The sequence below is a fragment of the Nycticebus coucang genome, chromosome 15 (genome assembly GCF_027406575.1).
Source record: "Nycticebus coucang isolate mNycCou1 chromosome 15, mNycCou1.pri, whole genome shotgun sequence".
NCBI classification, from domain to species: domain Eukaryota; kingdom Metazoa; phylum Chordata; class Mammalia; order Primates; family Lorisidae; genus Nycticebus; species Nycticebus coucang.
Genome location: NC_069794.1, coordinates 61,216,999 through 61,327,494, shown reverse-complemented (window position 1 = coordinate 61,327,494; position 110,496 = coordinate 61,216,999). Strand labels below are relative to the sequence as shown.

General features: G+C 37.4%; 1 protein-coding gene across 1 annotated transcript; it reads right to left on the bottom strand.

The window, feature by feature from the left end:
- Positions 1-12,098: 12,098 nt before the first annotated feature.
- DNAJC15 (DnaJ heat shock protein family (Hsp40) member C15) lies at positions 12,099-106,213 on the bottom strand. The gene is made up of 6 exons (XM_053563782.1): positions 106,048-106,213; positions 82,672-82,723; positions 79,775-79,848; positions 55,724-55,800; positions 35,486-35,556; positions 12,099-12,345 (listed from the first exon to the last, which is right to left on the bottom strand). The coding sequence occupies exons 1-6, from the start codon at positions 106,153-106,155 to the stop codon at positions 12,275-12,277; spliced, it is 453 nt and encodes a 150-aa protein (XP_053419757.1). The 5' UTR covers positions 106,156-106,213; the 3' UTR covers positions 12,099-12,274.
- Between the last annotated feature and the right edge of the window lie 4,283 nt (positions 106,214-110,496).

Here is a 110,496-nt window from a genome sequence, read left to right as displayed (position 1 = left end):
CCCCCTTGGAGATGAGTTGCTAGAACCTAGAATTCCTTCTCTTGAGAGTCTCTGCTGTGAGCCTGGGTATTCTCTTGTCTGCCATGAAGGTTGAACAAATATTTTCCCTGCCACTTTGAACTCCCAGTCCACCCTTCCCCCGGCCTGGCAGTCTGGAAGCCCAACATCTGCAGACACCAGGATGTTTGCAGTTCTTTGTTAAGACTGGGCATTGCATGGGCGGAGGTAAAGTAGCTACACTGTAACTGTGAATCAGTAACAGTGCATAAAGGCATGGGGGGGATGTGTCTGTCTTGGCTCTGAGAAAGAGCAACTCAGCAGCGGGTGTAGGCTTGGGTCTCCATACTATGGGGGGAAGGCACAGGAACCACTGAGGCATGGGAACCTGGGTGGTGACACCTCCTATCTAGCAGCAGCATTAATAGAGTGATTTAGCTGAGGTCAAATCTTAGAGAGATACCTCCCAAATTCTGTGGACTGCCGGAGGGACCTAGATCTTGCATTGCAGGGATACCAGAGGAGCAGAGCAGCTGGGGCAGAGGCATGGTCTCTAAGAGTGAAAAACATTTGCTGCTTTGTTAACCTCTGGTTTGGAGCAAGCTCAGGTGGAACACTCCCCAGTTTCCATTGAGCATCCAAGGTAATCAGACTTCAACTCCCACAGCCGGCTGGTGGCAGAGTGTGGTCGCTTGGCCAATGAGGCATTGACTTCCCTCTGACTCTAGCAGGCCCAAATCCCTGACACATTTGTTCATTGGAGGGAACTAGGCCACAGCCCCATAGGGCTACCAGTGCCTGGGTGTGACAGAGGTGTAAAGTAGAGAAGGAGGCACCAGCCCCTCCTGGACTATTTTCCTGGGTGGGCCTTTCTGACTCCACAGACCACCAGAATGAGTTACACTTGAGCTACCAGTGGACCCCCTGCTGCCTAGATGCTGGAGATGTTTTAAACTCTCCCACTGTTTGGTGTTTGTGTTGACTGGGACAATTGGTTTGGAACTCTTGACCTAGGCCGATCACCTGGGGACCTACCAAGATTGTACCCTGGCTGTGTTGTTGTGGGATTCTCCTCTTCCCGTTGTCACCTGTGTGTGTGAGGGGGTGTCTTAGTTGCATATATATCTCCACAGCTGAGATTTCAGCTCAAAGCCACTTATTTGCTAAGATTGGACCAAGACTAGCTGAATATAGGCCAGAGTCATCCAGTCCCACCATACCAAGCAGGTCCACAGATTTTCAGGCTGTAGTACTGAATGGGACCTTTGTAAATCTCTAGGGTATAAACCACAATCAATATTCCCAGTTCTATGGTAAAGGGCTGATGAATTACAACTCCAGGAGCTCTCAATTCAATTTCACCCTACCAGCTACTTTAGCCAGATGGTGAAAAATAATCATGGGGCAGAATCAGCGGAAAAACTCTAGCAACATGAATAATCAGAGTAGATCAACTTCCCCAAGGAATGACAAAGCAGACACAACAGAAGATCCCATTCATAAACAAATGGCTGAGATGTAAGAAATTGAATTCAGAATTTGGATCGCAAATAAGATTAACAGAATGGAGGTAAAGTTGGAATTAGAAATTCCAGGAGCAATTCAAAGTTGTTTCAAGAATTCATTGAATTCAAAGACAAAATCACCAAAGATTTTGACATATTGAGGCAAAAACTTGCAGCCCTCAAAGATCTGAGAAATACAGCAGAATCCCCCGGTAACAGAATGGAGCAGGCAGAAGAAAGAATCTCTGACATTGAAGACAAAGCTTTTGAACGCTCCCAAATGCTCAAAGAGGAAGAGAAGTGGAGAGCAAAAACGGATCATTCCCTGAGAGAACTGTGGAACCACTCCAAAAGAGCAAACATTCGCCTTATAGGAATCCCTGAAGGAGAAGAGGATGGTCCAAAAGGCACAGATACTCTACTCCAAGAGATAATTGAGGCAAACTTCCCAAGCATAGTAAGAGATACTGAAATTCAGATAGCAGACAGTTTCAGAACCCTAGCAGGACTCAACCCAAATAAAGCATCTTCTCGACATATTGTAATTAACTTTGCCAAAGTTAATATGAAGGAAAAAATCCTGCAAACAGCCAGACATAAGAAAATCATAAACTACAAGGGGGAAGAATATTAGAATGACTGCAGCTCTTTCTGCTGAAACCTTTCGAGCCAGAAAAGGATGGTCATTGACCTTTGATCTCCTAAAACAAAACAACTTTTAGCCCAGGATCCTGTATCCAGCTAAATTGAGCTTCATTTATGATGGGGAAGTTAAATACTTTAATGACACACATATGTTAAAGAAATTCACCATAACCAAACCAGCTCTTCAGGATATTCTCAGACCCACCCTCCACAATGCTCTACCACCAGTGTAAACTCACTCTGAAATTCTTGACCAAAACCCAATTTCCACAGTGGTGAAAAGATTTAAAATGTCCACTGGACATTTGAAAAACTTGACACCCAAAATACTACCAGGCTTTTCAATACTCTCAATTAATGTAAATGTCTTAAATTGTCCTCTTAAGAGGCACAGTCTGGCTGACTGGATACAAAAACTCAGGCCAGATATCTGCTGAATAAAAGAATCTCATCTTACCTTAAAGGATAAATATAGACTCAGGGTGAAAAGATGGACATCTGTAATCCAGGCAAATGGAAATCAGAAAAAAGCAGGGATGGCAATTTTATTTGCAGATACGATAGGCTTTAAACCAGGGATCCTCAAACTTTTACAACAGGGGCCCATTCACTGTTCCTCAGACCATTGAAAGGCCAGACTATAGTTTTAAAAAAAAAACTATGAACAAATTCCTATGCACACTGCACATATCTTATTTTGAAGTAAAAAACAAAAACAAAAACAAAAAAACAGGAACAAATACAATCACACTGCCTCATGTGGCCCACGGGCCATAGTTTGAGGACCCCTGCTAAACCAACAAAGTAAGGAAAGACAAGGATGGTCACTTCATATTTATTAAGGAAAACACTCAACATGATAAGATGTCAATTATTAACATATATGCGCCCAACCAGAATTCTCCTCAATTTATACGGGAGACCCTAACAGATATGAGCAATTTAATATCTTCCAGCACCATAATAATTCAAGATTTTAGCACCCCTTTGGCAGTGTTGAATAGATCCTCCAATGAGAAACTAAGCGAAGAAATTTTGGACTTAAACTTCACGATACAACAATTGGATTTAACAGACATCTACAGAATATTTCATCCTAACAAAACTGAATCCACATTCTTCTCATCAGCCCATGAAATATCTGCCAAAATTGATCACATCTTAGGTCACAAGTCTAATCTCAGAAAATTTAGAAGTATAGAAATTATTCCTTATATTTTCTCTATCATCACATAAAAAGAGTTGAACTCACCAATAACAGGTATCTGCATACTCATACAAAGTCATGGAAACTAAATAACCTTATACTGAATTATAGCTGGGTCATAGATGAGATTAAGAAGGAAATTTACACATTTTTGGTACAAAACAATAATTAAGGCACAAATTATCAAAACCTGTGGGATATTGCAAAGGCAGTCCTAAGAGGATAATTTATAACATTGCGAGCCTTCCTCAAGAGAATGGAAAGAGAGGATGTCAATAACTTAATGGGACATCTTAAGCAACTGGAAAAGGAAGAACATTCCAATCCTAATCCCAGCAGAAGAAAAGAAATAATTAATTAGAGCAGAATTAAATGAAATTGAAAATGAAAGAATTATTCAAAAGATCAATGAATCAAAAAGTTGGTTTTTTGAAAAATTCAACAAAATTGGGCGGTGCCTGTGGCTCAGTCGGTAGGGCGCCTGCCCCATATACCGAGGGTGATGGGTTCAAACCCGGCCCCAGCCAAACTGCAACCAAAAAATAGCCGGGCGTTGTGGCGGGCGCCTGTAGTCCTAGCTACTTGGGAGGCTGAGGCAAGAGAATCGCTTAAGCCCAAGAGTTGGAGGTTGCTGTGAGCTGTGTGAGGCCATGGCACTCTAGGGCCATAAAGTGAGACTCTGTCTCTACAAAAAAAAAAAAAAAAGAAAAATTCAACAAAATTGATAAACCTTTGGACAACCTAAGCAAAAATAGGAAATTAAAGTCCCTAATATCATCAATCAGAAATGATAAAGGCAAAATAACAACAGACACCTCAGAAATTCAAAGAATCCTTAATGAATGCTATCAAAAACTTTATTCTCAGAAATAGAAAATCTGAAAGAAATTGACCAATACTTGGAAGCACACCAACTTCCTAGACTTAATCAGAAAGAATTTGAAATGCTGAACAGACCTATATCAATTACTGAAATAGAATCAACTATACAAAATCTCCCAAAAACGAAGAGTCCGGGACCAGATGGCTTCACATCAGAATTCTACCAAACCTTTAAAGAAGAACTAGTACCTATATTACTTAACCTTTTCCAAAACATTGAAAAAGAAGGAATACTTCCCAACACATCCTATGAAGCAAATATCACCCTGATTTGCAAACCAGGAAAAGACCCAACAAGAAAAGAAAATTATAGACCAATATCTTTAATGAACATACATGCAAAACTATTCAATAAGATCCTAGCAAACAGAATCTAGCAACATATCAAACGAGTTATACACCATGACCAAGTGGGTTTCATTCCAGGGTCTCAAGTTTGGTTCAATATACATAAAACTATAAATAGACTATATCATGTAAACTAAAAAACAAAAACCATGTGATTCTCTCAATAGATGCAGAAAAAGTTTTTAACAATATCCAGCATCCGTTCATGATCAGAACACTTAAGAAAATAGGTATAGAAGGGACTTTTCTTAAACTGATAGAGGCCATCTACAGCAACCCCACACCCAATATCATATTGAATGGTGTAAAATTGAAAACATTTCCATTCAGATCAGGAACCAGGCAAGATTGCCCATTGTCTCCACTGCTTTTTAACATTGTAATGGAAGTCTTAGCCATCGCAATCAGGCAAGAGAAGGTGATCAAGGGTATCCAAATAGAGTCAGAGGAGATCAAACTTTCAGTCTTCACAGATGATATGATTTTATACCTGGGAAATCCCAGGGACTCAACTGCAAAACTCTTAGAAGTGATCAAGGAATACAGTATCATCTCAGGATACAAAATCAATACTCACAAATCAGTAGCTTTTTTATATACCAATAATAGTCAAGCTGAAAAAACAGTCAAGGACTCTATTCCTTTTACAGTTGTGCCAAAGAAGATGAAATATTTGGGAATTTACCTAACAAAGGATGTGAAAGAGCTCTATAAAGAGAATTATGAAACTGAGTAAAAAAATAGCTGAAGATGTTAACAAATGGAAAAACATACCATGCTCATGACTGGGAAGAATTCAACCTTGTTAAAATGTCCATATTAACCAAAGAAATTTACAAATTTAATGCAATAACTATCAAAGCACCACTGTCATACTTTAAAGATCTGGAAAAAATAGTACTTTGTTTTATATGGAACCAGAAAAAAACCTCAAATAGCCAAGACATTACTAATAAATAAGAACAAATTGGGAGGAATCATGCTACCATATTTCAAACTATACTATAAATCTATAATGATCAAAACAGGATGGTATTGGCACAAAAATAGACAGGCAGATATATGGAACAGAATTGAGAACCAGGAGATGAACCCAGACACTTATTGTCATTTGATCTTTGATAAGCCCATTAAAAATATAAATTTGGAGAAAGATTCCCTATTTTACAAATGATTTTGGGAGAATTGGCTGGCAACTTGTAGAAGACTGAAACTGGACCCACACTTTTCACCATTAACAAAAATTGACTCTGACTGGACAAAAGATTTAAACTTAAGACATGAAACTATAAAGATACTTGGAGAGAGTGCAGGAGAAACACTTGAAGCAACACCAAATATACATTATTGGGATCTGATCAAACTAAAAAGCTTCTCCACAGCCAAGAAAACAGTAAGTAAAGCAAGCAGATAGCCCTAAGAATGGGAGAGGATATTTGCAGGTTCTGCTTCTGACAAAGGTTTGATAACTGGAATCTACATAGAACTCAAACTTATTAATAAGAAAAGAACAAGTAATTTCATTTCATTGTGGGTAAGGGACTTGAACAGAAGCTTCTCAGAAGAAGCAGGTTCATGGCCTACAGACACATGAAAAATGTCCATCATCTTTAATCATTAGAGAAATGCAAATCAAAACCATGTGGAGATATCATCTAACTCCAGTAAGAGTGGGTCACATAACAAAATCCCACAACTATAGATGTTGGTGTGGATGTGGAGCAAAGGGAACACTTCTGCACTGCTGGTAGGAGTGCAAGATAATACGCCCCTTTTGGAAAGAAGTATGGAGAATACTCAGGGATCTTAAAAGTGGACCTGCCATTGGATCCTGCAATTCCTCTACTAGTATATCCAAGAGACCAAAAATCACTTTATAACAAGGATATTTGCACCAGATTGTTCATTGCAGCTCAATTCATAATACCCAAGTCATGGAAGAAGCCCATGTGCTCATTGACCCATGAATGGATTAATAAATTGTGGTATATGTATACCATGGAATATTATGCAGCCTTAAAAAAGAGGGAGACTTTACCTCTTTTACGTTTACATGGATGGAGCTGGAACATATCCTACTTAGTAAAGTATTTCAAGAATGGGAAGAAAAAATATCCAATGTACTCAGTATTATTATGAAACCAATTTACAATCACTCACACTTTCACATGAAGAATAGATGAACTATGGCCCAGGATAAAAGAGGTGGGGCCAGGCAGGAAGGAGGGAGGTCAGATCAAGGGAGGGTGAATGGTGGGATCATACCTATGGTGCATAATTCAAGGGTACATGTCAGATCTATTAAGTACAGAGTATAAATGTCTTAACACAATAATTAAGTAAACAAGATGAGGTATATCCTAACCAGTGTGATGTAAACACTCTTAATTCTATATGAAATCAGCACATTGTACCCCATAAATGCATTAATGTACACATGATCTATGTGTTTAAGATTTAAAAAACAAAAAAAAAAAAAAGAGATAATGTAGGCTAAATTTTTGGCACAGTTTCCGAACAAATATTAGCTATTATTATAGAAATATCATTGGCCATTAGCACTATAGCTTAGTAGATATCAATATTAAATCAATATCCAGTTTACCTCTATTGATTTAATTTTCCAGGGACTATTTTCCCCAAGTTGAGGCACTAATTTGAATTATGACCAACATCGAGGCTGAGTGATCATATTCTGTCCATGTGAAATTCAACTTCCTCTTAATGTTAGAGATTGCATATCTGTATCTATATAATAGTCTGCTCAAACTTAAAATGTTGACCAGTGCTGCTAGGCAGTGTTGAATAGACCAGAGGGGGAAAGGGTTATTATGGCAGAAGAGAAATGAACAGTACTTAATGAACTTGCATTTCAATTGAGCAGGGTTTTTAATAAAAAAGAAAGAGCTTTTTATAAATTCTTTTGCTCAGCAACAATAAAAAGAGGGAAAGAGCACTCAGCTGGGAACAATAGCTACTCAGCTCATAAAAAATCATTAGAAGGAACATTTTCTTTGTCTACCATGCCCAGCAATTTTGCCAGTGGGCAGTGATCCAGATCACGTAGATTCTACCTATAAAAATGAGTCCAGAGAATCTTCTCAACTTTTCCAACTAATATATTGTACTAACAAATATCCTGATTTGCTAGGTGTGTGATTCCACTGTAAATAAAATTTTGGCTCATAATTCACACAGTATTTTTGACAAGTAGATGATACAGGTCTAGTGTTAACAGGATACTCTGGGTTGCTTTTCCACTTGAAGCGGGGATTATGCTGCTGTATTTACTCACTCCCATCAGTGCTCCTGGTAGCCAGAAGTCTCTGTCCAGGAGATGACTGCTGTGCGAGGTACAGAGGCACAGATCCTCAGCAAATATTAGCTATTATTATAGAAATCTTTTTTTCCCATTGTGGACAGCCTAGTTCCACTATTTGAAATGAGCTGGTTTACCTGGATATTTTAACTTTACACTGAAGTTTCTGTAACCTATCCCAAGTTGGTTGACTCAGAGAAATTTCATATTCTTGACATTAGGGCCTGGCTGATTCATCTTCTCCCACAAGCGTCATTAAACTATATTAAACTAATTGCAAAAGGTTTTGAAGATAAATCAATAAAAGCTTTTTTCTATGTTTAAGGTTCTCCATGACAACCAAAAGATTTCTAAACATGGATAAACTATATTATTTCTAATGATCCTGCTGGGCGATCATAAGCACACTCAGTAATATAGCTTTTAATATTTCTAATATTTCTTATTAAAAAGTATGAGGCAAAAACAGTCATCTATTTAAGACTGCATATTTTTCTATTTTTTATTTAGCATCAACATACTGAACATTTTAATAATGAGCTTATGCTTCACTGCCCCACATAGTAAGTGTTCAGTATTTGCTGAATGACTAAAATGCATTTCAAACAAAATAAAGGAAGGGCTTTGAAGACTAAATACAATAACGTCTTCCACTCCCAGCATTCTTTTTTCCTTACTAAACTTTTCTCCGCTTTTGACTTTACACGGGAGATTGGCACCGCCAACTATTATTTAAACAGCTTTCTCTGCTCCCCTTTAATTAGCTGTCCATCTGACTTACACTTTCTCTGGAATCTGTGAAGTAACTGTTTTGTTTTTAAAAGGTCCTTCCTGTTCTCTCAGATTACATCTAAGATGTAAGAATAAACAGAAACTGCAATATCAACAAAGGGCTTAATTAAGCAGAATATGCAATGACAGCAAATACATAAAAACAATCTTCACTGAAGATAAGTAGCCCTTCGTATAAAGTTTTCACAGATAATAATAAGTTGAGGGTAGATAGCTGGTGAAAATCCAATTTTTTAACTATACTGCCATTTTGAGAATTACTTCTGAATAGGTGCCTAAAGTAGTAGTTGTATTATCTGAAACTTCCCGAGCTTCTACTCCAAGTATGCAGTTACATTAAATATGCCTGCTTTTTTTTCTAAGTAATACCTTAATGGATTTGACTAAGGGAAAAAATTCCCAGCTCTGCCTTGGTACATATTAAAGATGACCACAGATTCTTTCACAATCCTCTTTATCTTATTTGAATCTAGGCAGGCTCTACAGCTTAGTTCAACTCCTTGCAGCAGAAGTGATTTCCAGACCCAGGATGAGTTTAGCAGCTTCCACTTCCTATCTCCTGGAGCAGTATCTCTTGTAACACAGCTGCTGTTGGGTAACAATGCCCCCGTGGAGAAGCCTACATTTGAGGAGCCTGTAGAGAGGAACCAAGACCCCCAGCAAACAACCAGTTCCAACTTGCTGGCCAGTGAAGTAGCTCCGCCAGCCTATTAATGCCACATGGAATACAGACGAGCTGTCCTCACTGTCTCCTACCCAAGTTGCAGATTGAAGAGTAAAATAAATAACTATTGGAACACAATTCAAACTTCAATCCAAAGTAGTCTAAAACATTCAAGTACTTAAATAGGGCAATAATTATTTTGTGGGGACCATTTGCTGTATGACTAAATGCTTTATATGCCCTATTCCCTGTAGCAAGCTTATTAGAGGCTTTCTCCTGTCTATTTTATAGATGAGATTATAGTGTTGTAAATTAACTGCCCAATCACATACTAGGATAGGATTCAAAACCAGATCTGATTCCACGGCACACACAAAGAAAATGGGGATGGAAATTCCAAGCTACTTCTGAAATGACTCGAATTCTCCTACAGTGTAAATCAGGGAAATATGACGCCAATTAAAAGGTGTGCTCTGAAGATTCTATGACACTGTTTTAGCATTACCTTTCCTAATTGGTGGTAACATTTTTAATGCATGGTATTCAGAAAACTGCAACATTTTCTTAGTACTTAAAACTTCATGATGCCTGGGGCGGCCTGTGGCTCAGTGAGTAGGGCGCCGGCCCCATATGCCGAGGGTGGCAGGTTCAAATCCAGCCCCGGCCAAACTGCAACAAAAAAACAGCTGGGCGTTGTGGCGGGCGCCTGTAGTCCCAGCTACTTGGGAGGCTGAGGCAAGAGAATCGCGTAAGCCCAAGAGTTAGAGGTTGCTGTGAGACGCCATGGCACTCTACCCGAGGGCGGTACAGTGAGACTCTTGTCTCTACAAAAAAACAAACAAACAAAAAAAAGAACTTCATGATGCCTACTAAGTGCAAGTGCTCCTTTACAAATATTCTTGCACTTTAGCAGGAGAAATAAGGTATACATGTATTACACAAAGAGTTGTTTCACAAGGCACCAAGCTATAGGTATCATAAATGAGGAATAAAGTGCTTGGCAATTTATTCATGCAACAAATATTTACTGAGTGCCAGTGTAGCAGTGAACAAGATAGTTATGGTACCCGTCTTGGAGAACTGATAATTTATGATATTACTTTGACTGGAAGCGCCAGAAAAAAGAGAGATTCATTTCAGCTTGGCTTTCAACTATGCGTAGAGTTTGGGCATGTGGAGATCTAGGGATGAAGGCAGTGGTCTAGGTGCAAAAGTAACAGTGAACAGAAAAATGAGAAACATTAAAACATTAGGAAACTAAGACACACCTGGGGACTTGGAAGCAAGAACCACACTTTATTGTCTCTGGGGCTCAATGAATTTAAAGTCACACCATTGTTTTACGTACCAAAAGAAAAAATATTAATTAAACATCTACAGTAGTGGCTTTCAACTGGGGACAGTTTTGTTCTCCAAAGAACATTTGGCAATGTCTGAAGTATTTTTGGTTGTGAGAGCTGAGGAGGAGCTGCTGGTCTTCAGTAGGTAACAGCCAGCCAGGATGCTAATCGCCCACAATGCACAGAAGATCTCCCCCCGAAAAAGATTTGGCCCAACATGTCAACATCAAACAGAATGTCAGAAGTTGAAAGATGCATTTAGAATATTTAAAAAGTGTTTTAAAGTACATGAAATACAATAGTTCAGTTTGCCTAGAATGAGGCCCGGATTTGTAAAGGAAATAAAATTTGTATTAGGAAATAATGCTGGTGCTCTGTATCTGAATCTGCTTCCTCACCTGTAGAATAAGAAAGTGATGCTGAGGAACTGTGATCTAGAGATTAAGCAATGCAGTGTAAGTCACAGGGCTGGCCTTTCATGACCACTCTGTCCAACTCTTGCTTTGGAGAAACCTGCACTCTAATCACACTAACTGATAACATCTTTTTCTGCAAATTCTGACCTCAGGGGAAATGCTGACCCATCACACGGCATCTGTTTAATTTTGTAAAGTCTCGCTGTGTGCCACATATTCCACGAAGCACCCACACATGCAGCTTTTCTTTTTTTGAACTTCTTTAACATATCATTTGAACTTTTCTAACAGTATTCAATATTTATGTGATTTATCCTTCCTCTAAATGTAAGTTCTTTTGGGTGAGGATCCAGGACCAGTTCATACTTGTTACTCTCAGGGGACCCACTACAGTGCCTTACACATCATAGGTGGTCAAGTATCTGTAGAATGAATAACTGAATACAAACACAGTCCTGAAAGACTATAATTACATACAAACTCCTCAGATTCTCCCAACTCTTTTCAGCCTTTCCTCTTAGGGCCCATTTCATAAATCTCCAATCATTTCAGTAGATCTCTAAGTTCTCATGCTTCAGCTATAGGATCTTAGAGAGAAAAGAGTTCTTTTAACAATGCCTGACCACTGCTTTACAAAATATCCTTTAGTAAATCCCATTACATTTCAGATCATTTTGAATGATCTGCCAGGAGGTGGCAGTTAGTGTTTGGTTTCAACATATTTAAAGTCCCTTACACAGGGAGAGTACCAAATTCCCCTAAGTAAAAAAAGGGACAAAGATGGTACAAATATAAGCAGTGAGAAAATTTCTACTCATCGCTCGTGACTCCAATCGCATTTCTAATGCTCAAATTTTCTGCACACATGTGTTTTAGGGGTGAATTTAAGACTAACATGTGTAACAAAAATTTTTAAAAGTATGAACATCCAGAGAAAAGAATAAAAAAAGATCAGTTATGGAATTTTGAGGGATTCTTTTAAAAGAGAACAAAAAACGAGACTCTTAATCTTTTATTGTTATATAGCTTAATGGAGGAAGATGATTGTTGTAAATGTATGTATGGAAATTAAGAAGACTATGTTTTACATTAATTTGCAAGACTGTCTTTTTTTAAGTCCCCCTCCCTTTTTTCCTTCAGTGTGGTCCTTGAGCATCAATCAATGTTTGGTGGTTGCTTCTAGCAAGTCTTTTGCTTCATTTATTTTCATTGCTAAGTAAGGAGATCCACCTGAGAGGACAAAGAAAAACAATGGATTAAACACACTTCATCACTGCCATTTGTTAAAGTCCCTAATACAGCAAAACACTCTTAATTATAATTCTCTCATATTTTCCCACACATTCATCCTCTGACAAATTATCTTATAAGCTGACTAGAAATCAGAACAGCATAACTTAAACTTGTTTAGTGAAGAACTATAGATATCCTATAATAAAAAAATAATCTCTGAGAAAAATAATCAAAGAGAGTTATCATCTGGAATAATTTGAACACTTAAACATTTCACTGGTCAGATACTGACCATTCAAACATTTGACCAAAGAATTTTCTGGAACTAAGTGAATGGTCAGGTAAACAAAATAACTGTCTTTTCCCACGCCTTTTAAAAAAAAAGATGACTATCCATCTGTGAGGAAGAGTATTTTTCTGAAAGAGGAAAACCAACCCACAGAGTCTTTTAAAGTCATAAGTTGTCAACAGAAAAGCACCAAACTGTATAAAATGAAGAGGTTTATTTTGAGTCCAGATTGAGGCTTACAGCCCTGAGCCACATATTCAAGAAGCCTTGAGCAGGATTCACTGTGGTTAGGTTACAGTTTGGTCTTATATATTTCATGGAGACAGGAATTACACGTTAAGTTGTAAATCAATACATGGAAGGTGTTCACTGGTTTGGCCCCTAAAGGTGGGACATCTTAAAGGTGGGGGGGAGCTTAACATGTTATAGGTAAGTTTAAAGACTCTTTGATTTATAATTGGTTAAAAAAAGAAACTTTGTCTAAAGACTTGAAATGTTTTAACATAAGGAAGTCTGTTAATCAGAGGGAAGCCACCACTCCACTAAGACTCAATCGAGGACCTGCAGGTGTGGTTTCCTTCATCTTTGTCTTGTATAGACTTAGGCCTATTAATGAGTTACAAAGGATATCACCAAGAAGGGGCATGCAGAGGCTTGTCTGATCTCCCTTCTCATGGTCAGCAACTCAATTTTAGGGTATCCTCCTGGCCAAGAGAGGGTCCATTCAGCCAGCTAGCTTAAAATTTTATTTTATTTCACAAAGTCATCATTTTATGATTTCACAAAAATAAAATGCATGTTAAAAAGGCAACTATGTACTACCATATGCTAAACATTGTATTTACTAATATAGACGAATGAACTAATAATAATAAATGAGTGATAATAAAAATATACTACAGAAAATTCTCTCTTCTCTGAAATGATCCTATTAGTATATTTTCAGTGTGTAGTTGTGGATTCACAATACACTAAAATAAAAATAAGTCAGTTCTTTTTCAGAGTTCTTTGCAATGAATTCTTTCTAATGCAAACAGCAATAGGAAATTGAGGTGAATTTTAAAGGCAGAATCATTATAAATCACAAACAAAGCCTGACATACAAAAATACTAGCCTCAAACTGTCATATTAAAGCTATTTAAACATCACATACTTTCTAACTTCTAGTCCTGAATACTGTCATTGCTTAATGCTTGGCCTAAAAATCATATTAAAGTTCACCAGCCTCTTTGTGTTTGTTTTTATTTTGTATTCTCCCCTGAAGTGTAAACCATCTATAGCTGCTGAAAACATCATAAAGCCTCAGGAGCTTACAACAAACCAAAAAGCATCTAGCTACTATTGGTGTAAATTGTCCTGACTTTATTCAGGCCTTTTACTGATAGCACACTACCCACTTCATGAAGGAAAAAGAAAGAAGGAAAAATAGATCAACAAACTTGGTGATACAGCAGAAAGGGTAATGCTGGGGGAGGCCAGATTTAGCTTTTTGCCCTTGAGGATGCCACTGACATTTTCTTATCAAGATAAGAATTGCTATAAATACTCATGGAATATATCACCATAGAGTGCCCTTGAATATACAATAAGAGGTACAAAGATGGTTGATGACAATTTTACACATTTAGTTATGAAATAAGTCGATTTCATGATTATCTCTGAAAATACAAAGAACCAGGAATCAGGTATTGTCAATCTTGGTATGCTGTTTAAATATTTAAGAGTTATCAAGGTGAGGTTGGGCATCTTCCATATATTCTACAAATATTAATTGAACTTAAACATAACATGTACTTAATTGATATGCATTCTGAATATTTAAATTTTAGGCCATGATATGCTCACTTAGCAGTTGAAAAAAATCAAAGGTATAGATGATCAAAAGTCATCTTAAACATTGTATTTATTGATGCAATGTCAGAAGAAAAAAATGAGTTTATACTTTATTCAGAACAACACTGAATTCTCTACCACAAACTCTCTAAGATAGAGGAATACTGAGGTTTTAATTTATGTGCATGGTAGAAACTTTGGATTGGCTCTTATGACCCTTCATTCTACCACCTAATATTTGGAAAAGTTCCTTAGCTCCAAACTACAATTCCTATATTCCTTTCAAGTAGAATTTGATTCAAAGTAGGTTCCATCAATAATGGATAGGTTGAAGAGAGGGGAAGGCTTTCTTACTGGGCCTCCTTACCATCGGTGCTAGTAAGTAAAAGCACAGTGTAGTGGTGGCCGCAGCTGTGTTTCTTGCCTAGTGTTAGTTAGTGGCAGCCTGGGAGGCAGCCACTCCCGACACAGCAGCTCTGTAATGGTTTAGGGAGTCTTTCTTACAAGCCAAGTGCAGAACATGCTGCTCCTACAGACCTTCCAGCAATTTGTGACCTGTACCAAATACTCTCTTGCTCAAAATACCTAGTTTCTGGCACTGAATCCTGCCTGATAATACAATACAAAATACCTCCCCTAGACTTAATGGAAATAACATGCTCTTGAATTTTTCAGTCCCTCTCAGTTTTCAGGAGGGAATTCCCAAGATTCCACTGAATTAGCTCATCACCACCCTTGATACCTCTATACCTTTGTGTTTCCACTAAATATTGCCGGAGTTCTTCTGCTTCTGGCTATTATAAACTATTGTATTTAAGACCAATCCTCCCACCAACATTCAACTAGAAGAGCTGAATACAAAATAAATACATCAGTACGAAAGCACCAGAGGGCTGCCAAGTCAGCCAGGTTTTGAAGGCCAAGATCCTGGAGATCAGAGAAATGCATTGTCATAAGCCCAACATTCTGTACCACCTTGTCCCCTCAAAGAAGTAAAAAACCAAATTGTATATACTATGAAACTCTAGAAAAAACACATCTAATCTACACTGGCAGATAGAAGAATAAGAATTGCCTGAGCTGTGGGGAGGGACTGGCAATGGGAAGGAACATTAGGAACCTTTGGAGCTGGTGGAAATGGTCAGAGTACCTTAGAGGTTACACGCAAGTATGCATTTGCCAAAACTCACCACACTGTGCATTTAAATGGCACATTTTATTCTATGTAAATTATATCTCAATACACTTGATTAATAAAAACCAGCAAACTAATACTGTGGTATATGTATACCATGGAATACTAGTTAGCCTTTAAAAAGCAGAATTTATGTCTTTTGCATTAACCTGGATGGACTTTATGTCTTTTGCATTACTTTATTCTTAGTAAAGTATCACAAAAATGGAAAAGCTAGTATCCAACATACTCAGTACTAATACAAAGCCAGTAGATGAACTAATACACACCCCACATACGAGAAAAACTCAATTCTTGGGAGGAGGGGAGAGTGGGGATGCGGGGGTTCTGTGCTCCCAACTAATGGGCACAATGTAAGGCACACTTCCTGGGTGCGGGACACAACAACCACAGGAACTGTACCTAACAAAAGCAAACACTGTAACCTAATTGTTTATACCCTCATATTACTATGAAAAATATTTTTAAAAAAAAGTATTTTCTAAGCATACAATCATTATCTTTGTAAATAATGTCAGTTTGTCTGAATAATAAATTAAGGAAATAAATAGAGAAGTTACAATAAACAATAAAATAATTCAGCAGGTTAAAATAAGTAAAAACCCAGCAAATTATATGTTGATTAAAAACATTTTTTTAAAAGAATAGAAAAAGGGTGGCGCCTGTGGCTCAGTCGGTAAGGCGCCGGCCCCATATACTGAGGGTGGCATGTTCAAACCCGGCCCTGGCCAAACTGCATCCAAAAAATAGCCGGGCGTTGTGGCAGGCGCCTGTAGTCCCAGCTACTTGGGAGGCTGAGGCAAGAGAATTGCTTAAGCCCAGGAGTTGGAGGTTGCTGTGAGCTGTGTGAGGCCACGGCACTCTACCGAGGGCCATAAAGTGAGACTCTGTCTCTACAAAAAAAAAAAAAAAAAAAGAATAGAAAAAGACGTACACTAACAAAATTTAAAGCTGGCATTGGCATACTGTCAGATGAAGTATACTTTAGGGCAAAATGCAAAAAGCAACACTATAAATTTAAATATGCCTAAAAATATATCCTCAAAACACATAAACAAAAACTGAGAGAACTAAAAAAATAACCCACACAAATCCACAGTTATTGTTAGAGATACCTCTCGGTAAAACAAGTAGACAGAAAGAGCAATGAAAAATTAAATAACATGATAAACACACTTAATTTAACTGACATACATAAAACACTCAAACCTATAACTATAGCATATATCTCCCTTTAAAATGCACGCCTATCGACCCATGAATGGATCAATAAATCGTGGTATATGTACACCATGGAATATTATGCAGCCTTAAAGAAAGATGGAGACTTTACCTCTTACATGTTTATAAGGATGGAGCTGGAACATATTCTTCTTAGCAAAGTATCTCAAGAATGGAAAAAAAAGTATCCAATGTACTCAGTCTTACTATGAAACCGATTTATAGCTTTCTTATGAAAGCTATAACCCAATTATAGCCCAAGAAGAAGGAGAAAGGGGAAGGGGAGGATAGGATTAGGGGGAGGATGGGTGGAGAGTAATTGGTGGGACTACACCTATGGTGCATCTTACAAGGGTACATGTGAAATCTACTAGGTGTAGAATATAAATGTCTTAACACAGTAAGTAAGAAAATGAGGTGAAGGCTATGTTAACCAGTTTGATGGAAGTATTTCAAATTGTATATAAAACCAGCACATTATACCCCATGATTGCATTAATGTATACAGCTATGATTTAATAAAAAGAAAAAAAAATAAAATGCACATGGAACATATATTGAAATTGATCATATGCTATGTTATAAAACAAGTCTCAACAAATTTGAAAGATTTAAACCACAATGAACAGTTCTACTTGATTGTGTCTGATGGACTAATGCTGGCTTACAACAGTAAATGCTGGTTTACTATTATTAGCCATAATCAGATAAATTTAGAAATTACAAATAAGTGTTTAGGCTGGGCCTGGTAGCAACCTGTAATCTGAGCACTCTCGATTCTGAGGTGGGACAATTGTTTGAGGCCAGAAGTTTGAGATCGGTGACAGAGGGAGACTCTGTCTAAAAAAAAAAAAAAAAACAGAAGAAACAAAAGAAAAAAGAAAAAAATGAAAAATGCAAGTACTTAGAAAATGATAAAGCTATTTGATATAATAGTGCACTCCTGCAGAATCTAATAAAAAAACTGAGGCTTAGATCTTATATATATTCTTTTATTTCAATTGTTTAGTAATTTTATTTTCATTGTATTTTATAAAAGCTGCCAGTCCACCAGAGATTGAGGGGGATAAAATAAGACCTTCCTCATAGAGAGACTGAGAAATACTGATACAGAGTGTATTAACTGACTATAGTGTAGTTAAGCTATTCGACTTTATGACAAAGCATTTAAAATTTAAATGAAAGAGAAATTTTAGGAAGAACACAACCTGTCAAAACTGATACAAAATTCTAATAGACTTTTAAAGATTTCAAAAGATTTAAAGATTCTAAAAATTTTAAAAGAATATCTATTTGAGAAATTGAATTTATAATTAAAAATCTTCCCACAAATAAAAATAAAGCACAGGCTGGGTGCTGTGGCTCATGCCTGTAATCCTAGCACTCTAGGAGTTTGAGGTGGGTGGATTGCTTCAACTTAGAGGAGTTTGAGACCAGCCTGAGCAAGAGTGAGGCCCCATCTCTATTAAAAGTAAAAAACTAGCTGGGCATTGTGGTGGGCACCTGTAGTCCCAGCTGCTTGGGGGGCTGAGGCAAAAGAATCACTGGAACCCAGAAGTTTGAGATTACTATGGAATATGAAGCCATGGCACTCTACCCAGGGGACAGAGTGAGACACTGCCTCAAGAAAAGAAAATGAAAGTAAAAGAAAGCACAGATGCAAAAACAAAATATTCACTTATTCAATCAGACTAGATACTATGACAAAGTTAGTCTTTTTTTTTTTTTTTTGTGGTTTTTTGGCCAGGGCTGGGTTTGAACCCACCACCTCTGGCATATGGGACCGGCGCCCTACTCCTTGAGCCACAGGCGCCGCCCGAAAGTTAGTCTTTTTTTTTGAGACAGAGTCTATGTCTGTCACCCTTGGTAGAGCAATATGAGCACAGTTCATAGCAATCTCAAACTCTTGGGCTTAAGCGATTCTCTTGCCACAGCCTTCCAAGTAGCTGTGGGCTACTTACAGGTGCCCACCACAATGCCTGGCTATTTTTGTTGTTGCGGTTGTCGTTGTTTAGCTGGCTGAGGGGTGGGTTCGAACCCACCAGCCTTGGTGTATGTGGCCAGTGCCGTAACCATTGTGCTACGAGCACGAGACCATCAAGTTAGTCTTATGGCAGAAATGCAAGACTGGTAACTAGTCAAAAATTAATAAATGTAATTTACCACATTAACAGAACAAAGAATAAATATATAATCATGTTAATAGATGCAGAACATTTAATATACATTCATAATAAAAACTTTTAGTAAACTAAGAATAGAAGGAAAGTTCTTTGATGTGAGATAAGTCATTAAAAATATAGCAAACATTATACTCAATATAAAAATGTGTAAAACTTTGGCTCTGAGTGTAATAGCAAGAAAAAAGATATCCACTAACATTGCTTCTACTTAACGCTTATATAGGGCTGGGTATAGGAGCTCACACTTGTAATCCTGGCACTCTGGAAGACCAGCCTGAGCAAGAGCTAGATCTTGTCTCTACAAAAAATAGAACAATTAGCTAAGTGTAGTGGTGCATGCGTATAGTCCCAGCTACCCAGGAGGCTAAGGCAGGAAGGAGGATTGCTTGAGCCTCTGAATTTGAACTTGCTGTGAGCTATGATGATGCCCCTGTACTCTAGCACAGGCAACAGAGCAAGATCCTGTCTCAGAAAAGGGAAAACAAAAAAAAAAAATACTACATTAGACATTTTAGCCCATATAATAAGCGTTCCCCTCTTTTTTTTTAGAAACAGAATCTCACAGCAACCTCTGTCTCTTGGGCTTAGGCAATTCTCTTGCCTCAGCCTCCCGAGTAGCTGGGACTACAGGCACCTGCCACAACGCCTGGCTATTTTTTGTTGCAGTTTGGCTGAGGCTGGGTTTGAATCCGCTACCCTCGGTATATGGAGCTGCACCCTATTCACTGAGCCACAGGCGCCACCCTCCCCTCCTCTTTCTATGAAAGAAATAAGGACTGGAAAAAACTGTCATTCTTCATAAATGACATGACTATGCAGAAAATACAAGAAAAGAATAAAGACAAAATTATAGAATCAATCAATGAATTCACCAATGTGCTACATATAAAATAAATCTATTAAAAATATTTCTACATAACTATATAACAACTTTAAAAACAACAAAATTTATAATACCATTTAAAAAATCAATATCTAGGAATCAATTTAACAGATTATGTATATATATGACTACAACCCAGAAAACTTCAAAATCTTACTAAAATAAATTTTAAATTACTTGTATAAATGAGAGAATATATCTTGTTCATGGATTGGAAAATTCAATACTATAAAAATGTCAATTCTTGCCAAACAGATCTACAAATTCATAGCAATTCCAATCATAACCCCAGGAGATTTGTGTTTGAATGTGTACATCGTGTGCATGCACATGCAAATTGACACGATTAAAATATAAAGGACCAAACACAGCCAACAAAATCTTAAATAACAATAAACTTAAAGCATTTAAACTATCAAAAATAAGAGACATTCCATGAAGCTACACAAATTAATGCAGTACACTACTGGCACAAGCATAAAGCAATTAACCAGTGGAAGAAGAGAAAATATAGAAACATTTCTATAGATACATATCTGATTATTTGATTTATAATAAAAAGGCCAACTTAAACATAAAGGACGAGAAAAAAACTTCACTTCTGGATGAGAAGAGCTATGAAGAATCTGTGGCAATTTTTAATCTACCAAATAACCTACTTACCCTGTCTCTACCAGTGGAGTATCAGATCCATGAAGGCGAGGTCTTTGCTTACAATGTTCAGTGGCTAGTATATTATGTAGGTCACGTTAAGTACTCAACAAGTATTGTTGAATGAATGATCACTCTGTTTTCAGGGTCTTCATGATCTTGTTAGGTTTCCTCTAAATCGGTGGTTCTCAACCTTCCTAATGCCTCAACAGTTAATACAGTTCCTGTGGGTCACAACCCACAGATTGAGAACTGCTGCTCTAAATACTACTTAGTTTGTGGTGTCCTTCAACATCTGGTATCCAGAAATAGACACAAAATTCTAGATAAGCTCTAACTGCCTAGCTCAGTACAGTTGGGCAAATAAATGTTAATTGAATGAATGAAAGATAAGTACAGAAGATTGTAATAATACTTGGCTTTTTAATAAAGATACTATGTATCCTTTAATGCAGCTTAGGACTGCATTAATTTCTTTTCAGTAGCTTTAACCCTGTTGAATCTTATACCCTTTAAGATCAAATAACCACCCCCCACCCCCCCAATGGCTTGGTTTCATGTGAAACAGTGCAAAATCTCTGTCCTATAATAGTTTTATAATCTTATAAATTGTTTTATAATTGATTTTTGAGACCTAAAAGAATAATACGTTTATTCCTGCTGAATTTAAATTTAATTTTCTTGAAATCATCAACTTCTCTAGTTGATTATTTCCATTGACACGTAAACCTGCTCTGAATTACTCAACAAGTTTCTATATTCAAAAGTAAACAGCAAGCTATTCTTGTGATTTCAGCACTTTGAGAGGTCAAGATAGGAGGATTGCTTGAGGCTAGGAGTCCAAGACCCCACTTCTACAACAAATTTAAAAGTTAGCCAGTTGTGGCACCTCATGCCTATAGTCCCAGCTACTTGAGAGGCTGAACCAAGAGCATTGCTTAAGCCCAGGAATTCCAGGTTATAATAATTTATGATCGGCCACTGTACTCCACCCTGGGTGAGAGAGGAAGACCCTGTCTCTTGAAAAAAAAGAAAAAAAAAAGGAGGAAAGAAGAAGGATAAAGAAGAGGAAAGGAGAGAAAGAGAAAGAAAGAAAAAGAACACAAAAAAGCATTATTTCCCTTAAAGTCTCATCCCTCTTTTGCAGCTACTACTCCATTTCTCTCCTCTTCTTCCTCACAAAACTTCTCAAAAAAGTTGTCTATATATGCTAACTTAACTTCTTTACTTTTTTTTTACTCCCCAACCAGGCACTAATTAAAACTGCTTTTCTTTTTTTTTTCTTTTTTTTTTTTTTTATTAAATCATAACTGTATACAATGATATGATTATGGGGCATCATACACTCACTTCATAAGCCATTTGACACATTTTTATCACAGTGGTTAACATAGCCTTTCCGGCGTTATCTCAGTTACTGTGCCAAAACATTTACATTCTACATTTACTAAGTTTCGCAAATACCCCTGTAATATGCACCACAGGTGAGATCCCTCCGATTCCCCTCCCTCTACCCACCCCCCCCTTTCCCACTTTCCCCTATTGTTAAGTTGTAGCTGGGTTATAGCTTTCATGTGAGAGTCCCAAATTAGTTTCATAGTAGGGCTGTGTACATTGGGTATTTTTTCTTCCATTCTTGGGATACTTTACTAAGAAGAATATGTTCCAGCTCCATCCATGTAAACATGAAAGAGGTAAAGTCTCCATCTTTCTTTAAGGCTGCATAGTATTCCATGGTATACATATACCACAATTTATTAATCCATTCGTGGATCGATGGGCACTTGGGCTTTTTCCATGACTTAGCTATTATGAATTGGGCTGCAATAAACATTCTGGTACAAATATCTTTGTTATGTTGTGATTTTTGGTCTTCTGGGTATATGCCCAGCAGAGGGATTACAGGATTGAATGGCAGATCTATTTTTAGATCTCTGAGTGTTCTCCATATATCTTTCCAAAAGGAATGTATTAATTTGCATTCCCACCAGCAGTGCAGAAGTGTTCCCTTTTCTCCGCATCCACGCCAACATCTCTGGTCTTGAGATTTTGTGATATAGGCTAGTCTCATTGGAGTTAGATGATATCTCAAAGTAGTTTTGATTTGCATTTCTCTGATGATTAAAGATGATGAGCATTTTTTCATATGTCTGAAGGCCGTGCGCCTGTCTTCTTCAGAGAAGTTTCTCTTCAAATCCCTTGCCCAGCCTGCGATGGGATCCCTTGTTTTTTTCTTCTTGCTGATGCGTTTGAGTTCTCTGTGGATTCTGGTTATTAAACCTTTGTCAGAGATATACCCTGCAAATATCTTCTCCCATTCTGAGGGCTGTCTGCTTGCTCTGCTTACTGTGTTCTTAGCTGTGCAGAAGCTTTTTAGTTTGATCAAGTCCCAGTAGTGTATTTTTGAAGCTGCTTCAATTGCCCGGGGGGTTCTCCTCATGAAATACTCACCCAGACCAATTTCTTCAAGGGTTTTCCCTGCATTCTCCTCTAGTATTTTTATAGTTTCATGTCTTAAGTTTAAAAAAACTGCTTTTCAAGGTCACCAAAGTTACCTAATGTTACAAATATTCTACATTCTCTATCCTTACCTTAATGATTCTCATAGCAGCATTCGGCATAGGGGATCACATGGTTTCCTTAAATATACATTTGTGTCTAAGCTTCTGTGGAACCATTTTCTCATAATGTTTTCCTTCTGTTTCCTCTGCTGATTCCTCCTTTGCTAACTTAATCTATAAATGTTTGCGTTCCTTATACCAGACTCTTGTTTTTGTTTTCTCCTTCTTATTTCTATCCACATTTTTATTTTCCATGACTTTGTAAGATTGATTTCAACACCATCTTAAATTAAGTTAAAGACTCCCCAGTTATTAAATCTAGACCCCTCTTCTGAATTCTAGACTCATTTATTCAGTTCCTACTCTCCTTTCCACTAGGATTTTCTACTGAGTACTTAATTAACAAGACAGTATTCTTTATTTTTCCTCCAAACCTCTTTACAACCCACTTGTTTCCTCAAATTATCCCCATTTCAGTAAACTGCTCTATTATCTACCTAATTCCTTGACTCACAAATCAAAGGAAAATATTTAATTTCCTATATCAAATTGGTCAGCAATAATTGTTGAGTCTGTTTCCAAAATACATCTCAAACTCACTTTCTCATCTCCATCCTGACTTAGGTCACCATTATTTCTCACTGCAATTACTGCACCAGCCTCCTCAATGATCTACTAGCAATTTACTTATCATACTGACTCAAAAGTACTCCCTTTATTTCTGTTTTTGGTTATGATGTTTTTGGTTATGAGCTTGCTAGAGACAAATGCTCATGTTGAAAACATGTAAAAAATAAGACAAAACTCGTAACAAAAACAACAACCAAAACAACCTATTAGTGTTACAGAGAAACTAGGACTTGAGGGTCCCAAGTGTCTGGAAGGGAAAGAAGGTAGAGAGGTAAGATGACATTCTGAAATTGCTTTTTCCCTTTGGCATTTGCTGATTTTGTTGTGGAGAAGGTTAAAAAGGACCCAGGAAGGCTGCTCTACAGGGGCAAAACGTTGTGCAGTCTTTTGGGCTGGAAAGATAGAAATTTTAGACTCGGCATCACCCATAGCTCAGTGGATTGGGCACCAGCCACATACAGTAAGGCTGGTGGGTTTGATCCTGGCCCCAGCCAGCTAAAACAATGACAACCACAACAAAAACATGGCTGGGTGTTGTCGCAGGCTCCTGCAGTCCCAGATACTTGGGAGGCTGAGAAAAGAGAATCACTTAAGAGTTTGAGGTTGCTGTGAGCTATGATGCCATGGCGCTCTACCCAGGGCGACAGCTTGAGACTCTGTCTCAAAAAAAAAAAGAAGAAATTTTAGACTCAAAAGTTTAGAATCCAACCAAAAAAGAAAGGCTTGAAAATGGAGCCTGACATATGGAAGGGTTTTCCCTCAAATATGAGTCACACTCTGAACTTCCATAAGGCAGAAGGCTAAAAAGTAAACCAGGAAGTTTCTGTAAAAAGCAGGAGGCTTCTAAAATTCAGAGTCAAGTTTCCAGAAGTTCTGAAATGCTAAGGAGACAGTGATCAGAACATGCCAAGCATAGGTGCCCCAAGGAACACTCTGGGAACTCAGCTGGAACTCTTCAAGCAGTGGTTCTCAAATATTAGTGTACATGGCCAGGCACAGTGGCTCACTCTTGTAATTCTAACACTCTGGGATGCCAAAGTGGGTGGACTGCTTGAGGCTCAGGAGTTCGAGACCAGCCTGAGCAAGAGTGAGACGAGAGGCAAGAGGATCTCTTATGCCCAAGAGCTTGAGGTTGCTGTGAGCTACGACATATGGCCCTACCAAGGGTGACAAAGTGAGACTTTGTCTCAAAAAAACTATACACACACACACACACACGTTTTAGTGTACATAAGAATCACCAGAAGGAGGGCTTGGTAAAACACGAATTGCTAAGATCCAAAAAGTTTCTTATTTGATAGGTCTAGGTAGTACACAAAAATTTGCATTCCTATTAAGTTTCCAGGTAGTAATCAGGGAACGACATCTTTATAAACACTGGTATATATAATGAAATGTGTCAAGATTTGGACAATCTATAACTCTCGCTAAAGTAATATTTTCCAAATGGTCAGTGAATAATGTTAAAAAATTGTACAGAGCTAAAAATAAAAAAATAATTCAAGGTACAAGACAGACAAGGGATTTTAATATAGCAGACCCTGAAAGTTCACTGGTATGGCTTCAGGTTTCACAAAGCAACTAATCTTTGAGAAACCACTAACTTTTTGAGTTCTGGTTTAGTAGCAATTAAGAATATCCACAACTACCTGAAAAATACTCTTTCCTTTGGCAACTACGCATTTGTGTAAAGATGTATTTTCTTCAAATACTCAAACAAACATAACGAATGTAGATGTTGATATGTGAATCAGGGTTTTTCTATTAAGCCAGACAGTAGAGAGATGTGTAAAAATATAAAACGATGCCACTATACTCACTAGTTTTTAAAAATTTTGGTTGTGGAAAATATCAATTGTAATAATTATGCTATTTACATTAACACATAATAAATTTAATATTTTAAAATTAATTGATACATACCTTAAAAACTTTCTCAATTTTAATTTCTAGGTTTGTATATGTTGATAGAATCCACATAAAGTCTTTTTGGTTCTAAGACTAAAATGTTTGATAACTGTTGCTTTCATACAAAATGTATGATATTAAAAAAATATTTTGGGGATGGCGCCTGTGGCTCAGTCGGTAGGGTGCCGGCCCCATATACCGAGGGTGGTGGGTTCAAACCCGGCCCTGGACAAACTGCAACCAAAAAATAGCCGGGCATTATGGCGGGCACCTGTAGTCCCAGCTACTCGGGAGGCTGAGGCAAGAGAATCGCTTAACCCCAGGAGTTGGAGGTTGCTGTGAGCTGTGTGAGGCCACGGCACGCTACTGAGGGCCATAAAGTGAGACTCTGTCTCTACAAAAAAAATAAAAAATAAAAATAAAAAAATATTTTGCATACCAAAACAAGATCTGAAAACCAAAAGATAATAGAAATGTAGGTGAGCTAGATATCATAAGTATCATATAGAAACTACAACCAAAGCAAACAAACATCCTTCAGAATGGGAAAATAGATTTGCGTATTATAAATCAGACAAAAGCTTGATCACTAGGATCAACAGAGAACTCAAATTAATCAACAACAACAAAAAAGACCATTCCTCTTACTAAAGTATCTCAGGAATGGGAAAAAAAAATATCCAAATGTACTCAGTACTACAGTGAAACCAATTTAGAATCACTCACACTTGCATATGAAGAATGAAACACAACTATAGCCTAGGATGAAGGAGGGAAAGGGAAGGAAGGCGGGTGGGTTGAAAGAGGGAGGGTTAGTAGGGGGACCACACCTATGGAGCACATTGCAAGTACAAGTTGGATCAGGTGTAGAACACAAATGTCTTAATGCTGTAATTGGGTAAATGAGGTGAAAGCTATGTTGATTAGTAGGATGTAAGCACTCCAATTTGTACAAATAATCAATACATTGAATCCCATAATGGCATAAATGTATTTATGATCTGTGTACAAATGACTTAATAAAAAAAATTAAAAAAAAAAAAGACCAAACGATCCCATTTATCACTGAGCAAGCAACATAAATAGAATCTTCTCTAAAGAAGACAGACGAATGGCTAAAAAACATATGGAAGAAATGCTCATCGTCCCTAATCATCACAGAAATGCAAATCAAAACTACCCTGAGATATCACCTAATCCCAGTGAGAATGGCCCATATCACAAAGTCTCAAAGCTGCAGAGGTTGGTGTGAATGTGGAGAGAAGGGAACACACTGCTGGTGGGACTGCAAACTAATACAACCTTTTTGGAAGGAAGTATGGAGAATTCTCAAAGACCTCAAATTAGACTTCCCATTTGATCCTGCAATCCCATTAGTAGGCATCTACCCAGAAGAAGAAAAAAAATTTTTATCATAAGGACATTTGCACTAGATTATTCATCACAGCTCAATTTAGAATCACCAAAATGTGGAAACATCCTAAATGCCCACCAACCCAGGAATGGATTAACAAACTTTGGTTATGTATACCAGGGAATACTATTCAGCCATTCAAAAAGAAGAGACATTTGTATGGACCTGGCTGGAGGTGGAACACATTCTTCTTAGTAAAGCATCACAAGACTGGAGAAGCAAGAATCCAATGTACTCAATTCTAATATGAAGACAGTAGATGAGCTAATATAAGGGATGGAATAGGTGAATGAAGAAGTGGAGAGAGGGGAGGAGGAGGGAGATGGGGGAATCACGGTGTAAGGCACACCTCTTGGGGGCAGGACAACATTGTAAGAGGGACTTTATCTAACAAATGCAATCAGTGTAACCTAATTCTCTGTACCCTCAATGAATCCCAAACAATAATAAAAAAGGAGAAAAAATAACAAATTTTTCATTAAATTAAGAAAAAAAAGTATCAGACAAGGAATTTGAAATAACTATGAATAATGTATTTAAGTTAACAGAGAAGCAGAGAGAGAAAGCAGAGAAGCAGAAAAGCAGAAAACAGAAAGATACATAAAAATTTGAAGAACTTCACAGATAACTGGACTCCATAAAAAAACAATTAACTCAAATTTTTAGAAATGAAATTAAGAGCGTAATAGGTAGTTCAAGAGCATATTAGGCAGTATAGAAGGACAATGAACTAGAAAAAAAAAACCAATAAAACTATCTATAGACAAGAGCATAAAGGACATATGACATACAGTGAAAAAAAGTGGAAGCTAAAAATATGTATTTCTGGAGTTTCAGAGGAGGAAAGTGAAAAAAGATAGGAGGCAACATTTGAACAGATTACCAATAACGTAGTTGAATCTTCTAAAATTAATGCTAGAACGATTCAGGAAGCTCTACAAACCACAAGCGGGATAAATGCAAAGAAAATGACACCAAGTCACATTGCAGTAAAAATGAGACAGCCTTAAAAATGATCTAAGACCCCTGTATTACCTGAGGAGTAGCCGAAATAGTATTTTATTCAGACTGTAGTAAGTTAAGGAGGTATGTTGCATTCTTTGGGGAATCACTAAAGAAATCACTAACAAAAAAGTATATTTGTCATGTTACTTTAAAAAAAAAAGTAGAAGTTTGTTTTTTTTTTTTTTTTTAATGAACCAGCTGAACAAGTCAAGAAACAGGAAAAGGAACATAGGTGAGTTAAATAGAAAACAAAAAGTAACATAATGAAATATATTCAAGTATCAATAGATACATCAAATACAAAAGGATTGAATAAAGCTAAAATTATCACTTGAAAAAATTGTATATTGCTTGAAAGTGACTAACTTCAATAATAAAGATACAGAAAGGCTGAAAATAAAAAGATGGAAAAAGATAAACCATGTAAACATTAACCAAAAGAAATCAAAGCTATCCATAATGTCAGATAAAATCGACTTTATGGCAAAAAGCATTACTACAATTAAAAGTCATATTTCAAAAACAGGAATATACACATGGAAGATAAGACAACACTAAATCATTTGTCCCCCAAATCATGGCATCACCATAAGCAAAAAATAAACAAATAATAAACAAACAAATCTGAATGAAGAAACAAAAAAACCACAAAAGGCTTCATACCTATGTTAACAGATAAAGAAGCAAGCAAATAAGAAATAAGTAAGGATAAAGAAGATCTGAACAATACAAACAACAAACTTTACTCACAAATCTAAAATGCTATGTCCAAAACATGAATTCTGTCCAAGTGATCACAGTAGTTAATGAAACTGACCATATGCTAGATCACTGAAATCAGAGTATGTTCTCTTCCTAAATGGAATTAAGCTAGAAATCAAATACTGTAGTGGTAACTGCAAAATTCTCCATTGTTTGAAAATAAGGCAATACACATCAAATAATATACAGATAAAAGAAAAATTATAATGAAAATTATAAATAGTATTTTGAATAGAATGATAGCTGAAATCAATGATTTAAATCTCCATTTCAAAAAACTGGAAAAAGAAAAGCAAATTAAATCTAAAGACAGCAAAGGAAAGAATAATAATGCAAAAAGTTAATGTGTAAATGTAGATTAATAACATAAAGGATGACATAAATTAATAAATTGTCAATATTGGGAATGAAAAAGCTTAAGAATGCAGTTACTACAAACACTAACAAAGTCAGAGGGAGATACTCTGAATAGCTTTGTAACAATAAATCTGAAATTTTAGGTGAAATTAACAAATTCTTAAGAGAAAATTAATCAAAACTAAATTAAGGAGAAATAGAAAATTAGAACAAGACATGCACCTTTTAAATAAATTAAACTGAAATTTTATTTATTTTGAGGCAGAGTCCCACTCAGTTGCCCTGGGTTTGAGTGCTGTAAAATCACAGCTCACAGCAACCTCAAAATTATCAGGGGCTCAAGAGATTCTCTTGCCTCAGCCTCCCAAGTAGCTCGGACTATAGGCACCCACCACAACGCCTAGCTCTTTTTAGAGATGACATCTTGCTCTGGCTCAGGCTGGTCTGGCACTCATGAGCTCAGGTGATCCACCCGCTTTGGCCTTTCAAAGGGCTAGAATTACAGGCCTGAACCACCACACCCGGCCTAAACCCGAAATTTTAAATCTTCCCACAAAGAAGTCTCCAAGCCCAGATGGCTTCATTTGTGAATTCTTACAAATATTTAAATAAAAATGTTTGTCGGGCGGCACCTGTGGCTCAAGTGGTAGGGCGCCGGTCCCATATGCCAGAGGTGGCGGGTTCAAACCCAGCCCCGGCCAAAAATAAATAAATAAATAAATAAATTGAGCTGCAAAAAAAAAAAATAAATAAAAATAAAAATGTTTGTCTTATACAAACATTGATAAAATAAAGAACAGTGCCCAATTCCTTTTAAGAAGCAGAGTAATCTTGATAGAAAAATTTATTAATCTTCCAAAAGAGCAAAATTATCAGTTTATTTTTCTTATATCAGTGACACCTTTTCCTTCTTTAAATGGTAAGAATGTTTATGTCTCATATAGGAATCTTTGCCTAGTCTATGTTTTTTAATATATTTTATTGTTTTATCTTTCACATTTAGATTTGTTAAATTAAATAAGCAGGAGATCCTTAGTCTAGGACTGCCTCCTTATTTTCCAGTTCCTATATAACAAATTACAACTGAACTTTTTAGTACTTAAACAAACTGAACTTCAACTTAGATGTATTACAAACAGCCCAGTTTTAGACAATCACAGGGAACCAACTCAGCACACATGCCTAACTAAAGCAGATCCCTGGCAGTAGCCAATCAGATGATTTCCCTACCTTGCTTCTGTGTCTGCCTATAAAAGCTCACTGCTCACACTACTAGGGTAGGGGTGCTCTCTGACTCTCTTTTGGTTCTGAGTGCTGCCCAATTCATGAATCTTTGTTTGCTCAAATAAACTTTACTAAATTTAATTTGTCTAAAGTTTTTCTTTTAACAAGTTATAATCCATTAAGAATTAATTTTATGGCTGGGCACAGTGGCTCATGCCTGTAATCCTAGCACTCTGGGAGGCTGAAGAGGGTAGATTGCTTAGGCTCATAGTTCGAGACCAGCCTGAGCAAAAGCAAGACCTTGTCTCTACTAAAAATAGAAGAACTGAGGCAAAAGGATTGCTTGAGCCCAAGAGTTGGAGGCTGCTGTGAGCTATAATGCCATGGCATTCTACCCAGGGCAACAGCCTGAGATTCTGTCTCAAAAAAAAAAAAAAAAAGTAATTTTGCATATGGTATGTGTGGGAGTCAAGATTAATTTTTCCCAAATACACACACAGACAGATCGGTACCACAGCCTTGATTCATGCTAAGATTCCAGCAGTTTTATCAATCAATGATTTTGCACCATCAATGCAAAGGTCAACACAGTGATAAAGGAAAATAGTTATAATTTTGCATCTTTCTGCCTACAACAACACTTCAATAAAAAGAATACTTAAAAATAGAGATTGAGGCTAAAAAATACGACTTCTTAAAATGTAAACTGAATTATACAACCTAATTAAAAACTGACAGTAACTTTCCTCTGCATTTAGAACAAAGCAAATATTATACAGAAACTGCATTATTTCATTATCATAATGTATATCTAGTTTTCAAAATCTAGGCACCACCTCATCTAATGCTACCTCTCCTCTTGCCAATTACGCACCTATCATACCAGTTTTCTTTCAGGTCCTTAAGCACACCAAATTCTTCCCCTATCAAAGCCTTCACATAGGCTGGTTCCTCTACTTTCCTACCACTTTTCACATAGCTACCGCCTTCTCATCCTTTTAGGTCTCTTCACAAAGATCTGCCTAATCACCCTAGGTAAAGTTGCCTCTCTCACATATTCCATATTTAGTCTATTATATCATTTATTGCACTGATACTGCAACCTGAAATAGGTTTGCTGGTCTTTTGTCTGCCCCTCCATTAAAATGTATGCTCCCATAAAGACAGGGATCTAGGTGCCTTGTTTCAGAGCTGTAATTGTTGAATGAATAAAAGAATATTTTCAGGTTGTTTCACATAAATCTAGTAAGTCTTTTACATTTTTTTATGTGATTATTTAATGTATCAGTTATCACTCCCAATTTTTTACCTACCAATTTTATCACCTTCTTTTTAACTATTTGGTTATTTATTCATTCATTAACCCCCCCCCCAAAACCAAAAACTTACTTAGAGTTTATGTGTCAGCCATATAGGTTATAAGATGAATAAGACAGGTTCTTTACTTTTAAGCATTTGACCATCCATCAAGGAAAAATCAATGCATGATAAAACAAAAGTATTTCTTTACCAAAAAATTAACTCAAATATCAAGCCTTAAATTCAACTAAAATTTTAAAATGAAAGAAAAATGAAGATGAGTTCTCTGAAATAGTCTAATACATCAAAAAAGGAAATAAAGCTAATTAGGCATCACCACTTTTTATCAGTAAATCTGTGTTGACTCTTGGTGACCACATCTTTCTTTTTCTAAATATTTACATGTTTTAAGTATAAGATACTGTAATAAATCGTAAAATATTGCTACCAGGATTTCATTATAAAATTAGCTTCTTTTACAAAGAGCATAATTAGGGAAAATCCATTCAACAGTATGATAACTTTGACTTCTTCTTAATCCCAATATTTATTTCAAGTTTAATTTAAATCTTACATTAAAGAAAATGAGAATACTGTATGTTTATTGAAAGGGGTATAAATGGGAAAAGGTTGGGAATTTCCTCACAGCAGGCAGGCAGATTTCATCTAAACATAAGGAAAAACTCTAGTGGTTCTAGAGTGGGCTGCCTTATAAAACAGAAAGCTGTTCATCACTAAGTCTTAAAAGAGAGCTAACAAGTTATCTCTTCAGGATATAGCTGAAACTCCTGATTTAGAAAGTAGCAGTGATGAGATCATTGCCTTTCAAACTGTGGCAAAGAAATACATTTTAATTTTTAATTTGCATAGATCAATACTTGCACAAGATACAAAGTATCACATACTTAAATGACATGGCAATGTCAAATAATCATAAAGGTTTCTAAATGTTTGCTTTTGATTTCTGTATTAACTTGTTGCTCTCAGGTAACAAACAACTGGCCTGGCAAGATGAGGCAAAGCACACGTCAAGATCCATAGTTTTTTCAAATTTACCTACTCTGTCTTCTCCCCTTCTATATAAACTGGGCATTTATATCAAACTACTGATATCATACCAACCAACCTCTTTCTTTAGCAATTTCAGAAAAGCAGTAACCTAAAAGATATTAACCTGAAAGCATCAGATCAAGGGCCTGAAATTTTTTTACTACATTAATTTTTATATCCATGCATTGAAAAAGGAAAACTTACTTTTAACCAAAACACATTTGAATGCTCATTTAAAACTAGTTACAAGAAATTTTATTTCCAGCCATTTCCCACACCTAATTTTCTGGTGTCACTTTCTTTGCACAAGCTGATAATGAAATGTGTAAGAAATTACAGTTGATCACACATTTGAAGTTCCAAATTTATTCTACCAGCTGGTAGCAAAACCAACAGAAAAGCTACTTGGGGATGAAGTGAGGGAGCATATTCATGAATTTCAGAAGCATTGGGTAGGGGATTTAAGTATTTGTAACTATCTTTAACACCAAGTAATGACTTGTCCAAAGCAAATATGGCAAGGAGGCCAAATTAAGAGCTGCCCATTCTAATACCTCCCCAAATATTCCTGGCTTTCTCTCTCCAAAGGCAGTAAGACATTTTTGTTTAAAATCTGTTATCTTCTCCCTAATAAAAACAAAACTTTCCCTCTTAAAAGATAATTTTCAGATTTATGAGCTTTCATCTCCCAACTCCCAACTCTTCCAATAATCAACTAGACTTGTATTAAGAGCACTATGAGTACATGTATATGGGAAAGTCCATAGACTCTCTGGAACCCCAAATGTCTTTAAATTCTTGGAGAACTAGCAACCATATGGAAAAAATGTTTACAGTTGCCAATACATTCCTAGGGTACAACAATCCAAAAAAAATTAAAGTGTTTCTAAAGTTAAAAGTGTGATGTGAAGAGAACATAGGGTACACGCTCTTCATTAATTGAATAAAAGGTTATTAAATCATGTGACCAAAAAGGACTTTAAAAATAAACCCCTTCATCTTGGAGATGATAAAACTCACATTTGGAGAAGTTAAGGGAGTGTTCAAGCCTTCAATGCTGGCTGGAAGGCAGAAGCCAGAGAAAAATGCTGGGTCTGTTCTCTCAAACCCAGCTACCCACACATGGCCAGACAGGAGTAAACAACAATCCCACCTCTGATAAACATACCATTTCAGAATAAATCATGTAATTCTTTATACACTACTGGCTTATAAGATATATAAACGTTTTCTGTTTTACTAAAGTTATCTAAAAATACATATTCTTAGATACATTTTAGAACTTGCTTCCTTACCAGCATGAACAATCAACAACTTATCAATCATCTGAAAGACAGTGCTTGATCCTACTACAAACAATCAAAAGAAAGGCATTCACTTGACCTAGAAGGGACAGAGGATGTTTGGGAGACACAAGGCTTCAAGGAGGCACTTAATCACATTTCTTTTTCAGTTAATTACTCTGAAAGCCCACAATGCAAAGTAAATTAGTTGAGTGGATCTTTCAGTAACTGGTGAAGCTGTTTAGAAATTTTAAGCAAATCTTCTGCTCAAAGTTTATTCTCATGTTTATTCACATTGAAGAACAGTAAGTGCAAAAAAAACAACAGAGATGATGCCTAGTGAAAAGAGTTTTTATAGTAAGTAATTAAGTGAGAAAGCTGAAAAAGAATGCCTTATTTTTGGTGCCAGTTAGGATGGATAGGAATCCAAAATTTGTTTTTATTTTTTTCTAAAATAATTAGAAAACTGAAAGTCTATAAATAAGAATCCAAGAAACCCTTCACTCTCCTCCCCCCCTTTGACTTCTGAAATACAGTGCAACTTTCTACCGTCTGTTATTTTAAAGCAGAAACAGTAATGAACATATGGGCTTTCTCTCTCAAGCAGCTGTAGCGTAGTTAAAGTTATAATAATTGTTTCTCTGTAAGATAAATTTACATTAAAAATCTGGCCAGTTAAAAACAAATGGCTTAGCGTCAGAGCCTTCCGGAATAAAATTAAGAAATTTAGAATCATCTATGACATATTACATTCATAGATTTAGAGGAAATACTCTAACTCATGCGCTTTTATATTTAGGGTTAAATAAATACAATTCATGGTGCCCAAAACAGTTTATATTAATATGATCAAAGAGCTTACAACTCTGGCCGGGTGCCTTGGCCCGCACCTGTAATCCCAGCACTCTGGGAGGCCAAGGCAGAAGGTTACCTTGAGTTCAGGAGGTTTAGACCAGCCAGAGCAAGAGTGAAACTTCCTCTCTACTAAAAATAGAAAAATTAGGTGGGTACTGTGGCTAGCCCCTATAGTCTCAGCTACTTGGGAGGATAGGCTGATGCCACTGCACTCTAGCCTGGAGAACAAAGCGAGACTTTGTCTCAAAAAAAATAAATAAATAAAAAAAAGTAAATGGTAAGACATCAAGTTCAAGTACTTATATATAAAAAACAGCAACTAAGTTCTTAAAAACTTTTACGTAAGTTCATTACTTCTATGAATCACTGAACTCCAACCTAAAGGCTCATTTATTTATGACAAAAATCATAATACATATGGTACATAAACTTCCATCTCAACTGTGTATCATTTATAATGAGTTTAAGTAAACTGAAAGGAACTCCAAGCATATTCTGATTCACATATGATAAACAATAGGAATTTTACCTACCTTTATCTGGGTGATTCAAAATCATGATTCTCCTATGAGCTATTCTAATCTTGGCTTTGCCAGCAGATGGGCTGTAAAAAGAAATTAAAGTGCTTATAATAAATAGTGCCAAATGCAGATTATAAATTAACAGTTTATATGGGTTTCAAGAAATTAAAACCTAATGAGAATTTCACCATCTTGTGGGCAAATATGAAATTACAGCTTTTCACTTAATTTCACTATCAACATAAATCATGGATTCAATGCTGCTGTGTTTTTCCTCAGTCCTTTGTAATGCCAGTCTTTAGTCTCAATAAATTTAAAAAATAAAACACAATATATTGGTCAGGGAGGTCACAGTCTGCAGGTGAAACTGCAAGTTTGAAAACTTGTGCTTCTAAGTTATTGTGGGAAAGGCAGACTATACAGTGTATTAGACAGGTATTTGAATTTCAGAGCTAAAATGCTGGAGTTTAGTCCTAGAATTATCATTCAAGATTGGGTGACATTTGTCAAATTTTTAACTGCTTTGTGCTTCAGCTTCTTCACTAGCTAGCTGGCAATGAAAAACTCCTCTGAGAGCAATAGCAGGGATTAAATGAGTTAATGCCTCCCAAGTGCTAGAATAGTACCTGGCATGAGCAAGTGCTCCATAATAGTTATCTTTTATTTTTAGCTTTCAGAAGATCTCAAAATCCCTTAGATCTCACAGTTTATTTAGCTTTGTGAGAAATCCATGGTAAAAGCTTGACTGTTAAAGCCTACACTGTAAACAAAAGTAGAAAATTAAATAAACTTAAAATTATTTTGGTAAAACCTAATTTATCCAGTATTGGAAATGTTTCTCATTAATGCATTTTCTAGGCAAGGAAAAAAAAATTAAGACTAACAAAAACAAAATCCCCCTATCGCTACTGAATAGCTATGCTATTTTATCTAAGCTTTCCTGGGCCTCAAATGGGAATAATAGCTGACTTACAGTACAGGATAGTTGTAAAGCTCAACAGAATTTAATCTGCATATATGAACCACACTGCAGGGGCTAAGAGTGTGTGTTTTTAGAGTTATTCAGACCCATGTCCAAAATCCTGATTCTTCCACTAATTACCTATGAAATTTTATTGTGCTTACTAAACTCTGACTTATAATTTTCTCCTATGTAAAATGTACATAATAAAATCTAACTCCCAGGATTATTTTAAAGATAAACTAGACGATGTAAGTAAAAAGATTAGCATGACCTAGCATACAGCCAGTGTTCAAAAAGTAGTTGTTATTAAGGCTGTAAAGGATCCTTTTTATAAAAGCATCCTACTTTTGAAAAATAAAATTTCTTACTTTTAAAAAATAAAGTATAAATAACCTACTTTAACATTTCCTAAATGACTCAGAGTATTGTCATGATTATCAATCAAATGCAAAAAAACTCTCAAGATCTGTAAAGGTTTGCTTCTTCTGTCTGTTTTGAACAGCGCTCCCCCCTTGCTATCAGTTGTCAGTCCTTCTGTTAGTGTTCTTCTAGTCTTTAGCAGTTCCTTTCCAGTTACCTGACACCTCTAATCTTTAGGTAAACGACAGATCACTAAGCATGTTAAAATGTGCTTTTAATTGCTTACTAAGCACATAAAATATTCTTCCATGAACAAAATAAGTCTTTTCACATAAAGACAGCAGGGTATTCATTTTGGCTATTTACAGAAGTCTTTGGGGGACCATATCAAACTTACTTTCTGGCTTGTAGGTAATTGTCAGATAGATAATCAAACCGACTAGTTACAAAGACCACTGAATTTTGAGAAAATAACTATTAAACACTGTGACAGGAATGTAAATGCTGTACAGTTTAAGAAATGAAAAACAATTGGTTGTAGGTACATGGCTTTATGTCTGAGTTCTCTATTCTGTTCCATTAGATCAATTACCTGTTTACCTGTACCATGCTGTTTTGGTTACTGTAGCCTTATACTATAATTTGAAGTCAGGTAATGTGATGCTTTTAGCTTTATTCTTTTTACTTGATATTGCTGTGGCTATTTGGGCTCTTTTCTGGTTTTATATGAATTTTAGGATTGTTTCTCTAATTCTGTGAAAAATGTGGAATTTAGATGGAAATTGTATTGAATCTCTAGATTGCCCCAAATTATGGTTATTTTGAACAATATTGATTCTGCTAATCCATAAGCCTGGGATGTTTTTCCATTTGTTTGAGTTACCAACAATGTCTTTCATCATTAGTTGGTATTTTTGTTTATGGAGATCACTTTCTTGGTTAAATTATTCCTAGGTATTTTGTTTCACTTTTGCAACTATTACAAATGGAATTATAAATGAAATTGAGTTCTTGATTTGGATCTCAGCCAGATTGTTACTCATTTTTCTATGTTGATTGTGTATCCGGAAATTTTGCCAGGATTGTGTATCCTGAATTCATTTATCAAAGCCAGTTGTTTAGAGGAGTCTTTAGGCAGATTGGCCAACCTTTTCTTTTCTCTGCCATAAATTGGGAGAATAAGAGTTGCCTTGGGTCATACGTTAAATACATAAACACCAACAAAAGCTGACTAGCAAAAAGAAAAGGCCCATACATACTTTTCTGTGGTATCTGACACAACAGATAACCAAAACAGGCCTCAAAAAATCTGCATGAGCCCCATGGGCTGCAGGTTGAACATTCCCTTTTTATGGTTTTCTCAGTATAATGTCATTACCATCAGTGAAAGAGATCATTTGACTTCCTCTTTTCCAACTTGGAAGCCCTTTATTTCTTTCTCTTGCCTGTTCTGGCTAGGACTTCCAGTACTATGCTGAAAAGAGGTGGTTACAGTGGGCATCCTGGTCATGTTCTAGTTCTTGGTGGGAAGACTTTCAACTTTTTCCCATTCAGTCTGATGTTGGTTATGGGTTTGTCATATATGTCTTTATTATTTAGAAGTATGATCCTTTATGCCTAGTTTATGAGGGTTTTTAATCAAGAAGGAATGCTGTATTTTATCAAATACATATACATCTACTGAAATGATCATCTGATTTTGTTTTTAATTCTGTTCATGTAGCAAATCATATTTATTGATTTCCATGTATTGAATCATCCTCACACCCCTGGAATAAAACTCACATGATTGTACTGTACTATCTTTTTGATGTGCTACTGGATTTTGTTTGCTAGTATTTTATTGAGGATTTTTGTTCATCAAAAATATTGGTCTGTAGTTTTTTGGCTTGTATTGTATCCTTGCCTGTCTTTGCTATTAGGATGATACTGGCTTCACAGAATGAGTTATGGAAGATGCGCTTTTCCTTGATTTTTGGGAATATTTTCAGTTAGAAAGATGTGGTAGAAGTTCCCTGTATGTCTGGTAGAATTTGGCTATACATCCATGTAGTCCTGGGCATATTTTTGTTGAAATAGTTTTTATTACTCATTCAATCTCACTACTCATTATTGGTCTGTTCAGGATTTCTATTTCTTCCAGTTCTGTCTTGGAAGGTTGTATATTTCCAGGAATTTATCCACTAGGTTTTCTAGTTTGTGAAGATGGAGATGTTCAGAGTAGTCTCTGACCTTTTGTATTTTTCTGGTATCTGTGATGCCATTTTCATTCCTTATTGCACGTAAATAAATTTTCTCTCTTTTTTTTCTTGGTTTAGCTAGCTAACAATCCATCACTTTTATCTTTCAAAGAACAAGTTTTTTCTTTCATTGATCCTTTGTATTGTTTTTTTCATCTCAATTTCATTCGGTTCTGCTCTGATCTTTATTTCTTTTCTTCTGCTGGCTTCAGGTTTGGTTTGTTCTTGTTTTTCCAATTACTTGAGGTGCCATGTACTTTGAAAAACTCCAGTATGATTTAGTTTACTGTGGCTAATCTCCATTTATCATTCCATTTTTTGGTGTTCTGTGTACTTCCTTCATTAGTTATGTTTTCTAGTTCTTCTCCATATATTTGATATGTCTCCTTAGGTACATTTGAAATCACTTACGGGTACAAGCTAAGAGTTGTATCTTAAAATAGTATTTAGGGTTATATATATAAAACAAGTGTTTAATGCAATTTATATCATCCTCCAGGAAAAAAATGTGATTATAAGAAGGTAAACTCCTTGATAAAACCAAAAGTTAAAACAAAGACGGAGCTTTACATGTTTTCTATTTTCTTAGATGGACTTAAAGAACATTCTCCTTAGTAAAGTATCTCAAGAATGGAAAATCAATCACCCTACTCAATACTAAATTAGTACTCAATACTAATTTGTGAAACTAGCAGATGAATAACCACAGGCCCACAGGAGAGAAAAACACAATTAAATTCAAGTAGGGGAGAGGGGAAGGGTGGGGGATGCTCAGTAAGCTCCCACCTAATTAATGGGCACACGGAACAATTCCTAGGTGAAGGACTCAACTACCTAACAAATGCAACAATGTAACCCAATGTATGTACACTTATATTAATCTAAAAAAACAAACAAAGGTTCTACATTAGTAAATGTTAGCATTATAAAGCAGGGGTGTATAACCTTTCTTCTTTTCTTCCACACATAGGAAGAATAGGAGTTGTCTTGGGCCACACATTAAATACATAAACAATAATGAAAGCTGATTAGAAAAAAAAAAAAAAAAAAACAGGGTCTGTGCATACTTTTCATGACATCCAACACCACAGATAAGCAAAACAGTCCTCACATAACCTGCATGTGCCCATAGGCCACAGGTTGGACACGTGTTACAAAAGATTATCATATTCCAAAAAATTTGAAGTTAAAAAAAGAGCTTTAAAAACCTTATTTCATAAAGTTAATTAAACGAGGTCCACTAGATAAGATAAAAATTCAATAAAATCCCAATTTCTGGGGGTTTTGAGTATTTTTTTGAAGATATATATTGCACATTGGTCTAAATACTAAACTTTAACTAAGCACATAAAACAAAATCAGAAAATTACTTCAGTCAAAATTATCCTTTAAAAACAGATGCATAACCTATAAAAAGTAGTACACATGGTTTTGTACATAAAACTCCATAAAGTATTATGTACACTGAAGTCTGCCAATAACAACTAGATTAAAGTCAAAAATTCATGGAAGGAAAGTTGTTAGGTGCAAGTATGGGCATTTAAAATAGTCTGTCTTCAAGACAGTAATTATCAGCGTCCTAGTGGCGAGCTTTGGGAATGAGGGAAAGTATTCTTATTTGCCTGCAGAGTTTATTAGTTTTTTGCTATTGCTGTATTGAGTATCTATGACCATAATACATTTTGATACATTTGTCACTGTAGAAATTTTAAAAGATGGGAGAATCCTAGTTTTAAAACTTAGTATAAAATTAAATGTGGCTGCAATGAAACACCTCCAGTATATTTATTTTCACTATGAAATTGAAATGTAAATTTTAATTTATTTAAGCCCCAAACTCCTGGGGCTCAAGCAATCTTCCTAACTCAGCCTCTTCAGTAGCTGGATCTACAAGCTTATGCCACCACACCAGGCTAACTGTTCTATTTTTAGTAGTGATGGGGGTCTCACTTTGCTCAGGCTGGTGTTGAACTCGTAACTGCAAGTGATCTTTGTGCCTTGGCCTCCCAGAGTGCTAGGATTACTAGGATTACAGGCATGAGCCACCATGCCTGGCCTAAAAATGTAACTTCAAATATTATGTTCCCTAGACCAGAGATTTCAAATTGTGTTCCCTAGAGCACATCTGCCTGGCAGTGAGGTGTGTGGAACTGAGTGGTGTCCCCTAGTCCTGTAGCAAATAGACCAGTTTTGGATTCATCTTTTTCCTTTAACTATTGGGCTTTTGAGAAACATTTAGTTTAAACAGCTCCATAAAAGTTTTTAGAAAGCTTGAAAAACACAAATGTGATCACTTCAGACCATACAGTAAATCCTTACTTAATGTCAACAGGTTTTTGAAAACTACAACTTAAAGCAAAATGATGTACAGCAGATCCCTGAATAACATTTTCTTCCTTCAATGTAATTTATTATAACGTTGATGAGAGAAAAATAATTGGTTTTGTCCTATGTTGTTTTGCTTAAGTCACAGTTACCAAGAACCTATTGACGATGTTAAGTAAAAACTCACTGCACTAGATATATCAATAGTAATCCTGGGCTGCTCAATAAAACATTAAGGCTTTTTGTTATAGACATCAGTTATAGTTCAGGAAACTATTCTCTTCCAAAGAAAAACATAAAGCAAATATTCAAATATTCATTTTCGCAAATGGTAAGATATTAAATGCAATATGGAAAAATGTGTAGAATCACCCAATGGCATGGAGTATTTTTTTTTAAGTTATTAGCTGCATCAGCTCCGTTTTACCTTCACCTACTTGATAATACAGTCTACACAGGTTAGATTCAATGATCACAGAAAATGAAACCATAGGGTTAGCATGGCGGCTCATGCCTGTAATCCTAGCATTCTGGAGGGTGAGGTGGGCTGATTACTTGAGCTCACAAGTTCGAGACCAGCCTGAGCAAGGGCAAAACTCTGTCTCTGAAAAAAAAAAGAAAGAAAAGAAAAATAGCCAGGCATTTATGGCAGGTACCTGTAGTGCCTGCTATTCAGAAGGCTGAGGCAAGGGGACTGCTTGAGCCCAAGAGTCTGAGGTTGCTATGAGCTATGGTGCCACAGCACTCTACCCAGAGTAAGAAAGTAAGGCTCTGTCCCCACCCCAAAAAAAAAGAAAAAGAAAAGAAAAAAGAAAGCAAGAAAGAAAATGAAACCCTAGCAATGTATTCACATCTTAAAGTACATTACCATGATGAACACTGTGAAAGAAAGATGTAGGAAAGTAAGACAGGTTTTACTTTTCCATTTAATCTGATAGGGGCAAACATTTAGCTTCTGCACTCATGATAGACATGGGAAGAGAAAGGAGCCAACATATTTTCTAGCACTTGCCATTTGGTAGGCACTTTGTATAAAAAGGCTTCATTTCTAGTATTCTTGCATTATTCAAGAAAAAAAAAAACTTGACCGCGATCATACAACACAATAGCTAAGCAACAGAATCAGAATAAGAATTGGCTTTACTTGGCTGACATTTATTAAGTAGCTACTAAGGGCTATGTTTTGCATTAAGAATTTCAATTGTGTTATATAATTTAGACTTCATGGCAACCCTATACAGTTGGAAACTAATACATTATCTCTATTTTATTTTAAAGATCATAAAATGATGAGGTTACCCATTTAGCGGGTAGTAAAACTGGTATTCACATCAGATCTACTTGATACCAGAGACTATGCTCTGAACTACTGAATTTGTACAGTCTTTAGTTTATAAACATTGTAGCCTGTATAAACAAAATCTTTGTGACCATGTATCTTAAGAGAACTAAAAGAGAGTCAACTCCTGTCTTATCAACTGAAGTGTCTTAGATGATATTAAAGGATAGCCTCAAAAACCTTTTTTTATGATCTGTTCCTACTTTCATTTCAAGACTATGAACGGGATGTTATGGGAAGTCAATGAAAGTTCAAAAATAACAATGCTGGTAACAGCAAGATGGCAGCCGAGTAACAGCTTCCTTGCATCTGGGCACCATGAGTCTGGGGATATAGGACTCCAGGCATCTCTGGCTGGTGGGATCTGCCTATCATCACCCCTGAGAGGATACAGGGAGTCAGCGAGAGACTTCTGGACCCCAAGAGGAGGACTAAAACAGTGGAAAAGCGGCAAGTGGTCGCGTGTGTTCAATCTGTCTAAACCCGCCCGCAACTGTAAGTTCAGTGGCAGCGAGACTGCAAACCAGACAGGCTTACCTGTGAACTGTTTTGGTGTCTTTGGACTTGGCACTCAGCTGAACTGTTTTGGGGAGAGCCTGAGCGGGAGTGCGGAGAACTTTGGCCTTTGTCTAGGGCCCCAGTCTGAGCCACTGAGCCAGACGGAGCTAATAGTGTTTGGCTCTGGGTCATAGGCAGTCATTCTGAGTGATCTGCCCCGGCAAGCACCGCCCTCAGTGTCGCAGAGCTGGAATTGGGTGGGAGCTGGTAACCCAGCGACCAAGTAGCCTAAGGGCGGGGTCTGAGCCGCCTTGCAGCCCTAACCCTCGGGGGCAGAGGGAGACCAGTTTTGGCACACAGGGTAAGCGGATAGCCACTTCAGCAGTGATTCCAGCGACAAGCACTTTCCTGAGAAAGGTTCTGCTCAGTAAGTGAACAAGTTCAAAGTGCCTTTTAAGTGGGCTGAAGAGAGATTTAGGGTATCTACCTGCTGGGCTTTGAGAAACTAGCAGCCTCCAGTCGTATCAGAACTGTGATTAACATCTCATACCCCAGAAGACCACATGTTGCCCAGACAATATTCAATAACATATACATACTGCTTTGTTTTTGGTTGTGTGTTTTTTTTTTTTTTTGGTTTGGTTGTTTTTTTTGTTTATTTTGATGTTGTTGAATGTTGTTTTGTTTTTTAAGTTCAACCTTTTCCATACAGATCCTTTTTCTTTCACAATTTTTCTAGTTTAATTATAATTTCCATTGCTGCCTATTTCAATAATTAAAACTTCATTTTTGTTAGTGTTTCTACCACTATTATTTGTTTTTTCCAGCCAATTTTATCCCATAAAGTTTTCTGTTTGCTTGTTTTGGTTTGATTTATAGCAATTTTGTCTTTCCTCTCTACTTGGTGGAGGTAGGGTACTGTTGTCTGATCAGGTTAGCAAAGAGCTGCTGACCTCAAGGGAACCACCCAACTGGGCACCCCCAGAAGGTGGTTTTTTTTAAAGGTTGTATCAAAGTACCCTACTGTACACCTATATTGCTCTGTCTCCCTCTTTCTGTGCCTCTCTTCTTTTGGTCAATATTCCTTTTACCCACCCCGTCTCCTTTCTCTATTTTTCTTCTTTTTTTCTTATCACTTGGTCCTCCTTTCTTTCATCCCTTTTTTGCTCTTCAACCTTCTCACCCTTCTGGTCCTGTAACGCTTAGTCCAGAGGCACGAGAACTTAAAGAGCAAGAGGAAGTGAAAGGAAAATTAGGGCAAGGAAACAGATAAAAGAAATCACTCATGAGGAAGAATCAGCACAAAACTCCAGGCAACATGAAGAACCAGTCCAGAACAACCGCACCAAGGGACCATGAGGTAGCTACTACAGAGGATTCCACCTATACAGAAATGTTAGGAATGACAGAAAGGGAATTTAGAATACACATGTTGAAAACAATGAAAGAAATGGTGGAAACAATGAAAGAAACTGCTAATAAAGTGGAAAATAACCAAAAGGAAATTCAAAAACAGAATCAAATAAGAGATGAACGATATGAAGAATATAAAAAGGATATAGCAGAGCTGAAGGAAATGAAACAGTCAATCAGGGAACTTAAAGATGCAATGGAAAGTATCAGCAACAGGTTAGACCATGCAGAAGAAAGAATTTCAGAGGTAGAAGACAAAGTTTTTGAGATAACTCAGATAGTAAAAGAGGCAGAAAAGAAGAGAGAGAAAGCAGAACGTTCACTGTCAGAATTATGGGACTTTATGACGCGTTCCAACATACAAGTTACAGGAATTCCAGAAGGGGAAGAAGAATGCCCCAGAGGAATGGAAGCCATACTAGAGAATATTATAAAAGAAAATTTCCCAAATATCACCAAAGATTCTGACACACTGCTTTCAACGGGCTATCAGACCCCAGGTTGCCTCAACTCTAACCGAGCTTCTCCAAGACACATTGTCATGAACCTGTCCAAAGTCAAGAAAAAAGAAAAGATTCTGCAAGCTGCCAGGAGTAAGCGCCAGTTGACCTACAGGGGCAAATCCATCAGAGTGACCACAGACTTCTCTACTGAAACTTTTCAAGCAAGAAGACAATGGTCATCTATCTTTAATCTACTTAAACAGAACAATTTCCAGCCCAGAATTCTGTACCCTGCTAAGCTAAGCTTCAAAATTGATGGAGAAATCAAATCATTTACGGATATACAAACATTGAGGAAATTCGCCACAAGAAGACCAGTTCTAAAGGAAATACTTCAACCTGTTCTGCACACTGACTACCACAATGGATCAGCAGCAAAGTAAGAACGCAGAAATTAAAGGACAGAACCAAACCTCCACACTGATGCAAAAGATAAAACTAAGCAACGGACTCTCACAAAATAACACGAATAGAATACTACTACACTTATCAATTATCTCAATAAATGTGAATGGGTTGAATTCCCCACTGAAGAGACATAGATTTGTTGACTGGATTAAAAAACACAAGCCATCCATTTGCTGTCTGCAAGAAACACACCTGGCTTCAAAAGAAAAATTAAAGCTCCAAGTCAAAGGTTGGAAGACAATTTTTCAGGCAAATGGAATTCAGAAGAAAAGAGGAATTGCGATCTTATTTTCAGATACATGTGGATTTAAAGCAACTAAAGTCAAAAAAGACAAAGATGGTCACTTTATATTGGTCAAGGGAAAACTACAACAAGAAGACATTCCAATTCTAAATATCTATGCACCCAATTTGAATGCTCCCAGATTCTTGAAACAGACCTTACTCAGTCTGAGCAATATGATATCTGATAATACCATAATAACAGGGGACCTTAACACTCCTCTTACAGAGCTGGACAGATCCTCTAAACAGAAATCAAACAAGGATATAAGAGACTTAAATGAGACCCTAGAACAGCTGTGCTTGATAGATGCATATAGAACACTCCATACCAAAGATAAAGAATATACATTCTTCTCATCACCCCATGGAACATTCTCCAAAATTGATCATATCCTGGGACACAAAACAAATATCAACAGAATCAAAAGAATTGAAATTTTAGCTTGTATCTTCTCAGAATATAAGGCACTAAAGGTGGAATTCAACTCTAACAAAAATGCTTGACCCCACCCAAAGGCATGGAAATTAAACAATCTTCTGTTGAATAACACATGGGTGAAGGAAGAAATAAAACAGGAAATCATTAACATCCTTGAACATAACAACAATGAAGACACAAGCTACCAAAACCTGTGGGATACTGCAAAAGCAGTTTTGAGAGGAAAATTCATCGCTTTAGATGCCTGCATTCGAAAAACAGAAAGAGAGCACATCAACAATCTCACAAGAGATCTTATGGAATTGGAAAAAGAAGAACAATCTAAGCCTAAACTCAGTAGAAGAAAAGAAATATCCAAAATCAAATCAGAGATCAATGAAATTGAAAACAAAAGAATCATTCAGAAAATTAATGAAACAAGGAGTTGGTTTTTTGAAAAAATAAATAAAATAGATAAACCATTGGCCAGACTAACGAGGAATAGAAAACTAAAATATCTAGTAACCTCAATCAGAAATGATAAAGGGGAAATAACAATTGATCCCACAGAGATACAAGAGATCATCTCTGAATACTACCAGAAACTCTATGCCCAGAAATTTGACAATGTGAAAGAAATGGATCAATACTTGGAATCACACCCTCTCCTTAGACTCAGCCAGGAAGAAATAGAGCTCCTGAACAGACCAATTTCAAGCACTGAGATCAAAGAAACAATAAAAAATCTTCCAACCAAAAAATGCCCTGGTCCAGATGGCTTCCCTCCAGAATTCTATCAAACCTTCAAGGAAGAGCTTATTCCTGTACTGCAGAAATTATTCCAAAAAATTGAGGAAGAAGGAATCTTCCCCAACACATTCTATGAAGCAAACATCACCCTGATACCAAAACCAGGAAAAGACCCAAACAAAAAGGAGAATTTCAGACCAATCTCACTCATGAATATAGACGCAAAAATTCTCAACAAAATCCTAGCCAATAGATTACAGCTTATCATCAAAAAAGTCATTCATCATGATCAAGTAGGCTTCATCCCAGGGATGCAAGGCTGGTTTAACATACGCAAGTCTATAAACGTTATCCACCATATTAACAGAGGCAAAAATAAAGATCACATGATCCTCTCAATAGATGCAGAAAAAGCATTTGATAAAATCCAGCATCCTTTTCTAATTAGAACACTGAAGAGTATAGGCATAGGTGGCACATTTCTAAAACTGACTGAAGCTATCTATGACAAACCCACAGCCAATATTTTACTGAATGGAATAAAACTGAAAGCTTTTCCTCTTAGAACTGGAACCAGACAAGGTTGTCGTCTGCCACCTTTACTATTCAACATAGTGCTGGAAGTTCTAGTCAATACAATTAGGCAACACAAGGAAATAAAGGGAATCCAAATGGGAGCAGAGGAGGTCAAACTCTCCCTCTTTGCTGACGACATGATCTTATACTTAGAGAACCCCAAAGACTCAACCACAAGACTCCTAGAAGTCATCAAAAAATACAGTAATGTTTCAGGATATAAAATCAATGTCCACAAGTCAGTAGCCTTTGTGTACACCAATAACAGTCAAGATGAGAAGCTAATTAAGGACACAACTCCCTTCACCATAGTCTCAAAGAAAATGAAATACCTAGGAGTATACCTAACGAAGGAGGTGAAGGACCTCTATAAAGAAAACTATGAAATCCTCAGAAAGGAAATAGCAGAGGATATTAACAAATGGAAGAACATACCATGCTCATGGATGGGAAGAATCAACATTGTTAAAATGTCTATACTTCCCAAAGCAATCTACCTATTCAATGCCATTCCTATCAATTTACCAACATCGTACTTTGAAGATTTGGAAAAAATGATTCTGCGTTTTGTAAGGAACTGGAAAAAAACCCGTATAGCTAAGGCAGTTCTCTGTAACAAAAATAAAGCTGGGGGCATCAGCATATCAGATTTTAGTCTGTACTACAAAGCCATAGTGCTCAAGACAGCATGGTACTGGCACAAAAACAGAGACATAGACACTTGGAATCGAATTGAAAACCAAGAAATGAAACTAACATCTTACAACCACCTAATTTTTGATAAACCAAACAAGAACATACCTTGGGGGAAAGACTCCCTATTCAATAAATGGTGTTGGGAGAACTGGATGTGTACATGTAAAAGACTGAATCTGGACCCACACCTTTCCCCACTCACAAAAATTGATTCAAGATGGATAAAGGACTTAAACTTAAGGCATGAAGTAATAAAAATCCTCCAAGAAAGCATAGGAAAAACACTGGAAGATATTGGCCTGGGGAAAGACTTCATGAAGAAGACTGCCATGGCAATTGCAACAACAACTAAAATAAACAAATGGGACTTCATTAAACTGAAAAGCTTCTGTATAGCTAAGGAGACAATAACCAAAGCAAAGAGACAACCTACACAGTGGGAAAGGATATTTGCATATTTTCAATTAGACAAAAGCTTGATAACTAGGATCTATAGAGAACTCAAATTAATCCACATGAAAAAAGCCAAAAATCCCTTATATCAATGGGCAAGAGACATGAATAGAACTTTCTCTAAAGACGACAGACGAATGGCTAACAAACACATGAAAAAATGTTCATCATCTCTATATATTAGAGAAATGCAAATCAAAATAACCCTGAGATATCAGTGAGAATGGCCCACATCACAAAATCTCAAAACTGCAGATGCTGGCGTGGATGTGGAGAGAAGGGAACACTTTTACATTGCTGGTGGGACTGCAAATTAGTACAACCTTTCTGGAAGGAAGTATGGAGAAACCTGAAAGCACTCAAGCTAGACCTCCCATTTGATCCTGCAATCCCATTACTGGGCATCTACCCAGAAGGAAAGAAATCCTTTTATCATAAGGACACTTGTACTAGACTGTTTATTTCAGCTCAATTTACAATCGCCGAAATGTGGAAACAGCCTAAATGCCCCCCAACCCAGGGCATTTAGATTAACATTGGATTAACAAGCTGTGGTATATGTATACCATGGAATACTATTCAGCCATTAAAAAGAATGGAGACTTTACATCCTTCGTATTAACCTGGATGGACGTGGAAGACATTATTCTTAGTAAAGCATCATAAGAATGGAGAAGCATGAATCCTATGTACTCAATTTTGATATGAGGACAATTAATGACAATTATGGTTATGGGGTGGGGAAACAGAAAGAGGGAAGCAGGGAGGTGGGTGGGGCCTTGGTGTGTGTCACACTTTATGGGGGCAAGACATGATTGCAAGAGGGACTTTACCTAACAATTGCAATCAGTGTAACCTGGCTTATTGTACCCTCAATGAATCCGCAACGTTAAGAAAAAAAAAAAAAGATAACAATGCTATTCTCAATAATATCAAGCAAGGGACAGCTACTAATAGCTAACTTCCTAAAATGGTTCTCTTGCTTAAAATGATTTCCCACTTTCTATTCTCTGATAGGAAGAGGTTATGTCTCTTTTTAGATTTAAATAAAGCACTAATCTAAACAGACCCTCCCATCCACCCTTTGTTTTTTCTAGGTTGTAGGAAATAATAAAATGTTTTGGCTCTAAAAAACATCTGCTACGCTATCACATTGGCGGTTAAAATTTTTCAAAAAATTAAAAAAAATTAAAATCTGCTGATCCACAAAAGATTAAAGAATCATTTTTTATCATTATAGGTCTTTACTATCTATTCTGCTAATTGTGTTGATTAAATCACCAGAAGATTTGTTTGTTGTGTGAGCTACACAATTCCCACACATATTTGAGAATAGGCTCTAAAAGAAGAGGTAGGTGCAGCGCCTGTTGCTCAGTGGGTAGGGCACCGGTCACATACACCAAGGCTGGAGGTTTAAACCCAGCCTGGGCCTGCTAAACAACAATAACAACTACAACAAAAAAATAGCGGGGCATTTGTGGCAGGCACCTGTAGTCCAAGCTGAGGCAAGAGAATCACTTAAGCCAAGAGTTTGAGGTTGTTGTGAGCTGTGATGCCACAGCACACTACCGAGGGAGACACAGTGAGACTCTGTCTCAAAAATAAAATAAAATAAAATAAAATAAAATAAAATAAAATAAAATAAAATAAAATGAAATAAAAGAACATGAGGTAAACAAATGAACACAGCTGCTGATAAATCTATGGTAGGTTAAAATATTCTTAACATTAAATGTTAAATGATGCCACCTGGAAATCACACAGCATCATTAACTTTCTCCTATACTGCCCAAAGTTAGACAATAAATAGACACTGAGGTAAAACAAATAAAATATGCTAGCTGTCAAAAGGTGGAAGTAGAAAAGAATTGTGAAATAGATCCTGCAATTAAAGGTATGATATATATCAAATTATAAAACTGAGTCCAGAGAGAACTCAGTGTCAACATAAGAGATACTTTGATTGAATGACTGGACACATTAGTATTCAAATATTATAGCTCCTTGTTAAAAAAAAAAAGACACATCACAACTTTGCCTGATATTTTTAGGAAGAGTGGGATATTCTCTTAGATTTGAGGCTTTAAATGTGTAAAAATTTGATATTTTCTCCTCTGTCTTCTACTCAAATTTGAAATATAAGTATAACTTTAGTGTAACATTTTCTCCTTTTTATTATTATTAAATCATAGCTGTGTACATTAATGAGATCATGGGGCACCATACACTGGTTTTATAGACCGCTTGACACATTTTCATCAAACTGGTTAACATAGCCTTCCTGGCATTGTCTTAGTTATTGTGTTAAGACATCCATACTCTACATCTACTAAGTTTCACAAGTAACGGTGTAAGATGCACAGCAGGTGTAATCCCACCAATCACCCTCCCTCTGCCCATCCTCCCCCCTCCCTCACCTCCCTCTTCCCCTTCCCCCTATTCTTAGGTTACAACTGGATTATAGCTTTCATGTGAAAGCCATAAATTAGTTTCATAGTAGGGCTGAGTACATTGAATACTTTTTCTTCCATTCTTGAGATACTTAACTAAGAAGACTATGTTCCAGCTCCATCCATGTAAACATGAAAGAGGTAAAGTCTCCATCTTTCTTTAAGGCTGCATAATATTCCATGGTGTACATATACCACAATTTATTAATCCATTTGTGGATCGATGGGCACTTGGGCTTTTTCCATGACTTAGCAATTATGAATTGGGCTGCAATGAACATTCTGGTACAAATATCTTTGTTATAATGTGATTTTTGGTCTTCTGGGTATATACCTAGTAGAGGAGTTACAGGATTGAATGGCAGAGCTGTTTTTAGATCTCTAAGTGTTCTCCAAACACCTTTCCAAAAGAAATGTATTAATTTGCATTCCCACCAGCAGTGTAGAAGTGTTCCCTTTTCTCCACATCCACACCAACATCTCTGGTCTTGGGATTTTGTGATATGGCTAATCTTACTGGAGTTAGATGATATCTCAAAGTAGTTTTGATTTGCATTTCTCTGATGATTAAAGATGATGAGCATTTTTTCATATGTCTGTAGGCCGTGCACCTGCCTTCTTCAGAGAAGTTTCTCTTCAAGTCCCTTACCCAGCCTGCAATGGGATCACTTGTTCTTTTCTTGCTTATACGTTTGAGTTCTCTGTGGATTCTGGTTATTAAACCTTTGTTGGAGACATAACCTGCAAATATCTTCTCCCATTCTGAGGGCTGTTTCCTTGGTTTACTTACTGTGTTCTAGGCTGTGCAGAAGCTTTTTAGTTCGATCAGGTTCAAGTAGTGTATTTTTGAAGCTGCTTCAATTGCCTGGGAAGTCCTCCTCATAAAATACTCACCCAGAGCGATTTCTTCAAGGGTTTTCCCTGCACTCCCTTCTAGTATTTTTATAGTTTCATGTCTTAAGTTTAAATCTTTAATCCAGTGAGTCTATCTTAGTTAATGGTGAAAGGTGTGGGTCCAGTTTCAGTCTTCTACAGGTTGCCAGCCAGTTCACCCAGCACCATTTGTTAAATAGGGAATCTTTTCCCCACTGAATGTTTTTAATTGGGTTGTCAAAGATCAAATAATCTGGATCTTTGTAAGTAGCTGGATTCATCTCTTGGTTCTCTATTCTGTTCCAGACATCTACTTCTCTGTTTTTGTGCCAGTACCATTCTGTTTTGATCACTATCGATTTACAGTATAGTCTGAGGTCTAGTAGCGTGATTCCCCCTGCTTTGTTTTTATTGCTGAGTAATGTCTTGGCCTTTAGAATTTTTTTCTCATTCCATATAAAACGAAGTATTATTTTTTCAAGATCTTTAAAGTATGACAGTGGAGCTTTAATAGGGATTGCATTAAAATTGTATATTGCTTTGGGTAGTATGGACATTTTAACAATGTTGATTCTTCCCAGCCATGAGCATGGTATGTTTTTCCATTTGTTCAAATTTTCAGCTATTTCTTTTCTTAAGAGTTTCATAGTTCTCTTTATAGAGATCTTTCACGTCCTCTGTTAGATAAACTCCCAAATATTTCATCTTCTTTGGCAGTACTGTGAATGGAATAGAGTCCTTAACTGTTTTCTCAGCTTGACTATTGTTGGTATATATAACGGCTACTGATTTATGAATGTTGATTTTGTAACCTGAGATGCTGCTGTATTCCTTGATCACTTCTAAGAGTTCTGTAGTAGAATCCCTGGTGTTTTCCAGATATAAAATCATATCATCTGTGAAGAGCGAAAGTTTGATCTCTTCTGACCCTACATGGATACCCTTGATCGCCTTTTTCCCCCTAATTGTGATGGCTAAAACTTCCATTACAATGTTAAAGAGAAGTGGAGACAATGGACAGCCTTGTCTGGTTCCTGATCTGAGTGGAAATGATTTCAATTTAACTCCATTCAATACGATATTGGCTGTGGGTTTGCTGTAGATTGCCTCTATTAGTTTAAGAAATGTCTTTCTATACCAATTTTCTTAAGTGTTCTGATCACGAAGGGATGCCGGATATTATCAAATGCATTTTCTGCATCAATTGAGAGACTCATATGGTCGTTTTTTAATTTTTTTATGTGCTGAATTATATTTGTAGATTTATGTATATTGAACCAGCCTTGAGACCCTGGGATAAAACCGACTTGGTCATGATGTATAATTTGTTTGATATTTTGCTGGATTCTGTTTGTTAGGATATTGTTGAATATTTTTGCATCTATATTCATTAGTGATATTGGTCTATAATTTTCTTTTCTTGTTGGGGCTTTTCCTGGTTTGGGGATCAGGGTGATGTTTGCTTCATAGAACGTGTTGGGTAGTCTTCATTCTTTTTCTACATTTTGGAACAGGTTGAGTAATATAGGTATTAGTTCCTCTTTAAAGGTTTGGTAGAATTCTGACATGAAGCCATCTGGTCTTGGGCTTTTCTTTTAGGGGACATCTTGTATGGTTGATGGTATTTCAGAACTTGATATGGGCCTGTTCAACATTTCCACTTGATTCTGGTTAAGTCTTGTAAGGTGACATGCTGCTAAGTATTGGTCAATTTCCTTCAGATTTTCATATTTCTGAGAATAAAATTTCTTGTAATATTCAGTAAGGATTTTTTGAATTTCTGAGGAGTCTGTTGTTATTTCGTCTTTGTCGTTTCTGATTGACGAGATTAGAGATTTTACTCTTTTTTTTCCTGGTTAGGTTAGCCAAAGGTTTATCTATTTTATTGGCCTTTTCAAAAAACCAACTTTTTGATTTATTGATCTGTTGTATAATTGTTTTGTTTTCAATTTAATTTAATTCTTCTCTAATTTTGGTTATTTTTTTCTTCTACTGGGTTTGGGGTTGGAATGTTCTTCCTTTTCCAGTTGCTTAAGATGTCCCATTAAGTTGTTAACTTCCTCTCTTTCCGTTCTCTTGAGGAAGGCTTGCATTGCTATAAATTTCCCTCTTACAACTGCCATTGCAGTATCCCAGAGATTCTGATAATTCGTGTCTTCATTGTCGTTTTGTTCCAAAAATTTGGCAAATTTCCTTCTTAATCTCATCTCTAACGCAGCTATCATTCAGCATGAGGTTATTTAACTTCCATGGTTTTGTATGAGTATGCAGATTCCTGATGTTACTGAGTTCAACTTTTATTCCACAGTGGTCCGAGAAGATGCAAGGAATAATTTCTATTCCTTTAAATTTACTGAGGTTAGACTTGTGACCTAAGATGTGATCGATTTTGGAGTATGTTCCGTGGGCTGATGAGAAGTATGTGTATTCAGTTTTGTTTGGGTGAAATGTTCTGTAGATGTCAGCTAAATCCAAATGTTGGATTATTAGGTTTAAATCTAAAATTTCTTTGCTCAGCTTCTTCTTGGAGGATCTATCCAACACTGCCAAAGGAATGTTGAAATCTGTGACTATTATGGAGCTGGAGGAAATCAAGTTGTTCATGTCTGTTAGATTTTCTCTTATAAATTGAGGCACATTCTGGTTGGGTGCATAAATATTAATAATTGAAATCTCATCATATTGAGTATTACCCTTAACAAATATGAAGTTACCATTCTTATCCTTCATAACTTTTGTTGGTTTAAAGCCTATTGTGTCTGCAAATAGTATCCAGTGCATCAAAATCTTTGGTGGTTTTGTCTTTAATTTGTTAAATTCTTGAGACAACTTTTGAATTTCTCCTTGAATTTCTAATTCCGACATTTGAATTGCTCCTTGAATTTCTCATTCCAAATTTTCCTCCATTCTATTAATCTTGTTTGCAATCCAAAGTCTGAATTTGATTTCTGACATCTCGGCCAGCTGTTTCTGAATGGGATCTTCAGTTACATTTGCCATATCTTTCCTTGGGGGGGTTGATCTATTCTGGTTATTCATGTTACCAGAGTTTATCCGCTCATTCCGCCCCATGATTATTTTACACCATTTGATTTTACCCCTGGAGCTTTGTCGAGTACCTGTACAGTGCTATGGCCTGAGAAAGTGGGGACCTGTTTGGTGTGGTGGGGCTAAGTGGTTCTGTCTTGTTTTCAGCTGGTCTCTGTCCAACCCTAGTGAAACAGTTACTCTGGGTTGAAGTCTCAGCTGCAATCAGTCATTTCTCCATAGAAACTTGATTCATCTCTGTGGGAATGATGTTCAGAAACACAGCTCTGAGTGTTAGGTTTGTTCACTGCCATTGCAGGATTATAGCTTCTATAGTCTTTTAATCAGTGGAGTGAGAAATGGATGCATACACACTTTCATCATGAGTTCATTAGTCGTCTTCTGACTATGGCAGGTAAGGTTATAGCAGAGATGAATATTCACTGATCTGTAATCTGTGGAGTTTCTTCAAATCGCCGAGACCAAGAACCTACTTGTTGCAACCCCTACAGCCCTGGTCTTGGTTGCCGCACAAAGGAACCAGGCATGACACGGATTAGAAGTACAAGGTTGCAGGAGGCGGGCTAACCTTAAGTGAAGTGTAGCCCATTTTCCCCTTTTTTAAGACAAGGTCGGCCACAGAACAAAACAGTACTTACACAGCACACCTACCTTACACCTAAAATAAGACTAGCTTCTCGCCTACTCATTTTCTGTTCAAATCCTCCTTTATAGTAGGATGTAAGGCTCTGCACAGGAAAGAAAGAGCAAGAAACAATTAGTTACATGCCTAGGGTGGCATGACCTCAATCTTACCACAAAGCCACAATAAGAGTAATGCATTTTACTAGAAGTCAATTTGAAATTGTAGGGAGAAAAGCACAAAACAATGATCCTTTTCAAGAAAATTTTACCAAGAATACTTTAAAAAATTCACAATTTTTTTTTCACTTAAAAATACTAATTTTTGACACTGAAATATAACCAAAGCAACAAAAGAGATGGCAAAAGCCAAATGCCTGAACTTTTTCTAAGCTCAGCAGTACTTTTCTCACTGGGTACTCTTGACCAAGTCATTCAATATTAATATGTCAGACACTGTTTTGCCTACTATACTGGCTGACAGAGAATGAGGAGGAGGAATTGGGAAAGTGGAAAGTAGGATTGTAGACAGGCAAGTCAAGAGGGGCTGGGACACTGGATTGAAATGTTTTAGTTTAGCTGGAAAGGTGAGAAAGAGCAGAAGTGGACTGCAGAGATAATCAGGGGAAGATTTGTAAGCAATGGAAAGAATTAAGGATTTTATTTTATGTGGGAGAACCCAGAGCACTGGAGTAACACAACCTGATGGTTCTGAAAGTTTTACTCTTACTGCTAAGTAGAGAATACAAAGGTGGGAAGGTGGAAGCAGGAAACAAGTTAAGAGAGCTTAACAATAGTCCAGGCAAGAGGTGATAGTACTATGGACTAAGGTGGTAGCAGAGGAGGTGGTAACAGGGGCTCAGATTGTGGATGTATTTTGAAAGTAGAACTAAATGCTTCTTCAACGGAATGAATATGGAATATCAGAAAAAGAGGTATTAAGAATGATGTAGAAGACACAATTATGTGCTGGCCAGATCCCCCTTCAGAAAAGAAAGACTGACTCCTGGGGCACTGGGGTTGCTGTTGCCAGATAGCTCCTAGCTCTCAGATGCATTAGCAATCACCTTGCCTGAAGAAAGCCCACATCCCCTTCCCAGGGCAGCCTATACCTAATGCCTAGTTAACACAGAGGGATAAGTTCTCTAGGGTTCAGTCCTCAGACTTCTTGTCTACACTCACTCCCCATTTAGTCTCATGCCCCCTGGCCCCAGCTCAGCATAACCACCATAAGCCATCTGGCTCCAGAAATCCCCACAGGGCTGGGTAAGGCCTTTATCAGGACTGCACTGTAGCCTCACTTGCCTTCCATCCTCCTTTCTCTTTCTTTGTATAGCTGTTGATCCTAAGAGCACTCTCTAATAAATTTACAGTTTGCTGATTTTTGTCTCGATCTGTTTTCCAGAGAATCCAAACTATACAAATGACATCAACGTTTCTGGCCTCAACTGCCAAACTGTCATTTAACGACTCAGGAAAGGAGCAGTTACCTGTGTGTTTTGGGTGATGAGGAGCATGGTTTTAGACATACTGTGTTTGGAGGAGAGTCTGGTCTAGTGATAACATTTTAGAGTCTACTTGAATTACAGATAGTATTTAAAGATGTTGACACTGAATGACACTATACAAGGATAAGAAGTCTAAGGACCAAGCTCTAAAGATGTTACTGACATAGAAATGCAGAGGAATCAGTAAAGGAGGCTGAGAAGGCCCTGCAGTGAGGAAGGAAGATGACTAGAAGCTAAAAGTGAAAGATATTTTCAAATTCTGATTGGTAAAGTAAAATATGAGCTGAGAACTTATCTCTGGATTTAGTGAAGAGAAGGCTGAAGTCTGACAAGAACCGCAGACAGTGGGTATGAGTAGGATGATTAAGGTAAGTTCGAGAGAGAACAGAGAGGAAAGGAAGGGTAACAACAAGTAAAGACAATTACTTTCAAGAGCCTTACACAGAGAAAAGGGAATGTATAAACTCAGCTCACAGAAGGAAAAACGTGCATATATGATTATAGATCTACACATCTCTAAAACATGAAACCATGTTTCCTTAAAAAGTAAGAAAAAATAAATAGGTGTATGTTTGCATAACGTCTGAAAGCATATGAGTAACAGTTATTTTTAGGTGGTGGGATTATAGATAATTTTTTTCTTCTTTTTAAAAAAAACTTTATAAATTTTCAACAACAAACACATACATGCTATTTATATACTTTTTCAAAAAAGAAGGGCCAGGCATATAATCTTACATGTGTAATCCCAGAATTGTGGGAGGCTGAAGTGAAGCAGGAGGATCACTTGATCCCAGGAGTTTGAGACCAGCCTGAGCAACATAGTGAGACCCCATTTCTACAAAAAAATTTTTAAAATTTAGCCAGGTGTGGTAGTTAGTACACAACTATAGTCCCTGCTTCTCAGAAGGCTGAGGCAAGAGGATTACAAGAGCCCAGGAGTTCAAGAGTGTAATGAACAATGATGGTCTCACAGCACTACAGTCTGGTTGGTTGGGTGACAGTGTAAAACCCTGTCAAAAAAAGAAAAAAGAAAAGAAAGAGAGAGAGAGAAAGACAGACAGACAGACCAAGGAAATGACTGTAGCTTAAAAAGCAAGTGCCAGCAAAGTCAGATCTGACCATTTATATAAGTTGTTCTCTCTTATTATAAATTGTCACTCCATAATAATTCTTGGCAATTACTTCACTCAATAAGCATTTCAACCACTACCATATGCAAGGCGCTTTTCAAACGAGGTCAAAGACTGTCCTTCATCACACACACACTAACCTTTCAATGTACCAGTACTATCAAGAATATAATGTACTGGGGGAATTCTGGGAAGATGGCCGACTGATAGCAACCCTCAGCAGACGCTCCTGACCAGAGGGAGAAAAACTGGATGGAATCAGACTCTATGAAGCCAAAGGTGGGGAACTGAGCCAAGAAAGAAGTTTGGCAAGCTGTAACTCCAAGGAAGAGCATTCAAGAAAACAAATTACAGATACAAAGTCTATCAACTAGAGGACAGAGATCCCTCTCGCAAGCAGGAGAGCAGGTGAGCAGGGAACAAAAAAGCTCTCATTTTATCTCGCTGGAGAGAGCTGCTAAACACCAGGTCTCTTTCTCCAGAGAGGTCCCACTTATGAACCTAGACACCACTCCACCAGGCATAAAATTGAACAGATATTTTCCCCCACAAATCCAAACTCCCAGTCCACCCTTCCCCCCTCACATGGTGGTCTGAAGTTCTGCCCTCTGCAGAGCGCAGAGTGTTTGGTCTTTTCTTGAGAGATCTGGGCATAGTGTGGACTGCCAAACATGAGGATGGAATCTGTGACTAATGGGGACGAAAGAGGGTGCAGGAAGAAAGGGATACTCAGTAGGAAGAGGAGCAGTACCCTGGTTATGACAATGCCAGGCCAGGGGTGGTGCTGACTCTCAGTTTGGGCTGTGTCTGGCGGGATGGGGTGCAGAACCCTCGGTTTTGATGGCACCCACAGCAGGAGAGTGGTTGCCACATGTGGACTGAGTTCAGCCGGCAGGGCTTGTGCCCAAACCCCGCTAGGCCTGCGAGCAGTGAATTACCAGGTATGGACTGAGACCTGATGGCAAGGATGTGGTCCCCTGACTCCAACAGAACCCTCAAGCAGAGGCCTGCTGGGTGTGAATCAAGACCTGAGGACAAGAATGTGGTCCCCTATCTCCAGCTGGCTAGTGAGCAGAAGCTTACAGGGTGAGGACTGAGATCTGCGGGCAGGGTGTGGTACCCTGAGTCCAACAGAGCCTGTGAACAGAGGCTGACCAGGCAGTGGACTGAGGCTGGCAGGTAGGGGCGTGGTCCCTTGACTTGAACTGGTCTGGCAAGCACAGGCTAGCTGGGTGTGGACTGAGACTGGTGGGCTGGGGTAGGGCCCCTGGCTCCAACTGGGCCTGTGGGCAGAGAAGCAGACAAGTGTGGACTGAGTCTAGCAGGTCGGGGGGTATGGATCCCTGGCTCCAACTGTATTGTTGGAGACCCTTGAATCCCTCTCTGTTAAGCAGGGTTTGCACTGTCTGAGACAAATTAATTAGAACTTGTGTCTGGGGCTGTACATTCAGGGGCATTCTGAGGTTGACCTTCGAAGTTCTGTAGCGAAAAAGAACTGAAGGGTGGGGGCTGGACACCACAGCTGTTTGTATCTCTTCATAGACAAGATTTAAACCTAATACAATGGCTTCTTAGGATAGGGTAGAGGTTGGCTGAATATCAAAACAGAGCTAGCTTTTATTTTATCACCAAACAAAACTCTGAAAGGGGACTTTGCAGGGTTGTAGAAAATAAGCCACAATTACAAAACCTAGTGCTTTCGTAAGGGGCTATCTCTACTACCTGGGAACCCCAATTCAATCTCACCTTACCAGTTCTAACAACCATACAGTGGAAAATAAACATGGTGCAGACTCATGAACTCTGACAACACAAATAACCAGAGTATATCCAGCCCCCTCCCCAAGAAAGGACAAAGGAGGTACAACTGAAGATGCCATGCATAAACCAATGGCTGCGATGTCAGAAATCGAATTCAGAATGATGGCAAATAAGATAAATAGAAGAAAAGATAGCAATTGAATTCTAAAGACTGTCTCAAGAAATTAATGAATTCAAAGACAAAGTCACCAAAGATATGGACATAATGAGAAAAGAGATAGCAGAGCTCAAGGAAATGAAAAAGTTAGTTGAGGAGCACCGAAATACAGTAGAATCCCTAAGTAATAGAGTTGACCAGGCAGAAGTAAAGATCTCTGAAACTGAAGACAAAGCTTTTAAACATTCCTAAATGCTCAAAGAGGCAGACAAATGGAGAGCAAAAACTGATCATTCCCTGAGAGAGTTGTGGGATTACTCCAAAAGATCAAATACTCGTCTTATAGGAATTCCCAAAGGAGAAGAGGATGGTCCTAACGGTACAGATGCTCTACTCCAAGAGAGTTTGGAGGAGAATTTCCCAAGCATTGCAAGAGATACAGAACTTCAGAAATTAGACAGTTTCAGAACCCCAGCAAGACTCAATCCAAATAAAGCATCTTCTAGACACATTGTGATTAACTTTGCCAAAGTTAAGATGAAGGAGAAAATTCTGCAAGCAGCCAGGTGTAAGAAAAGCATCACCCACAAAGGGAGAAATATCAGAATGACTGCAGGCCTCTCAGCTGAAACGTTTCAAGCCAGAAGAGGATGGTCATTGACCTTTAATCTCCTAAAACAAACCAACTTCTAGGCCAGTATCATTTATCCAGCTAAAATGAGCTTCATTTGTGATGGAGAAATCAAATAATTTAATGACATACAAATGTTGAAGAAATTTGCCATAACTAAATCAGCTCTCCAGGATATTCTCCAGACCTATCCTCCACAATGACCAGCACAATGCTCAACCTCCAAAGTAAACTCATCCAGAAATTTTTGAACAAAACCCAACTTTCACAGTGGTGAAAGGATTAAAAATGTCCACTGAATATCCCATGACACCCCAAATACAACGAGGCTTATCAATTCTCTCAATTAATGTGAATGGTTTAAATTGTCCTCTGAAGAGGCACAGGATGGCTGACTGAATACATAAACTCAGACCAGATATCAGCTATATACAAGAATCTCATCTTACCTTAAATGATAAATACAGACTCAGGGTGAAGGGATGGACTTCTATAATACAGGAAAATGGAAACCAGAAAAAAACAGGGGTTGCAATTTTACTTGCAGATACAACTGGCTTTAAACAAACAAAGATAAAGAAATATAAGAATGGTCATTACATATTTGTCAAGGGAATACCCAACAGGAAGAGATTTTGATAATTAAGATTTATGCACCCTACCAGAATGCTCAATTTATAAAGCAAATCCTAATGGATACGTAAAATTTGATATCTTCCTGCACTATAATAGTCATATATTGTAACATCCCTTTGACAGTTTTAGATAGATACTCCAAGAAAAAACTAAACAAAGAAATATTAGACTTAAATGTGACCCTAGAACAGACAAATGGATTTTACAGACCTCTACAGAACATTTCACTCTAATAAAACTAAATATACATTCTTCTCATCAGCCCACAGATCATCCTCCAAAATAGATCATATCCTAGGACACAAGTCTAACCCGAGCAAATTTAAAAGAATAGAAATTATTCCTTGTATCTTCTCGGACCACCATGGAATAAAAGTTGAACTCAACAGCAAAAGGAATCTTCATACTCAAACAAAGTCATGGAAGCTAAATAATCTTAGGCTGAATGATAGTTGGGTCAAAGATGAGATGAAGAAGGAAATCACCAATTTTTTGGAACAAAATGATAAGGAAGAGACAAATTATCAAAACCTTTGAGATACTGCAAAGGCTATCCTAAGAGGGAAATTTATAGCATTGGAAGCCTTCATCAAGAAAACAGAAAGAAAAGAAGCCAACAATTTAATGGATCATCTCAAACAAGTGCCAAAGAACATTCCAACACCAAACCCAGCAGAAGGAAAGAAATAACCAAAAGTAGGGCAGAATTAAATGAAATTGAAAACAAAAGAATCATTCAGAAGATCAACGAAACAAAGAGTTGGTCTTTTAAAAAGATAAACAAAATTGATAAACCTTTGTCCAACCTAACCAGAAACAGAAAAGTAACATCTCTCATACTGTCTATCAGAAACGATAAAGGAGAAATAATAATAGACACCTCAGAAATTCAAAAAATCCTCGATGATTACTATAAAAATCTCTATTCCCAGAAATATGAAAATCTGAAAGAAATGGACCAATACCTGGAAGCACACCACCTTCCTAGACTCAACCCAAGAGAATTAGAAATCTTGAATAGACCGTTATCAATCACTGAAATAGCATCAACAATAAGAAATCTCACTGAGCATGAGCATTTTCGTATTAGAGAAACCCTTTGAAGGAAATGAATGCGGAAAAGCCTTTAGTAAAAAGCAGTATTTAATTAAACATCGGAACACTCATACTGGACAGAAGCTTTTTGAATGTAATGATGTGGAAAATCTTTCAGCCAGAAGGAAAATCTCCTTACTCATCAGAAAATTCACACTGGTGGCAGTACCTGTGGCTCAAAGGAGCAGGGTGCCAGCCCCATATGCCAGAGGTGGCGGGTTCAAACCCAGCCCCGGCCAAAAACTGCAAAAAAAAAAAAGAAAAAGAAAAAAGAAAGAAAATTCACACTGGAGAGAAACCCTTTGAGTGTAAAGATTGTGGGCAAGTTTTCATTCAGAAGTCAAATCTCCTCTGACACAGAGAACTCACATGGGAGAGAAGCCCTTTGTGGGTAAAGAGTGTGGAAAAACCTTTAGTGGCAAATCAAACCTCACTGAGCATGAGAAAATCCATATTGGAGAGAAACCCTTTAAATGTAGTGAATGTGGAACAGCTTTTGGCCAGAAGTACCTCACAAAATATCAAAACATTTACAATGGAGAGAAACCCTATGAATGTAACAAATGCCGAAAAGTCTTCTCTCAAAGAACATCGCTTCTTGTACATGTGCGAATTCATTCAGGAGCTAAACCTTACAAATGCAATGTGTGTGGAAAAGCCTTCTCTCAGAGTTCATCTCTTACTGTTCATGTGAGAAGTCATACAGGTGAGAAACCCTATGGTTGCTATGAATGTGGGAAAGCTTTCTCTCAATTCTCAACCCTTGCTCTGCATTTGAGAATACACACAGGTAAGAAGCCTTTTCAATTGTAGTGAATGTGGAAAAGCTTTTAGCCATAAGTCACATCACATTAGACAACAGAAAATCCATCCTCATTAAAAGCCCTGTGAATACCCAGAAAATGGCAAAACCGTTAGCCACTGCTGTCATCTTAGATTGGAGATTTTCACCACTGTACTAGGAAAAATAAGTTGTAAGTATTGAAAATAAAGACAAACATAGATGATATGATGAATTACAAGTAAAATAAGACTCTTGTATTAATTCAGCAGAGTAGAAGAAATTCCAGAAAGATATATGATTTATTAGAATTTGGGATATGATAGAAACAGCATCAGGTGAGGACATAATGGGACTATTTTAAAAAATGATTTGGAGGTGATTTGTTCTCCAAGGGGGAGAAAAATAAACCATGAACTATCTATAATAATAAAATCCACAGAGATTAAAAACAGGAACATGAGAAGGCTATATTCTAAATGGTTACTAACTTGGGAAGTAGGGACATGTTCCTGTAACAGCTTCAAAACTGCTTCGCAATTCTGCTCATGAGTACGTATGCTCAGGAAATATGTACCAGGATGTTAATCACAGCTTGATATGTAGTAGACAGAAATGGAACAAACTGGAGAATTCTTGACAGAATACTGTATATCTGTCAAATGCAACAAATGATATTAACATTTATTAACAGATCTGGAAAATGAAGGGGAAATCAAGTTTCAGCATGAAATACAGTACAATAATTGTAAATTCTAATTAAAACTTCCTTCACAAAATTCATTACTATATACTGGTAATGGATATATATATGTATGTAAATGTTTTTGAAATGATTTGGAAAGATACAGATGATGATGGTTGCTGCTGTGTAGAGTCAGGAAGGGAAGGGAATGAGTGTGTGGGGGGGGGAGGTATTGGTTAAAGGGGTCTTCAGCTTTTTATATACATACTCATTTCTCTTGAAAAAGACTGCAAATAAATATAAAGATACTAGTTGATTCTGAATTGTGGTATATAGATATCTTGCCTTATTTTTTGTATTTTTCTGTATCTTTAAAATTTCTCAAAATTAGTAAGTATGGGGAAGAGAATGAGAACACTGTACCTGTAGAAATCATGTTATAATGGATTCATTCCCAGTCAAATCCTAAACTTTTTATAGAAAATATTTCTAAAATTTTATCAACAATGAGTGGATAGACTTGCTCTCTATGTAATATGAAATTATCTATTTTATTAAAATTAAAAGACTGCATACTCAAAAACAAAACAAAACAAAAACCAATGTGAAATCTCAGAAAAAAGAAAAGTCTGGGACCAAATGGCTTCACATGAGAATTCTATCAAACCTTTCGAGAGGAACTAGTACCTATATTATACAACGTTTTCCAAAGCACAGAAAAAGAAGAAATACTTCCCAACACATTCTATGAAGCAAAGATCACCCTCATCCCCAAACAGGAAAGGTCCAATAAAGAAAGAAAAGTATAGATCAATCTCATTAATAAATATTGATGCAAAAATATTGAATAAGATCTTAGCAAACAGAATTCAACAACACATCAAAAAAAGTATACACCATGATCAAGTTGGTTTTATACCAGGATTACAGGGTTGGTCCAACATAAGCAAATCTATAAATATAACACATCACATCAACAAAATAAAAAACAAAGACCATATGATTCTCTGATGCAGAAAAAGCCTTTGATAATATCCAGCATCCTTTCATGATCAGGACACTTAAGAAAATAGGTATAGAATGAACATTTCTTAAACTGACAGTGGCCATCTACAGCAAACCCACAGCCAATATCATTTTGAATGGTGTAAAATTGAAAACATTTCCACTCAGATCAACAACGAGGCAAGGATGCCCACTGTCTCTACTGCTATTCAACATAGTAATGGAAATCTTAGCATTGCAATCAGGCAAGAGAAGGCAATCAAGGGTATCCAAATAGGGTCAGAGGAGATCAAACTCTTACTCTTCACTAATGATATGATCCTATACCTGGACAACTTGAAAATCTTAGAATCTACCAGCCAGTATTATCAAGGAATATAGCAGCATCTCAGGATACAAAAACAATATTTACAAATCAGTAGCTTTTGTATATGCTAACAATACTCAAGCTGAAAATACAGTCCAGGACTCTATTCCTCTTACAATAGTGCCAAAGAAGATGAAGTATCTGGGGATTTACCTAACAAAGGAAGTGAAAGATCTCTATAAAGAGAATTATGAAACTCTAAGAAATAGCTGAAGATGTTAATAAATGGAAAAACATACTATGCTCATAGCTGGGAAGAATCAACACTGTTAAAATGTCCATACTACCCAAAGCAATTTATAGATTTAATGCAATCCCTATTAAAGCACCACTGTTATGCTTTAAAGATCCGGAAAAAACAGTACTTCGTTTTATATGGAATCAGAAAAAACCCTGAATAGCAAATACATTACTCAGAAATAAGAACAAATCAGGAGGCATCATGTTACCAGACTTTAGGCTATACTATAAATCTATAGTGATGAAAACAGCATGGTACTGGCACAAAAACAGGGAGGTAGATTTATGAAACAGAATAGAGAACCAAGAAATGAACCTAGCTGCTTGTCATCATTTGATCTTTGACAAGCCTACCAAAAATTTTCAGTGGGAGAAAGGCTCCCTATTTAACAAATGAATGGTGCTACTGGCTGGCGACCTGTAGAGGATTGAAACTGGACCCCCACCTTTCACCATTAACAAAAATTGATTCTCACTGGATAAAAGATTTAAACTTAAGACATGAAACTATAAAAATACTAGAAGAGAGGGCAGGGAAAACACTTGAAGATATTGGCCTGGGAGAATATTTTATGAGGAGGACCCCCCTCTGGGCAATTGAAGTAACACCAAAAATCCATTTCTAAGATCTGATCAAACTAAAAAGCTTTAGCACAGCCAAAAGCAAAGTAAGTAAGGCAAACAGACAACATTCAGAATGGAAGAAGATTTTTGCAGATTATGCTTCTGACAAAGGACTGATAACTAGAATCTACAGAGAAATCAAACTAATCAATAAGAAAAGAACAAATAACCCCATTTCTTTGTGGGCAAGAGACTTGAACAGAAACTTCTCTGATGAAGACGGGCGCATGACCTACAAACACATGAAAAAATGCTCATCATCCTTAATCATCAGAAAAATGCAAATCAAAACCACTTTGAGATATCATCTAACTCCAGTAAGATAAGCCCACATCACAAAAATCCCAAAACTACAGATGTTGGTGTGGATGCGGAGAGAAGAGAACACTTCTACATTACTGGTGGGAATGCAAGCTAATATGGCCTTTTTGTGAAGAAGTCTGGAGAACACTCAAGGAACTAAAAATAGACCTACTGTTCAATCCTGCAATTCCTCTACTAGGTATACACCCAGATAATCAAAAATTATTTTACAACAAAAACATTTGCACCAGAATGTTTATTGCAGTCCAATTCATAATAGCCAAGACATGGAAACAGCCCAAGTGCTCATCGACCCATGAAGGAACAAAATTCAGTATATGTACACCATGAAATACTGTACACCCATAAAAAGGATGGAGACTTCACATCTTTTATGTTTACCTGGATGGAGCTGGAACATATTGTTCTTAGTAAAGTATCTCAAGAATGGGAAAAAAAGTATCTAATGTACTCAATACCACTATGAAATCAATATATAATCACCTACACATCCATATGAATGGTAAAACATAACTATAGTCCAGAAAGTAGAAGGGAGGAGAGAGAAAGGGAAGGGGGGCTATGGGAGGGGAAGGGTATTTGAGGAGACCTCACCTAATGTGCATGATGCAATGGTACATTTCAAAACTACTAAGAAATGAGTATAATAGTGATGGATGTGTTACTTAGTTCAATGTAAGCATTTCACATTGTATATCAAAGCGGTACAATGAACCCCATAAATGCATCAATGTACAAAGTTATAGTTTAATAAAAAATAAAAATAATAAAAATAAAGAATATTATGTATCATCTAGAAAAAAGATAACAGTAAGTAGTCAGAACACAGTTCATTTAAAAAAAAAAAAGAATATAATGTAGTATTCCAAATTTCAAGCAATTTACCATCCAGTAAGAAAACAAATACTCCCTACCCTAAATACTGGTTTTGAGGGAACAGGAATATCAAATTGGTTAAGTACACATACTAACCTGGACAAGTTTTATATCTTTCTAAACATGCACAGAACAGGCACTTGTAGATATAGATTGATGAAATGGAACAGGAGACTTAACAGAAGATGAGTGGTTGGTTTTAAGGTTTCTCTAATGAGACCAAATTTATATTTGATGCATCATTATTCTGCACATGAAAGTTGATCAATTGATTTACTTGTGGAAAAACAGAAGTATCACTAATTTGACACACAGCAGGCAGGTATTTACAGGATATTTGTTCTTATTTTTGTTTTTAAATCATGCCTGACACTAATGCAGAGAGTAATCCTTTATTACGTGAGTGTTTATTTATCTTGGGGAACTCTAAAACTCTGAATCAGTATAATAAAGAAGATACATTGATGATGTTTCATGAACTATCATTTCCACTACTACAACCACAAAGCTCAATAACCTGAACAGTAGATTTGAGTACCTTTTTACTTTCAGTTTTGCCTAGTAGATACGGTCAGAAGAGGTCACTTACAATCTTGTGTCCAGAACAGGTTCACATGCTAGAACACTATCTTTATTAGGAGTAGGTCAATCCGTACATATATAATCAATACAACCCTTCTGTTGATAAAAGAACTTATTTTGAGGATAGAAACTTAACATTAGAGGGGGGTTGTGTACAAAAACCAGACAAATAGAAAACAAAAAAATAGTTAATCCCTACTAAAATACAGTCATCCTTTGATATCTGTGGGTGATTGGTTCCAACACCAAAATCCACATACCCAAGTCCTGAAGTTGGCCCTGCAGAAACCCAGAGTACCTTCCATCTAGGAGGGTTTCAAACCTGTGGAATACTGGATTATTTATTTATTTATTTATTTTAGAGACAGAGTCTCACTTTGTCGCCTTCAATAGAATGTCGTGGCATCACAGCTCACAGCAACCTCCAGCTCTTGGGCTTAGGTGATTCTTTTGCTGCAGCCTCCTGAGTAGCTGGGAATACAGGCCCCCACCACAATGCCCAGCTATGTTTTTGTTGCACTTTGGCTGGGGCTGAGTTCAAACGCTCCACCCTGGGTATATGGGACCAGTGCCCTACTCACTGAGCCACAGGCGCCGCCCTGAATACTGGATTTTTTATCTGCATTTGGTTGTGGATATTGAGCCACTCATAGGCAGGACTGACTGTACTTACTGAAAAAAAATCTGCGTGTAAGGGGACCCATGCAGCCCAAACCCATGTTGTTGAAGAGTCACTTATATTTGCACATTTCTTCAGAGAAAATTGTACCTTATAAACTTGCATAACATTTAGGTTTCATATTATATAATTTTAAATAGAACAAAAGTGTTACCACAGTATTTTAATCTATTATGTAAATTAATATCTGTATCATAAAGGAAGTACAAAATTGTAACTCTATCTTCTCCCTTATCAAACTATAATGAAAAGGCCCTTTTAAGGTATTATAGAAAATAATATACCAATATGTGTACCATATTGGTAGGCTATACAGACAAGAGCCACTGCAGAACCATCTTCTAACAACACTATGCTAGACAAAAGAAAAGGTTTAGAACCATAAAAATGAGATTACTATAAGGAACAACTGTATCATTAAATAGATGGAGTAGATGGTGACATTTTTCTAATAGGATTTCTAAGAACAGCAACAGTGGGATTCCACAAGTCTTATGACGCTATCTATTTTAAGCACGTCCTAGACTTTACAAATTATGATTTTATATTAGCCCGTTCATAAAGTACAGTATATATAAACAAAAGAAATCAAAATCATTCCCTTCAAAAATTAGTAGTAAATGCTGTAGTGCCATATGTTATTAAAGGAGATATGAAATAACCTAAATTAAACCAAAGTTTTATTAGCTAATTCACTCAGTCAATAGCGTAAAACACAAAAGTCCTCCAGACAACCAGAAGAACTATATCATTCTATAGTCTTAAAAGAGGAAATACAATTACCATACCCCATAAACTTTTATTATTTACAAGAATCTATTTGATTTATAGAGCCACAGAAGGATTATTTTAATTAGTGTATTTTTCCATGAATTTCACTTAGCCATAAACAAGAGAAATCCAATTTTTAAAACTTATATAAAATAAAAGGACAAACTCATAAGTAGAAAGTTAAAAGCCTAACCTGATTTCTTGTACCCTCAATTAATCCCCAATAACAACAACAAAAAATAAAAAATAAAAAAAAGAAAGTTAATGGGTGGTGCCTGTGGCTCGGTGAGTAGGGTGCCGGCCCCATATGCCGAGGGTGGCGGGTTCAAACCCAGCCCTGGCCAAACTGCAACAACAAAAAAAATAGCCGGGCGTTGTGGCGGGCGCCTGTAGTCCCAGCTGCTTGGGAGGCTGAGGCAAGAGAATCGTGTAAGCCCAAGAGTTAGAGGTTGCTGTGAGCCGTGTGACACCACGGCACTCTACCCGAGGGCGGTACAGTGAGACTCTGTCTCTACAAAAAAAAAAAAAAGAAGAAGAAGAAAGTTATAAGCCTCAAAGAAAAGACAAGCAACTTGGGTATTTTTTCCCGGGGAAAAAAAAATTATGGCTAATTAGCTGAGTCCAATAATATATACCAATACATTAAAAAAAAAAAAAAAACTAAAGGGCACTGGTTCAAAAGAACAGACTAAATCTAAAGGTCTTCTGCTTTCCAAAGTACACCTAAAATTGAGAAAAGAGGCTGGCATTCTTCTTTTCTTCCTGAGACTCCTTTTCTCCTCATCCCCATCTTCCCTTCTCTCACTCCCTGCTCCCTTCTCGCTCTTTCTCATCTCTTCCCCCAACCCTCTTTTCTTTCTCTAATATAAGATAAACTTATACTTTTATATTAAAAAATGAGAAAAGAGATACTTTAAGTAAGTAAAAATCTATTACAGGCCTAGAATAAAAGAAATGGAGCAAATAGTAAACTAGAAAGTTTAAAGGAATCTTGGAAGATTGACAAACAAGTATGATTCCATGTATAGAAAAATCCCAGAAGCTCTGAAAACCAGAGAAAAGAAGAAGGAACTCTTCTCAGGAAACCAAAAATAAAACACTAAATACAAAAAAATATCATCAGGGCAACTTATTAAACCAGAACAGCAGAGACAGACCATTCCTACTTCACTAATACAAAGTATAGGAGCCTGGCAATAGTCACTTTTGCCCTCAGGGTAAGAAAGAGACCCATATGCTTGGGATGCATCTTACTCTGGGTGGCAGATCCTAAGAGAAGCAAAGAGGAGAACCAGCAGGTCCCATTCCAGAACCCAGAAGGCCAGGGGGTGGATTGCTATACCAAGGAGTAAAATATACAGAGTACTCAACCTCTCCTGGATTCTGGAAGTCCCAACTTTGCTTTTGGACTCCTTGCTTTGAAAGACCTGTTGACAAACCCATCTATGTATTTATGGTACACTGTCAACCCCCCCATTCAATTAAGCTGCCTACCAAACTGTTGAAGAATGTCAAGAGCATTACTAACATTAACCAACTCATCCTCATATAGATAAACCAACATCCAAGGATCTTCGGACATCAGAAAAAAATCCAATTTCATGGAAAAAATAAAAAAGAACCAGATGAACAAATAACAATTGGCTTTGGAAAAACAGAAATAAATTAGGAAACAGAAGAGAATTTAGCAAAATTTTCATTATTATAGTGTCTTTAGAGATTTTCAAAGGAATATCACACCCATAAAATAAAGATTTTTTTTTTTTTTTTTAGAGACAGAGTCTCACTTTATGGCCCTTGGTAGAGTGCTGTGGCCTCACACAGCTCACAGCAACCTCCAATTCCTGGGCTTAAGCGATTCTCTTGCCTCAGCCTCCCGAGTAGCTGGGACTACAGGTGCCCGCCACAATGCCCAGCTATTTTTTGGTTGCAGTTTTGGCCGGGGCTGGGTTTGAACCCACCACCCTCGGTATATGGGGCCGGCGCCTTCACTAATATAAGAAATTCAGCAGATAGAAAACAGAATGGACATTGCTAAAGGTCAAACTGCTGATCTGTGAATTAAGCTGTGTAAATATTGTAGAATGTAAGGGAAAAATAAAAGGAGTTCTAAAAACAGAGGAGAGAGACAATAGAGGAAAGAAATAATTGAAGAAAAAATGAAAGAAAATCTTAAAGAACAAAAGACAGGTGATTTTCAAGTAAGTTATGACTCACTAAGAATTCCTATAACATTTCAGAACATACAATAAAGGAAAGTCTTAAAAACTTTCAGAGCTAAAAAACAAACACCACCAAAAAGCTAAAACTCCAAAACACAAATAATTAAAGAAAACCAACAGGTTGTCTACAATGTAATAAGAACAATAAGACTATCAGAAAATCCAGCTATGCATATACAGGAATGCAGGAATACAGGCATGGAGGATTAGTCTCAGCAGAGATTTCTGTATCTCTTTACTGATGGCTCCACCAGATTTCCAGGAGCTACCAGCTAACTGTTAACAGTGAAAAATGAAAAAAATAAACATTTACCATCTATGCACTCATATGAAAAAAAAAATTATTCTAGGTAGTATTCTAGCAAAATGAAAAAAAAAAAAAAAAACAAAACCTATGAGAAACAGAAAGATGAGATTTAAGAACAAGACATTAAAGCTAAGGGAGGGCGGTGCCTGAGGCTCAAAGGGGTAGGGTGCTGGCCCCATATTCTGGAGGTGGCGGGTTCAAAGCCAGCCCCGGCCAAAACTGCAAAACAAAACAAAAACAAACAAACAAAAAAAGCTAAGAGGGAACAGATCCGAGCAAGATGACGGCTGACTAACAGCTTCCTTGCAACGGGGCATGGTGAGTCTGGGGAGACAAGACTTCAGGCATCTCTGGCTGGTGGGATATGCCTATAATCATCCATTTGAGGACACAGGGAGTCAGTGAGAGACCTGTGGACCTAAAGAGGAGGACAAAAGTAGTGGAATATTGGCAAGTGGTTGCGTGTGTTTGTTTGGTCTAATCCGCTAGCAGCTGTAAGTACAGCAGCAGCGAGTCTGCAAACTGGAAAGGCCTTACCTATGAGCTGTTTTGGTGTTTATGGAATTGGTACTCAGTTGAACTGCCTTGGGAAAGCTTGGGCAGGAGTGTAGAGAACTTTGGGCATTGTCTTGGGCCCCAGACTGAGCTGCTGTGCCAGATGGAGCTAATAGTATTCAGCTGTGGGCCACACGGAGCTATTGTGAGAGAAATGCCATAGCAAGCTCTGCCCTCAGGGTCGCAAAGCAAGGATCTGATGGGAGCTAGTAATCTAGTGACTGAGCACCCTAAAGGTGGGGACTGAGCCACCTTATACCCTTAACCCTCAGGGGCAGAGTGAGACCAGTTTTGGCACACTGGGGAAAGGGATAGCCACTTCAGCAGTGATCCCAGCGACAAGCCCTTTCCTGGGAAAGCTTCTGCTTAGCCAAGTTTAAAGTGTCTTTTAAGAGAGCTGAAGAGAGTTTAGGGTCTCCACCCTGCGGGGTTTGAGAAATCAACAGAGGCCTCCAGTCGTATCAGCATTGTGATTAACCTCTCATACCCCAGAAGATCACCTTTTGCCCAGACAATACTCAATAAGATATATATACTGCTTTTTTTTTTTTATTGTTCTTGTTGTTTTGTTGTTTAATTACAACCTTCTCCCTATAGATTTATCTTTTCTTTCTTTTCTTTGTTTTCTTTCTCCATTTTTCTAGCTTAAATACAATTTCCCACTGTTGCCTTCTGCAATAATTAGAACTTCATTTTTGCTAGTATTTCTACCCCTATTATTTGGTTTTTCCCCCAATTTATCCTGTAAAGTTTTCTGTTTGCTTGTTTTGGTTTCATATATAGCATTTTTGTCTTTCCTCTCTACTTGGTGGAGGTGGGGTACTGACTCTGATCAAACTAGCACAGAGCTGTTGACCTCAAGGGAACCACCTAGCCTGGCACCCATAGAGGTTGGGGTTTTTTTAAGGTTGTGTCAAAATACCCTACCATACACCTATATTGCTCTGTCTCCCTCTTTCTGTGCCTATCTTCTTTTTGTCAATATTCCCTTTTACCCACCCCCTCTCCTTTCTTTTTTCTTTTCCTAATTTCTTTCTTTCTTTTTTTATTAATCTTTTATCCCTTCTTGCTCTTCAACCTTCTCATCCTTCTGGCCCTGTACCAAAAGGACTCATTGAAACCCTAGTCCACAGGCACAGCAACTTAAAGAGCAATAGAAAGTGAAAGGAAAATAAGGGCAAGGAAACAGATAAATCACTCATGATGAAGAACCAGCAGAAAACTCCTGGCAACATGAAGAACCAGTCCAGAGCAACCCCTCCAAGGGACCATGAGGTAGCTACTGCAGAGGATTCCAACTATAAAGAAATGTTAGTAATGACAGAAAGGGAATTTAGAATACACGTGATGAAAACAATGAAGGAAATGATGGAAACAATGAAGGAAACTGCTGATAAAGTGGAAAATAACCAAAAGGAAATCCAAAAACAGAATCAAATAAGAGATGAACGATATAAAGAATATAGAAAGGATATGGCAGAGCTGAAGGAACTGAAGTACTCAATTAGGGAACTTAAACATGCAATAGAATGTATCAGCAACAGGTTAGACCATGCAGAAGGAAGAATTTCGGAGGTAGAGGACAAAGTTCTTGAGATAACTCAGATAGTTAAAGAGGCAGAAAAGGAGAGAGAAAGCAGAACGTTCACAGACAGAATTATGGGACTTTATGAAGCGTTCCAACATATGAGTTATAGGAATCCGAGAAGGAGAAGAAGAATGCCCCAGGGGCATGGAAGCCATACTAGACAATATTATAAATGAAAACTTCCCAAAAATATCACCACAGATTCTGACACACTCCTTTCACAGGGATATTGGACCCCAGGTTGCCTCAACTCTAACTGAGCCTCTCAAAGACACATTGTGATGAACCTGTCCAAAGTTAAGACAAAAGAAAAGATTCTTCAAGCTGCCAGGAATAAACGCCAGTTGACCTACAGGGGTAAATCCATCAGAGTGACTGAAGACTTGTCTAATGAAACTTTCCAAGCAAGAAGACAATGGTCATCTACCTTTAATCTACTTAAACAGAACAATTTCCAACCCAGAATTCTATATCCTGCTAAGCTAAGCTTTAAAACTGATGGAGAAATCAAAACACTTCATGATATACAAACATTGAGGAAATTTGCCACAAGAAGACCAGCTCTACAGGAAATACTTCCTGTTCTACACACTGACCATCACAATGGATCAGCAGCAAAGTAAGAACTCAGAAATTAAAGGACAGAACCTAACTTCCACACTGATGCAAAAGATAAAACTAAGCAATGGACTCTCACAAAATAAGATGAATAGAATACTACCACACTTATCAATTATCTCAATAAATGTTAATGGCTTGAAAGCCACAGTGGTCAAGACAGCATGGTACTGGCACAAAAACAGAGACATAGACATTTGGAATGGAATAGAAAACCAGGAAATGAAACTAACATCTTACAACCACCTAATCTTCGATAAACCAAACAAGAACATATGCTGGGGGAAAGACTCTCTATTCAATAAACTGTGTTGGGAGAACTGGATATCCACATGTAAAAGACTGTAACTGGACCCACACCTTTTTCCACTCACGAAAATTGATTCAAGATGGATAAAGACTTAAATTTAAGGCATGAAACAATAAAAATCCTCAAAGAAAGCACAGGAAAAACACTGGAAGATATAGGCCTGGGGAAAGACTTCATGAAGAAGACTGCCATGGCAACTGCAACAACAACAAAAATAAACAAATGGGACTTCATTAAACTGAAAAGCTTCTGTACAGCTGAGGAGACAACAACCAAAGCAAATCAACACCCTACACAATGGGAAAGGATATTTGCATATTTTCAATCAGACAAAAGCTTGATAACTAGGATCTGTAGAGAATTCAAATTAATCCTCATGAAAAAAGCCAACAATCCCATATATCAATGGGCAAGAGACATGAATAGAACCTTCTCTAAAGAGGACAGACAAATGGCTAATAGACATACGAAAAAATGTTCATCATCCCTATGTATTAGAAAAATGCAAATCAAAACTACCCCAAGATACCATCTAACCCCAGGGAGAATGGCCCGTATCACAAAATCTCAAAACTGCAGATATTGGCATGCATGTGGACAGAAGGGAACATTTTCACACTGCTGGTAGGACTGCAAACTAGTACAACCTTTCTGGAAGGAAGTATGGAGAAACCTCAAAGCACTCAAGCCAGACCTCCCATTTGATCCTGCAATCCCATTACTGGGCATCTACCCAGAAGGAAACAAATCCTTTTATCCTAAGGACACTTGCACTAGACTGTTTATTGCAGCTCAATTTACAATTGCCAAAATGTGGAAACAGCCTAATTGCCCACCAACCCAGGAATGGATTAACAAGCTGTGGTATATGTACACCACGGAATACTATTCAGCCATTAAAAAAATGGAGACTTTACATCCTTTGTATTAACTCAGATGGAAGTGGAAGACATTATTATTAGTAAAGCATCACAAGAATGGAGAAGTATGAATCCTAGGTACTCAATTTTGATATGAGGACAATTAATGACAATCAAGGTCATGGTGGGCGTAGGGGAAGGGGAGAGCAGAGAGAGAAAGAAGGACAGACGGGTGGAGAAAGGAAGAGCAGAGAGAGGGAAGGAGGGAGGCGGGTGGGGCCTTGGCGTGTGCCACACCTTTTGGGGGAAAGACAGGATTGCAAGAGGGACTTTGCTTAACAAATGCAATCAGTGTAATCTGGTTTATTGTACCCTCAACAACAAAAAAAAAAAAGCTAAGAGGGAACAAATAAAGTTTGGGCGGCACCTGTGGCTCAAAGTAGTAGGACACTGGCCCCATATGCAGCAGATGACAGGTTCAAACCCAGCCCCAGCCAAAAAAACAAACAAACAAACAAAAAAAAAGAAATAAAGTTTAAAAAAAGAACATGGTAAGTAAAGCAAGCAGACAGCCCTCAGAATGGGAGAAAATATTTGCAGGTTATACCTCCAATAAAGGTCTAATAACCAGAATCCACAGAGAACTCAAATGTATTAGCAAGAAAAGAACATGTGATCCCATCTCAGGGTAGGCAAGGGACTTGAAGAGAAACTTTTCTAAAGAAGTCAGATGCACGATCTACAAACACATGAAAAAAAGCTCATCATTCTTAATCATCAGAGAAATGCAAATCAAAACTACTTTGAGATATCACTTAACCCCAGTAAGAGTAGCCCACATAACAAAATCCCAAAACCAGAGATGTTGGCGTGGATGTGGAGAAAAGGGCACACTTCTACACTGCTGGTAGGAATGTACACTAATACGTTCCTTCTGGAAGGATGTTTGGACAATACTTAGAGACCTAAAAATAGACCTCCTGGACTCAAGGGATCCTCCTGCCTCAGCCTCCCTGGTAGCTAGGATAGCAGGCACATCCACTATACCCAGCTGATTTTTTGTTTGTTTGTTTGTTTTTTGAAGAGACAAGGGTCTCACTATGTTGCCCAAGCTAGTCTCAAACTTCTGGCCTGAGCTGATCCTCCTCTCCTGCCCTGTCCTTCCAAAGTGCAAGCATTATGAGCATAAGCCACCGCACGTGGCTCAGTTCAATAATTAAGAATATTTACAAAATATTCAATATTAATTATTGGGATTCATTTATGCCAAAGAGAAAGTGTGCCATATTTCATTTCTTAGTTTCCCTGGAATGATTACTATTTTAACAATTCTTTAAAAATACTTGTATCTAGGGTGCCTGTGGCTCAGTGAGTAGGGTGCTGGCCCCATGTATACTGAGGGTTGTGGGTTCAAACCCGGCCCTTCCAAACTGCAACAACAGCAACAAGAACAACAAAATAGCCAAATGTTGTGCTGGGCACCTATAGTCCCAGCTACTTGGGAGGCTGAGGCAAGGGAATCACCTAAGCCCAAGAGGTGGAGGTTGCTGTGAGCTGTGATGTTACAGTACTATACTGAGGGCAACAAAGTAAGACTCTGTCTCTAACAAAAAATAAAAAAGAAACTTATATGTTCACTTAAGAACAATTATAATGATGATGAAGAAAATATGTAATGTTTCACTGCAGACTATAAGAATAGTACTTTGTGAAAAAGAAGAGCTAGATTTACCAAGCCATGTTTCTTACCTTGAGACCAAAAAAGGAGAGGAAAATGGGGGTAAATATCACTTCCCTCTCCTTTAAGCAATGCAGGTGCCAGGCTCAGACTGTTATATCAGGTAGACTGGGTAATGCCTCCCTGAGAAGATGAGGGAGCAGGCCATGTGAGCATCTGAAGAAAGAGCTTACATAAATTACTCTTTATGATCTCTTGAACTACCCTGACTTATCTGTGAGTCTTTAGCAAGCAGTGAAAATTGTTCCATTTTCTTGCTCTTGTTGCCTTTACAAAGTTAAATAATGTAGTTTTCAACTGAGGATCATCAAAAGAGAAATTATTTCTGCCATGCTCTCCATTTGTTATTTATAAACATATGGAAAGATACAAATAATACTCATTTAAAGAACTGTGTCCTTTACTATTACTCTATCTCAAGCCACCATCATCTGTCACCTGGACTATCTCAACACGCCCTTAACCAGTCTCACATCTTCTACTCTGGCTCTCTCCAGTCTATGTGCAGCTGGCAGAGTGATAACCTAAAATGCAAATCACATTGGCCTCTGCTCAAAATCTTCCAGAGGCTTTCTATCAAATCTAAAGCAAAATTTAAAGTTTTCCATAGTCTATCAGGCCCTAAGGGATCTGGGCTCAAGTGACTACTATTTCCTTCCTATAATCCCTTGGATCCACTGCTGCTGCTAAGTGCAGTTCCACCTCAAGACCTCTCTATGCAGTGATCCCACCATCTAGAAAGCTTTCTTCAGATGCTCACAGGACCTGCCCCCTCATTTTCTCAGAGCAGGCTTACCTGGCATTTCTTTTTTTATTGTTGGGGATTCATTGAGGGTACAATAAGCCAGTTACCCTGATTGCAATTGTTAGGTAAAGTCCCTCTTGTGTTGTAACCATGCCTTTCTGCTCTTATTCTTCAGCCTCTTACCTGATTTGGTTTTCTTGAAAGCACTCAACACTGGTAGGTATTACATAATCTGACTTCACTGGTTTATTTTCTCTCTCCACTAAAATGTCAGCTCCCAGTGGGCAATATCTGTGTCTGGTGTAAGGATATCCCGCTACCTATAATAATGTCTTACATGAGTATACCTCTCACAACCACGTAGTTAAGTGCTCAATGAATATTTACTGACTAAATGCTGTATAGCTACCAATAATTTAGCCAAATAACATATAAATAGGAAAACAGGAAATACACGTGGATTACCTCTAACCACAGACATACATTTATAGGACTGCAAAAGCACTTGCAGTTCTTTTGAACCTGAGTTTAATTATCTATTAGTATGTCATCCTTTGAAAGGGCTGTCATTGTTCATGGCAAAATTCACTAAGTTTTCTCTGTATTGTCTTCAATGGTCACAAACCACAGTTTATACTGTAGCTTTCTGGATATGTACTATCGTTCATTCTGCACTATACTCAGCTCACCAAAGTAGATATACGTCCACCGGAACAATGTATAATAAGTTCTACAGGATTTCATGCTTAGAACCTAGCCATTTTATGCTTCAGATCACCAAGTGTGACAGGTAAGGAGACTAGCTTTAAACTTCAAGATGACATAAAGTCTTGGGCAAGCTCCATAAGAGCAGACCAGTGTCTGTTTTGTTCACCAGCCATCCCAAACTGCTGGCACAGCGACTAGTACTGATGGGTACTCATCAAGTGTTTATTGAATAAATCAACAGTAATTAAACAGGGAAAATGAGTAACCTCAGAGTTGGCATATGGTATAGAATTACTAAATGGAGCACAATAATTAAACGTCAAAACCAAAAATAAGGTTAGATATTAAAATAATATGACCACTAAAAGTTTCTTTGTTTAAAATTTCTTGATTTTAAGAAATATGAGACTTAAAAAAAACAAAAAACTAAATCAGTTAATTAGACAAACTCACTGAAGATATAATCATGCTAGTAAACATTGGAAAATCCAAGATATTTTCTGAGTTATTTTCAGACAAGTCATACAAACAAAAATCAAAATGAGTTTTCTAAGTAAAAGCTACATTTAACTTACAGGAGTTGAAATCTTCTTTGCAGTTTCTGTGATTACTTGTTCTAGAGGTTTCCAGATCTGAAATGCATAGCGACCTAAATAGTAAAAGGAATAAAAGCTAATATATTTTCCATAGTCCAAGTTAATCAATACCTTTAAGGTACTTATTAGAGTATTTATCGATAGTTTACTTCATATGTGTTATTTCAATAAATATTTAAAAATTTACCAGAAAGACAGTCTCATTTTTTTCCAATTTTTAATTACTGAACAGAAGACAGAATTTCATTTTAATATCATTTTGTAGCCATTAAATTTATCAAGTCCTAGTTCACGATCATAAAATTAGAAATTTTTAATGTTTACATATACTATCTCAGTATCTTATTTATAGAATATTACAGGCCACAAAAAAATAACATCCTGGTATACTTTCTACAATAGTAGATGAAGTCCTTTTATGTATAAAAGATACTTAAGATACTAAAATGATTAACTATATTGCTTTTTACGATAACAACTTTGAAATATATAAAAAACAAATACTATGTACGATCTATAATATATGACATAGCAGTGATTTCAATGGAGCTACTTCTAAAATAAAAAAGCAATTACATATGAAATATTTATTAAAGATGTTAATTACCAATTTTTCTTACTGAGAATGGCTACTTTCTCTTTAGTTCTTTTCTTACTTAGGCATCCTAATAATTAAAATTCCCCTAAGTCTTGACAACTAAGAATCAGTATCAATGTAGGCCAGGTGTGGTGGTCAGGCCTATAATCCCAGTACTTTGGGAAGTTGGCGTAGGAGGATTGTTTGGGGCCAGAAGTTCAAGACCAGCCTGAACAAAAAAGTGAGACCTATTTGTCTAAAAAGTTTAAAAAATTAGCCAGGTGTGGTAGCACATCTAATCAGGAGGCTGCCACACGAAGATTGCTTGAGCCCAGAAGCTTAGGGCTGCAATGAACTATGATCATGCCACTGCACTCCAGCCTGGGTGGCAGAACAAGACCTCATCTCAAAAAAAAAAAAAAAAGAAAAGAAAGAAAGAGGGAGAGAGAGAAAAAAAGATAGCAAACATGTCCTAAATTATTTTGAGAGCATCGAATAAAAATAAAATATTACCTTTCTACCCTACTTGAACTGTAACTTTTAGTAGTGTTTACTAGTGTCTTTGTCTCCAGAAGTCTTGCCAGAAAATCAGTATATGAAATTATAAACTTTAATTCAATTTCTAATCATAAACTTATTTGCAAAGCAAGAGTTCTACTTGGAAAATTCAACTGCTTAGATCTTTCAGAAAAACTTACCTGCCTAAATACACTGTTATTCCTGTGTGAATAGCATGTTATAATGAAAGGCAGGATACTAGAAATGGGAAAATGTGAAGTTGCCCATCTAACTGAGAGGGAAAAAACTCTTGAGATCAAGGAGAATATTAAATAAAGTGAAATTAAACGATGCTGATTCCCTAATTGCCTATGTATTTTATCACAAAGGTGTCCTTTTTTCAATTGATTCCATAATAGTATAAAACATAACTTTTACATTACCTCAAAATTCTTCAAAACCACAACAGGCACAGTGACTGACTTCTTCAGTTAAAAAGCATTTAAAAGCTTCAAGAAGTGAAGCCCAAAGGTTTATTTTAACCATAAACGGGAAGATCGAGTTCCAACAAGTCTAAATGTACTTCCGCCGAAATTCTGTTACACGGTTGTATTTGGCTGTAGGAGCATCTCCCCATTATTGAATATTCTAGTTAGTAATACGAATTTGGCACAGTATGTTCTGTACAGAAAACACACACCAATACTTGTCATTTTAGAAAGCAGACCCTGCAAATAGCACATCTTTCTCTAATTTCAAATAGAAAAATCACATTTGAATTTGTCTGTGCCTATTCTACCATAATAATTAATAATAAGAGGGGTTGATTTTTATGGGCCAGTTTGTCAGAATGCCTTTTGAGACAAGATAGTCTTCCCATGAAGCCCCAGAAATTGGCTAACTATAAGCTATGTAATTGAGACACAAGACCCTGAGGATAAAAAGATCAAGAGAATCTGAACCACTGATCTTTCTGATTTTAAAGTTGACTGTTAAAATGCTTTAAATGATAACTGTGAAAGTAAGTACCCTACATTTTGCTAGTGGACCAATCTAATCACATGAAATTTAGAAACACAAATGCTTAAACAACAACAAAAAATAATTCTTTATCAACAAGTAAATACTCTCAGATTAACATAATTAGGAAATAGATATATGCAATTTAAAACTACCATAAAGTAATAATGGAAGTGGATAGCAATTTTACTTTTCATCTTTATAACTATCCTTTCTAAAAGGGTAATTTTGGCAGTGAAAGAAATTCTAGGTTTATCACGGAAATTACACCAATATGTTAAAAGATAAAGTAATAAATACATCACAGGAAACAACTATGTTCATTAGAAAGAAATGACAACTTGAAATGTATAAACCTGTCTATAAGAAAAAATAAATATGGGAAGACAAAGGAACTCCATATTACTTACATTATTTCATATTAAAAATTTCTTTTTATAATAATAGCACATTTTATAGATGTGCTATTTGCAGGGCCTGCTTTCTAAAACAGGGTCTGCTTTCTCAAACACACACCACTGCCACCACCAAATGCCAGGAAGATCAACTATTATGGGAGCTAGTCTTCCTAGCTTTTCTATCATTAATTTTCTTTGCTAGAAAGTTATCTAGATTTGCTCCACTGACAAATGTTCAGTAACTATCAATGGTGGAAAAATTGAGAATGCATAATGTTGGAAAACCAAAAACGTAGAATCTGACAGGTCTACTCATGAATCCCTGCAGAAGCTATTTGACAGTATTTCTCCTGCAGTTCAATGATACGCGTTCTGTATCTCACCTGCAAATGCAAGAGCTGCGACACCCAGTCCTACAGCTATCAAACTTCTTGCCTGTGGAGGAAAAAAATGATTTCCACTTAAGAAGTGTTACACACTGGGTTTTAAAAGTAAATCATTTCTAATAATGAGGATAATTATATTAAATACATTTTGTTCAAGCTCTACTATGAAGAGCAGAACTGAAAAAAAAGGCAGTGTCTATGGGATTATATCTGCTGCTTGCTATAACAGCTAATTTTCAGTGAATTAAAATGATTCAGATTTTCATTTAATTTCCATATATTTGAATTCATTATAACCAAGAGTTTTTATATTACCTATTGCTAAAGTTTTTCTTAGACTATTTTTTAATAGTGGGTTTAATACATTTACCTTCTTCCTATAAAGATGAAAGGCACATATCCTTGCAATGCTTAATAGCATCTGCTATATTTAAAAATTTAATAAAACCACAGATCAATGTTTAGGGAAGAAGAGATCAATCCATAAGATCTAGTAAAGACTTCTAAAAAGCTAGAACAATCACCCTAAGGATCCGTATGGATACATTTCACATTGGTGCAGACATTGTAAGGTGGGGACAGAGACTCAAGGGATAAAAAACCATAAAGCCCTTCAGTCATCACCTTCATGGTCTGTAAGGAAATACATAACAAGTCCCAAACCTTCAACAGATGACTCTATAATGAGAAACATCAAATCAGCAAGGGACTTTAATAACTCTCTGAGAAATCTAGAGCTTTTCATAGATAAGATGAAGGAAATTCCTCCTGGCTTCTCCCCTGGGTGTACCTTTTTCAAGGCACCTTTTCACCAGGTGATGACACTAGAACCATTTCAGTAAAGGAAGATACATTCCTGGCACAGGTGAGAAAGCCTAGAGCTACTACCCAGAAGGCAAACAGTTTTCAAGGTTCCTTTTAGGTTGTCTAACCTTGATTATTCCTGAATAGAAGGAGGTAAGTACTGATATAATGAAAATGCCCTGTTGAGGTATATATATTTTTTGGCATTTTCTAGAGCGTCTCTGGTGTCACATGTTTTGAGCTTTCCCCCTAATCCAAACTACTCAATTGTTTCATGTATGAATTATATTTTCCTCCCTTGTAACTTTGTTTATTCTTTCATCTGACTATAATGTTGCCTACCCAAATCCCACATATTTTTAATATCCCAGCTTGAATCCACCACAGAATAGCAGAAGTCATGTACAACACACAACAAAGGGCACATATCCAAATACACATATAGGAATTCTCCCAATTAATACACATGAAAAGACGATCTAATAGAAAATGAGCAAAGGACTAGGTCAGAGACTTCACACACACACACACACACACACACACACACACAATGGTTAATAAACACATGAAAAGGTGCTCAACTTCAAGAGTAATCAGAGAATACTAACAACGATAAGATAAACGTGAACTGCTTTTAATATTAGTAATAGAAATAACTAGCTCCTCATGACTATAACCAGTATAACAGAAGAATGAACAAAGTTCTGTAACTCTCAAATTTCTCCGAACAAGAGAAGATTCAGAGAAGTGGTTTTTGCAGATTTTCTTTTTTTTTTTTTTTTTTATTGTTGGGGATTCATTGAGGGTACAATAAGCCAGGAGAGAAGTGGTTTTTGAAGTGACTCCTAGAAAATGAATTTTGGTCTAGGATGAAAACCACCAATTTTTCACATTTTAAAAAATGCATAGTTAAAAAAATTGAATTATTCTAATTTTAAATTTTTATAATTAATAACAATTTTATCATTTTTTACTATTTTAACTACTCAAAATATATGAGACAAATACAGTATTTGCCTCTACAATTCTATAGTGATTTTTACTTAAAGGACTAAAGGTATATATAAGAAAACAAACTATTAGGCATTTGTTCATTTTTGACCTTATTCTAACAATACTAAGGCTATGTTTAACAATAAGAGTTCAATTTAATTCATTAAGTAAGCATTAAGCACTCTGCTGATTATTCTCCATTTGTTCCCCCAGATCCATCCTCTACTCTCGTCTGCCTTGTTCCGTACCGTTGCCTCTCCTTACCTCTAAGGACTCACCTCCACCCTGGCTTCTGGTTGGATTCTATCAGTGAGAGGAAGCATCAACAGAGAAAAATAAAGGGTAGAAGGAGAAATGATGCACCACTTATTCCCTGTTTCTTCCCTACCCCTGCCTTGTTTCCATGTTGGCCACAGTTCCTAGTTCCTACTGGGGTGGCTCTTGTTCCAGGCCTACAACTCTCACTGAATTCAGGAATACAATTCCCATCCTCACCCCTTCACCTAGGTAGACAGCAGTTTCCAACAACTGCTTATTCCAAGGTGATCCATCATCATTTTTTGGTTACCTTAAACCATGCCCACACCTCTGCAAATAGTCTCTTCGTTAAACTGTCTTCAAGAGAAACCATCTGTCTATTACTACTACCAATTCCTTCTCTGTGAAAGTTACTACATAACAGTCACTATACTACATGTAAGAGATTTAGCATGGCTGAAGGCAAACTTGGCCCTAGGACTTATATCATATGGATCCTATGTAGGACCTTGAACATGGTAGGTGGTCTCCAATGTTTACTCTAGAATAACGTACCAGAGATCATTTTTTTAACCCTTATTATAACACTTATTGTACTAAACTACAGTTGGATGTGTTCTATCTCCTTTAGCTTTGCAAAGTCATCAAGAGTCCCTTAAAAATCCAGTGAATCTATGGACCACCTCCCCAGAAACCACTAATATACATATGTGTGTGTGTGTATATATATGTATATACCACAAATTTTTGGATATACTATTTTGAAAGGATTCCTTGGTTTTCCTGAAGTCCTTCAGTTCACAACATACGAACACCTACTTAAAAAAAAAATTACTGAGCTCACTGAAGTCAAGGAGGATTTCTTATTCATCTTTAAGCTGCTAGACCACATATGTGCCATATATACTTTACATTCATTCAATGATAATACAAATGTTGACTAATTTAAAAAATAACCTCTATGTCTAAGGCTAACTTGTTTAAAAGAAAAACACAAAGCACCTTGCAATCTTCAGAGAAATGCAAATCAAAACTACTCTGAGATATCATCTAACCCAGTAAGAGTAGCCCACATCACAAAATCCCAAAACCAGAGATGTTGGCGTGGATGTGGAGAAAAGGGAACACTTCTACACTGCTGGTGGGAATGCAAACTAATACATTCCTTTTTGGAAAGAGGTTTGGAGATCACATAGGGATCTAAAAATAGACCTGCCATTCGATCCTTCAATTCCTCTACTGGGTATATATCTAGAAGACCAAAAATCACTTTATAACAAAGATACTTGCACCAGAATGTTTATTGCAGCCCAATTCATAATTGCTAAGTCATGGAAGAAGCCCAAGTGCCCATCAACCCATGAATGAATTAATAAATTGTGGTATATGTACACCATGGAATATTATGCAGCCTTAAAGAAAGACAGAGACTTTACCTCTTTCATGTTTACATGGATGGAGCTGGAACTTATTCTTCTTAGCAAAGTATCTCGAGAATGGAAGAAAAAGTATCCAATGTATTCAGCCCTACTATGGAACCAATTTATAGCTTTCATATGAAAGTACCCAACTACAGCCCAAGAAGAAGAGGAAAGGGGAAGGGGGGGGGGATGGGTGGAGGGAAGGTAATTGGTGGGAACACACCCATGGTGCATTTTATAAGGGTACATGTTAAATTTGCTAAGTGTAGGGTATAAATGTCTTAACACAGTAACTAAGAAAATACGGGGAAGGCTATGTTAATCGGTTTAATGAAAAAATGTCAAATGGTATATAAAACCAGCACATTGTACCCCATGATTGCATTAATGTACACAGCTATGATTTAATACAAAAGTAAAATAAAATAAAAAAAACAACAACAACAAAAAGAGAGGAAGATACTAAAAAGGAATCTGAAGAGAAAACAACAACAAAAAAATCCAAATTAGGTAGAACACTGGATGTTCATAAATAATTGACCCAAACTATGCAATCAAATCTTATCCACACTACCACAAAGTATAGAATAGCTTATCAAAAATTCTTTCCTTTATTGGAATTAACATTCTTTTTTGAAAGGGGGTGCTATGTGAATTACTTCTAACTGTAATTTAATTAATTTGATACTAAAACAATACTTTTTTGAGCATAAACATTTTATAGGCTAGGTACAGTGGCCTAAACTTGTAATCCCAGCACTTGGGGAGGTTGAGGCAGGAAGATCACTTGAGCCCACAAGTTCAAGACCAGTCTGGGCAACACAGTAAGATCCTACCTCTACAAAACAAAACAAAATTAGGAAGCTGAGGCAGGAGGCTGAGGCAGGAGGATTGCTAGAGCCAAGGAATTCCAGGTACGGTGAGCTAGTGTGAGACCCTGTCTCTTAAGGAAAAATAAACAAACAAACAAAAAAACAAGTTAAAGTCAACTGGTAATTTCTTTAGAAATCATATATCGTAGGTAATCAAATTTATACTCTGAAATGAGGATAAAAGTCCTTTCTTTTTTCCCCACATCCGTTAGTTCTATAAACTGTTAACACTTTATTTGATCCAGAATAAGTATGATTTATTTTCTATAAAAAAATGTATCTACTATCTAACATTTCTTATTCACCTCAAAGCCACTGGTATTTCTTTTCAGACACAGATTTAGTGAGCTATAAAATAATAAGTCCTCCATATATCTGAATGACCCAAACAGGAAATAAAACCATCTAATTTCAAACATAGAATATAGAAGTATAAGAGGAGAGTAAATCTAAAGGCTGAGCAAGCAGCTCACCCAGAATTCCTAATCATACCTTTATTTGACCTTAATTTTTGAAAATAAGATAACGCCTAAAACACACTAGAGTTTTTGAATAGCCCATGGTTCATTTGCTGTAACTGAATAAATATCCAAAAATTCAACATGTTCTCGATTTCAATAGTGTGGAAAAATAACATGTGCTTTATCACTGTGTTGTATTTCTAAATATATTTAAACTTTAGTACTATATCCTTGAGCTAAGAGGATTTATTTTGTTTCTTTTATCAAAATATATAGTTGATATAGCTGTAAACATGAAAATGTACTTCAATTTTTATTTTGAATGTTTTTAAAACAATGATACTTTAAAACTAAATTGCCAGTAACAGAATGAGAAAAATAACATTGAAAAGGCAATATAAAAGCAAAATGGCGAATCAGGCATAGTGTTAGGATCACAAGTATAGTCATTTCCTACCAATGAGGCAATAACCAGGTTAAATGTCTAAATTGCTCATGCAATTAGACAGACATAATAGTTCATCTGTGAATTTTTCAGAAATAGAGAAATGTTGCTATTACTTTGACTCAGGAAAAATTAGGGTATGTGCTGAAAATAACAAAAAGTCAGGAAGTGTGATTTCAAAGGAAAAGGAGGTGCTGAACACAGTGTCATGTGCCTATAGCCCCAGCTACTTGGGAAACTGAGGAAAGAAGATTGCTTGAGCCCAGGAATTCGAAGCCAGCCTAGGCAACATGAAGAGACTCATCTCTTAAAAAAAAAAAAAAAATTAATTAACAAGAAAGGTAATACATTCTTATATTCTGGCGTAGGCTGAAAGTGCCCCAAGTGTCATTTGTATATAGTAGACAGTAGATGGCAAACCCACTTTTAAATCCATTAAGGTACACCTATACAAGGCCACCTTGGGCAAGTTTTAGTTTTGAAACATTTTCTTTTAAGATTCACATATGTTTATGGTCCTGAAAAGTAACATTTTCTAGGCTTGCATAAAATTTAAATAAATTACTGAAAACTTTTTTTGTACACAAAATTAAGCTAGCACATACTTCTACTTGTGTAACAAGGTGATCTTTCTATAAATATGTGCACATTTATACCTTAAACCAAATTCATTACAACTTACATCAAAAATTCTTTCTACTGCTGGTCTAGACTGGTATTTGGGAATTATGGTCAATATGAGAAAAACAAAAACGTAACATTCTATTTAGAAATCCAGGGGGTTTTTTTGTTTTTGTTTTGAGACAGAGTCTCATTTTGTCACCCTCAGTAAAAATTAGGGTAGAGTACTCAGTAGAGTACTGTGACATCATAGCTCACAGCAACCTCAAATTCTTGGGCTTAAGTGATCCTCTTGACTATAGGCACCCAACACAATGCCTGGCTATTTTTTTAGAGACTGGGTCTTGCTCTTGCTCAGGCTCGTCTCGAACTTCTGAGCTCAAGCAATCCATTTCGGCCTCCCACAGTTCTAGGATTACAGGCATGAGCCACTGTACCTGGCCTAGAAATCCAGTTTTTTAACAATCTTGTCATGGTCACCATGGAAAACAAAGATGATATATATTTACAAAACAATTTACATGATATTGGCCAATAGTATTTAAATCTTTAAAATTCATGACTTTATACTTGGGAGGCTGAGGCAAGAGAATCGCTTAAGCCCAGGAGTTGGAGGTTGCTGTGAGCTGTGTGACGCCACGGCACTCTACCGAGGGTGATAAGGTGAGACTCTGTCTCTACAAAAAAAAAAAAAAAAAATTCATGACTTTAGATTATACTTGTCAAAAATGACAAAATGCCTACTTTTCACTGTATTCTCTCTGACCATACATAATGCATGAACATTTTGGATGTTAAAAAGTTGGGCATAAGCAGAACAGCACTGCAGAAACCAAAAGATTGCAAATTGTCAATGAAATCATTGATTGGTTTCAAAATGGTGGGAGAACTACCATTGAGCATCCTTTTCTTGTACTTCTAAGCCTGGCTAAAAGAAAGTCTTATGTCTACACTAATAAGCATCATCACATAATTATGGTTTCTGATGTCTGCTGGTCCTTCAACCCTGCTCTCTATCAGTCATCTTCCTTATCTCTAACTAGTACTCTTTCCCATTCCTCATGCTCTTACTCCTGCATTTTCACTTTCTTCATTAGCCTTTATGTTTTTCAACCACATAGCATGAACCCCATCAACTTCCTACCCCTTCATTCCTACATTGTTACACAAGGGGCTGCTATAAGGGCTTCAAAGTTAATCAGGCCTGAGCTCTAATTCCAACTAACATTTAAGAGTTTTGTCACTCTATAGCTGGGCGTTGTGGCGGGTGCCTATAGTCCCAGCTACTCAGGAGGCTGAGGCAAAACAATCGCTGAAGCCCAGGAGTTGGAGGTTGCTGTGAGCTGTGTGATGCCACGGCACTCTACCGAGGGCCATAAAGTGAGACTGTCTCTACGGAAAAAAAAAAAAAAGAGAGTTTTGTCACTCTAAGCTATTCTCTCTAGGCCCATTTACTATCTGTGAAATGGGAATATGAATATTTACATCATAGATGTTCAAGATTTATAAAACACAGTTTTGAAAAACGACCAGCATACTGTGTGAACATGGCATGCTAGTCTTTTCGTCATTCTAAAATATTTACTCTTAATCTCTTTCTGTTCCTCTGCCCCGTGCCTCCTGGAAACTGTTATTCATTCTTTAACAATTAACTTCAAGGTCATCTTCTCAATGAAATTCTTCCTGCTCATCTCCCCACTTACCTCTTCACCCAAGTAAAACTCTTCAGTAGCCCCACAGTATTCATCTTCCCACTCACCTCTTCACCCAAGTAAAACTCTTCAGTAGCCCCACAGTATTCAGTAGATCTCTATGCATTACATCATTTAATAATGGTTTACTTATTTCACATTCCCTCCAGCATGTGAGCTTCTGGAGGAAGGGACTGTGCTTTTTATCTCTTTGGACTTTCAAAATCTAGCAAAATACCTGGCATACTGCATGTTTCCAAAAAGTTTATACAATGGGGTGAAAAGGATCTTAAGAAGCTTCCCCACCATCCAAATGTCTCTTGTAGCTCATATTATTTATGTGCTGTGTTGGTACTGAAATTATGTTTTGAAATGGGAAAATATAATGAACAGTACTAATTAAACTTAAGAAACTAACATGTAATCATGCCTCAAAATATCCTAGACCAAATAAATACATCCAAAAGTCTCACACAAGACAAAGAAAATGAAGTTAAGGAGCTTGTGTCAGGTAAATTTCCTTACAAAAATGAAAGGAATGATAATCCACAGGTCATGTTTGGAAAAGATGAAGGAATAACTAATTTTTTAAAACAAACAAAGTAAAAGAAAGAAACTCCCAATAAAAGAGTTAGGTGATTTATCAAGCAGCCATTTGAAGGCTATTTCCTATCTCTGACTGCTTGATTAATTAATAAATACTCAGTAGGTATCTACTATGTGCCAGTCATGATTTTAAGTCCTAGGGATATATCAGATAAAATCTCTAACCTTCTGAAGCTACATTTTAGCAAGAAAGACACATAATAGACAATATAAATAAGAAAAATATATATTTTATAGAGTGACATGTGCTATGGGAAAAAGTTAAGTAGGTAGGTGTGTAGTATTTGTATAGTGAGAGCACACATATTGAGATACAGTGTGTAGGGGAAGCTTCAATGAAAAGGTGACTTTGAAAAAAAAATTAAAACACATAATGAAACCAGGCCAGGACAGTGCCTGTGGCTCAAAGGAATAGGGTGCCAGCCCTACATACTGGAGGTGGTGGGTTCGAACCCAGCCCTGGCCAAAAACTGCAAAAAAAAAAAAAAAAGACAAGCCAATGTCTAAGGAACTGTATGCAAAGGACAGGAATTTAAAGGCCCTAAGGCAGGGTGTGCCTGGTGTGCTTGAGAAACAGCCAGAAGGCCAGTGTGCAGAGGGCAGAAAGTGGGAGGAAAAACACAGAGAATGGGTCAGAGAAGTCACATGGGGAGATCACCTTGGGGCTTTATCAGGTCAACATAAGGACAGCAGCTTTTGTCTGAGTGATATGAGACCTTTGTTTTGAACAGAGGCCTAAGATCTTCTCACTTAGAATTCAAAGGATCACTATAATTGTCATTTTGAGGATAGGCTGTAGAGTGTCAAAAACAGAGGAATGGAGATGAATCAGAAACTCAGTAAAATAACCAAGAAAGAAAGAGTGGTAGTGTGCACCAGAGTGATTAATGATGGAAATAGGAAAAGTGGTGAGGTTCTAGATAGAAGCTGAAAGTAAAGCCAAAAGGATTTGCTGTGGGGCAGACTGGATGTGGGGTATCAGAAAGAGAAGAATCTAGGATGTCAAGGTTATTATTGTCTTGAACTACTAAAAGAATGATACTAAAAGAATGAAACTGTCTTTTGCTGCAAGGACTCTGAAATGTCAAGGGCAGAGGCAGAGGATGTCATGAGCTCTCATTTAGACGTATTTTTCTAAAAACATGCCAGAATAAGTATGATAAATAAAGCCTAAGCAAAGCAGTATGGGAATTTCTAACACCTGGGGAGTGGGGGTGGGGAGGTCTCTTCTGCTGATGAAAAAGAATGAATGGGGATGTTTCAAAAACATTGTTTGTTATCTTGTACTGACTTAATTCTCAAGGGTTAATCACAAGCAAATCACTTTCTGCTAAAGTCAGTGTTTCATGTTGTCTTATTAACTAGCTCAATTTCCATAAAGAAAGCTCTTTGAATTTAAACAGCAAGTAGAAGGAAGAAAAAAGAGAGGGAAGAAGAAAGACTGCTGGCAAATCAGTAGAATTTGGGGGATATTATACATGCAGATCAAAAGGGGGGGATTTATATTCAAGAAAAAGTGTCAGGCATGATAAAATGACTGCTGAAAGGCAATTTCTACAATTATCCTACCCTAAAATCTTCAAGCCAGTATGAACTTTAAACTTACATATCTAAATTGAACCAATCTACATTGTTATAGTTGTTCCACTGAGAAAAGCAAATACATTTTAACCTTTCTCAAACACCAATTCCCATGAAAACCTTACATTAAGTAAAAAGGAGAAGCAAAGCTAACTACATTTATACTTGCTTTGCTTTTAAGTCACTTGTTTTAAATCACAAGCAAGCATTAATTTCTTTAGTAAGATGAGTGTGTACATAAAAGACTCAACAAAAACAAAGCAAAACAATAACAATCAAAAGCCAAACACAATAAGAAACAAAACTCTTAAGCTTACTCCAAATAAGTATTACTCCACTCCCCAGTATAATTAACAAAAAAATCCCCAAACTTAAATCCACATTATACACAATGATTTCCTTTTCCCTTTTTTTTTTTTTTTTAGAGACAGAGTCTCACTTTGTTGCCCTCGGTAGAGTGCCGTAGCGTAACAGCTCACAGCAACCTCCAGCTCTTGGGCTTAGGCGATTCTCTTGCCTCAGCCTCCTGAGTAGCTGGAACTACAGGCGCCCGCCACAACGCCTGGCTATTAAACCTGCCACCTTCAGTACATGGGGCTGGCGCCCTACTCACGGATGATGATGTCTTAAGAATAATCTTTTAAGTACTAATTTTGCATTTATTCAAAATAATTTCAGTCTTATCTCTTTCTCCTAATGACATGAAAGCTTTCTTTGCTCACATAAAACTAAAATGTGAATAAATGTGGCTGGTCAAAAAATCCTGCCCCAATCATCAACCCAGTCCTAGACATCCTGGAGAGGACCTGAAGCCCCGAGATTCATCACAGATTTGCCAAGTTAGGCTGCACATTTGTTGTCAAGTTAAATCCAAACGTACTGGGATGGTTAATTTTATTTGTCAACATAGCTGAACTATGTACCTGCTCAGTTAATTAAACACTGATCTAGTGGTTATGGTAAAGATATCGATATTTTGTACATGTGGCTAACACATATAATCAGTTGACTTTAAGTAAAGAAGTTTATCTTTGATAATCTATGTGGGCTAATGTACAAGGACTCATTAACTGAAAGGCCTTAAAAACAAAACTGAGGCTTCTATGAGGAAGAAATTTTGCCTCAAGAATCAGTTCCTTGATGAATGGCATTTTTGTCAGAACAAAGAAAAAGTAAAATAGAATTAAAAAAAAAAAAAAGAATCTAATCAGTTCTTACCTGAAATTTTCCAGACTATGGGCCTGCCCTAAAAATTTTAGACCTGTCAGCCACACAATCAAATAAGACAATTCCTTGAAATAAATGGATACAGGTTGAATACCACTAATCTAAAAATTCAAAACTTTTTGAGTGTCAACATCACAAGTGGGTCTATGAGGGTAGTTAAGATAGTGACATCCTTGCTTTCTGATGGCTCAAAGCACACAAACTTTGCTTCATGCACCAAATTTTTTGTCTTTTTTTTTTGAGACAGAGTCTCACTTTGTCACCCTTGGTAAAGTGCTGTGGCATCATGGCTCAAAGCAACCTCAAACTCTGGGCTCACGTGATCCTCTTACCTCAACCTACCAAGCAGCTGGGACGACAGACACCCACCACGATGCCCGGCTATTTTTGGAGATGGGGTCTTGGTCTTGCTCAGGCTGGTCTCAAACTCCTGAGCTCAGGCAATCCACCACCTCGGCCTCTCATAGTGCTAGGATTATAGGCATGAGCATGCACAAATTATTGAAAATATATCAAATTATCTTACGGCTGTGTAAGATACATAAGAAACAGAAATGAATTTTGTGTTTAGACTTGGGTGCCATCCCCAAGATATCTCATTATGTATATATAAAGACTCCTAGTGTCTGAAACACTTCTAGACCCAACTATTTTGGATAAGGGATATTCAACTGTAGGACCCAGTGATGCAGTGACGCCATTTTGGGCTTTTAGGCTTTCATCCTCCACTTGGACAAAACCCGAAAGCTCCTAGTTTCGCTTCTTAGTAAACCACACCCCTCCCTATCTCCCGGAATGCGTCCCTATCACCCAGAGTGCGTCAGCCCTGCCCCCGGCCGTTAAGATTGGCGGGACCCTATGAGCTTTGCTTCCCACACCCCTCACCCCATACCCCCCTCATAAAAACCCACCATGTGCAGCCAGCACAGGGCTCTTGGTCCCAGCTGCATCTGAGAAGGCTGACAGCCCTGGCTGGAGCCTGAATAAACGCCCTCGTGTGATTGCATGGGTGTCTGGCTCTCCTGTATGGTCACTGGGGTTCCACTTCTTGGCTGTAACACAACCTCTACATACATATATATACATGCATACATACAACTTGGTTCTGTTTCTCTAGAGAATTCTGACTGATAAAGATGTCAGCAGTTTTGAATCCAGAAAATAATGCTTTTAGGCATATCCCCTCGATTCATTCATTATTCAAAATTTAATTCAATATTTAAATATCTAACCTGGGTGCCCAATACAGACCAGCTACTACTGGTCTGTACCAGTGGGTATAGCACTACAGATCAATAACTTGACCTCACAAAGGTTACAAGTTGACTCTCAACCTCAAAACAAAACTCATATGATCTCTAAAACATATTAATTTCCTTTTATTTCTCCACAAATTTATCTAATTCATTTCAGAATTTACTAAATTTTTAGCCAGAAATATTTCTTGGAATATAAAGGTAGGGTAATACTATTTGCCAATGAGTCTCAATTGTCTAGGCATCTGACACTTCCATATTTGGGCCCAGATTTTAAGTCAGATTATGGATTACAGTATAGATAAAATGTGTTCTAGGTTATGTAAAAGGCACTTAGTTGTAACCCCACCCATTTCTCATGTTACCACATGTTAGTACCTCGACCTACAGAAACACAGGAGTTAAGACCCACTGCTTAATACAGTTACACTGAAATAACCAGTGCTGAGAATAATCTAGCATATAGATTTTGCCAGTTAGTGAACGTTAGCACATTTTTTTCAGTCAAACATGAAACAAAGAGGCACCAACTACAAAACTCTTCTAAGTGTGTAAAATTATAATGCAGTATTATACTTTAAATAATTCTTTTAAATTTTCACCTTGATGCTAGGTTTAATTTGAGAAAGAAAGATTCCATGTTTATATCTTCATTAAGATTTAATAAATTGGTGCTGGTAGGAGGTGATATAGGTAAGAGACTGAAAAATAATTTCAGAAGGTATTTGATCAGAGTTAGTTTTTTTAACTTGTTCATCACTATATTTAATTATTAATCCTAAATACATTGCTTTCAAGTGTAGGAGTATCCTTGGTTTTGGATTCTAAAATATGTAGGAAAGGGCCTCTTTCACCCAATCAATACCTTTTATCATTCTATTATTGCATTGTCTTTTATTAATTTTTTTTGTCCAAGAAGTTTCAAACTTCCTCTTGAATTAGGTTTTAAATTATTTTTGCCTATCTTCAAATGAACTATCCCTTTTTCATCCCTCTCCCTACTCAACCCCATTCCCATACACTCAGTTGCACACTTCTCTTCTTCAGTAAATTTATTGTTGTCCTCTTCTGGAAATTTTCCATTTATGTTTGAATGTTTTGAAAGGTGCAAAAAGAAGTACATACAGAATTCTAGGTACAAAAATACCCAAGTCTTATATGGGCCACTGAGGTGGCTCACGCCTGTTTATAATCCTAGCACTATGAGAGCATTTTGGGAGGTTGGGACAGGAGGATCACTTGAGCCCAGGAGTTTGAGGTTGCAGTGAGCTATGACACCACTGCCCCACAGAGCATTAACTGACACAGAGAATTAGTTAAATGACACTAGAGAACATAATGTCGTTTAATATCTTAAGTTAAACTAGATCCTGGCCCTGGTTCTTGGTGTCATCACTTCTTATAACTCTCTATTTCACAAAATTTTATTTTCTCTCCTCTAAGTTGTATTTTCAATACTCACATATTTTAACTGAAAATTGCATAGTTTGTAAGTATTAAAATGGAATTACTATTCCCTCCTTCAGTTTTCCTTCTACATGGAGCCACATGGCAATCTATCATACTTCCGGTATGACCCTGTTAATAATGACAGGCATACATTTTGGCCAACAACCCAGTCTTAGAAGTTGTCAAGAGGGTGGTCCAATGAATAATCTCCTGAGCTAACACTGGAAATCCAAACTGGGACAATGTGGCTAGCATAGGAATCAACAACCTTACATATACTCATGTCTTTAGGCTCAGTAACTATAATTCAAAAAAGTTATCCTAAGAAAATAATGAGAAAGATGCATAAAAATGTTTATGAGAATGTTCACTAGTTATTTATAATATAAAAAACTGGAAATAACTTGAGTACTCAATAACTGAACTTATATAATTGAACTAAGATACACCTAAAACATGAATCTATAATTAAATATGCTAACACTAAAATCTTAGGATCATAGACTTTAAAATCAAGGAAATTTAATTTGAGTTTTGGCTCCCTACTTGTCAGCTCCATGAGCTTGGCCAAGTTAGTTGACCCTTATGTGTCCCCTCATCTGTAAAATGAGGGTAACAACATGCCTAATTCCTTGTGTTAGTATGAATTTTTACAAATTAGGACATCCATATACATCACCTAGTATTTGATATGTGATAAACATTCAATAAATGGTAGCTATTATAATTATGGTATGCTAATAGTATATAATTGTTCCTTTTAAAATCAAGGGGAAAGGCCAGGCGCAATGGCTCATGCTTGTAATCCTAGCACTCTGGGAGGCTGAGGCAGGTGGACTACCTGAGCTCAGGAGTTCAAGACCAGACTGAGCAAGACCAAGACCCCACCTCTAAAAATAGCTGGGCATTGTGGCAGGTGCCTATAGTTCCAGCTATGCAGGAAGCTGAGGCAAGAGAATCACTTGAGCCCAAGAGTTTGAGGTTGCTGTGAGCTATGACGCCACCGCACTCTACCAAGGTGACAAAGTGAGACTGTTTCAAAAAAATATTAAAAAATAAAAAATAAATAAAATCAAGGGGAAAAATAAAAGTTTATTGAAGAAGAAAAATCTTAGGAAGTTCCCATGTAGTCAGATGGATTTAACAACTTTTAACTTCAGAAACCCTCTGACCCATCCACTTTTAAATAAACATTAAAAATGAATTCTTGGGCGGTGCCTGTGGCTCAGTGGGTGGGGTGCCAGCCCCATATACCGAGGGGGGTGGGTTCAAGCCCAGCCCCAGCCAAACTGCAACAACAACAACAACAACAACAAAAATGAATTCTTCCTGGCATTCCTCAATACGAACAAGTACATTGATCTTTGGATCTCCCTTCTTCCTAGCACTTATATTTGCACTCTAATCATAACAATGATCCCACTGCCATTCTAACTAGCCTCTTCTCTGTCAAGTACTCCTGTAAGCTTTTATTATACTGACTTTGAAGTATCTTGCAAGAACCCCTCAACATCTCTTTTTTGGCTTACTTCTGATATCCACCCAACCTGCAATATTTGGAACTTTGTTTACTTTCAGATTAAGAAGTCACTCCTTTTGCCAAAAGCTACCTTTACTCTCTTACAGCTGCCTATTTGACTTTCAGGCAGTAATTTCTTATACTGATAATGCTCATAGCTAAGCTTTTCATTACATTATTCTTTCTTTTATTTTTTTTTTTTTGAGACAGAGTCTAACTTTATCGCCCTCGGTAGAGTGCCGTGGCGTCACAGCCCACAGCAACCTCAAACTCCTGGGCCCAAGCAACCAGGTGCCCACCACAATACCTGGCCATTTTTTTGTAGCAGATGTCATTGCTGACTAGCTGACCCGGGCCAGGTTCAAACCCACCAGCCTGGGTGTATGTGGCCGGTGCCCTACCCACTGTGCTACGGGCGACACCCTATTCTTTCCTTCTTTTTCAAGTTAAGGTGAAATAAAATTAACTCTGCTTTGAAATTTAAGAATTTTTAAACATATCTTGAAAGTATCTAAAGACCCTGAAAACCAAGACTATAAATCATTTCTTGGAGTAGGATTTCATCAATTTCTGATATCTAAATAATGAAGTGGCAATGTGGTACAATAAAAAAGCCAAAGACTTTGGAGTCAAAATTAGTTTCATATCTTAGTCCTGCCACTCACTAACAGTATGACCTTGAGACAATTAACTTCTTTGAGCCTCAGTTTTCTTATGTGTTAAATGGTGAAAAGCAACATCTAACTTTATCAGATTACCACAAGAAAAAGCAAAGTAAAAGCATGGTGCCTGGTACATAGCAGACATTCACTATATGTTAGTTCATGTAACTATTTTCATAAACTTCTTTTAACTATTCTGTTGCACAAAATGAAATATTCACTTGCATAAAATGAAATCAGTACCTTCATGCATATCTTATTTATTATAGAATGAATAAAAATAGAAAATATTACCAATAATAAGAAGGCAAAAGACAGAAATGCAATTTTTCACCTTATAAAAGACCTTATATATGAAAAGATTGAAAAGCACTATGTTACAACAAATGAATTAAAACAACAAATTTTTACTGGTTGAAAATGAATTTTTACTTAAGGATCCTAAGTAATTGTCTATAAATCTCAGTCTAAAATCCTTATCATACTTCTAAAATATAAATAATAACCTTATTGTTAGAAATAAATCTGTTGATACTTAAAAATGAGTTAACAATTCTAAACTGTATGATATTCCAAGTGTTTCTAAATAAGAGATAGTTCCAAGTTTTCTAGAATGGAAGGAAAACCTGAAAGGACTTATCCCAAGTAAGTTAAAGGGAACATACAAATTAGCTATCACTTCATGGCACTTTTTAAATTTTTGATTGTTTTTGAGGCAGAGTCTCACTATGTCGCCCTTGGTAGAGTATTGTTGTGTCACAGCTCACAGCAACCTCAAACTCTTGCACTTAAGTGATTCTCTTGCCTCAGCCCACCACAATGCCTGGCTATTTTTTTGTTTTAGTAGGCCTGGGCTGGGTTCGGATCCACCAGCCCTGGTACATGTGGCCAGTGCCCTACCCACTGAACTATGGGCACCGTCAGCACTTTTTAAATTTTTATTTTAATATTCTCTACATACAACATGGTGACTATCATTAACAACAATATATTGTATTCTTAAAAGCTGCTAAGAGGCCAGGCACGGTGGCTCCCACCTGTAATTCTAGCACTCTGGAAGGCCAAAGTGGGTAGACTGCCCGAGCTCATGAGTTCCAGACCAGTCTAGGCAAGAGCAAGAACCCATCTCTAAAAATAGCCAGGCGTCAGTGTGGGAGGGCCTGTGGGATGGGCTCTGGAAGATGGGGGGCAGGGGGGGATGTAACTGTGACCGAGTCTGGGCGGCTGCTTGCAGTGCCATGGAGACTGTGCAGCTGAGGAACCCGCCGGCCGGCAGCTGAAAAAGTTGGATGAAGATAGTTTAACCAAACAACCAGAAGAAGTGTTTGATGTCTTAGAGAAACTTGGAGAAGTTTGGAAAAATACTTGTGGAATCCAGCAAGACATCAAGCAGAGAAGAAAAGCAAAAGATGACATCAGCTGTGTTGGCAAAAGACAAGTCCAAGATGAATCTGAGGACTGCAGCTTCACCAGGCTCATTAAACTCTATGGATGTCTACAACAAGCAAGATGGAAATTTCTCTATAAAGCTATCTCCAGGGAGAAAACAAACAAAGCTTGAGGTCTTTCTTCCCATGCTATCACCATATTGCTCTTTTAAATGATACCACAGATGCTTGGATTTCTGACTGAAGGACACTGAGCAAACTTCATTTAACTCGGAAAATCCTGATAGAAAATATTAACACTTCCTTTCCAAACACGTTCTGCTGTGCCATCCTTACATTGTTCTGGAGAATGAATGAATTGTGAACTCTCACTGACTTGTGTCTTGTGAAATGGGCTCTGGCTAAGAACTGTTTGATTCAGGAGGCTGCAGTCATTCTGTGTTTCAAGGAAATCGTGTGGATCTGTGGGAAAGTAGAGTCAAAAGTTCAGACTAAGATGCATGGAGAGAAGCTGGAAAGTGTTTTGAATTGGGGCCTAGCACCTTTTTCTCGTTTTTTTCTTTTGGCTGGGTCCAGGTTTGAACCTGCCACCTCTGGTATATGGGGCCAGTGCCCTACTCCTTTGAGCCACCCAGCACCGCCCCATACTTAAAAGTTTTACACATCGACTCATTTAGGTTTTTATCAAAGAGTGATAACAAAGCATTCTTCCAATGGTTTCATAACTAGTGAGTGCCATTTTTAAGACTTGTACCTAGTTAGTTTGGCCTCAGATACTGTATTATTTCCATTTTTCTATGTTGATCCTTGCCTGGTATGGCTTATATTAAATACTTATATTTTCCATCCTCGAAAAAAAAAAAAAATAGCCAGGTGTTGTGGCGGGCAACTTGGAAGGTGGAGGCAAGAGAATCACTTAAGCCCAAGAGTTTGAGGTTGCTATAAACTGTGATGCTACGGCACTCTACAGAGGGCGGCATAATGACTCTGTCTCAAAAAAAAAAGCTGCAAAGAATATATATTTTAATATATTTAATTTTTTGACTACTATTCCTACCACAAAAAAGTATGTGCAGTAGTTAATGTATTATATTAACTAGCTTGTTTAGACATTCCATAGTGTATACGTATTTCAACACCTCTTGTACATGAGGGGCATGTCAATTAAAATAAATAAAATTTATCCCCAAAAAGTTCAGAAAATTGACAGGAAAGGAAAGAGAATCTGAAAAAGTCTTCAGATAACAGAAATCTTACAATACAAAATTTTTAAAATGTAAAATTAAATTGGTGTTTTGAAACAATCAATACACAAATTATTTTAAAACCATATAGGAGCCTTTTAAATATTATATTGTAATAAAGTCCTTAGTGAATTACATTTTTACATCATTACAGGCAGTTCTTAGGGGAAAATGTGATGTGTAGAGAGAGTACCATTCCGTTATTGATTTTCACCTTTGGTTTAGTTCTCTTAAATTCTTTTTTTTTTGGTAGAAACAGAGTCTCATTTTGTCACCCTCGGTAGAGTGCCGTGATGTCACACAGCTCACAGCAACCTCCAACTCTTGGGCATAGGTGACTCCCTTGCCTCAGCCTCCCGAGTAGCTTGGGACTACAGGCACCGACCACAACGCAAGTATTTGTTCTCTCTCTTTTCCTGTCTTCCACTATTGTATCCCACTGGTCAAGCTCAACTGGGAGCCAGCTGACTAGGAGCCTGCAGGACTCAGTTCTCCATCCACAGAGCAGAGAAGGCAAAAGCCAAAGTAAGGATTGGTAAGTGCAGACAGGCCCAAGACAGTCCCAAGACCCACATACTAGTTGTAAAGTGATTTGAATTTCATTGATAACTGAGAAATTTCGAAGCATAGTCCCCTGAAAGCAGTGTTTCAAAACACCATTTTAAATGTTGGGTATTCTCTTAGCCCACAGAAGTCCGTACAACCCACAGTATAAGGGAAATAGAGTTTTATTTTACAGAACTCCATTTTTACTGTCTGTGCTCTCAGAACATTATAATATTTCAGTGCTATTAGAGATGAAATAAGTACTGTTAGCTGTCTTGAGAATGTAATAATGTATAATACTTTTTCCTTTTAAATAGGCTTTATTTTTTACGTAGTCTTAATTTATATGCAAAGTTCTTACATACCCTGGATTCAGTTTCTCCTATTGTGTTAGTATGCCACATTAATTACAGTTAACAATCCAATAAGCGATTAACCAAAGTCCTCATTTTATTCAGATTCCCTTGCTTTTTCCCATTGTCCTATTGCCATCCCAGGATCCCAACCAAGGCACCGTATTATGTTTAGTTCAAAGTCTATTTTGTCTCCTCTTGTCTGTGATGCTTTCTCAGACTTTCCTTGTTTTTGATGACTTTGAGAGATTAGAGGAATACTGGTTAGGCATTTTGTGGAATACCCCTCTAATGGAATTTCTCAGATGTTTGCTTATGATTAGACTGAGGTTGTGGATTTTGAGGAGGAAGACCAGAAAGGTGAAGTACCATTTTCATCACACCACATGAGGGATCATTCTGCACACATGATTTATGACTGTTGGTGTTGACTTTGATCTAATCTGATGACGTAATATTTGTCAGATTTCTTCAGTGTAAACTTATTCTTTTTTTCCCCCTTTCCACATTGTACTTTTTGAAGGAAGTCACCTTGTACAGCTCACTTTTAAGGAGGAGGAGGAGGAGGAGGGAATTAATGTTGGTCTTCCTTGCGGGTAATCCATAAATTACTTGAACTTCTGTAGGGGAGATATGTCTTTTCTCCCCCATTTATTTATTTACCTGATTATTTATTTGTATTGGTTTGTATTCATGGTTTTTTTTTGAATCGTAAAACATTTGTCTTTTATACTTAATGAGATGGGATGCCATTAGGTGGTTTTGTATAGAGCTTTCCTTATCTTCTTATGATGATGATATGTAAGAGTAAAAATTATTTTTATCTTGGAGTATATGGCTGGTGCTTTCATTCCACAAGGAAAAGTGAAATTTTCCCTGCAGCTTCAGTGAAGCTCTTTTTTCTATGTTCAGTTCTGGCTTTGTTTTTTTTTTTTAGTATCTGGTGTTAGAGATTACTAATAGAAGGAGAGTGTCAGGGTATTGCAAAGAAAGAGGGAGAGAGACCGAAACTCATCAATCTCTGTGCATTTATCATTATATTTCAGGCTTTTACTCTAATGAAGAGTGAAGAGTGACAAACTATTGCTGGGTATGAGGTAAAACATTGTTGCATATTGCTTTAAATGAATATCTTCCAGAGAATAATTTTCACTTCTTTTTGGAATACTTCCAATGTAACAACTACTACCACAACTGAAAAAGTAGTTTCATATAGTGGATATTAGAATTTAAGGGCAGTGCCTGTGGCTCAAAGGAGTAGGGTGCCAGCCCCATATACTGGAGGTGGCAGGTTCAAATCCGGCCCTGGCCAAAAACTGCCAAAAAAAATCCTGACCTGATTTTGGGCAGCGCCTGTGGCTCAGTGGGCAGGGTACCAGCCCCATATACCGAGGGTGGTGGGTTCAAACCCGGCCCTGGCCAGACCGCAACAAAAAAATACCCAGGAAAACTCATATAAAGGGACAGTACCATTACTAAGTCTGAACTGCAGCAAAATAAAGATGGCAGTGTGAAGTTTAGAAAGGGCAAAGTATCTGATTTCAAAGGCTATCACCATAGGCCAAAGAAGAGATGATTAAAAACTAAGAGGCCAGCAATAGGAAAGGAGAGCAAGAATGTAATAATAGAGACCAGGCTAAGTGACTGATGAACTGAATGCTAGAGGTAAGGGAGCAAGTGGACTGGACCATGGCATTATCCAAGAAAGGGATAATGATGGGTCAACATAAATGAGGTCACAAGACAATGTATGAGGTGTGACAATTAAGTTCATGAACTTAACATTGTACGCTTACATTGGCAGCACTGTACAAGCAATTCAGTGAGGTGTGACAGCCTTAGTGTATCAGTATGTCACAGCTGTGTTTGTATGGATATGTGGCTGTATCTTGCTGAGTGGAGTCCATTATTGTTGCATGTTTTTGCGTGCAATTGCCAAGAATGTCAACAGTTGGATTAGAACAATGAATGAACATTACATTTCTTATGTATGAGTGGAAGTGAAATCGAAGATTTATTAGTACAATTTTATGGGGATAATACCATGGAGAAAACAGCAGTATACAAATGATTAAATTTTTTTTGAGGGGAGGAAAAGCCCGTCACTGATGAAAAGAGGTCAAGATGGCCAATAATGAGCAGAACTAATGAAAAACATTGCAAATATTCATTGAATTGTGCATCATAATTGTCAGCTATGTGAAACAGAACAAATAAACATCAATAGAGAAACAGGAAAATCATAACCGAAAATCCTGGCAGGAGAAAGTTATGACTCTTATATCACCGCAATGCACCAGCCCAAACAGCACTGTCTGTGAAGACATTTCTAGCCAGTAAAGAAGTAACTGTATTAGAACACTCTCTCTACTCTCCTCATCTGGCCCCCAGTAACTTTGTTCTTTACCTGAAGATAAAGGAAATATTAAAAGGAAGACATTTTGATGACATTCAGGACATCAAGGGCAACGAGATGACAGCTCTGATGGCCATTCTAGAAAAAAGAGACCCAAAATTGCTTTGAAGGGCAGGCTAGGCACTGGAGTAGGTGCACAGCTTTCCAAGGAGAGTACTTTGAAGGTGACCAGTGATATTCAGCAATGAGGTATGTAGTGATTTTTCTAGGATGAGTTAACAAACTTAACCATCAGACCTCATACACGAGTAAACGAATGGTATGGACTTGTGCTATGTATCTAAAGGGAAGTTATATATATCACTGTGGGCCAGTGTAGTATGGAATGTAGGATGGAAAAAGGACAAAACAGTCATGTTTCCGGACTTTTTCCATATTATCCACTCTTCCTACACAAAGCATGAGAGAACTTTATAATATACACTGTCTTGCTTAAACTCATCAAAATGGCACCACTGAATTCAAGGTGTCCAACTCTTTCACAGGGTTTACCAGATGCTATATATGTCTTATTTTTTGCTCCTCTGATCAAAAAGGTAGCCACCAGCCAAAGAGGGCTACTGAGTACTTGAAATGGGACTAGTCCAAATGGAGATAGGCTGTAAATGTAACATACACCTTTGGTTTAGGGGTAAAAAAGAAAAAAAACCTATTAAGAAGAATCTCACTGGGTGGCGCCTGTGGCTCAGTGAGTAGAGCGCATACCGAGGTGGCGGGTTCAAACCCTGCCCCGCCAAACTGCAACAACAAAAAATAGCAAGGTGTTGCGGCTAGGCGCCTGTAGTCTCAGCTACTTGGGAGGCTGAGGCAAGAGAATCGCCTAAGGACAACAGCTGGAGGTTGCTGTGAGCTGTGACGGCACAGCTCTCTACCGAGGGTGACAAAGTGAGACTCTGTCTCTTAAAAAAAAAAAAAAAAGAGAGAGAGAGAAGAATCTCATTAATAATTTTTATGGTGATTACATGTTGTGCAACCGTGAATGCATCAGGTTAGATAAAATACATAGTTAAAATTAAATCCTCCCGTTTCTTTTACTTGTTTAACATGGCTACAGAAAACTTAAATACGCACACGTAGCTCCCGTTATGTTTCTATTGGACGCTTCCTTTCCCCTCTACATTTCAGCAGAATCAACCACCTGCAGTTTCCCACTGAGCCCTGTCTCCTGCCGGAGACTTTGGATACTACTTACTACTGATGCCTAAAACACTTTTTCCTCTTCTCTTCCGGTCTTAGTTTTTAACTATAGCTTTGTCCAAGAAGTGTCCCTAACCCCACCAATCCCCCTCGAGATGGACAAGGGTGTCTATATATGATAGGAGACTCCAACGTAATCGCAATGATCATACTGTATCTTCAATTGCCTATTTTCCTGTTTGTGTCCCCTACAAGACTTGAAGCTCCTTGTGGAGACAGACCCTCAGAACTGCTGCCTTCCACATCTGGTAGTCAAAGCCCGGCACACAGCTGCCTCTGGCGGAATAAACCAGCGATAGGACTGAAATGGAGAAAGAAGGCGGGGTGCGGCGAACAGGAGCCGGGGCTGCCGGCAGGACTCACCAGTCCCTGCTGGCCGATGTCGGCGTCCGGCCGCTTGGCCGAGTGCGACGTGTACTCGGCGTAGCGCAGCCCCTCACCGGCAGGGGCGACTCCAGCACGGGCAGCCATGGTGATGCGGCCAGGAGAGACGCCGGGAGCAGGGACCCCGCCTACGAGGCGGCCGCTGGGACAAACTAGTTAACACCAGTTCGTTCGCGGATTTTGTAGCCACTGCAGCCGCCGTGATGGCGAAGGCGGGGCCCCGAGGATCTCGTTGTCACCTGGGTCCCATTAAGTCCCATTAAACCCCGGAGTCAGAGTTCCATCTGGGGACCCTGGGCTGTGTAGGACTTTTTTTATTGTTGTTTCTTTCAAATTAGCATTGCGGATGGGACCTGGCCTCCTCCCGAGACCGCCCTGAAGGTCTGGGGTTTTCAGCCCCCATGTCTTAAACGTTGGTTTTCTGGGATACCCGGCCACCAGAGGCTCAAGAGTCCAGCTCTAGTGCTTGAGAACAGGGATGTGCCCGAGGTTGCCTGACCCACCCCCAGCTACAGATATTTCAGTCTAATGCCTCAGTTCTCCCACCTGGGAGGGCAACTGAAGGAGGTTTGCTTACTCCACCCCCGAATGAATGGCCACATTTAAGATGAAATTACAGAGAAGAAACATGAAAGCAAGCAAATAAATCTCATTCCCCACAAATGATTTTGTGTCTGTGCAAATTTTTAAGTCAAGCTTTTCAGAGCAAAACTTAACCAACAATGGAAGCCCGTACAGTGTTTTCCAGCTCCTGTGCCAATTTGGCAGCTCTTTTGCCCTTTACACGGTTGTAAAATCTGCTTACAAGAAAAGGAATCTTTATTTTATTTTCTATTCTTGAACTTCAAGTTGTGAGCGTTGACTAACTTAGTCAATTAATATTATTAGCATGCCTAAGACATGGTCTTGGGTCTTGAAGGAATTTATAATCCGGTAGGGAAGATCACACTGACGGTGATAATATATAGCAGAACATGGTCATGATCACAGTCACTGTGTGGCAGTATAAAGAGAACTGTGCTGGGAGGAAGGAAAGGTCTGAGTTTTAGTGTCCCTCCATCATTTTCTGGGCTCCTGTCCTGAACATGCTTATTAACCTCTTCTGAATCTCTTTTTATCTGTAGAAGGGGAGTAACATTTGTCCAACATTCTGACTCAGGAAAGTTAAGGATAAAATGAAAAAAGGGAAAAGAAAAGTTATGGAAGCAATTTGTGCAGTGCACTTATGAGGAGAGTTTACAACTGCAGTGCTGCTGGAGTTTACAGGAGGGAATGCCCACTTTTAACAGGGGTTATCAAAAAAGGTTTGGTGGAGGTTTAGGATTGAGATGGCTAGTAAAGAATAGTTAAAAAAAATTTTAATAGGAAGAGGTCCAGAAATTTTAAATAGAAGCAAACACAAAGAAATGAAAAAGGCGGCATGTAGAATTGAGTAAAAAACATTCCAAGACTCTTTAGAGATATGATATTATTACAGAAATTAATTTTCATTAAATTGATCCATAGCTATGAAGCACATGGGTGAACTAAGCAAATGCATTGGATGGTGACCTACCAGTCATTCATTCATCCGTTCATTCATTTATTCAATAAATATTTGTTGGGCAAGTTATCAGGCACAATGCTAGGCATTGGGCCTACAGTGTCAAGCAAAGAAATAAGGTCTCTGATTCCTTAGAGATTCGTGTCCCCTAGCAGCTGGGCCCTAGCAGTAACAGGCTGCTAGCCTGGAGCAATAGCAATTAGAGCAAGATCCAGGTTAAGGGGCAGGTCCTTTGGGGGCATTTGGTGGCCCCGCCCAAGAACTGGAGGAAAGCTTTCAGAGCAGACACCAGGAAAAGGGGGAGGAAAGAAGAACCAAGCAGGGCAGAGGATAGAAAAGTGGAGAGGACATGCACTCAGCTCAGACTCCAACCTGTTGAGAACAAATGGCTGGCTGTTTGTAGGCTTGGCTACCCCTGCCTCAGCCATGGCTCCTACCTAGTTTTAAGGAAAAATCTTATCCACCAAGATTACTCAGTTCCCAAACTTTGGTTCTTGGGTAAATTCACTCTCACCAGCAAGGGATGGAAATTAAGAGCAATGAAATCCTATTTTCTTCACACCAGAATCTCAACTCTACTTTTCTAGCTTCCAGGAGAATGAAGAAGTATGCTTTTTGCCAAAACAAAATGAGAGGCCACATTAAATTTTCATTGGCCTATTTTTATTAGTTATACTACTTCAAAGACAGATTATATTATGTTCAATAGACTTTGTAAAAGAAAGGCAGATTGTATTGGTAATATATCTTAGAAACATCTCAGTAAAAAAATGTTTTAGAAATGTGCTTGTTTTTGTTTTGTTTTAGAGAGAGAGTCTTGCTCTGTTGTCTAGGCTGGAGTGCAATGGCACAATCTTAGCTTACTGCAGCCTCAAATTCCTGGGCTCTAGCAATGCTCCCACCCCAGCTCCCTGAGTAACTAGGACTACAGGTATAAGTTACTGCACCAGTATATATGATGTTAAACAATGTTTAAAGCATGTATTATTGTTAAGATCTCAAATTTAATTGTTTTTTCAGTTAACCCACCAACCACTGTACTAGGCTTTTCCAAAAAGAGGCTTTACCATACGACACAGCGCAGTTATCACAAAGGAGAAGGACCTGAAATGTTCAAGGAGGGAGTCACAGAAGATAGCACTTAAGATGACAATAGAAAGATACATTGATAAGAATGAGGATTGATAAGACTGAGGCAGGCTTGTGGAAGCAAAATATGAGAAAACATTGTATGTGAGCAGTACTACAAGTTATTCAGTTTTGCTAAAGCTGAGATTAGTAATATAAAGAAGAGAATGAAGACAGTTGAGGGTATTGAACAGCTTTATATAATAACCAAAGGCATTTAGGATTTATGTTATAGGTGAAGGCATGACATCACTGAATCCAGCAGTGACATGATTTGATCTATATGCTAGGAAGATCTCTTTGGTGGCAGTGATGGAACAATATGAAAGGAGAAAGATTAGCAAGTTTACTGTAATAGTCTGAGTAAGAGATGATGAGCCTAAACAGGTGCAATGACAGTGGATGTGGCAAGGAGGAGTAGAGTGACCTTTATTGGTTTCTTTTCCATATTTAATACCTCTTCACACCTCGCAACATAGACCCAACCATGAGCTCCATCCCCTTCGGTCAGAGTGGGCCCTGATTACATAAGCCAATTAATGCATCTGTTGGGGATCAAAAAATGACACCCCAAAATATGCCACCTTGTTATGCTAAACTGAAGAAGCCTTACCAGCTTTCTGACATTCTCCCCTCCACCTTCTCTCTCAAAGCACAGCAAGAAGTTGAAGTTCCTTTATCTTCCTAAGCTCCCCACCAAAAGGAACAACTGGTTTTTCTTTCCTTCCCTATAAGACCACTAATGTCACCACACCACAACAGGCCCTCTCAAGATAATTTACAAGTTAATCTCTCTTCCCTGCTCCATTCATTCTCCCTAGTAATCCCCTCACCAGAATTTCTTTTCTCCTCTCTCCCATAACCTATTTTTCAGGATGACATTTAAGCTCCTGAAACCCTTAGGGGTAAGTAATCACTCTCTGATTCCTTCTGCTTTCATGGTAAATAAATTTGTATGCCTTTTCTCCAATTAATCTGTGCCTTTTGTGAGTTGCTTTTTCACTGAAACTTCAGAGGATGAAAGGGAAGCCTGCCCTTCACCCCTTCACATGCTTTACTCTAGCCATGATTCTTGTTCATTTTGCCTTCTGGGATGCTGGGCTTATAAGAGGATTGCTGGGTACTTTTAAGAAAGCAACATTTTCTCTTTTCAGCTAGACATGAACAGAGAAACATGATGCCCTAATCATGGTTGGCAGTCATTTGACAACCATGAACTAGGGTGATCATTTCATTTATCATCCCAAACAAGGTCACATTTGAAAGAGAGATAGTGCCATAGATAATTAGGATAATAGATGTAACTGGGATTGTCTAGCAAACCAGGATATATGGTCCCCCTACCATTAGAAAAGATGGCCTTAGGGCCAGGTGCAGTGGCTCATGCCTTTAACCCCCCGCATTTTGGAAGGACTACATAGGAAGCTCACTTGAGGCCAAAAGTTTGAGACCAATTTAGACAACAGAGTGAGACCCTCTACAAAAATTGTAAAAATGAACCAGGCATGCTGGTACCCATCTGTACGAGCATTTACTTGGGAGGCTGAGGAAGGAGGATTGCTTAAGTCCAGGAGTTTAAGGTTGCAACGAGCTATGATAACACCACTGCACTAAGCCTGGGTGAGACCTTGTCTCAAAAAATAAAAATAAAGAAATAAATACAAAAAAAAAGAAAAGAAAAGGAAAGATGGCCATAGGATGAAGCCTGGAGTAAGTAAGAAAAAAAGTGAATCTTTGATAACATTATTTGAATTCTA

Coding starts and splice junctions, on each gene's coding strand:
- DNAJC15 (XM_053563782.1), bottom strand. CDS start 106,155: ATGGCTGCCCGTGCTGGAGTCGCCCCTGCCGGTGAGGGGCTGCGCTAC. Junction 82,724..106,047: donor ACATCGGCCAGCAGGGACTG/GTGAGTCCTGCC, acceptor TTTCCTCCACAG/GCAAGAAGTTTGATAGCTGT. Junction 35,557..55,723: donor AGTCTTATTTTAGGTGTAAG/GTAGGTGTGCTG, acceptor TTCTTTTTACAG/CCCATCTGCTGGCAAAGCCA.